The 144,179-nt window shown below is 45.0% G+C and overlaps 2 protein-coding genes across 2 annotated transcripts; both read left to right on the top strand.

Annotated features, from left to right (window-relative positions):
* The first annotated feature begins 8,313 nt into the window (after window positions 1-8,313).
* LOC146208824 (uncharacterized) lies at window positions 8,314-9,900 on the top strand. Its single transcript, XM_084579391.1, has one exon. The coding sequence runs from the start codon at window positions 8,314-8,316 to the stop codon at window positions 9,898-9,900; it is 1,587 nt and encodes a 528-aa protein (XP_084435517.1).
* Window positions 9,901-33,516: 23,616 nt separating this feature from the next.
* LOC146208823 (protein 5NUC-like) lies at window positions 33,517-113,213 on the top strand. The gene is made up of 10 exons (XM_084596200.1): window positions 33,517-33,915; window positions 93,121-93,258; window positions 95,030-95,249; window positions 98,752-98,937; window positions 100,129-100,329; window positions 101,370-101,630; window positions 103,405-103,560; window positions 104,811-105,005; window positions 109,475-109,632; window positions 112,968-113,213. Exons 1-10 carry the CDS (start codon window positions 33,721-33,723, stop codon window positions 112,998-113,000), a joined length of 1,743 nt encoding a protein of 580 aa, XP_084452326.1. The 5' UTR covers window positions 33,517-33,720; the 3' UTR covers window positions 113,001-113,213.
* Window positions 113,214-144,179: the final 30,966 nt, after the last annotated feature.

Here is a 144,179-nt window from a genome sequence, read left to right as displayed (position 1 = left end):
TGTAGTTTTCCAGTGCAATGGCGCATGTCCAAACAAGGAAGGATTAAACTAGTCGTAATGACTCTACTGTTCATAATATGTCTGCTTGTTTCTGAATACCGAACTAGGTTGTGCTCCCACTTTGTATATTTGTGTGAAGTTTCTGCACAAAATAGTGCTACACTGTGCTATAGTGTTTGCGTAAATAGTTTACTGAAGTGTTTTATATTTGTAAATGCAAGTTGAGGGGTGGTGGGTGCATTTTCATGCTATGCTATTGTGCCCAGTAACTGTTCAAAACATTATCTCTGGTTCTTGTTCCTGAGTAGACTGTGTGTTGTTTTGTAGCTTTGTTGCAAGTTACTCTATAAAGTAATTAAATAAAATAAATCTTGTCTGTGAAGTGTAGGCCCATGTGGCACATGCCAATGTGCCTGTGTAAATGTTCAGTATGTTATATATCTGCTTCCTTTTTCTGAATAGGCAGTACTGCTGTTTTATATTTTGTTGCAAGTTTCTGCAATTAATAATTTACTAGTGTCATGTTTGTAAAACTCAAGTTGAGGGACATGCACATTTTAAAGCAATGCTGATGTGCTTAGTAACTGTTGACATTATTTGTGCTTCCTGTTCTTGAGCAGCCAAATCGGCTGTGTGCTTTGTATGGTTGTTGCAAGTTTCTGCATAAAACGATTGTCTTGAAGTAAATGTCTTACGTTTGTGAAACTAGCTGCTGTAAGTCAAGCTAATGAGTATACTGAAATCAAGCTTGCTGTTAGGCTAATTGAATAAATTCTTGAGAAATAAAATAGCGCTAAAAAACAAATGATGGTTATTTGTAATGCACATGCATATATATAAATCATTCTAATTGCCAGAATAACCACTTTCATTGCCATTTTCAGGTCACAGCAGCTTATAGCATCTAAATGAGCACTGGTACAGAGCTGATGAATATTACATTTAAGGTCTCATTCAGAGCAAGCGGCTTGAAAAGTGGGGAAAAGCTGTGTTGTCCAGTGCAGCCTTTTAGGTATTCATACTCCTCTGCACCGCACTGCCGTGTGGCAACAAGTAATGTTCAGTTGCTCATTCTTGCGACCTTAAGCTACCATAAGCATTGTGGTACGACGATACCATTGCACATGGTTTAGCCTTTCAGAAGATAAATTTATTAAACAGCAAGCATCGATAGCTAGTGGCCATCAATGCGGCACAATATTTCAGTAGCTTGGAATGCTGCCTGAAAGTTTCTGAAACATTACAATAGCTTTGCAGCAATATTGCACTAACGTTGTCATGGGAATGTTGCATGTGTGCAAATAAAAAGTTGTACCAATATTAAGAAAATGTTGCAGCCATGTTGCATTAATATTGTCTTCAGAAGTGGCTTAAACATTGACTAAAGGTTGTTGTAACATTGGTGCAATGTTGCTTCAATGTTGTCTTATGTATGTTGCATCAACGTGGCAAAAAGAGGACACTAGCCACGTTAAGGCAATGTTGAAAGCAAACACTGCGGCCACATTGAGGCAACAAAGTGTGCTACTAGGGTCTGGGCATATTATGTCCAAATGGAAGATAGGAGAAACGATAAATACAAGCAATGTGGGGAGAGAGAGACCCTCGACCATATAACCTGGGAATGTACTAGCTCCCCAGGGGCTAAAACAAATATAAATTGTAGAGAAGCCTGGGAAGCCCTGCTGCGGAGCGATGTCCCTGCTACAAGCTCCACAGCTACAAGCCATCCGCCTGGCGGAAGAAGCCGCGAAGAGCCAAGACCTCTTTGCCTGCTTCTGATCGCGGAGGTCTCTGCTCCCGTCCCTTAGGCCTGCGTGCCGGGGGCGGGAATTGGGGGCCTCCTTATCTGGTGTAAAATAAAGTTATCATCATCATCGTCATCATCACGCATATACGAAGCTGACCCCGCCGGGCGTTCGATCCAGGTGTCCATGCGACGCCTTTCATTTGCCGCTTCCTCGAACGCCGCACCACGCAACATATAGAAATAGACGTAGTACAGCAGGCATCAGCGGCGTTTAAAATTCGTTAACAACACAGAAAGGCGAAGAAGTATCTGTCACAATTTTAGTCAATCACAAACGGTGTCGCAGTCAATGCCTAAGCAGTGCGACGGTAATATTTCCGCCTTGAAGAACTTTAGTGAGCCAAAGGGCCCCCTGAATTTTTCGATTTGCCATACTGCCAGAGTTTACGGCGTTTTTGTCGAACAGCCGCGGAAAAAATTAAAGGGCACTGCAGAGTCTGCATTGAAGTAAGGCGAAAGCACGGATACTGCTGTTGGTTGCTTCTGGTTGCTTCTGGTTGCCTAATTCACTTCGTGTTTGCCCATTTCAGTCTTTGGTACTTTCAAATTGCGCGCCAATCCCTTCCTCTGCCCTTTTTTCGGCTCTACTACCGGTTGCGTGACGTCACATTCTTGACGCTATATTTACTACGGCATCCCTTTCTCTCTTTCCGCTTTCACTCCCACCTTCCTCCCTTCCCTTACATGCGGTTCAGGTACGGTGCTCTATAATATTCTAGAGCACCGTAGTTCAGGTGTCCAGAGAACAAGTGTGGCAAATACTGCGCCTTTCCTTTCCTGCGACCAAGATATTCTAATTAATGACCTAATTAACTTATTTGCCTAATTATTTTTTTGGCCACAACATTACGTCACCCTCTATTGAATGACATCACTCATTAACCTCTATTACATCTCAATTACTCACAACTGCTGCGGACACGATTTTGCGGACACGGCCTGCCGACACGGTCTGCGGACACGGTCTGCGGACAGAAATTTGTGAGCATAGCGAAGTAATACTTTCGCATTAATAATTGCGAGAGATGCTGTAATCTGTGCCCTTCAGCTCTGATCCGTTACTGAGCATCAATTCAAGTTTTCTTTGTAATTTTAGAAGTTAGCAATAATTTTCCCCATCTTTTTTTTCTATTTTTCTTTTTTTTTTTTTACTGGAAAACCGACCAAAGGTAGCGCTCTCGCAATTGGCGTTCGCTTCACTCCAAGCTTACTGCAACGAATTTCAGTCACGAGTTGCTCCCAAATCGCCCAAATTTCATCGTCTGTTATCGATGCGAAAACATAAACCTTAGACCGTCTAGAACCGTTCTCTTCTTCAAATCGTCACCTTTATTGTGCATTTTAGCTTTTTTTAATTAGGAGTTAACGACTATGCAAATGGTGCCAGTTTTATTTCAGATTCTAATTCAAATACCTGGTTTGTTAGTTCATTCAAGTGGTTCTTCATGTTGATATGAATATTAAGGATACGTTATGTAAACATTCTAAGGCTGTGGTGTGGCCAGTTTCCAAACGCCGGGTCGCAAGAGTCAGACTGTCTAAATTTTCTTTTTGCCCCTTAGCCGAGGGCCGAGTTTTGGATTCAACGTCGGCACTGACAGGCAGGATGCGCCCAAAGGTACATCAAGCAGCCCGAGCACATTTGAAAGAATTGGTGATCATTGCACCGCGAAAAGGCAAACATATTCGTTACGGTAGAAGTATATTTTGGGATGACTAACCTGGAACAACATCAATGGTGAGCGTGGCATCTTAACTGCGGTGCTATTGTCAGGTGCTCCTGAGAAACATGCGTTCTTGAGCTCTGCTGACGCCGTTATATGTTGGCGGATTGCGAACACATTAGCGCTCAGAACTGGCGGCAGCAGCGGAAGCGTAAATTGACATTATATTTCCTGCACTCATCAAGCATTAAAAATGCCACTTCTGTTCGATACTGCACACTATATCTCCTGGCTTCAATGACGCCCAGATTATTTTTATTCCACAATTACCCAATCTTCATATTTGTCTTTTTTTTTCCTGTTATCTTCAGTACTGGACCTGACGGAAACATTGAACCTGTGAAGGATAAAATGTCATTACTTTCATCGCCATTCTTCTGCTTCTTCTTCTTCTGCCTTGATATATGGCACATACCCACGAAGGGGGATTGGCCAGGGTTCGGTGTGGACTGCCAAATGTCCTACACAAACTGAATTAGTACATTAAAGTAATTATCAACTAAACAAAAACTTAAGATTTAATATTCATAGTAAACAAGATCATTACCAATGCAGGCTTCTTCGATACAAGTATCCAATTTGTCGCGCGAGAAGATCAAATTTCATGCTTGCACACTTCTCGAAATAGGTAAATAAACGATGAGATTTGTTGCTCAACAATGTTGTACCACGCGGATGTGTTCTTTGTATCATGTGAATCTGCATTTTAGGCAGCTTACTAGAAAAGGCTTGGTACTTTTCATCATTATCTTTCTTCATCTCACCGGTGTTCGGCAAATTACAGCAAGAGTCATCTCTTCTAAGAGAGGCTGTTACAGCCTCCCGGACAATAATCATGGCGGGGTTAAAAGCACTACAGTGGAATTGTCGTTCAATTGCATCTTCGTTTCACGATTTACAGAATCTTATTTCAAATTTCAACCCAGACATAGTTTTATTACAAGAAACTTGGCTTTTGCCAAATCGGCCATTTTCTCTAAAGTATTTTAGAACTTTTAGATCAGATCGCACTAGCGGCCGGGGTGGCGGCTTGCTAACATTAATTTCGTCAAAAACAATTCATCGGGCGAAGGTGTCACACAAAATTCTACGACAAGACTGCGAACTGCTTGCAGTTGATATCGCAATTACACAGTCTGCTCCTCTCACTATTGCAAATGTCTACTTCCCAAAAGGTGTCCGTACAACAGATGATTTGAGTGATCTTTTGAGTTCAACAAACGGACTGATTATTGCTGGCGATTTTAATTCACACCATGTTATTTGGGGTTACCGTTCAGATATATGTGGGCACGACTTTGGAACTGGATGTCTGTAAATGATGTGCATTGCTGTAATAGTCCAGGCATAACCTTCATGCGAGCAGCTGCTAGGTCAGTAATTGATTTAACGTTAGCAGCAAATGGAGTAAGGGTCTCATCATGGGCTACGGTGGATTGTGGTACATCTAGCGACCACTTTCCAGTTACGTTTAATATAGAATCTACTCCCCTTAGAGTAACTACTTGTGAACAAAAATTTATCAACCATAAACTCTTTAAAAAGTTTGTGAACTCCTCTTTTTTCTCAATAGCATCATCTCAGCATTCTGAACGTGCTCAACAAGCACTCTCTTCACTGCTAGATGCCACTGAGCGTTCAGTGTTCACTGTGAAATAGTCTGTCCCTAACAAAATGTCATGCCGATGGTGGAACGAAGAATGTGAGAAAGCATTCCGTCGTAGAAAAGCTGCGTGGAAGAGCCTTTCCCATAACCAGTGTCCCCAAAATTGGATAAATTATAAATTATATGCGGCTTCATTTAAACAAACTATTCGTATTGCAAAGGATGAGTATAATGCTAATATGAATATCTATCTCTCTAATCCAAATAATCGGAAGGCATTGTATAGGTTCATGGAACGCAACCAAAATTCTTCTCCACCACATGTAACCGAGTCAGAGGTGTTATCACCCAATGAAGCAAAAGCGAAACTTGAACAAATTGCGAACGGTCTTGCTACTCGCTTTCAAGCGCAAATGGTGGCTCCCTTACTTCGACCTACACCACGTGCTGATTTCGTTGCAGTTGAGTCACCGGAATTGCATTGTATAGCGGCTGCTCTGAAACCTGCAGCTCCTGGGTGTGACGGTATTACAGTGGCTAGGCTGAAAGCTTTAGTGCAAGACCACAGCTCGGAAGTGTTGAATATTGTCAATTTTTCTCTGAAAAATGCTTGGTTACCTCAAGACTGGAAAGTTGCAAAAATTATACTAAGCCTCAAAGATCCGAAAAAAGGCTTTGATTTGGATAATATTCGGCCAATTTCTCTGACTTCAAATCTAGTGAAACTTATTGAACGCATAGTTCACCGCCGCCTCACAAACCATGTGATGACCCTGAATGTATTTAATGATGCACAAATTGGTTTTCGTCAAGGGTGCTCCATTTGGACGGCTCATACAAATTTGGAAAGTAGAATTAGGTTAGCAATTGAAGAAGAAAGAAGTGTCGGCATTGGCCACTTTGGATATCGCCAAAGCATATGACAGTGTAGAACATTCTATTCTGTTGAATAAGATAAACGAAATTAGGTCGCCTTCTTACATGTTTGCATGGTTGAAAGAATTCTTAAGCAATAGAAAATTTTTCTGCACGAGAGGTTCTATAACTTCTGAAACTTATTACCAAACTAGAGGCGTGCCTCAGGGATCGGTGCTGTCTCCATTGCTATTTAATATATTATTGAGAGATATTCCTGTTCATCCAAATATAAAATTGTACGTGTATACGGATGATATTGCCTTTTTCTCTTCTGCACGAGATGTTCATTCCTTATATCAGCTATTGCAAGCCTACTTGAATGCCCTTGAAGTTTGGCTCGGTAAAGTAAAATTAACTCCCAACGTGAAGAAACCTTCAGTACTCGTTTTCCCACCGGCACACCCTCTTTATATCTCCCTTGTATATTGCGGTTCACAAATCTCACAGGTTGAATAATTAGAATACTTGGGTGTATTATACCACTCCCAATTAGACTGGCGGCCTCATATCAAAAGTAATTGCCTGAAAGGTGAGCGAGCCCTTGGTCGCCTGATTCGAATTAGCCATAAGAAATTCGGTATGCGTAGAGATACTCTTTTGTTTCTCTATAAAACTTATTTGAGACCAATTCTGGAGTTCGGCTGTGTTCTTTTCTCGGGCAGTCCTAATTACAAACTACGACCTTTGTTGCTACTGGAGAGGCGCGCTTTACGACTATGTTTGGGGTTGCCAAGAACAGTTTCAAATGCAGTCCTCTATTTAGAGGTCCGTGTACGTGACTTGAACTCTCGATTTGAGCTGCTAACTGTGCGAACCTTTTTAAGAGCACTGGAATCTCTGTCTGGAGTGGCTTCTCCCATTTTTATTACACACCAATCTCAGTTTCTAGATTATCATTGGCCGCAATATAAGCAACCACATTTTGTATTTACTCAGTCCTTGCTGTCCAAAATTGCAGTTTCGCTTAGGTCAGTAAGACGTGTTGGCAATGTTCAAGCTACTTCCACACTGTGCTTTGACCAGTCGTTGCCATCTAATGCAAAACACTTGACTACCACGGTAATAAAGGGACACCTTGAAGATTATCTATTACAATATCCACGACACGTACCTATTTTCACAGATGCCTCACAACGAAATGAAAAAGCAGCAATAGGGATTTACTCCAAAGCACTTGATTGGAGTTTTTTTGTACGGATCCCTGATTACACACCAATATTTACTGCTGAATTGCTTGCAATTGGTTTGGCCCTTCAAAAAGTTCCCGGTAATGTTACTCATGTAATCATACTCTCTGACTGCCTGTCAGTCTTAGCAGCATTAGAAAGTCCGAAAATGCGTCTTTTGAAACAAACCCTGATGTTTTTCCTTCCGATACACTTACAGGAAGTACGTTTTCAGTGGGTTCCGGGACACTGCGGCATCGCTTTTAATACAATGGCGGATTATTTAGCAAATTCAGCTCTCAGTGGGCCTGTTGCCGATGTTGTACCCAATATTATCTTGCTAAATATATCCCGTTTTGAACGATTTCAAACGTTAAACTCCTTGAGCCATGAGCCACTCCTTGCGACTACGGATTTTAATCATTTAAATTTCCATTGGAATGTCCGATGTTGTACCTCGAGGCAATGTGAGGTTTCCATGACGCTCATGCGTTGTAGAATTCCTTCCCTCAATCTTTATTTATGTCGCTCTGGATTCACGCCGTCCAATCTTTGTGCGTCATGTAATGACGTGGAAACAATTGAACATTACATCCTCTCCTGCCACAGGTATGCTACTCAGAGAAGACATTATCTACGAATACCTCTTGCTCGCCTAGGACTGCCATTTACAGTTCCTGTCCTCCTCTCCTTTGGTGCAACCGTCAAAGGGTATGCCCTAAAACCGATGTGTGAATTACTTCATAATTATAATATTGCTACTGGAAGATTTGTGTGTTAGCGCTGAGCTGTCTGAATTGTATTTTCTCTTCTTATTATTTTTAGTAATTTACAATTTTATTCCTTTTTTTCATTGCTTTCTATTACATCGCCTCAAAATTTCAAGTTATTTCAGCAACACTAGCTCCCAATTATTAGGTTATTTATATCATATAGTCAAATCGACATTATCAAAAATAGTATGTCACCTACAACGAATTCTGGCCGATCCCCCAATGTGGGTATGTGCCATTACAACGAGGGAGAAGAAGAAGAAGAAGACGTGAACGCCACTGAGCTGAGTGTCCACCCCGTCTCAACTGCGGGGCCATGGGCAGCCGCAGCACGTTCGGTGGGGACGACGAGGACACCAGCGACTTGGACGAATACTCTGTTCACGTCGAGGTGTACGACACCGAGGTCACGGACTCAGCAGGCAGTGCGCCGATAATCAAAATTTCTGGTCTCTGTGACGCCCATAGCACTGCACCCTATCTCATGAGCCCAGGGTCTCTGTCGCGGTTACTAGACCAAGCAACCAACCCGAATGGTGCCCAGACCTGCGGAAAGAGGCGGCCTCATCGATTTCAGTCACTTCAGGTATTTCGTGATTCTTCCAAGCCAGCTCAACTTCCTTCGATGGTAACGGTGAGCCCTGTCAACAACGGCGTTGCACCCTTACAAGGAGCGGGTGGTGATCTTGCTGAGCGAGAGAATGGTGTCATCGACGTTTCCTCAACACAGCGAGAAAAAAGCTTAATAGCACCGAACGGGAAGTGCTCACCGGAAATTGGGAGAGCGGCTCCGGAGGGCGGTAGGACGCTTTTTAGGGCGGGGTGTTCCGACATGGACCAGCACCCGAGCAGCCGAACACGTGTAAGTGGTTGCGACAGTGACGCCCGCAAGTTCTGCACGCCTTCGCGAAGAACGGCTAGACGAAGTCGCAAGAGGACGACGATTCCTTCCAGTCTTTCTGGGAACTTCCATGAAGCAGCTGAGGACAGGACATTTCTTGGCAGCGAGTGCACACTTGGAAGAGGCGTTGCTGACCGTACCTGCAGCGTAAAGGAGCCAGTGCCAGGATCGCGGTTGAGCTGCATGGAGGAATCTGTAACCATTCGCCACCTACCGGCCGTTGACAGAAAGAGGTTTGTTAGATGTCATGAATGCGAGACATCATTGCAAGCGGGTTGGGATGACAGTGAGTTAAACGCCATTTACCGATTGCTACCTCCTCGAACTGTGCACCAAGGATATCAGCCGGCTGCCCGGGAGCTACAGTCAAAAGCGGCTGAAGAATTCAGAGAGATGTATGTTTCCCCATGCCAAAATGTGTGGATGGACGCGCTCAGCCCATCATTTCCACGACGAGCTGTGGGAACGTTTCAGACTCAGAACTTGGGGAGCTCTCATGCGTCTTCACAGACACATGATAACAAACACATGGACGCGAGACTTCGCGACAAGGATGTACAGACTGAGGACAAACTAGAAGATACGCTACCTCCCATTATAAGCAGCCTGGTAGAATGGTTTTCCACCGCTTGCTACGAACTTGTCGAACGCCTTACGGCAATCCGTGCGAATGGACTGGACAGGCCGTCTTTAGGATACCCTCCGAGAACCAGATCTGAAATGTGGTCCAGAGTCATGCAACATGTGCAGGAAAGCATGGCGAATGTCTTTCAGTCTTGTCATCGTGAATACCGTACCGACGGCATGAGGGGAGAAGGAGAGTGCCCTGTTGAACGCCGGACAACGGAAATCACTGGTTCTCCCAAAACGCTCGCATCCCGGCTCAACGGTACCCCAGTACACCTCACAAAGGACTGCACGAAGGACACTTCGCCTGCGGAAGCTATGTACTGTCCTGTGAGTCGCCAGGGCCCCCAAAATTATTTTAGGAAACCATACTAAAAGAGCTAACTTGTTCTCCACCAGAAAAAAACTGTCACAGATCAACTGCTTCTACATCGCCAACAGCGCAGAACGCCACTTAACGGCGAATTCTGCGCTCAACATTTTGTTTCATATAATATACCCTATTTTGAAATAGTGTCATAACTTGTTTTCATTAAGCGCATGAAGGCACGAGTAGAGAAAGCGTTAAACTGTGGTTATATATTCTTACTGCTGCAAGTTAAACAAGGAGCCGGGTTGAAATTTCCGGTATGATTTTTGTAGATGATACAGCGAGAGGGATTAAAGCACAAAGCAAACCTGCGTGAAGCAGAATGTTTCTTTGTTTCACAAGAACGTCGTGACTGCTGAGAGGAAAACGCAGGAGCGATCCAAAACTCGGGGTCACAAGCCAGCTACAAAAGTTTGAAGAAAATTACGACAAAGACAGATTGCCACAGCTCAGCGTGCTAATCAAGTTAACGTATGCTGCCGACCCTGGGTGTAAGTGGAATATTTCCGATTGTTGTTCTTTTACTACAAAGTTCACTCTTAGTGCGTTTTATTCAGGGGTAAAATTTAGATTCTTAGCTTACCGTATGTGCGGTAAATGGGTCGAAGCTTCATGCAGGCCTTCATGAGGCCCGGTCAAATCTCTATTGTATTTAACTATCACGTCTTGTTAAAAACTCAGAGGGATACATTTTGCCCATAGCTGGCTAGTTTATTATCCTCTGATGACGCACGTAATGGCTCGTACAAACGGGGCTATTTAGCTATAAGTTCGTAGAATAGTGCGTCATTACATTTCACTTTGTACGAGTCGATCGATGAGGCCGACAGTTCATTGTCAACTAAAGCTTTCTATCAGTGTGAACGACCAACAACAGCTGAAGGAATGACCAGATGGCACATTATCTTGAGGGAGGTGGAAGCAGTACTTTGCTTCATCACAGGAGCTTGCTTCAACATGGACCGTAAACGTGTGAAGGAGGCTAAGCATCAATCTGGTAATAGCAAACAAATAAATAAATGAATGAGCGGTAAATTATATAAGACTGACTGTTGAAAGATAACGAAGCATCCGGCTATGAGCCAGACTGTTTTCCGCCACATATTACTTTGCCTGCAGGCCAGTAGGATAATTGCAAAACTTTATTTTTGCTTATCCCAGAACTTTGTATTTCGACGTTCACATTTTCACGAGCCCCGATAATATTTTAAAATGCGGAAATATGCACGCGAGCAAAGATCATCCCATACGGGCACGAAAACAAATCTTCTTTGTTGCGCCTGTAATCCTGCTCACCTAATGCGAGATCTTAGACAGTGCCGTAAAGAAACTAAGAAAAGCCCGTAACGATGCAGCTGCACTCGCTTTCACGAGAGCGTCTCTATTTTAGCGGTATAATAGCCTGATGCGGCCTCTTGATTCGCGAGAATTCGTACTCCGTACCAGCATTTAAGCTGAAATTGTCCTTTTTTAATTCCCTGCCTCTCCATGCAAACGCAGCAAGTATAAACTTCAGCCGTCCGCTTTGTGTTCCGAGTGAGTACGCCTAATTGACTTGTAATAACAGGAAGAATACACACATCGCGGTGGTTCACTTACCTATTCGGCTTCTTAATCCAACGTCATGGGTTCACTACCAGCCATGACGGCTTTATTGCGATGGAGGAAGTATTTATATGACGGATGTTTTAGCAAGGGGCATCTATAAGTAAATAAATAAATAACAGGTACAGTACATGCTCTTGAGGTATAGAAAGCACTAGATTATATTGCCGTGAACCATGCAAATCTTTCGCTGATATGTTTGCAAAAACAGCCGGCATGCGGCCTTGTCACTGAGATTTTGGCGTACGGACAGATTTTGTACTCTTTGTTCATGCTCGCTAGCGGAAAACGCGGCTGTATCACTTTCTTTATAGTGCAAGAGCCACCGAAATTAGGCTTGAATGAACGCAGGCAAGCAAACCTATAGTGCCTAGAATATAATGGCTAGTGTGCCGACCGTGGCCTCTCGGGTGGCACCGCGAGCGTTGAATTCCGGTGGCCGCCGCTAGGAGCGCTGAAAACTGGGTGGGTAACCAGCTGAAAAGTGACATAATGTTAATAATGTAGAAACAAAAACTCAATAAATACAATGATGGTATAGTTAACCAAAACAATAATTAAGATATAGGGAGAAAAATGGGCACGATAGCTACTGCTACCACCCCGTTCCAAAGGGGACGCTCCTATATTCAATCTATCCATCCATCCACCAACCGCGCCACCCGCAGCCTACCGCCCTCTCACATCTTCGGCAAGAGGACTGCCCGCGCTACACTTTAGTTATCGTTAGGTCGCAACAGACCCCAGCGATACCTGAAGCCTCTGACTACAAGTTTCAGGGTGTGTTTTGACTCTTGGACTGGACGCGGCGCATATATTTAACGCTTCTCGCTTGCGAAGGTTTCTTCGAAGTCTGCGAAATTTAGTCTCGGACATTCCGTGCTCACAAAGGGTGACACGGAATTTCTTTTCTAACAACATATAAAGCATAGGTTTTTATTGATATATATTATATTTGCAATTTTTGGAACAAAGTGAAATGTTTCAGTTTTATTTGTGATGCACATATCGGTTCTTTCTGTGTACTGTACACTTGTTGACAAGTAAACACGGACGCGCAGTTTTATTTATATATTGTATATGTGAACAACACAGGAAACAAAGCCGCGCAACACTCATTTTATGTATATGTAATAACAAACAAAGGCAGAATTGCATGAACAGCATGAGCACATACGAGGAACATTTACTTACAGCGGCATGGTTTAAAGTACATCGCAGCCTGTGATTGCACACCAGGCTTTGCCAAAGTTACCATCTTTTGAATGAAGAGGCTGACGGAGCTTTTTTTTTTTTTTTTCTCACATTAAAAATAGGCACGAGACGCGGCCGGTTCATCGCGGGCAAGCTCGTTGGTAATGCCGCTTACGGTGAAACTTGCGCCCAATATATAACTGCAATAATATGACATTAGTGTGTAGCGCAAAAAGACAAAGGACACAGAAAAGGTACACAACACAGGTGCTGTGTGTAGCGCCTGATTGTGTACATTTTCTTGTCTTTCCTCCTTTTGTGCTACACGCTCATGTCATGGAGCACCGTTACCGACTCGCTCAGGTTTCCACCCTTGTGATAATAACTGCATGCTCAAAAAAATGTTTCTCGCAAACTAAAGCAGTTGGCGTTTAAATTCCGTCATTTCTATCGATGTTTCGTTGCCATTCTGCAGACTGACTACTGCACAAACTCAACTATGTCGTGCCTTGTACACGAGAAAAGCATTCAAAAAGGAATTAAAGCAAGTAACAAAGTAGCTGCTATGCAAAGAGCTATCACATTTAATAGCGTGAGAGGAAACACACAAAAAATTGATGCACGTGTTGACTTTCTTTTGTACGTGCTTGTCCTCGTCCTATCAAACTCCCTATTAAAGAGCTTTTTTTGTACTCGCAGCATTTTATGCAGTTGCTAAGCCAATTATTCATTACAACTAATTACCAGTTGTCCACGAAAGCACGCACTGCCGATTTCAGGGACACAAGAAGCTTATAAAAGATGGATGGAGCCACCGCCTTCACAATTTGGTCGCTGGGTCTCTCTACAACGCTTTTCCAACCCACCAGTTCATGCACGGCGGTGAGTTTTGAAGAAACGCAATGATTTTTTTAAACCGCCGTCGTCCAGAATAGATTATGTACTAAGGTTTGCACTAAACTATCTTAGCAGTCCTGCAACATCGGACCGCCGAAGATACATATGAATGGTCAGGGTCGTCTTTCGATAGAATGTAACCATCAGTTACAGCAAAAAAACTAGTTCTCATAACTGTAAATCACTGTGGTTAAAACTGTGCGGTCCTAAAACGTGGCAGCGTGCGCTATGGCTCCGCTTGTGCACACTAAGGCTATCCTTCTTTCGTCTGCTTCCCTAAAAAGAAGTACATATCCAAAAAGGCGGAATGCAGAATAAATGTTGGACATGACAGTCAAAGTAAAGCGGCACTTCTGCTACACGCTGTCGGAAGTCAGTCAAAATGACTACGCAAGCTTCGGGCACTCAATTTAATCATTGCACAGACGTTCAAGTGGGTTAAAGAAAAGGGTTTGCTTATTAGTAGCGCATAGAGAATATTGTAGTGCCACCAAGAGCGACTGAAGTGCGTCCAAAAGCTGAAGATCCATGTTTCCATTATACAAATGGCAGAAAGCAGCAATTGCATTGAATTTACGCTTACAGAGGAAATATCGTTAATGGCTGTGTTTCAGGCTTGTCGATATTGTCAGCTGTACTGGTAACTAAAACTGTGGTGGCAAGGACGACAACCTTTATGGTAAAACATTCATGTAATATCAAAGTTGGCGAGTAATATGACTGCAGCTCACTGACCCTACGCAGTAACTAGTGGCCCTTCAACAGGCGTCGAGTTCAGTTCATAATTAGACTGGTTCTCATTTTCCAAGTTTACCTATTTGTTCCACTTCATCCTGTTTCCTTCATAATGTACCACCTATACAGCTAGATAAACCTTCTTCCTGAATTGAAATTTAACCTTTTTTTCTTTCCTCCTTCCACCTGTGCCTTTCCCCTGCCTGCTTGTACCACCTACCATGCGTTCCTGGTGCTCGCATTTCACCCGTTTGCAAAGCGTTTCCTTAGCTCAGTCTTCTTCCATGTTGCCTGCGGCTACTACAGCGCGAATCGGCTACGTCCACCATGGAAGGTGTTGAAAGACAAAAGTGGCTTGACTCTTTATATTGTTAACATTCAAAACCAATATCGGCTTTGAAGGACTCCATGCTGGTGAAGAAGGAGGAGGCAAAATTAGAAATAATTAAAACATTGCACTTGTTGGCTTCAGTCTCAAACGGTTGTGAATATGACCACGGCGTCGACAAAAAGCGGCCGCGACGCGTCAATACATTCTCGTTTCGCAGCGCTGGAACTCTGCCTTAATTGTAAGATGGATGACTAGGCAACAGACTCAGGTGGACGACGTGATGGCGTGGCGACAGTGTAAAGACGACCATCGAAGACAAGCCCAAGGGGGTGCCGCCTGCGTCCGGTGCAGAAGCCTATCGCGTACTGAGGCGCAGTCTCTGTAGAGTGTAGCTTGTGCTGCCTGCCTCCTTATCCTCTGGGGCTGCCGGACCGTGTCCTAATACACTTCCATTTTTGAACGCCGAAAATGTGTTGCGCGGTGTTTTCTATGGCACACGCGTTCATGTAATTGTTTAGCGTGGATTAAAGCCTGGATCATTGTTCTGCCTACGTGCTGCCAGTCTTCTCTCCCCAGTGACGGCCGCCCATGGACCAAGGACCGTGGAACAGGGCTCCTACACACTCTAGTTGGAATCCCAAGTTCAGGACTCCATAAGCCATAACGTAGTGCGCTAGAGCATTGGAGTGTGGGTTCAAGCGTCATCGTTCTCCTTGCAAGGGTGGAAGAACGGGCTAGTTGGTAACTCATCTTGGAAAGCAAACTAGCGCTCTTGAAAACACAGACACATGGAAGGGAACGACAACACAGCGCTGACTTAACTGGTTTTTTTATTAGAGAGTGTCACAATATATATGTACGAAAAGTGGGCGCGAAAGAATTGATAACAACTGCTGAGTTTGCAAGTGGCCTAAAACACCGAACGAAAAGTTAAAAGGCGCACGATAACAATATAGGTCAAAGCAAGGCAGAATGGCAGGGCTATGAGAAATAAAGAAGAAGCGAAAAAGGGGGAGGCCAATAGGTAAAAACAGTTAAAGATGGGACGATCCGAAGATACGTAAACTAAAATCGAAAAAAGCCAAAAGGGGTATTAAGAGCGATAAAAAACACCAAAGGGGCATTAAGAGCGATAAAAGAACCAACAGGACAGTTAGAGCATTACAAGACCAAAAGGGCATTAAGAGCAGAATACCTAAAACAACCAAGGCCAGGACGCTAGAGGCTGAGGAGTGTACCCGGAATCTAAACATTAAAACTGTTGTGCGTCTAGTTCAAATATTCTAACTCGCGTTTAGTCAGGGCTATTGAGGGTGTGCTAACACAATTTTGACCTAGCTTTAGAATGTGAGCGGCTTCTATGATTTCGCGTGTGAACTGAAGTGCATTTCTCGCAATGACAGTGCATTTATGAAGGGATGGTTCACAGGGCTGAGAGGGACATTTTAGGCAGTGAACACCTAGGTTTCTTTTTGCAGTATTGTAAACACTGTTTGAGTGTTCCATAAGTCGTTCGTTTAGGCAACGCCCGGTTTGCCCCACGTAGGCCTTGCCACAGCTCAGGGCAATCTTATAGACGACACCAACTTAGCAGGGAACAAAAGGTGCCTGGTGCCTAACAGGGCAGGCTGGCTTTCGCACAGCCGGGGCATTGACTCTGCGACAAAGCTTGGAAAGCTTGTCAGGCGCCGAGAACACAACATGGACGTCTGCCTTTTGCCCAGTCCGTTTGAGCCTGTGAGAAATAGTATGAAGGTAAGGCACCACAGCAACCTTGTGTTGATGCTCAGGAGCAGCTCTCACTTGACCCCCTTTAAGCTTCTGCAAAAGGGAGCCTGCTACTGAGGTCAGCAAATGCTCAGGGTAGCCAGCATTTATCAGCCGCTGAGTTTGCTCTTCGATGCTCCGCCCCATAGAGTGTACACAGGACTTCATTAGGGCATTTGTGAAACAAACGTTCACAATGCCCCTCTTAACAATCTTAGAATGGGCTGAACTGTAGGGCAACAAGGACTTGCCCCCTCTCGGCTGGTACCACCAGCACAGGTGGTCATCTGCCCTGGATAGCCTTAAAATAAGAAAGCGTAAAGCTCCCTTATCCGGTACCTCATGGGTCAAAACAAGGGGAGAGAGGCACTGTTCAAAGCGAGAAAGCACTTCTGAAACTGAGCTCTGAAAAGTACATTCGTTACTAGCCAAAAGGATTGAGTAATCATCGACGAATCTGAAAATCTTCACAGCAGCTGACGAAAATAGCTGCTGTTCTAACAGTCGGTCATTATGGACGAGATATATATCACCTAATATTGGAGCAATGCAGGAGCCAGTGTACACTCAGCTCTTTTGAATAAAAATGCTTTCATCCCGTGAAACGAAAGTTGAGCTAAGGTAAACTGTCAAAAGTTCAAAGAAGCCGCGGCTGTGCGAAAGCCAGCCTGCCCTGTTAGGCATCAGGCACCTTTCGTTCCCTGCCAAGTTGGTGTCGTCTATAAGATTGCCCTGAGCTGTGGCAAGGCCTACGTGGGGCAAACCGGGCGTTGCCTAAACGAACGACTTATGGAACACTCAAACAGTGTTTACAATACTACAAAAAGAAACCTAGGTGTTCACTGCCTAAAATGTCCCTCTCAGCCCTGTGAGCCATCCCTTCATAAATGCAGTGTCATTGCGAGAAATGCACATCAGTTCACAAGCTAAATCATAGAAGCCGCTCACATTCTAAAGCTAGGTCAAAATTGTGTTAGCACACCCTCAATAGCCCTGACTAAACGCGAGTTAGAATATTTGAACCAGACGCACAGTAGTTTTAATGTTTAGATTCCGGGTACACTCCTCAGCCTCTAGCGGCCTGGCCTTAGTTGTTTTAGGTATTCTGCTTTTAATGCCCTTTTGGTCTTGTAATGCTCTTAACTGTTCTTTTGGTTCTTTTATCGCTCTTAATGCCCCTTTTGTGTTTTTTATCGCTCTTAATGCCCCCTTTTGCTTTTATCGCTGTTAATGCCCCTTTTGGCTTTTTTTCGATTTTAGTTTACGTATCTTTGGATCGTGCCATCTTTAACTGTTTTTACCTATTGGCCTCCCCCTTTTTCGCTTCTTTATTTTTCATGGCCCTGCCGTTCTGCCTTGCTTTGACCTATATTGTTATCGTGCGCCTTTTAACTTTGCGTTCGGTGTTTTACGCCACGTGCAAACTCAGCAGTTGTTATCAATTCTTTCGCGCCCACTTTTCGTACATATATATTGTGTCACTCTCTAATAAAAAACCAGTTGAAGTCAGCGCTGTGTTGTCGTTCCCTTCCTGTGTCTGTGTTTTGAAGTGCGCTAGTTTGCTTTCCACGATCGTTCTCCTTTCGCCTGACGCGTCATGTGTCGAAAGAAACCGGATCCACGCGACGGCGCTGCAGCTGCATGGTAGGGGGGTTGAGTGATCAACGGCTTCAATATTCTAGGCGGCTGTGCCATGACAGTTTCGCGCGAACTCGCGCGCTTATCAATAACTATATTTGGCATTTCTTTCTGATGCGGTATTTGAAGTTAGCCGTCCGAAACTGAAGATATTTAAAGCCGCCGGCGAAAATTGCACACATTGGCCCCTTGATAACATAGGCTGTCAGTAGAATAGCGACGAGCAGCTCAGTTTCTGATAGTTGTAAACTGTCTGCCAATTTATAACCATCAATATGCATGCAGTGAGCTCTAGATGCCCCAAGCTTGATGAAGAAATTATCCCGATAGTTGACCTTTCTGATAGCGCCGTTTCAGAAGCCGTATATCGAGGGTTCCACAGTGCCGTTGAACGAGCTAGGGTACCTGAATTGGGCGGCGGACTTCATTTCCCGTATAATTTCATCTGGTCATAAACTACACGAGGGGCAGGAAAATGAACAGCTCTTTCTATAATGTAATGAGCTTGTACAGAATGCAGGAACCTCATTTTTTTTGTACTGCGCACGAACGCGCAGGATAATGTGAGTAGATTGCATTCTTTGACTCAGGTCAGCAGTTTTACATATCAGCAAAATCAGATCTAAGCGCTAGGGGACAAGGCGGGCAATGTCATCACGAACATGGACAAGATAGTCAAAGTAGCCGAAGAGTTCTATACTGATCTCTACAGTAGCCAAAGAGGTCAGGACAACAATGAGATTGGCGGTAGGGAGATGCACTCAGACGGAACGTCTGAGTGCGAAGTACGAAGTTAAGAAAGCATTGGAAACTATGAAAAGGAGGAAAGCAGCTGAAGAGGATCAGGTAACTATAGATTTGTTGAAGGACAGGGGGGATATCATGCTAGAAAACTGGCTACCCTGTATACGCAGTGCCTGGTGTCATCGACGGTACCGGAAACATGGAAGAACGCAAACGTTATCTTAATTCATAAAAAGGGGACGCTAAGGACTTAAAACATTATAGACCAATCAGCTGTCTGTTACGTATAGGGTATTTACCAAGGTAATCGCTAATAGAATAAGGACAACTGTATACGGCAACCAAGCAAAATATCTAGCAGGTTTTCGGAAAAGGTACTCTGATCATCATCAGCTTGACAATACCCACTACAGGGCGATGGCCTCTCCCATATTTCTCCAATTAACCTGGTTCTGTGCTAGCTGCACCCACTTGACCCCTTCAAGCTTCTTAACCTCCTCCGCCCACCTAACTTACTGCCACCCCCTGCTAAGCTTTCCTACCTTTGGAATCCCAACGCCAACCACAACCCAACGCCAACCGCAACGCCAACCACAACGAGACGGCACACGCCGAGGCGCGCGCGCTAACGGACCGCGCCTCGGTCGACTGGCCGCTGTGGTTCAGCGCCAAGGACGGAATGACCGACTACAACGAAATAACCAAGGCGTTCCGCCTAGCTCGCACAACTCTTCCACCCCCTTGCTCGGGGCTCAGTCGAGAGCAAGCCGTTTTATTCAGACAGCTACAGACGGGCTCACTCCCTCAGCCCGTCGCTGATGCACAGAATGTATCCCGAGACGCACCCGACAGACAAATGCAGAGTCTGCCGAACGGAGACGGCCGGCTTCGCAAACATTCTGTGGAATTGCAACAAGTACCAGGAAGAAGCTAAGTCTGGGAGCATCCCGCCGCGACTGGAAGCAGCCGCAGGGAGCGACAATAAAAAGGAACAACTCTGGGCCGTCCAGCAGGTCATTAAGGCGCTGGCCCGGCAGGGAACTAGCGAGCTGACAACGGCGAGCAGGGACCCAGGCCTCGCGGCCGGTGCCCAGAGGACGATCTAGGCCCCGTACGGAGCGCGCGCGCGCGAGCGCGCGTTCTACTGCAGGCCCCAGATAAACGTTTTACCAATCCAATTAGGGATAAGGATAGATGGAGAATACCTCAGTAATCTGCGATTTCCTGATGGCATTGCCTTAATAAGTAACTAAGGGGATGAATTGCAAAGAATGATTGATGACCTAGACAGGAAAAGTAAAAAGGTAAGGGTACTCTACTATCGATCATATCCGTACCATCAACCAGGTGATAGAAAAATGCTCGGAATATAACCCACCCTTATACATAACATTCCTTGATTACGAAAAAGCATTTTACTCAGTAGAAACCTTGGCGGTCATGTAGGCATTGCGAAATCAGGGTGTAGACTAGTCGTACATGAAAGTTCTGGAAAATATATGTAGGGGCTAGACAACAACCATAGTTCTGTATAAAGAAAGCAACAAAATTCCTATAAGGTAAAGTGTTAGGCAAGGAGACGCGATCTCCCCAGTACTATTCACAGCTTGTTTAGAAAAAGTATTCAAAGACTTAGAATGGGAGCAGTTAGGGATAAGGGTAGATGGCGAACACCTCAGTAATCTGTTATTTGCTGATGACATTGCCTTGCTAAGTAACTCAGGGGATAAACTGCAAAGAATGATTGATGACCTAGACAGGAAAAGTAGAAAGGCAGGCTTGGAAAGTCAATATGCAGAAGAATAAGGTATTGTTCAACAGCCTATGGAAGGAACAGCAGTTTACGTTAAGAAGCGAAGCACTAAAAGTAGTTGGCAAATATGGCTACTTAAACAGGTAGAAACCGCAGATCTGGACTATCACAGGGAAATAACAAGGAGAATAAGATTGGGATGGAGTGCATTTGACAAGCACTCCCAGATTATTAGTAGCAGCTTACCGGTATCGCTCAAGAGGAAAGTATACAACAGTTGCATCTTACCTGTACTTACCTATGAGGCGGAATCGTGGAGGCTAACAAAGAGGGTTCTACTTAAGTTGAGGACAACGTAGAGGGCTATGGAAAGAGAACTGGTAGGGATACCGTTAAGAAATGGGAAACGTGCAGAGTGGGTCAGAGAAATAACTCAAGTCACTGGCATTCTAATGGAAATAAAGAAAAACTGGGCATGGGCAGGATATGCATTGCGAAGAAAGGATAACCGGCGGTTGCTTAGGGTAAAAAACTAAATTCCAAGGGAAGGAAAGCGTAGCAGGGGCCGCCAGAAAGTTATGTGGATGGATGAAGTTAAGAAGTTCGCAGGGGTCAAGTGGATGCAGCTAGCACAGGACCGGGTTAATTGGAAGAATATGGGAGAGGCCTTCGCCCTGAAGTGGGTATAGTCAGGGTGATGATGATGAGGATGGTGATGGTGGTAGTATAGAAAAAGCTAGAGGTCATATCTGTAGCCTCTTTCAGCAAAGAAACAGGAGCTGTGGAGCAACCTTTGATGTGTTACAATTAGCAACGGAATGCTTTGGCTGCACCCCACGATGCAGCCAACACAGCAACCTGTTGATCATGAACTGATTAAATCTATTCAATGATGTCCCTGTTTCTAAATCCCAGTGTCCGGTCCCTACGCTACGCGCGTCGGTAAATAAACAGTTTATTCGGCAAAATAAGTGTTCCCGATTTGAGGTCACTGTTTCGGCTGTACCGCAGCTTGCATATCTGTAAATAAATAGTTTGCTCATCCATATCGGCAACCCCTTATTTAACAACTGTCCTATAGTGGTACGCAGTGTAATCTTCTTTCTCGTACTTCTTAAGCTATTGGCAAAAATCTAGACTCAAGTCGGGCTTGGATCAAAAAAGTACAGGACAAGAAACTATTCAACGCTGCTGAACCAAATGTCGAGAAGATGAAATCGTGGAAGCGTGGGAATCCTTTTCACCACTTACCGAGTTTTAATTGCGCTAGAACCGTAGGCGGTCGCAGATTTGGCATAAGTATCCGGAAGGATTCTCTGTAAAGTCTTGGCGGTGGCTATCTTGCTTACGGCGAGTTTATTGGCGTTAAGGTTCAACCCGGATGAACCTATAGTTTACCGAGTGGAAACTCTATTAAGCATGGCCAGGCACGGTTTCCTGTGGTTTAATTCTTCCATGCCTGTCTGCGAACCTCGAGAACACCCCGGCAGGGTCTATACAAAGGTGTCAAGGTAATATGGAAGATTAAGATCCCAGGAGGCGAGCCAGATGAACAGCGGCCCCCTGGAAGGAAACGGCTCATGGATTATCGCGCCCTCTAGGGGCCTTATAAGAAAATTCGCCGAAATTTCGTTTTCGTAATTTGGGCAAGATTGCGCTGTCGTCTGCAGGACCTGCCACTTTCTTTCGCCCGTGCGTGGCTTTCCTTCTTGCATTTCACTTTGTTTCGCATGAATTTATGAACACAGATCTTCACAGAGCATGATATGAGCATATTGCTGACTATAAAACAGTAACCTCGTACTGTCCGAAGCGCCGTTGCGCGTCGGAAGCGTTGCACACCTTTACAGCCCAGGCTTTGGTGGCACCATCTCATGTCTTTTGGTCCGAAAAAAGGTTACGGCAGCATTTTCACTCGGTCCTGTGTTTGGATTTCTAGAATGAGCTGTGTAATTCTTGCTGTTTTTTTGAATACGAGCTAAATATAGACGCCCTCACTCATATGCCTGATTGTAGTGGATAACTGCAATTCCTGATTCGTCGCCCTATGCAGCTATTTGCGTAGAGACATCAGCATCACAGCGTGAGCCTTACCAGATCGCTCTCAATACAACATGCCTCTTCGGACAGGCCAACGTGTTGAAACGCCAGTGCATATGCATTGTCTCCCTTTCTACAAGACGCGAAAGCTTGTGTGAAGCATTTATGAAGTGCTGCAGGCACAGTTTTCTCCCAAGTGACTCCGTGCGCGCTCACTATCGTCTTTTATCAACCGCTCGAGTGGTGAAACGTTGCATTTCTCGACAGCCGCCTATTGTTCTGCCCCACGCCTCATTGAAGCAGCATGAAATGATCGCATACGAAACGAGAAACTGGCCACGCTGGGTGTAAACCTGCATTGCCGTAAATAGGTTTTTACGCCTTCTGTAGGGGTGAAACCACGTCTTCATTGACCCACAATGCATTTTATGTAATAAGCGAGCTTCGCAGTTCTTGTTAAAACATTTAGGGTGATGCGTGGTACACGACTGTTTATCGAAGAGGAACCTGCCCAAAATTTTCATTCTGCTTATACAGATCTACATGGACTAATCTGCATTCGCGGATGGATTAGGAGCATTTGTTGCATGGTCGATAATTGCATATTGTAGCATGCTGCTGGCAGACAGCACACGAACGGGGAGTAGGTAGTTTGCAACCTCCGTTGTCAGGTTCCATGGAAAGCATGAAATAAAGGGAAATATGCGGCGACAAAACGAAGTTAAAAGAGCGCAAGAAAAAGACCAGTCCTGGAAACACGAAATAGTGCTGCACAGTATATATCTTCCCACTGCTCATCGTCTATTTCTACGGTCCAGAGCGGCACGCTTCGACATAAGGCCATGCTGAGGCCACTGATATATTTTGCCGAATTACTTAGTTGTCGAGAGGAGCAATCAGTTACAACAGCGTACTCCCGAGCACAAATCTGGGATAACGAGCTAACAAAACGAAAGCTTCTTATCACAACAATATCACGTGATATCGAATTATTGTTAGCAAGATAAGTTTACAATTGTCTAGAGGAAAGAAGTCGTCCCTAGGGAAATGATTCGAAGAAATGACCGTAACCGCAGGGCTGCATTTCTTACCGATGATGTAATCCTGGTAATGTACTCTGTGGTGCGTCGTCTGCTAGCCTGGGAAAACAACATACGTAGTGCTGACTTTTCAGCTTGAGGGTGCATAAAATGAAAGGCAGCAGAACTCCTTTAACGTTTTTCATTTTCTTCAAGTGGCTTGTTTACGATGGATCGAAATTGAATATTTCATTTTGCAAAGCAATCGTAACAGCTACTTATAGCGTATTACTGCGCCGACCCTGTTTCGGAGGTTTCTCGCTGACACCGCTAGGTTGCGAGGAATGATCTGGAGTAGCGAACGATATAGGGCGACCGACACTCCACACTAAGGCCAGTGAGAAGCACCGACTCTCCACAGAAAGCTCTGTGAGGGACGGTTGCGTTGGAACTGCGGCCCATAGTTGTGTTGGGTTAGGCTTGTTACCCGCTTTTATCTGTTGCCTTCTATTTCATTCTTTGATCATGGACACATGTTTCCGGAGGGTATGCTCTGCGAATGTGTCTACAGTGCTCTGTTATGCCATGGAATATGACTTGGGGATGAGGGGAGGGGGCGTTGAAGCATCCGGTGTCTGCGTCTTGTGGGGCCAGGTTCGCCAAATCCTAACAGCCACTTGAGCGGCCATATTGCCACGTAGTATAGACGGTCCTGATCTGCACTTCATTGCGATGGCCCGTTTTCTCTTTTTAACTGGGCGGGGAAGGGGGAGGGGGGTGCGCAAACTTTTGCGCAACCGTCTCGTTGATTCTTCCCCTCACGATGGTATACTTCACAGGCTGTGAGGATCCGTGATGATAGCTTTTATTTTGTCAGTGACATAACTACGACAATAGCAGTTTCACGGTTTGTGTTGTGTTAGTGCCGTTAAGCCTATTGTTTTATCGTATGTTAGCTATTTTTATTTACTTTCCTATTAGAGACTTTACCTCCCTGCGGCGTTAGAATGCACAGATTGTGCAAGGTGGCTCATCGGGAGAACTATCATCATCATGGATCATGTGTGGTGTGCGAACTACAGAGCGACTGTGGGGACAGAGTGCGCGTGTGTGTGTGATGTATAGTGCGCGTTGTGCGAGTTGAGTTCGCGACATGGTGCGTTCATGTAATGGTGCGTTCATGTTTGTTATGTAATGTGCGACCGTATTAAACCTTTCTTTTAATTACCTCAACACGTCATCGAGGCAGTAGCTTGGCTCCACCCGAAGATAATAAAAGAGATAACATATACTATTATCACCGTTGACTTCCACAGCAGCAATTACTTCATGGAAATCACAGTCCTTCGTGGCCGCGTAGGAAATCCTTTTGCCAATTTTAGGGTACCCCTCTAGACACAGCGCTGATTGGGAATTAATGGTACATGACGCGGAAGGTGGGAGCTATATTTATGGATTGCCAGTAAAAAGGTTTGGCTGCCTGAGGTTCTTCAGTTACATTGACATCCCACAATACACGAGCACCTTGCGTTTCTCCTTCAGTGCAATGCTGAAGTCGTGGCTGGGATCGTATTCGTGTTCTTCAGATCAGCCGTCAAACACCGGCCCTAATCCCTATGAACTACGGCGGGGCGGAGAACTAATACTTTGTGATAGCTCCAGGCGATGGTTCACCAAAAGATGAAGGCAAAATGTTAAAACTTAGTAAGCTTAAATTTGTTATTTAATATATAACCTGCGCAATAAGGCACCCGATGTTAATAAAACATTCTAGCCGTGCTTTAGTAATAGCAGCACCAATGTGGAATTATCAAAGGCTTCGGAGGGCAAAAAATTTCTCCTTGAAACTAAACGTTATTGAAAACACTCCGCTAAGACGACACGAAACATATCGTACATAAGCACAAGTCAGTTGCACGTACCCATAGAGCACTCCATTTGGCAAGGCAGAGAGGGCGTCCCGTGCATGAGGATAGCCCAGCTAATTTGGGCTCCATAACAAAGATTTTACCTCCTGGTGGCCGAACCATGCTGTCGCTATTGAATGCAACAGGTGGCGTTTTGCAGCCTTTACACTATATTCATGCGAAAATTAGGCACTTCATAAATTGACTAAATATTTAGTTCACATAAATAATGCCGATATTAACATACTTGATTGCTCCTTGTTGGCATGCAGAGCTACAACTTCATAGCAAGTGACAAAAAAAATGATTCTATAAGGAAAGAAAAGAAGAGAGCCAAGAGTGCCAAGGAAAGATCTATCCGCAATACATTCTTTCCTATTTAAGTAGAACAGCTCTGCATGGGACAAGCACATAATCCGAAGGCAAGGTAACCGATGTAGAGGAGCGCAAGATAAAAGCAGGAGGTATAGTTTACGTAGTTAAGGTTGCCGTAGGGCAGAGTCGACTGCAGTGGTATAGAGCAGCCTTTTTCTTCCAGGAGTGAACCTAGTCAGGCTGATGAATACTTGAACCAAACACGTATTAACTGGCGACGATGCATAAATAAGATTTTGAATATTTACGTCTCCACAGACGCCAGTGGGACTTTTTCTGGTGCTCTTGTCTACAACTGCAATAAGCGGCCGTGAATCACCGAAAAACTGCTCCCAAAGACACCATGCGGTGAGTTCTAGGAAGCAGCCATAGCCACCGTCCGTATCAAAAGTGGATCGTTATTCATCCATTTGCCGAAGCGGTTCGCGCAAATCCAACTTGTGTTCTGCCATTGCCGCTTTTAGAATGTAAATGGCAGTGAGGTGTTTCCGAAAACCTTGAGGTTGTGACACCGTAACGCGCTCGGGGTCAAGATTGGCTACTTTGCGACTACCTGCAGTAGTATAGTGTTCATTTCCGTTGACATTCTTGCGATATTTATTTGTTCACAATCAGCGCCGCCGGCTCGCGGCTTTATCGTTTAGTTCTGACGCGAGGTGGTACAAGATTTCTGTATAGAGTCTTTGTAACCGCGTCCCGGCTAAAAACAGAACCATTAAAAGCAGTTCAGATGATCTGCTGGCGCGGCTGTGTTCCCGGGTTCGCATCTTAGAAATTGAACATAAAACGACAAAACACGGAGAAGTGTACAGGACGGGCACGGATGCCACTACGATGCCGCGCTCGTCCTGTCCGCTTCTTCCCTGTGTTTCGCCTTTTGTATGGTTTTCGTTCTGAGTTCATGATTGCCACGTAGCCCCTCCTTGTATTGGATGGGAAAACAGCTCGACAGACGAACACGACTGCAAAGGAGCACAAGACGAGCGCTGCCTCGTCTTGTGTTCCTTTGCTGTCGTGTTCGTCTGTCGCGCTGTTTTTCCATCCAATACGTTCCACCAACTCGCCCGTTTGGCTATACTGCTGAACCTCCTTGTACTCTGTTCTGAATTTATGCCTTGGTTGCTGTGGCTGAGATGTTGTTGACAGGTAATGCAGTGCAAGCCGCGCCAGAAGGAAAGCCGTGCCAAAGTGGCTGACGAAAAATCATGCATTAATGTGCGTAGTATTTCTCGAAATTTGAATAATGAAGAGCATTGATGCTCTACTTCGATGGACTTTTTCGTCTCTGAAAAAGCTGACATCAAACTTTTTGAAGGACCATAAGCGCATTGTGCCGAGCACTGTTCCAGAAAGCTTGAAACAATTTGTCACCTGCCATAGGCATGTATAATGCGGGAATGCCCAAGCCACAATAACGGCTCGGACATAGTTTTAATTAACGTCTAAAAGAACAGTATAAGAGAACAGTAGGCACTGCTAAGCTATAGGCATGTGAGGTACGGCTATGGGAAGCAGCTTTTGAATTCCCGGCGTCCTTTGGCTCTGCTTGCCCTAGCCATGCAGTCAGACCGATAAGCCCAAACCGAATACAACCGAGCCATCGTGGAAAACCGCAAGAACTAAATATTGTGCGCCACCGCTCGAACAAACGTCTTTCTTCCAGCCACAATCAGGAACGCTGCGCGTGATCTTGCGAACACCGGTAAATGATGACGATGCTGCGTATGTACAGGTGAAAGAGGTGAAAGTTCACTCGCTGCGCTCACACAAATCCCCCTGGCAAGGAAGCGGCCACCCTGGTCGCTGTTTAGATGGAAGCGGGTCGGCGGGTGTACGGCTTCATGCGCGAAACATCAACTTCTGAGCGCCGACGCTGATTGACGACGGTATGCGTGGGACAACGCGGTAGTTCACGGGAGAAGTTTGCTGGAGCACGGTGTAAGGACCGATATAGCGATGGAGGAACTTCTCGCAGAATCCAGACGTGCGGATCGGCGTCCAGAGTAGCACTTCATCACCGGTTGTGAAGGAGGCAGTGCGGTGGTGCCGGTCATAGTGGTGCTTCCGTTCTTGCTGGGTGGCTTCAGTGTTGCGGCGAGCAATTTGCCGGTAATGGGTCATACGTGTAGAAAACTGGTCGCCCAACGATGTAGATGGGGAGGCAGGAGCAGATAAGAAGGTGGTGTCGAATAGACTTGTTGGTTGACGGCCATAAACTAAGAAAGATGGGCTGTAGCCAGCGGTGCGTTGAACGGCGAAATTATAGGCATAGGTAACGAAAGGCAAAATGGTGTCCCAGTGGTGGTGTCACAATATAAACGCTGAAGAGGAGAAAAACCAGCTTTCTGAACTCGTTTCATTGAGAAACTTAAAAAAAAAAAAGATTACACAATTAACCATTATATCGCCTGGCGTAGCAAGTAACGCATCTGAGCTCTAGATGAACAATTAATTTTAAGCTTGCAACTGAGGCTAGAATGACCCAGGATTGGTGTTGCCTTGTAAGACAGGACGAGGGATTTTTTTTTTTAATTTTTCCTACCAAAATGAAAGCAAGAGGCGCCAAGCGGTTTTAGGTTTGCTGGCAGTTACTTATGCTTTAGGCCTATAGCTCGTACGTACATCTTCCTCCCAAACGCCGCACCCGGGCGGCAATGACACAGCGAGATTCACTGCTATTGATGGCACGCTTCCCGGCTGTGCAACACTAGAAATGTCTGAAGTGCTGTCAGTATAGCGCCTATAAACTGAAAGGTCCGGATGAGATCATGTCAGCAATGACCGCTTCAGACATCACATGGGATTCGTCAGAAAAAAGGATGGGTTATGACGAAGAAGCAATACATTCTCACCTCCTAACAGGTGTATATCTCAGCATGTCGCAAATACAGTAGAAACCATCCTCATGTTTTTCTTTTCTTTTTTTATCCTGGGCTTTTGGACAGCTTGGCGTTTAACTTGATGCATCTGATAGATCATGATTTCTGTCTACACATAAGTTTTTTAAAGTGTATTCTTTCAAACTCGTCATTGTTTTCTGCTTATTTTTCAGTGCATAAGCTCCAGCACATGCTGCCTTCCATTTTTGTGCCTTGAAGGAAGCTGTCGACTTACATGGCGCTGAGTGGAAGGAGGAAAATACCGGCCTCAGTGTCACAGTAAAAGATATGGGGCATCAGGAGAGGCCTCCAAAGCGCTTTGCTTTATATTTACCTACCATTTCGTCCCCTTGCAGGTTGCCTAGTTCCCAATAATTTGGAATTACCGCCGAAAAATATAAGAAGAAAATATACGTCTACCGTTTTTGCTATTGCCATTGTGAAAACCACAGGCCCTTTATTAGTCAAGTGTGGTCTCCGCTGCATCCTTCCATATTGAAAAACAAAAACAAAACAAAACGGGAAGACATGCGGACGACTTTTATGGTTAGAGGAACCTCATCACAATGCTTGAAACGCAATCGGTCGCGCACATAAAGCAAATGCACCATGTAGCAGCTGTGAGCGAGTTTTGCTTTTAGGCCGCCTGGTGTGGCTCTTTTACTATGCATTCGGGGAAATTAGGGTGATTGTTCAGAGTCGCCTATACTAATCTTCGGTATTTTTTTCGTTCACTACAATTGATTAGTTAATAAAGCCTAATTAGCTATTTTTAATTTTTGGCTTAAGAGGAAAGGTGTTATTGCAAAAGTTGTAGATCTTCTAGAAAATGGATAACAATGTTGTTTTCATCACGCTATGACTTACGCCGCCCTATTTATAGGCCTTCAAGAATGCTGTCACGTGGCCAGCAGTTACTTTAAATTATTCGCCAGTGCGTAGAACCAGCTTCATCGTAGAGAGTACGGCCCAGAAATGCGGGTTTTGTTATCTCGGACTAGTAGCGAGGCTTTAAAGGAGCGGCGCAGTCACGAGGAAGGGTTTTTTTTTATTACTCCAGGCGTCGTTTTTGGCTGGTAAAAATATCACTTTACGTAAACGCTAGTTTGATGGAAATAACGTGGCTAGCTGTTTTTCGAGAAATATCTACAACTTTTGTATTAACCCTTTTTCTCTCAAGCCAATATTTAAAAAAATAGCAAATTAGTCTTTGCTAAATAATGAACTGTAGTGGATGAAAAAAAAAATTACAAGGGTTTAACGCTGCTCAACCAAATATTGAGCAAAAACATTAGCTGCGGGGGTCCGAGCGTTCTTCTTCTCTTTTTCTTCTACCTCAGCCCACATATAAAGCTCCGCTTTCACCAACCCATATGAACGAGCGTTAGTGGCCTATAGGGGTAAAGTGAATGCCAGGGTCCTAGCAGGCTGATTCTGACATACCCTTCCCATGTGAAACGAGGACCCAAGTTGGCAGCTCCTGCCAGCCCATGTGTCCCGTGGGGAGTGACGTCACAGCGTCAAGTGGGTAAGACGTAACTGCGGCCGGGTCACGCGAAGGCTTGAAAGTGCGAGTAGTATTGCTTTCGCAATAAAAATTTTGGAGGTTAGCATAGGTGACTCTGAACATCTCTGAATTTGTTTCACTGTGCTAGGGCAAACAGTATTTTTTAAAAACACTTTTAAAACGTTAGCTGGGACACCATATATATCCTTACCTTCCGGTGATTCAGAAGACTGATAATGCATTACTGAGTCACATGGTGTCACTCTAAAAAAAAAAAAAGAAAGAAAACGTCCACTGGACTCAAAACTTTAGAAAATGCTCATATTTAACAATTAAATAGAAAGACAGTTGAGCTCCGCCTTTAGGGGTGTGAACTCTTTTGCTGGTTTTCCTTAATTAAAATTCTTTATAAGGCAATGCAATTTTATAACGCATATGGTTACTGTAGAGCCTACCTGAAAACAACCAATACAGCAGGCAATGTCAAGCGTAAGGAAAATGCAATTCGAAGAAAGTGCCTACGTGGGAAACAATAATTTTGGTTTTGTATCGCAGCCATACCACAGCAGGAAGTTCAGCCATTTTGTTGGAAATAAGCTGTAAGATAAATCATTCAATTAGGCTTGTTGTATTTTGCCTGGCACGACCTGCCATCAGCCCATGCGCTTTCTCGCAGCATGAAAATCTAAAGGACGCTCTCTTAGCAGTCAGTCACATGGACACTCGACTACTAACCCGGGGGAACTCGGTTCCGATATTAGCGGCGGCGGCCGCGTATCCATGCAGACAAGAGCAAGGCGGCCATGTGCCCCGGACGTCAGCGCACGTTAAAGATTCCCAGGTGGTCGAAATTACTCTGTAGCCCTCCAATACGGCCCCTTCTTTCTCCCTGTCCACTTTCTCTCCCACCACCCTCTCTTCCCTTAAGGAGCGGTTCAGGTGCCCATACAACAAAGTGTTGCAGGTATTTTGTCTTTTCACTTCCTCTGAACAAATTATTATTATTATGTAGCAATCGTAAGCAAGTTGGTAGAAGTAGAATGACAAAAAATTTTCTAGTCCTTTTTGCGTATATAGTGAAATTACAGTCTCTATCTATTGCTCTGTGCAGACGAGAGAACGTGTTTTATTAATGTCGGTAATAAAGTGAAAATAATTTTTTTTATTTTTTTTTTTTTGCTGTAAGATATATTATTATCTCTATTAAGAACAGTGTGATTGAATACATTTCGCGTGTATGCAGAATAGAACCCGTGAACTGAAATACATTCTAAACCAGGCTGGCCGAAGGATATCTATATAATTTTTCTGGTTTGATTTAATGGCCGAATAAATGAAGACCTCAATGCGTAGATGTGTGCACAGACAGATCGTAACCATTGCGCTCGTTTATCACATTCTCGAAGGACCACCGAACGTTAGTGTAAGGTATTAGGCAATTCCTACTAATTGCAGCCTGTGCACCTATAGCCATGAATATTGAAGGACAGAACTCTGGCCAAAGCATGTTATGAGATTATTATAGAATTGACAAGATCTTGCTTATGTAACCCAGATCGAGCACTACAATGTCAAAGAAACGAGGCTTTAAAATTTGAATTTGCCATTGAAAAGCAAATAAAAACAACTGAAGCTACATCTTCTGCAGAAACGCTGTTAGTATAACCGTAGTATCCCACGTGACCACATCTCAAGCATATACAACTGACTTTCATAATTGCATACTGTTTCGTTTCTTCTGAAAGTGCTTGTCATATATTTTGGGCTCTCTCCAGCGCGCCCCTAAATAAAAACTACTGCTCCTTTCACATCGGTAATGGTATGCCTGCAGCTTTTGTCACTAGACGGCGCCACAGTGTTTTTAATTCTTCGCATAAAGCGGAGATAGATTCCACGGAAACTCGTCGACGAGACGTACGGTGCTGTGCCGTGTCAGCTTTGCATTTTGTATTCTTTTCCTTTGTTTTTATGCTAACGCATGACCCTTTCTCACAGTTGTCTCCCCTCTCCCCTTATGTAATGTCTTTGAGAGGGATTTTCAAAGGAATAATAAATGATGGTGATGATGATGATGAATGTGGAAACTCAAATGGATGCAACTCTACACTGAAACTGTCCAATTGCTGTTTGGTGGGTGACATTTATATTTGTTTTCCGGACGTCTTTTTTTTTCGAACACCAGACGTCATCGCGGTCGCTGCTCATGGTTTCCAACATCGGATTACATAAAAACGGGCGCATGAACTGATGGAAAAATTATCGGTAAAAATTTTCTACAGCGTTTCTAGCAAAACCGCTATGGCCGGACACTTTAGACATCAATCTTTCCATTGCGCTGAAAAAACATTTGATGCCTAAATTCCAGTGTTCTGTCCCTTTAAAGGATTGATTCGGAATTAGGTTTTTGTGTTGACTTTGGAAGAAGAGTAGCTTTGGATCTGATTAAATGAAAAAAATCAGAGTTGTTTTGTATTTGATTCATCCCCATATATTCTATACGCTTGCAATCATGCAGTTTTTCAACAATACAGGCCACTTGAACATAGCCATCTCTAGTAAAAGGAGGGGCCGTGCCATCCCCCTCTTATTCTTATTGTATTCGGACCAAAACAATTCTTTTTATTTTACTAGCATATAACTCCGCTCATTGACGTCCTCCGTACCTAGGTGTGGAGGTCGCATTATAGTAGTACTACCGCGAACGACGGCACATATAAACCAAACACGAAAAGTCAGCGCTTAAAAAGAGTTGCAGCCTTTTTGACTTCAATATTTTTGAAATCTTGAACAAGCTAGCATTACAAATGTTCCAGAAGGCCTATTTGCTGCGATCATAGTGGCGTCAGCTTACTTTAATTATTTCAGTAGGTGAACGTTGCCAGATCAGTAGGCGATACATTTCTGGCGGAAACTAACGGATGGTTATGAGATGTTAGCAATATAGCTAGTGCCACTGTTGGCTAGACTAAGTTGATGCTGTGCATATGAACACCGTCGCCGTTTTCGCTTCAAAGTATGCACATCTGCCATATGATGCAGCCCATCCGTGTTGCCGCGGGGTAAATGCGCTCGAGCAGCGCTCGTGGCGTGACCTCGACGCCCGCGTCTCGGGCTTGATCAGAATTCCAGCGGCCGACGCTTTCCGCGACCCTCTCGAGGGGGCGGCACTAGCAAGTCGTTTCGCAAAACAGCACTCCCAGGCTGACTCCCTCGCCTTTGGCACATCGTCCTTACCGGGTGAGGAGGCGCTCATCAGACGACCGTTACGAGCCGCAAGAGAGACAAGAGTGCCCCTCCCTTCTTGGTGCCCACGCCACGCCGTCACTTGAATGGGTGTTCCTACAAGCTGACTGACTGCGTGGTCGTCTTGAGTGATCTGCCATTCCGGCCCGTTTTGTTGATCGAAAGTGCTGCGGACGGTGTCCCTTCCAGTGATGGTCGCGATGCTTCTGAACTGGACGATACTTCTACTGTCATGTGTGATCGCAACCTCTGAGCCCTTTGACCTGACCATCCTGCACATCAACGACCTGCACTCTCACTTCGACCCGACGGATCCTTACGGCGCGCGATGTAGGCCGGGCACCGAGGCGCGATGTGTGGGAGGCGCCGCGAGACAGCTCTACCTGGTGCGTACACTCTGATTTATCCCATTCCTGCATTGTTCGCCCAGAGGCACACTACTACGCGCACCGTGTCACACGTGCGTGCGCTTTCCCCGCGCCGTCCTGAACCGGAGAAGCCCACATCGGCTGGCGGGACGTCCTCTCCCCTTTAATGAAGAGGAGGAAGCGCCGCGCTTGTGTTTGGGCTTGGGAAGCGGCCGTTCTTCTCTGACACGTCTTAAACGCGCGCCGTACTAAGATCTAAATCGGGCTCCAGAGCCGACGGGGAGATGCCTCGCTGTGTTTTATGCAACCTGCGGATTAGTGGGCCCAGTGACAACTGTCGTGCATTTTAGTTGGAACCATGCGGAGTCAAGTTAAAATAAAAGGCGCCTTGCGTCCAACACATGCGGTTTTCGAGACAACCACATTATGTTTAGGAGCGCAAGAACAAGGCCTGCTTAAGAGTAAACTATAAAGAAAGTAAAATATAACCAAGATAAGTTGCTCTGCGAGTTGGTTAATCATTGTCAAGGGAGAACGCTAGCAGACAACGGACAAGGATGAGGCGGACACACACATGAGCACATGTGTGTGTCCGCCTCATCCTTGTCCGTCGTCTGCTGTCGCTTTTCCTCTCGCAGTAAAATACAACACGTGCGCGATTGACATCTGATTCCCCGCGCAATCTATCAACGGAAGTGCATGCAGACGGACATGTGGGCTGTTCTAATAGATCCTGCAATTTCCAAACGGCACGAGCAAAGACACTATACCTTCGTCGGTGCTCGTCATGGGGAAGTTTAATTAATGTTTCACGTAAGGAATTATTGCTGGCACGCTTCGTGCCAAAACAATTACTTAGACGGCCCGCACTTTCTGGTACTAATTAATGCGACCACTTTCATAATATAGGCTTGCGTGCCCAACCAACACCACCGGAAACTTTTCTCGATTTTCTAGCGAGCGTTCGCCCGTAGTGCTTTGCGCTCGCTTGCCAATAATTATTTAACCGCCTGCCTAATCATGACTTCGTGCCATTATATTTGTCTCATAAAATGAGACAAAGTTCTGGACTCCTGAGCATATATCGCCCATTCTGAGGGCCTATAACATGAAGCCCTCAGGGTTCATCGTTGTACCATCAAGCGCGAGAATCCGCTTTGATGAGTGTGGCGCGGAATACACTGCGTGTGTCACGCAGGCAGATGCAGGAACTAAGAGAGGGGGAGCAAAAATGGGGCAATTTGCGTTACAAAGGTTTCAGGCTTTTGTTCGTAAGGACTTCAACCCTACCCGCACGCAAAACGGTAATAAGAGAAAGATATCATTCAAGCATTAACGATTAGGTCTGCCATGGCCGAGACATGTGCAAATACCATTGTTTTCAGAAACGATAGTGAACTGGAAATGCAGAAGGCCAAGTGGTGAATCAGGTGAAGTTTGTGGTTAATACCTTCCTTGATTGCAGTTTTGTTAGATATTAGCTTCATTCATTTCTGAGTAGTCGTAGTATACGACTTTTATTTGGCTAATAGTTACAGGCCGAGCTTATCAGCTGCCTGAGCGACTAGTCCACGCTCTTTGTAGTGGCTATATTATTTATTGTTTGTGTCAGGTTCTAACCATGCTTTTGCGTACTGCGTTTAAGAAGGAAAGCAGAACAACGGTGGATATTCGAAATTCTTTTCGTCGTGATTGCACATCTTTCCGTTTTGAGGCATTAAAGTTCTCGACAGGCAGATATTCTCACGTGTGCATTCCTAATTTTTTTTCCCTTGTTCACCTTGCGTGGTATACTATTCATCGTGGACGGGCTCACGTGCGCACAAAATCTAAGCAATCAAATCCGGTCACCGCGACCAGCATTACATTGCATATCGAAGATGATTTTGCTATCCCATTTGTCATCATCACAGGTACGGCTGGGGCACTTCTTTCTAAATTTTGGAGACATGGTAGACTTTTTAGCATGTAAAGTTAAAACGTTCAATTTTTTGCACTTCGCAACACGTAAACTTTCATCATTTAAAAATGTGTCGTGCGCGGACTATAGACAGAAATATACGGGATATTTACTGTAAGCGGATCGCAAAACTTGGCTGCTGTCGTTGAAGTTGGCACAGCATGACGCTGAGTCGGTGTCCACCGCGATAAAAAGAACGTATCATAGCGTTGGGGAAGCCAGATAAAGTGCACATTAATCCGTGCACTCGTATAAAGCGGAATGACATTTCCTCCTACAACGTTCTGTATTTCTTCGGGGAAAACAACGTTCTGCTCGCCACCACCAGCAGTTAGCGTGAACATGCGTTCAGAAATGTGTTTTACGAAATTTGTTCATGAAGGACTGACTGCGCTTCTTGTAACTCCATTTGATCACAGGCATTGAAGAGACATAGAGACGATCCTCGAATGTAACACGCATGATTTCAATTTTGTTATACTTTGCATCGCACTGCACTCTTTATAACCTATGCTGTCTGCCGTTTAATGACGACATGCAATCGTATGCGCATTCCGAAAGTTTGTAAAACAATCGCATCAGTGTTGAAGAATGAACGAACCGAACTAAAAAAAAGCAGGTACCATAAATAAGATGCCGCTATCTAGAATAGAGAAGGATGCAACGCTGGCTGGCTGGCGCAGTAGCGCTAGAGACAAACTCGCATACGAATAAGGTGCGATCATTCATGCCTTTAAAGCTACAGTGCTGGTGAGGATAGCTACTTCGTTGCCTAAATTTGAATTGATGGGAAGTTCTGAATTACAGGCCTTTTTTACCCATTATGTGTTGTTTTATGCCAAAAATCAAATACATTACTAGTGCCAGATAAAAAAAAAAAAAACAGCATATGTAAGGCCGCAAGACAATAATTAGTAATGCTAATAAAAGTGAACCTAGCACGAAATGGGCTGTTTAAGGGAGCATTAGCCACGGAAAAGAACGCACTTGTAGTAATAACAATATCAGTAAGGTTATTTTAATTTTCTGTTTGGTTTATGGGGAGACACTCGTAAGATTAATTTCTACAGTTTACTCCTACGTTTTTGAATGCTGTCCGTGCGAAGAGACATGAAATTCTTTTCTTTCCATATTTATACTTCACACATTAGTCTGCGTTGAACTAACCTCTAATAATGTATTCCCACTCCACTTCATTGTATTAAAAAATAAATAATTGGTTCACAGGAAGGGAAAGGCGCAGTATCTGTCACACTCATGCATGTTCTGCAAACACATCCCGATGAACACTGTAACACCGCATAACACTGCATATATGGCGCATCTGCTCGCAGTAACGCCAGGTATCTTGAGGACCTCATAGCTCCCGGTTTGAAAATGCCCGCCAGCAACGAACGTTGTTGTTGAATGCATCTATTTTCCTTTTTTTTTTTATGTTCCTCACATTCCTTGCCTAGGCCCTCACACAGCGTCACCGCATCAAAATCAGAGAATGTACCTAACCGGCGCTATAAAAGCTGCTGTAGTCAAAACTACAGGTAAAGGTCTAAAATTATGCCCTATTCAATTTAGGTTTCTGGCCCTTCAGACACCGCATTGAAAACTTCAAATCTCTCTCAATAAAAACAAAAGGTGGGGTGGAGGCACAAAAGAGCACTAGGAATTGAAATTTAGTTCTATTTTGAACTAAGGTTGTTGCATTTCTGCTTTATTTTATAGGCATGCATATGACTGGTCATTTTGCTAATTATCTGAACGAAACATAATCGTATTATTAATAAATAATTTCTTGAATATTGTAGCCCAGTGGATGGGCAAAGAGCATAGCGCGCAATGTTATTATTATACTAAAGTATAATCAAGCCACTAACGGATCGAGCCCCTTAAGTGAACCCTGTGGGACATCCAGAGTGGCATCGTCCTAACTTTTATTGCCAAGCGTTGACCGCTGTGTACTAACTGGCTGTCAGTCTATTAGATGGAAAGAAAATAGCAAGGGCATGGGGGATACCTCGCATGGCTATCCAACGCTTCGACAGGATGATTTGTCTTTGTTTCTGTGACTTGTTTGTCACGAGACATAGCTGCCTCTTAGCGCCTACGTTGCGCAAACCTTGAAAGCAAGAGCACGTGTCGACTTTTCTTTTTTGACCTCTGTGCCTTCTAGCTGCTCAGTGCTTCCGCCTACAGCTCTGGAAAAGCCCTGCCGTGCCAGCAATTGAAGCGTTGGCGTCTCAATTGCATGGCTGACTCGCAACCGAGCGAACTTTCTTCTGACGTTCTTGTTTTTTTCCTCAACTCTCAAAGGGTTTCACCTGACGGCGCAGTGAATTCGCTGCGTTTTGTTTTTGCGCTGGGTCCTTCCATCGCTCCCATGCCTGCACGGAGCAGCTGTCCCGGATCCTCGTGCACACATGTCGTCAGTGGTTTTTGCGCTGTCCCAGCTTTCCCAAGTGCGTCGCGACTTGTGGGACCGGGAGTTCAGAAATTGGGTCGCGCTTGTTGCGTCGCAAAGCGCGAAGTACGCATTGTGACAGCTGTAAAAGCAGCGCGAGGACTTACAAACACACCGGAGAAAATGACTCAACAGTGCACAACGAAACACCAGCGCCATGCGTTTTCTTCTCTCCTAGAGTTGATTTCGAACGTGCTTTTCTGCAAGAACACTGCATAAGGGTGGATACGAAACAAAAACCTTGATAAGAAAGCATAGCATACCATAGAGAAACAATTACACAGATACAGGAGCTATGACACGTTGGAAATGTCGTGAGAGCACATAGAGACCAAGAATGAAGATAAAATAAATATTTGCGGAGCAAAGAAAGTATGTTTAAGGCGGTCAGGCAAGAAAACGAGAGAATAACTTGTAATGGATAGAAAGGACACATATAAATATATTTGATCACCACGGTTGTCTCTAAGTCATCGCACTTTGTATAAACATGCAGCATACAAACAATAAAAGTGCATACCTCGTCGCATAAGTCTTATTTATCGCGTATGAACTTTGATGCGGTGGTGTTTTGTGTCCTGTGTCGCAGGAAATCCGGCTTCGTCGTTTACCGCGAGCGAAAAATTTCCATTGAACTAGAATATGAAGCAATAGGCCAAAACCTTCAGATTGATGTCAGAGTTTTCAAGCAGGTCCCTCTGACCAGATGAAAATATGCGAGGTGATCGCGACATTTGGGTAATTTGCACGAGGATGGAAATTGAACCAAGTATTTTCCACCTGCGAGACGACCATGCAATGCATAAACGAGGGAGACTCGTTGTTTCAAACCGAATAAAGGCGGACTTAGTGAGTGTGCGATGCCATCGGGCACACACCAACACACACTAGAGTTGTACAGCTACCAGAGGGCATCGCTGTGGTGCAGAGCAACGGGTAGTGAAATTCACCTATTGTGTGGTCCGTCTTTACAGTCAATACCTCCCCGGAACAGATGTATTCTCTATTTTGAGTGGGTAGCGGACGTAAAAACATATCTGACTGGGCAAATTTGTCGTCATCTAATTCGCAATACAGTTAATTATCTAGAGCTAGGCCGTCGGAGAAAAACAGGCACATGAAAAAAAAGCAATTAGGAATTACTCACAAGCACACACACTGAAACACAGAGAAAAACGACTGCCACTCGAGGAGCTACTGGCCAGTACAAAAAAGAGGAAAGTATGTTGTCAATAGTGATACTATTTTTGCATGAAACCTAAGCCAAACGTAAGATGTGTGCTTTGTTTTGGACATGAAAAACCAACCAGAAAAACTGCCTGATAGTTATTATACTCTGTAATGTGAAATTTGATTTTGCGGCATACTGAGACAAATAATTTATTGGAGTTAGGTAATTATGCACTGGCACAGAGCACACTTTGCTTTCCACATGTAATCCTTCTCCAATAGCACTCATTTTCCTGTCCTTGACTGTATTAAAGATGATCTGTGGCAGGAGAAATGAAGAAAGATGTGTTCTCTAATTGCTGCACATATTGCTAGCTCTGAATGAAAATGCCAATAAAAATGTTCCATGAGGTCGTCACAGTAGCTAGATGAGATGAGAGGAAAAGGAATCGTGCTTTGCTCACGCTTAAGTAGTATATGTAGTTCTTGTTTCTCTTTATATCTAGATTTATTTCCCCCATTCCTAATATTGGCGTGAACATGTGCGGTTATGCATGGCTCATGACATCTTTGGTGAGCGCGACAGGTGAGAATTAGGCAGCCGATATCAGCACCCCGGTGTCCGACTATGCACACATAGATGAACAACATGATGGGAAGTACCAAATTGGTCGATTGGTATTGCAGACAGACCCTCACGCGGGTAGATGATGTCCGCCCCTGTTATTCTAGAGTGGTCTCTACGAACCCCATGGCAATACAGGTAATCTAAACTTTCAATAGCGTTAGAGGCTCTCTCGGGATCCTTACACAGCCATTCAACAAACTATCTGATATTTGGCCCCAGGTTGCCCTTTGTCACTTACAATAGGGCGGCATACAGGACACGCTATTCCGGGTACACGTAGCTTTCACCTTCAAATTTGGGACGGCGTAGCGTTAAAGGTTTCGCCAGGATCCCAACGCTACCATTCACCAGTCTGCCCGAGACTTCTTCCAGGCAGCACAAACCTTGGGCCGAGTGTTGGTACCGTGTGGAAAATGTAAGGGCTTACGTAGTGAGAAATAGTGTGAAATCGTGCGAAGTCGTGCGAAATCGTGTGTCAGTCAAATGTTACGTCTGTGACACTGCGTGTTTCAGCAGCTGGTGTACTTAAATGCTGCTGATAAACGATGTCATAATAAACAGGTGGCTCAGCTGTTGGAATGCCAAATCTAATCATTCCGTTTCTGTGCGACCTCTCGAGCTGACCTTCTGCGTTCGCAGTCCAGGGTTAGCGTTTCCGCCTACGCTGTTAACTGTTCCTGTGGCCTTCACCACCGTGGATGATGGTGCACTGAACCCTTTAGTGACGTGAAGCCCTCTTATATGGATCAAAGTCTTCGCAGGGATTGGCTACGGAGTCAAGTCTACAGCGACCTCAAAGAGCAAGTCCACATTGTGGGCTTCTTCACTAGCTTCCCGGTCGACACATCCACTAAAGGACTTGTACGAGGCATGGGATGTCTTTCATACATCGTTCGTTTGGGCCCTATAGCGTACCAGATAACTGAGAAAGAACGTTAGTTCAAGTCATTGCATTACTGAGCATATGCATCGGTAATTAGCTGTTATCACGCCCTATCTAAAGAGTGATACGCTATATTTATACGCGCACAAATGTCACCATGTGCCACTGGTGCACTTGAACACGAACCCGAAAGATCATGTTTTGACTACGCAACACGAGATAACTTTTTAACCTCCGAAGCGTGCTGCGTAATAATAAGGCGGTGCCTGACTGTATGCACGTCTCCAAGTGAATTTAAAGCATTATCTCACCTAAGGCGCCGAGATTCGTTACGTTGAATAAATGGAGCAGACGTCTGTGTCTGGTGTGTTATTTCGTGATATGAAAGCGAAAGGAGCGGGGAACAAGTGCGAAATAGCCAAATAATCGGGAGTCGTAAAAAGGAAAAAATTAGAAAGTACATTTAGTTAACAGAAGGGCATTTAAGGATATGACGCGATAGCGTATAGGCTACCACCCGATGTATAAACCCCGGTTTTCACCAAGCCGTATGAACGTGTCCGCATATAGCCAAGGACTATAGAGTGCCTCACTCGGCATCCAATAGCAAAAAAAGATTGATTCTTATTCCACATTTCCACATCGAATGTGCAACCCGGGTTCGCAGTTCTTCCTATATTTCTGATATCATCTGGTCTCGTTAAATCGCACGGACTATCCACTAACCAGTGCTCACACATTTATCCTGCCTGCTATCACCAGCCAGCGCCATGTCCCTGAATTTTCGCTAAAAACTTCAATGCCGACTCCAGATTTTCTCGCTAACGAGACCTTTAAATCTATCTCGTTAAAATTATAACGGCACCACAGGTGGACAAACTTGAAATTTCCAGATTTATCACTCTTTTCAAAATAACAGATCGCACAGTTTCACATGTTTCACGTCGGTTTAATTTATACCTTACAGCTGAATCCTTCGTGATTTTCACGAAGAGCTTTATTGCCGAATACTTGTAAATAGCCTCCTTTTCGAACGCAAGTACACAGCCACCAAGCTTTCTCCTTTCTCGGACACCTTTCAGTTGTGCTTTTGATTAGTTAGCTTGCTCATTGTCGCTGTTGTTGATATGCCGCCTGTTGTGACCGAAGAGTGTTCATTTGCGCAAGACATAAACAGTGTGTGCAAGCAACAAAAGCAAGGCATCGATCTTCGCACTACAACGCCTGCAGGTTTAAAATTAGTATGCGGATAAAACAAGTAATGTGCCCTTCTCAACTCTTTCTGGAGCAAACATCGCGAAACGATATCGAAAAGTGAGCCGGCATGCAATAGTATGAGAATCGCCAACATAACATTGAGGCCACATAGTCACGGTCTCCCGTGTTCCCATTCGTACTGCTTGTACCTGTACCTTTTCGCCGGTCACTAAGGCTTTTGCAGGTGGCTGGAAACTTGCTCCGCTTCCTGTCACCGTTTTATGTTCTGTGCTGTTTTTTTTTTTTTCTAGTTTATGACGAACAACCAACTAGTTAAAGCCGCTGCATTCGTTAAAAATAGCGGGAACGTGTGGGTCTCGCGCTGCCAAGACTAGGAACACCTCCGCGATATGGCCGGTGCTCTTGGCATGAACGGGCGAAAAAAGCTCAAAATATTTCTTCTTCGCGCGCAACCTGGGTTGCCTGAAAGTGCAGACTTTTTTTTTTCAAGGAAAGATATGTCCGGGAATTCTTCATCATCACTCATGCGAATATGGCAGGTCGGTTAATAAGTAGTGCTCAGAGCATTCATCTTGTCGGGATTCGATAATGTGTAGTGTTGTTAAACAACATTGCAGAGTAATTACTAATAATCACAACGATGCTAATGAATCGAGTCTAGCAATCATGCACTTACTTGGTACTCTTTATTGTGATCGTGCGGATTTCTAAACGTCTTTGTTAGTTTTCCGTTAGTCTTCCAACTTTAGTCTTCCAGTTTTGTGTAATATGACTGATTGACTTAGCAGACCAACATTGAGATAATGCTAACATAAACAGCGTTTTCAAACCTTGTGTGACAATGTGTCCTATATAAGCTGAACGAAATGTTTTGAACTGCGCTGGCTTCTTTTAGAGCTCGGCAGAGATAAGACAGTACGGTATTCGCACGGTTAACGTGCGGTATGGCAGATAGTATGTTCGCGATAGCTGATTATTAAAGGGTAATTAGTTTGCTGCTATTGAATAATTTACTTCTCGTTTTCTTTCCAAGCCAAATCGTTTAAAATGATAGTTTGCAAATTTCTGGAATTAACATTATCGTTCGGGATACCGAACGGGAAAATATACGGTCAAAACGATCCCTTACTACAACCAATGGCGCCTGAAATGTAGCCGCACTTCAAGGCGGGGAGATGCACATTTCAAAAAAAAAAAAAAAGCGGCAGATGATTAAAATACTTCGGCATATGAAATTGGAGCCAAGCTATTCATATATATTTTCTCAATTCTACCCTGAAGAAGGACGGCCCACCGTCCGAAACTGTTGTTAGAATAAAATAGATAATCAGGAAAGATGTGTGACATCCTGTTTGATGTTTGAATTTAACTCTGTCCCATTAGTAGCAAGCAAACCATGTCTATATATAAGTATGTATACATACATACATACATACATACATACATACATACATACATACATACATACATACATACATACATACATACATACATACATACATACATACATACATACATACATACATACATACATACATACATACATACATACATACATACATACATACATACATACATACATACATACATACATACATACATACATACATACATACATACATACATACATACATACATACATACATACATACATACATACATACATACATACATACATACATACATACATACATACATACACCGGCCAAATTCTTTCTCAGCACATAGTAAAACATTATAGATGAAGCAATGAGCTGATTGTCAAGTTTCGCATCACCAAATGTTCGACTCATCGGCAGTTTTTTTTTTTTTTTTTTGCATTGAAATGCATCTTCTCGCCATGAAATGCGTTGTTGACCGTAGTAGGGGAACGTTTCATCGCATGTTATCAGTTCCGATATCATGAATGATAATGTTGATGTCAGAAATTTGAAAACTACCATTTTACAAGATTTGGCTTGAAACACAAAACCATAAGTTATTTGTTCAATAGCAGCCAACTAATTACTCTTTAATGAACAGCTGTCACGAACATACTACCAGCAATACAGCACAATTAACGTGCAAAGACCGTACTTTATTATATCTGCCGAGCTCTAAACGAAACCAGCGCAATCCAAAATGTGTCTAGAGCTTACACATGTGAGACTGTCGTGTAAGATTTCAACACTTGCTGAATCGAAATTTGAGCTAAGCTTCTCAGCTATGTTCTTTTATATATTTATTATCCTCCCAAAGTGTTTATCTCAGCATATCTCGAAGGAATATAGCTACAAGCAACACTAATCGTTTTTCTTTTGCACATGCACACTATTGTGGAAAATTGCTCAAAATGGAGGCAACTCAGGAACAAGCCATGTACGGTCGAAAATTATAGACACTTCTTCTTAGTGACTGGCTACGACATTTTGCCGCTTACCTAGGGTCCTACTTACCCACTTTTATCGCCATTTTCTGCACAGTTAACTTATTAGATATAATTACGAAATAAATGCGTATTATGTCGTAATAGCTTGAAGCTGCTTTCTACTATGACTCAAAAATAAAACTGCAGATCTCCGAAACTCTGCACCTTTTTGCGACACACCCAATCACCGAGGTTCATTTGGGGATTTTTTTTTCCGGCAGTGTCCTTTCTCAGTATTTGAGTGGTTTCCGACCGATATTAAACGGACATCAAGCGGCACCTCCGTGCAGTTTATAAAGCGTTATAATCTTATCAGAGTGGCTTAAATGGCGCTAGACCAGAGGTCTGATTTTGCCCCATGTCTTATTTACCCCGCCCTACCACAGACACTACTTTCCTAATTCTTGATTATTATAAGAACGCGGTGGCTTGGAACTTGCCCGCAGCGCCGTCGTTCGTCGTTGACATCATCTACAGGGACGTACAGGCTACATGGATGCACTTGTTCCTGCGCGATCATACTTCACCGCGGCACATTACATAGCAGCGGTGCAACATGAACGGGCAAACGGTAGGAGTAACCGCTACCCCGCTACCCTGACGCTCTCTACCGCTACCCTGCCCGCTCTCAAATTATGTCCTTTCCTCCGCACTTTACTCTTGGCCTTCTATTGAACGTTCCCCCGCTCTCGCCAAAACATCCTGCTTTTCATGACAGTCACCCTTAGAATTATCGCATCAAAGGCCTCCGGATGCCTCTTCAGCCCTCCTCATAGCAATCTTTTTTCCACGCTAGATCTCTCCATGTTCTTACCGTGGCAGTACCGTTTTCGCGATATCTTCTTAGTTACTAAGGTACCAGTTCCCTCCTCCAAATATGTGCGCAGATATCCATCTCTTCACTTTGTCATCTGCTAGCTATAGCAAATGACAGGCAGAGCTTCGTTCTGCTATTACCGGCCATTTCTTGCAAGGAGCGCTCACTCCATATTACACGGATATACTATTTCGACATACACGCCGACGATGCCGAGGAATCGCAATCCAGGATAGGGCTCCTCAAATGAAGAAGAGTTACTGTGGCGCCTGGCCGATCGGCAACTTTTCGATCTGCTTTAGAAGAGAAAAATGACACCAGCATTAGGAGGGAGGGCAACTTTGGCGATTTTTGTATGTTGACGGATCGAGAAAGAACTTTGTCTTTATATTCTTATTGCTGTTCTGAACTCTAATGTAATGTTTCTGATCTCAACGCAGCGTAATTTTTCGCAATGAAATTGCCAAGATAAGAGACCCTACAGGCGACCTATACCCAATAATCGAGCGATTTGTACAGGCCACCTTTTGCTGTTGACGTGAAGGGGTGGTCAGGCGCACGGAACATTGGATTCAAGAGCAATTTCCGGCCATCTATAGTGTTCTCATGATGATTTAATTTCCTTTCTTCAGCTTTATTTGGTGTATACGCTAGAGAGATCTGGCGCGGCAACTTATTTTGTACTGTGGGGTGTGCGTATTAACGGCGACAGTGGCCGCGACCGAGAACGTTCGCCACAGGCAAGTAAACACTGGCTGCCGCGCGAACAAGCAAGTCCGCATGTGCTGGGATCATTGTGCGCCAGAGTGCTATGAAGATTGCGCCTACTTTACAGAAGGTTTTGAACGCGCTAAAGCATATGTGCGCCAAGCGCTTGGCTGCTGATTCTATGCCAGCTAGGTTCGAGCACAACCCCGGCCATCGAGGCTGTCAGTTGAACGAGATGCAGTCTTCAAAAGGGAGTGGGCTGCGATAACATCAGAAAAGAACCCAAACACGTTATCAGTTCAATGAGTAGTCGTCCAATGACAGCATTGCTTTACTTGAATTATTATAATCGCACTCCCGTTGGAAGCCGTTCGGTCAGCGTCGACTGGCGCCTCTAGAAGAAGCCCAAAAACTACAGGCTGTTGCTGAACTACTGTAAGGCATCTAATAGGTACCAATTACGTAAATAATGGATACCAATTACCCCGCCGGGGTGGCGCAGAGGTTACGGCTTCCGACTACTGTTCCCAAGGTGCGGGGTCAAATCCCGACCTCGGCAGCCGCTTCTTCATGAAGGCAAAAAGCAAGGCGCCCGTGTGCTGTGCGATGTCAGTGCACGTTAAAGAACCCTAGCTGGTCGAAATTTCCGGAGTCCTCCACTACGGCGTCTCTCATAGCCTGAGTTGCAAACCCTTGAAACCAAACCAAGCCAAACCAATAACGATTTCTCCACCGTGAATAATTATACCATTATTACCTTTCTTTGCGTTCGTATACTTTGGAATTATTTGCCTCCTTGTGCCTATTACACCATGCAAAAGATATTTGCATTAGTTGTACAAAAAAAAGGTCGAGTGGACCTCATTTAATTTTGTTTCAAAACGCAAACATTTATTCAATTCCAGGTTCGTTTTATGAATGCCCTGTTTTGAAAACATATTTATGTGCATGCTATTTCTTATCACTTATTCTTGTTTCCACCCTCTCTCTTTCTTGTTTCTAAAGTAGCTGATCCATTATGCTGTAAGAACATACATCACAGCACCGCTCAAAATATCTGGAAATCCGCCAACTTCTCAGTGCACTCAGCCACTTCCATGAAGCGATCTTCGTGTGTGTATGACTTCTGTCTTCGCATAGGGTGCATATACCTAACACAGTTTTAATGCAGGCAAAGAATACAAGCCCCTTTGTGATACATGCGGAGACGAGGCAGTGGTAAACCACATTTTGTTATGTAACACGTAGCTTAAACCACGAAATAAGAAACGTTTACACTGTTTTATAATGGCTAGGTTCTTTTTTATCGAACGGAGATTTTGTAATAAAATGGCCGTATTGAGTTTCTTGTTTTTAGCTTTTAGCTTTTAAATATGAGCAAACTTTCTAAGGAAACTATTTATTTTATAAATAAAATTATACTTTGTAAATAAAGTGAACAAAATTCTAATGTGCTTCGCACGAGATGGAACCGTTACATATTGCTTTATTGACCATATAAAAAAGAACGCCAACGTGCCGTTAAAAGCAATACAACACACCCACTTCATATGTTCGTTCTCCAATATATTATGGTGTAAATTATTCAGGGAAACATGAGTGTTCCACTTGTTTATGTAAGGCGCACCTAATTCAATAATATCAGAATGTACTACTGCGTTTCTTTGTGTGAGGTGTGATACCAATAATGTTACTTTCATTCAGTGTTCACCTATTCATTGAGTGCCTTTCCTAATGTTTGTAGCGGGCACTACCACAAAAAAACCAGCTCTCCAGAGCCACATTAACCGGTTACACACCAGCAGTCAAAGAAAATTGTTTGTTGCAGGATGATGCCCAAATTGATGGGTTTTATAACTCCAACTCTAAAGCTTGTATTCTGCTTACGTTAAAGCTCGGCTTAAGCTGGTTTAGTTTAACGGGCTGATGCCATCCTTGAAAATTTTATAGAATTAGGCAATTCTGCACAATGCATAGTGTCTCTTTCCTTAAGCTAATGGGTAGACTAATCGACTCAAAAACCAATAAGAAATCTAAATAGACACGCGGTTCCAGTTTATTTTCAGTTTCCCAGCACTCTTTCTTTGTCACTTTTGAGACGCCTTATATTAAAAAACAATCCTCAAGGGAAAGCGATCGTGGGTTACAAGCATATAGTCTTCTACGAATGCGATAATACGTAAATCATTTCCACGTTCTAAACACTCTACAATTCTTTTCTGACAATTCAGACTTCAACGATTATTTTCGGTTCATTTTACGCATTATTGGGTTTCTGTCATCACTCAGCAGGATTAAATGGGAGAACAACAAATACATCATTAGGTGCTACAATAGGAAAGAAATTAATCTAAGCAACAGTGCTCGGTAGCTGGGCCAAACATTGGCTGTAGGTGGGCTTCAGAGGGCTTATGGTGTTAATTTGTGTTTGCCCACATGATATGCATGGTGTGAATCTGTGCCAGTTTAAAAGTGCTGATAGAGCAAACCATCTGACTGACGTGCCCAGCACAGCCTTATAAAGTGCTCGCGTACACCACATTTTGCCTACAGCCCACCACCTGCTTCAGGCGTCTGATATTACATGCTTACGCGCACTCGCGTTTACTTTTCTCGCCTTGTTTTCTAGCGCACGACAAATTATGCTGAGGAGTTGTCTGGCGCATGAAATACGAAGTCGGCGTGATCACGAGCAGCCACCATGCGGATCATGTGCGTTAAAAAAGCGGACAAGGTAAACCCCGCAAACCTCACCGGATGCAAACTTCTATATTCTTTCCCACCAAGGTCACAGGGCAAGAGACACTGTTGAAGCATTCCATACTGCCAAAAGGGAACATTCCGTCAGCAAACAACCCACTCTATAGTCAGCGAAAAAAAATGGTTTAGATAGAAGTAGATAATATTTCTTTTACTTGTTGTTTCTTGGTTGTCCTCTTCTTTTTCACTTGTATTTACACCAATCGTTGCAAAAAAAAATTGCACCTAGCCGTTTATCTTGTGTGGATCACTTCGGCGTCTCGTCCTATTTTGAAACTTAGTACCCTTCAGAATTCGACCTCATTGTTATCACATTCGAGCCGTATTTCTAGAGCGGGATATATTTCAGTGGGTCTAAGCAAGGGCAATGCTATTTTCCGCAAGCACAAATTTCGAATAGTGCTTCCCATTTCGCGCTGTCAGGCTATACACTGTTGAACCTAACACGAAGGGGGTTATGGCACCCTCCATAGTTATCAAGGGAGGTACCCGGTCTTACCAGCCAAGCAACCCACTTAAACTTCGGCAGAATTAAAACGGAACTCATCACTCTGGGCCATAGAAGAACCCCGCCAGAGGCGGTACTGTCACCATCTTGTCTAATCTGGTTAAGAAAAACCTACCAGGCTTTCTCTCCGAAATCGCGGACATCAAGCACACATTGTGTAATAAACATATCACTGTCTGGTGCAATTCCATAAGACGCAGAGATCGAGAATCGTCTTCAAACAGCAGCCTATATAGTGGACCGGTATGCCAAAAAAAGAGACCGCCAGTAGGAGCAGGAAAAGTCCGACTTGCTAATGGTGAAGAATCTGAAGGCACCACTAGCTCAGAAAATCGCGTTGCCAGACAACCGTCCATTCCAGAAACTGAGGGAGATAAAAGTCCAAACGCAGTATATCTCACATGAGCGACAGCACATCACTACTGTGAAGAGGTTTTCCACGTCCGATGAGCAAATCTCTAATATGATACACCGTATCAGAAAAATTAAAGAGCACTGTAGAATCTGCATTTTAGTAATGCGAAAACGCAGATGCTGCTGTTGGTTGCTTTTGGTTGCTTCTAGTTGCTTAATTCACTTCTTGTTTACCCAATTTAGTCCTTGGTACTTTCAAATTGCGCGTCACTCCCTTCCTATGACCGTTTTCGGCACTACTTTCGATTGCGTGACGTCACGCCCTTGACATCACCCTAATTGTAGCAGAGCGGAGGTTTGGGCTAGTTGGTGATCATCCATGTTTAGGCAACAGCGCAAAAGGACAGAGACAAGTGGAAGGAGGTACAACCTCCGCGTCGTCGTTGTGTACCTCCTTCCACTTGTCTCTGTCCTTTTGCGCTGTTGCCTAAACATGGGTCACCCTAATTAACTGCCTTAATTACCTACTTTAGTCTTCGGTACTTTCAAATTGCGCGCCAATGCCTTCCTATGCCCTTTTTTGGCTCGACTTCAGGTTGCGTGATGTCACATCCTTGACGTCACCTTAATTGACTCATTTATATACCCATTTTAGTATTTGATACATTCAAATCGGGCGGTAAGCCATGGCTAATGAGACGATTTTTGCCTTTACTTTTACGTTTTTGCATCTAATTAATTACCTAATTAACTTATTGGCTTAATTATTTTTCGGACATAACCTTATGTCACCCTCTATCGATTCACACCACTCATTAACCTCTACCACTTCTCAATTACTCACAACTGCTGCGGACACGATTTTGCGGACGCGGAGTGCGGACGCGGCCTGTGGATGCTGTCAGCGGACTGAAATCTGTGAACATAGCGAAGTAATGCTTTCGCATTAAAAACGTCATGGCATGAAAGAAAGGGACACTTTACGTTTAGTGCGAGCTTTCATAGTATCGCATTCCTTACCCTCTCTAGAACAGAAATTGAAAAGTTGTAGACGCTTATCACTAAAAAATACAAGGCGGCACTGAGCTACTAAACTACGCGCCAAAGGCAAGTCTCGTCGCTCTAAGAGTGCATAATATCCACAAAGATATGCGGGAAGCATGGCTTTCACATCTCAACAGGTTCGCCCTCACGAAACCAGGCAGAGAACTGCTCAAAGTAGTAATCTGCCTTATACGCTCGGCCAGAAGGAAGGGATGCCGTGCAAGGTGAGGAGACGCATCAGCGTTTGCCTGTTCTCGCGGAATAAGCACCCCACACATAAAATTGGAAGAATAAAAGCAAGAGGGGAAGCCCTGCAAAAGAAAGGAGATGAACAACCCAACACGCTATAGTTGTACGCGGCAGGATCAAAGAAGGAATCGACTAATGAATTTTGTGTCCTCAGAGCCTTCAGAATCAGTGGTGAGCCGTGCCTCAGTGAAACCTTCAAACGTTACACCCGGATCTTGAATTAGAGAGCACAGCGGCAATGGGCCGGCAAGGACACTTGAACCAAGAGCAAGCTACTTCGTCGTTGGTTCTTCGCTGCTTGCCGGCTTCGAGAACGGCCCGAGAAAATATAGCAATCTCTTCCCTATCAACGCAAATCGCTCGTAGCAGGTTCCCTATTTCCGAAACTAGACACTCTTTTGTTTCAGATATTTGCACGCGAAACAAACTAAGCTGTTTTGGGGCCACTCGTGCTATATTGGTCTTTGTTCTTTATTCCTAATATCTCCTGTGTGTTCATTCTTAAATCGTTTGGTTCATGTACCTTTTTTTTTGCTCGTTTCTAAATTTTTGAAGACCATTCACCTTCGGTCAGCCCCAAGGAGATGTGATGTTTGTCTGCTTGTACCCACAATGAAAAAAAGAAACAGTGCCAAAAAAATAGAGGGTCGCAGTGCTATCGGTTCTGTGCCAACACAAGAAAACTGGCCTGAGGCAGCAGTGCCATTAGTAGTTGCCTAATTGCTTAGTACTGGTCTAATCGAAGGTTGAACTAAGTTTAAAAATCTTGGCACCCCACCGTAATGTCTACCATGTCAGCCACAGTCGCGCTTAAAAAAAACAGGCTGATGTTGAAATATATCACTTGAGTTTTAAAATATGCAGTTTCCGTGGAAGGTACTGGTTACATAATGTTTGAGAAAGCTAAATAGGCTACCGTTTAAAAACATCATGTCGGAAGCACCTATGGCCGACGTTAAAATAAATGAAGGTCAGACTACAAATCGCTGAAATAAAGTGTAGAGCCACAATGACGAATGTTATGTGGGCGTAGCTTGCAAAAATGCGCAGACTGACAAGAAAAGGACGAGAAAAGCATCAGCACGCGCAGAGATAGGCTAAATGTTAATGTTATGGTGCAAATTGCAGTCGTGTCTGTGTCCACCATAACATTAACATTTAGCCTATCTCTGCGCGTGCTGATGCTTTTCTTGTCCTTTTCTTGTCAGTCTGCGACATGATGATGAGAAGGGAGGAGTCGCTGGAGAAAGATTTGATGTTGGGAAAGGTTGAGGGTTGCCGGAGAAGGGGTAGGCAGCGAACGCGATGGTTAGATGGCATCCTCGAGGCACTGCAGATGAAGTTATGTGATGTTAGGAAGATAGTGAGAGACCGGAAAGCGTGGCGTGACATGGTCCATAGGATCACGAAGAGTCGGACACGACTGAACGACTGAACTGAACTGTGTCCAAGGATGCGGGCTCGAATCCCGGCTGCGGTACCGCTTTTCGACGGAGGCGAAAAGCAAGGCGCCCGTGTGCTGTGCGATGTCAGTGCACGTTAAAGAACCCCAGGTGGTTGAAATTTCCGGAGTCCTCCACTACGTGCGGCGTCTCTCACAGCCTGAGTCGCTTTGGGACGTTAAACCTCGGAACCGAACTTGACCTAAAGTTGCAGTCGGTATAAATTCTGTCATGTATTTGTTTTCCAAAGCACATCAATGTAACGTAACAGTTGAATTGGCAATCTTCTAAGATTTAACCTAAGTTAAAGGACGTATTCTCAAGAATGAGTGCTTCGACTAGGATATTTTATTTTTATTTATTTATTTATTTATTTTATTTATTTATTTATTTATTTATTTATTTATTTATTTATTTATTTATTTATTTATTTATTTATTTATTTATTTATTTATTTAAAACACCCTCAGGGCCATACGGCATTACAGGGGGAGTGGTTATACAATGTAATAAAAAGCAAAACATAACAATATGAGCATAGGTTTACAAAACGTTGCTGGTTATACATTTTTAGCTGAGGCATTCTTGAAATAAACGGTGGTTATTAGTTAGTGCCAGTGAAGCGGGAAGGTGATTCCACTCGTCGGATGTACGGGGTAAAAAGGAGTGAAAGTAGGTTTTTGTTCTGCAGAATGGTACTCCAACTTTGTGGGCGTGATCCATCCGGGCTGAAACGTACTGTGGGGGTGAAATACGTTCTTCGCGCAGGTGAGAATGGTGAAATATTTTATAAAAAAGACAAAGACGAAGTGTTTTGCGACGAGATGCGAGAGATGGCAGACTGAGGCTGGCTTTCATGCTGGATACGCTTGCTGTTCTATAATAGTTAGAGAGGATAAACTGTACAGAAATATACGTACGTATTACAGTAATATATAGGAAGTAATATAGTAATATATGTAATATATAAGAAGCAATAATATGTAGGAAGTAATATAGTAATATAAGTAACATATAAGAAGTAATACTCACAACAGGGCGCGCAAATATATTAATCCGCCATTACTCAGAATAAATTTATTTGTTTGCCGATTTGCAATCCACAAAAGAGATTTCATCAGCGCGGAAATATCGATAACTCGAACCAATTTATTTTCCACTATTCTTGATCGTAAATTACCATTTAGAAGAAAAAAACGACTACCCTTCTTTTCCTTTTTTTTTACAACATAATTTCTGTGCGGTGTTTAAGTAGGGACATCGGAATCTTCTCTAAATGTCACACAAAAGTGAGACAGAACTACTTACTACAGAAAAGAACTAGAGAAAACACTACAGAGCTCTAAAAAAGTACTGCACAACTACAGAAAAGTTTGATGTTATGACAACAGTGCAAAATATTTTGTCGTGCTTTGGGCACGGTTCCGCAGTATATTTTTTTTCGACTGGTTCTGAGTGAACGTAGTAGCCATATTAATCCGGCGGTGCAGATTCTTTGAATTCTGTCAGCCACCTCTTCTGGGAGAGAGCTACAGTGAGAAATGGGAGGAAGCTGGGATAGGATGGAAGGAAGCAGTCTGTGCTGGGCCCGAAATAGCGTTTTGCGCCCAGCAGCCACCGAAACAGCGCTTGCGCCCTATGCTGCCCGCCAGCGTAAGAGGAGCAAAACCGCAGACAAAGCGCAGGCCGCGTCGACGGAGGCTGACGTGGCTGTTCCTCTCAAAGGATAAACAAAGCGTCTCGAATGGGCGGCGAGAAAAAGGGAAGGGGATCGTCGGTCGCTGCAAGCCTCCTTTTCTCTCGCCTGGCGGGCATACACGTCGGATACATGTCCTGCCAAATGAAGACGCCGCCGCCCCATACAGGGAACTGCAGAAAGTTTCCTTCAACAGAGCGCTTTGCAGGCATTTACAGAAGCTGATTCACCTCCTTTTTTCAGTGGGCTTTAGAATTCTTCAAACTTAATTATTGCGGACGAGATCGTGCCAAAAATTTCCGGCCTAGTGCATCGTTTCTAAAAAGCACGCAGTTTGGGCACGCCTTTAATCAGCGGCGTCAATTAAGGCAGGACACTAAATGGTGCACGAATCACCACGTGACCTACTCCCCTTTTATGCGCTGCAACTCGAAGCGGGGGGGAGGGGGGGTTGGAGGGGGGGGGGGGGGCAAACGAGCACTCTTATTACAAGGCCTCAAAGTTCATCTCAGTATCTCAAATAAGTTGCATTTCCTGGCAACGGATATATTTATGCTTCAGTCGAAACATTCGAAAAACGTTCTAGCCTGCCCAGTAGGCGACCTAAAATACTGCTGTACTATACCATCAATAGAGGGTAATTATTAAAACCAAATCATTATTCGTATTCCGCCTGTATGCGTAAACTTAGGTTCTATTTACAGGCAGAACTGAGCCGACGTACTGGATGAAAATGCGGTCAGAGAAGCATGAGAGGGGAAAGAAGGTGTTAGGGTATCATACACTTGAGAGATCGGAACTGCTCTTCTGGTCAGCCCTATGTAGAATCACGTTTTTTTTTTTCAATATTCGGCAATAAACTTTCGTTTGTTCTTCAATAGCAATAGTCTCGCGCGAATTAAAGTTCAGGATGTCAGGAAATGGGCAAGGAACGTCCGAACAATTCCTGCCTGATGTTTCAAAATAGCTGGCTTAAAGGTGGGGAAGTAGATGGCTGACGCCGGCCATGGCGAGAGCATAAAATTAATGACACTGGCGATGGTAATTTTTTTTAAAAACGGGTAATCGACAAACCAAGGAGGAGATAAGCAACACTTCGATTGCCAATTTCATGTGCTGCTTCGCACACACTGTGGAAACTTTGACAGTTACTGTCGCTTGGATTTTTTTGTCTGCCCACATGTGATTTTACCAGTATTTTACCAAACCTTTAACAGTATGCTACAATAAACCAGTACATGAGCGCTAGACTAGGGAAGCCGCCGGTTTCTACACGTCATTTTATGGTTGTTTTCTCTGCCTGCAGTTTTTCTTGCTCACTACAAGGAATGAACTCAGTCTATCAGAGGCCACTATACCTCTATTCTATAGAGAACATAAATGGATTCATGTTATCCTTCTTTCTGTCTGACTGATTTCAGTGAAAGCGAGCGCATCGGTAAACATTTTTGCAATATGCACCAAAAATATTCTGACTAATATAATATTTAAATTATATCAAAATACCCCCCTCCACTCATAATATGCGCCGGAATCGGAAATTATGATGCCGCAGGTTTTCTATAGCGCAACACTATGTAAACGATAGTGCACGGGGCGCAAACACCCCAAGCTTCATAAAACAACCACAGAAACACGGCTGTATGAGCAGGAAAATGCGGCATTAATGCGAGTTAAAGCAGCACAAAAACCCGGGCTGGGCACGTTGCAGTCGCACCGAGTGCCGCCTATATATCGGTCGTTCATTGCACGTAAATTCGTGCAGACTTTGTTCTCAACCATATTTTTTTTTTTTTATTCTTCTAAAACGTCGTGACATATTGCTCACTGTGACAAACATCTCAACTTGTTTTCGGCGAAAACAAAAACAAATCACGCCATAGTTGCAACCTTTATTCGCCGAACCATAAGACAACCTAGTCGCACACACAAAAAAAAAACTGCAAAATAAGCTTTTTAGGCATGAATTTGGGCGTTCTTTTCTGACAAATAAAACCTATTGCGCTTTAATATGCAGTAAATTTAGCTCAATTACATTGTTTTTGTTTAAATATAAGACAGGACAGGTACAAAAGAATGATAATTTGAAATGTCTTATTAAATATTTTGTTCTCGCAATGGTCATTTAGGCTTCGTTTCTAAGATATCCAGAAGGAAAAGAAGCCTATGAAATGATGTCCGATATCAAGGAACGCAAGGTACATCAGGGAGAAGGAAAGAAAGAAACTTGTGTTGCGAGCAGGCCTGAAATATTCGCTCTAGGTGGGAACCTGTTAGTCCAGGGAGCCATAAACCCGAGCCATAGCTGGTGGTTGAAATCATGTGCATTAAAGTGCCGTTATAGTGCCATGAACGCGATTCTTGTGTGCGCCTGAGCATATATGTTTGTGCTTGAGCATGTGTGCGCCTCAGCATGTGTGCGCCTGAGCATATCATGTTGAGGCGCACACATGGATAGAGGTTAAGACAGGTGTGACTCGAAGTGACAGTGGAGTGAAAGGAAAATGTGCAGTGCGGACCAGACCGAGCGTTGCGTGATCGATGAACAGGACTCTGATGCATTTGCTGAGTGACTGCATCGTTTTCAGTACTGCCAGTTTCACGTGTTTCTTTTTGTTTTGCTGTTTTTGTTGTTTGTTGTGTGAGCAGTCGGCTTTGCCCCCCCCCCCAGCGGCGTTTTGTTGATGTCTGCGCACGAAAGGGTTATGCCTCATTGTAATGAGTACGCGACATTACCTCGATGGGAGCGAGTGAATGGAAACTAGCCTTTTTTGTTGTTACTGTTGTTTAGTCATCTAAGGGTGCTGCAGCACTTGGATGAATTTTTAGGGGGAGGTGTAAAGGCTAGCATCAGCCGGCCGTTCGGAAAAAGGTCAAAACAGAAAGCGAGGAAAGACGCATTGTTTGGTGTAGTCCCGAGTCCTGAATGGGAAAAGGTGCATCCCCCGCTCCCCCCGCCGGTCGCGTGCCAAGAAAAGCGCGAGCGCTGTAGCACGTGAGGACGGTCCCCTAATCACTCCCGTGGCGGGACCGCGTATCGGGAGTGGACGACACGTCAAGAACACTAAGGTGACTGGAGCCCCTTGGGCTTCGTCAGTGTCATTTGTTGGAATATTTCCTAAGATCTTTTCTGTAAAGACTGAATGGCGCGAATGGAGTGGGCTCGTGTTTCTTTTTTTTTTTTTTTTCATTTAGAATACACCTCAAAGATCCCAGATATGGGGATTGCACGGGAGGTTTCTGGGCTATCTCGCTTCTTTTGTGTGTCTGGATTCCGGATGTGTTCCTTGTGTTTTGCTAATAGCCAGAACTCTTGCCTGGCGCCAGTCTATGCAGTATCGAGGAACACATATATATCGCGAGGTGGGGGCTCTGGGAATGAAGAAGCTGATTTCGTCCACGATAGGCTACTTGGTATATTTTTGTTCTGCGTCTTGTCTGTATCCTAGTTTCTTGAGGGTTGCGCGCCCTGTTGTTGTGAATTTAACCTTTATAATTGGTTAAATTTATGGGCCTCGGCAACCTTCTGCCTCGTGTTGTGAAGCGGTCGGGTATACTAATAGTGATTTTAAATAAATCTATGGATGAGAGCGTTGCTTTTTTTACTTCTGCTCTCTTTAGATTAAAAAAGGTGCTCAGTATCTTATGCGGCTTATGATTGGAGCCTGGATGATGCGGACGGTGTTTTGCTCTTTCATGCTATGTCTTCTGCTTTGGTATTTTCAGGCATTCATCGCTAAAAGCGCAGATTGTGCAAACTATGAAGTTTCAGAGTTCTATATTGGGCTTGTTAAACCTAAATTCAGGAATCCTTGTTTCCAAAATGATGAATCAAAACAGCGGAGCCCTCGACTTACGCATCATGAAATAGCGCGAACAGGGTCATGGCAGCAGCTTCCATATGTTGGTTACTCATTTGTGACGTAACAAAACAAGAGTCATACGTTGAACTACAACTCAGCTTACGTCGAAGACACACGGCTTTTTATATATCATCTGTGCCACCACGGCAATCTGTGTGGTGCAACCATGTTTCTCATGCAATCTAATAAGACAAAATAGGCTTTCTAATCAAGAGGTGAATCAATGTTGTGCATGTCAAATTGCTTCCATATTAGCGCAACGCACGGTGTGCTGGTAAATGGTCGCGCAGCATTGCACTCTAGGCTGCCTCGATGATTGGCTGGATCAACTGTTTTTTGTGTTTCGCAAGTGCATTACCTTACCTGAGCCCAGCCGTTGCTAAATATGAAACACAAAAAGTAGTTGGTCTGCTAAATCAACGAGATAACCTCGATAACGATGATGCGTGATGATCGCATCAGCATGCCGTCCACTGTGTGATTACAAAACTTTTACAAATCTCTGTGATTACAAAACTTTCGTTTTTCTTATTATATTTTATACGCGACATGGCTGCGACACATATGTTGCCGTGGTGGGCAGAAGGCGTAAAAGTCGTATTCATTCGATAAACAGAGTTTCGATTCAGCGTATGTCTCTTGTTTTGTACTGTCACAAATTAATAAGCAACATACTCACGCTGCTTTCCTGACCATGTTTGCGGTCTGTCATGATGTATAAAGCGAGGATTCCGCATTTTTGTTTAGTCCCACATTTACAAACAGGGGTTCTTGAATTTAAGTTTCACAATCCCAAAAATATGTTCTGAAAAATTGTACTTTGCACAATATCGCGCTCTTCACGCTGAATACCTAAGAACTTTTTAACTGGTAAACATCCGTATCATTCGAACTCTGCGTTAGTAATCGCTGAGGAGTGTAATATGTAATATCTTTCTTAATTTAAATTTACTATATGTCAGTGCACTAAATGATTCAACTTATCTAGTTTAATAATTCGGCACCATCATGTTTCCAAGATTATAGGAACAACGCGGTCAACCAATCATCACACACAACAGGATTGTGAATAGCACAGGCACGTCCGCTGCCTGAAATAAAAGGTTTATGTTTTTTGCGACTGCTCTGGTTTTCTTTGTAGCTATATTTGTTGACTCCATCTTGGTTTTCGACTAGAGTAAGAAAAAAAAATGTGGTGTTACTTTGCTTATGTGGACCGCTGGCGTCAAAAATATAATTTCTACTCGTCTGCGTATTTGCTCTTTAATTTCAGCCCGGCAAAAAAAAAAAATGTAAGCAGTAGTATGCCTCAAACTATCCAGCACTTCCGTTCAAGATCCATAATGCCTCTATCAAAGACGAGCACACCGGCGTTTGTGATAGAACTGGGCAAGGTCAACCCGTGCAGCTTGGACGGTAGTGGTCGAATGCTCTGTGCTGAAGTAATGTTTCCCAATTTTCAGCCTGTTTTATATCAAAGTTAAGATTTCGTCTCTTTTCTTGAGGTCGCATTGCTCTGGTGGAATGGCGCAACCTAGGCGCTAAGAAACATCCCGCAGCAGATTGCCCTTGGCTTTCATAAAACCGTCCTTGAGCTTGTGCGACAACACGCGCTGCGCGTGCAGCCCAATGATCCTAGCCAAGGCCTCGTTAATGCAGGACACGTAGAACAGCGCGGTCCACTTTAGATTCGAAGGACCACTAAGACAACTCTGGAGTCTCCAACACGGTCGCGCGCCTCGTTAGTGACCGTCTTGATTTGGTCCACTGTTCGGAAAAGGGCATTACCGTGCGGCCCACGACTTCTATGCCCGTGAATAGCTGGTCAGTGCAATTCTCCCCTGTTCGCTGGTCCCCGGTCGCAGGCGTGTCGATATAAAGAAACGAAATTGCTGTACGATAAAATGTTTTCATTAGGCCTCGAGCGGTGTTGACAAAGATATGAGCACCCCGTTTTCTTTCGGAAGTTTCTGAGTTCGTTCCCATTGTACCGGGGACCCAGAGTGTTTCATTGGAATGTAATTTGTTTTGTTTTTTTTTTTGCCTATTACTCGGTTTCTCGTTGAAGAGTCTGAATAAAGAAGACGCTTCTTACATTGCTTTCCGAACTTACGTTCGCTACATTTCCGCCGTACACAAAGCAATCCTCAATTTAGAAGGTTACCGTATTTTGCTCCGCCACGCATCCATGAAGGCATAAAGGCCCTTCTTATGCATGCGCTGCAATGGTGAATTGCATGTACTCCTTATGGTGCTTATATTGGGGAATATATTGACGTATCATCCTTGACCTTGGTGTTTACACTCCCATTTAGCCACACAAAGTATGCTGACTGTACCGTCGTAAAACCAAACAGTTGGTCTCACAGATTCGTTCAACACGGTTAGGTGTGATTCCTACGCCAAAAATTACTATTAGGCTTCAAGCTTCACAAAGTACAAGTTCTGTAAAGGTCCGAGTCTCCTGCGCGTAGAGCAGCTAATAATCGAACGTCTCTTTTGACGTCCCAAAAAGGCGCTGTGTTTTGTGATTCTGCACATGCCTTGCTGTGCTAGGCAAAAACGTTACGCCACAACCTCAACGTGCAAAAAGCGGCAGGAGTTTGGAATGTAGAACATCGAGCATTTAAAGAGTGAAAAGGCTACGAAGTCCCTTTCCACACGCTGGTAAGAATGCGGTGGGATTGTGGTCAACGATCTTCATGTAAGTTGTATTAAGTTGGGAGTACACAAAACGCAGACATACTATTAGCAAACGACACTCCAAGACACCTTCACCAATTTTATCCAACCCTGATTTTAAGGAATACTCACGGAAATTTGGCACAGCTCTCGCACAGCCTCTGCCCCTGCACGGAGTAGCTCCACGAATCAATAAACAAACTTCAAACATTGAACCTGTTCATGCAAGAAAGCTCGTATTGCCATCGCACTGCTGAGCAGTGCTTGGGCACTACTCGCGGGAGCAGGAAGTTCAGCTCCTGCCATAGGACTAGGAATATGTTGACCACAAGCAACTAGCATTGCACAGCCTAGAATAATGTCACTTGCCGACGCCGAAACTACAGCATATCTCCTCACCATATACCCAGGAGCCTATTATGGCAAATCTCAAATATTACTCAAATAGCCACTGGCTTGAGTATGAGGCGAGCTCTGGGCGAGCGGTGTTCTTCTCATGGCTTGACCGAAAACACAGTCACGCTCCTAGCTGCAGTTCGGCTGAGCATATTTTCACTTTTCTGCATCGCTCTTTATACTCTTCCCCCTCCTTCCCAAGTTTGTTGTTCAGACAAACGGGTAATGCTTGGTAAATGCACACGGTGTAATAACAGAATGTCGCCTGTATCGCTATATGTGCAAGGTTTTTGCCAAGAATTTCCGCAATACTTAAAAACAAGATTTTTCAGCTAAAAGGCCACTGTCTTCAGAATAGCATTTTCAGTGGCGTTGTGTATCAATATGTAGCTAAACGAAGATAATTAACAACCTGGTTAACTATAATGTAGCTGTTATTTAATTTAACTTGATTATTTAGGTATGCGTATAGTATTTGCGGCCTCATTCATTCACTCTTATTTCTCCCTGACTTACACAGCAATGTATGGTGTTATACACCGCCATCTAAAATACCTTTATCGGCAATGAAGGAACGTTATCGGCAGCCATTATTTGATCACATAATGATACGCCTCGTCCTGTCGCAATTGGTGCATTATTAGCAGCTGTCTAAAGCCGTTCCAATATATTACTTTCCTCGTGATGTTTTAGCAGCAATCTGTTGATACACCTTCCATTACGGAAGAGTGAAAATTATCTGCAGGCAACTTCATATCAAGAACGGGCGATCCTTCTCGTGTTTCTTATCACAGCTATGTGTCACATGAAAGCGCATCCTGCGAAAACATATTATGCCATAAAACAAATAAAAAAAGCAAGTAAACCGGTTTTGTGATCTTTGTTTTACTAACGTGACCACTCTGGATAACTGACGTGTACAGGTTGTTTTTTCAATGTCTCCCGGACGCATAGGCGTAGGTTTGACGGAGGCGGAATGCGTCCCAATATTGCGATATGCTGGCGCAGGGCACTGAGGACACATGCAAGCTCTCCTCTACTCGTAGGCTACCTCCGTTCTAAAGAAACCCAGACAAAACGCTGCGATTGAAACGCAGCGATTGAAATTGAAATTCATAGGCAATATGAACTGAAATATGAAAACCTCTAATTATTTCGCATTATGTGCGACTCCACAATCGGGCCCTCAGTAGCCTCGCGTTCAGCGCTCACTGGACCCGTTTTCCTCATTTGCACTCCGTTGTAACGCGTGGGCTGATGGTACACTGGCGGCACCGAAGTTGAGGAAGAAGACGTTGGTTTGTTGTGGCGAAGGTGGCGACTGCTCATCTTTAAGGGCGCAACAGCTCTTGATCGGTGCCTTCGCGATGTTCAAGACATTGACGGAGCGCGTCTCGCGTGTTCTCGCCCTGACGCCCCCTTTACGGCCTCCCGGGGAGACAGCGAGCTGGTGCAGTCATGACGAGATCGAGCGTCGCATCGCCGAACCCGCTCCTCTGCTGCGGGCCATACCAACGCAGGACGAGATCATCCTTATGCGAAGGTATAGACGACGCGCATGCGCGGTAGCGTATACTTACAAACGCTCTTCATTCGAATAGGGGTAACTATTTTAAGCTAGGCTCTGAGTTTCCGGTCTAAACGAACGCTTTTTACAATGTATAAAGAGCACATACAGGCCCCAAGGAAACCAGCAGTTCCTCTCCTAGCACATTACATACACTTTCGCATACATACTTACGAACTTTCACCCCGCCGGGGTGGCGCTGTGGTTACGGCGCTCAACAGCTGTTCCCAAGGACGCGGGATCGAATCCCGACCTCGGCGGCCTCTTTTCGATGGGGACGAAAAGCAAGCCGCCCATTTCGTGTGCGATGTCAGTGCACGTTAAAGAACCCCAGGTGGTCGAAATTTCCGGAGTCCTCCACTACGGCGTCTCTCATAGCCTGAGTCGCTTTGGGACGTTAAGCCCCACAAACCAAACCTTACGAACTTTCACACAAAGTATAAATGGCTTGAAATGATGACGTCGACAGCCCATCAATTAAAAAAAAAACTTAAAACATGTGTAATCGTCAGTACTTTATGCTTCAAAAATGTACACGACGCCACTAAAGCGATTTATATACACTAGCGGCGGTAAAGTCGATCTTTATAATAAACATATGAGAGTGCGCTTCGTATTTTGCGAAAAAAAAAATAACAGTGTGGATGGTACGCAGGTTTCCAAGCTACCCTGAAATAGGTCACTGGCCGACGTAGCACACCGGAAAAATTGCCGAGTTCTCTGTGTACTCAGCTGTGAATACAGCATCTGCATGGAAAAAAGCACCAAGTTCTCAGTGTACTCAGTTGTGATGCATCGCCTGAAAGCAGTATGTAGATCGCTGCGTCAGCGGGTCAGATGTTTCGCGCTGATTGACATCCTCTCGGTTTATTTAACAGTAATGGTGATTTTTACTGGCTCCTCTGGGACAGTTTTGCGTATACGTCATTGTGAAGCAGGGCGTGTTTCACGTGTGTTTCGGTACTAGTTGGTGCAGTTGAGTGGGTGGTCATTCTGGTTCTCCTCAATACTATACTGCGCCTCTGCTTCATTCGTTACGCTGGGGCGGGCTTCGCAATAACGCCAAAGCTATCAAGTCCAAATTTGCTCTCTTTTAGCGCAGTTGGAGGCAGCACCGCGTAATATTGTTCGCGCTTAGAAATTTTACTGTATTAATACCACTCATAGTTGATGCTGTTGCGCCCAGTAATTTTACGTACAGCAGCTTCCATGCATCCACTTTGTCGATCGATCATTAGTCAAGTCACCGATCTTCGTTAATTGCCTGGATACTGCATTGCTGCTTTCAGAGGCGAGCACTACTAAACTAACCAGAATTTCGACCGCTTCTCCTGGAAGTCAGGTGTCTGCCGTGTATTCTAATTAAAACACTCAATAAAGTCTATATTTTCAGCCTTCCGTTCGCAGTGTTTAGCCTTGTGCTCGTGACATATTCGCTGTTATATCAACACAGTAAATAAGCTAAATTCGAGAAATGTGAGCATCGTTTGGATAACCGCGCATTTACAGAGATCCCGAGCACGATAGTCAGGCAGGATTCACTCGGCGACTCGAGGGAAGTACGTAACATATTACACAATAATCTTCTCCCTTTCTAGTCTCGAAGGTGTCAAAGAGCGCTGTTGCACTTACAATGAGGTTAAGGTATTCTTAAAACCGTAATTGCGCGCAACAAACGGCGAGCGATGGCAATATCCGGACGCCTAACACTCGAACGGCCGCAGCGACGCGCTTTGCAGGCAGCGGATGCATTTCATTGCGTCGATGGCCGTGTCCTCGCATCTTCTGAACCGAAACACAACTCGATACAACAGTTGTCTGCCTGAAGAGAGTTTCCGCTTACCTTTGAGCACAGGAATGTCACAATGAAGCCCAGCATTAGCAACACTAGTGGAGTTGGCCGATACAGAGCAGATGAGGCATTGCGCTTGTCGTCTGCAGCGACATACTGTCGCGTGTTGGTGTCATCACATCTGCAGGGGTATGCTGTCCGGTGTTGGTGTCATCCTAATGCAATTATGAGGGCCTCTTTCCTCAAATCGATTTCATGAGGTCCTAGCTCGTATTTTTAGAGTTTACCGATCAATAGATGAGCATTATTATTTAAAACGCCGAAAAGATGAATCCAGAAACTGCGAAGCTAAAAACGGAAATTGCAACGGGAAAACCGTCCTGACAGCTTATTTTCGGAACAAGGGCGCTTACTTTCGGTGGCTTCACTTTCGGGCTTCCCATGCCGCATCCAACTCTCTATTGGAGATCAGGGGTGAACGGTCGCCATGGAGCCCCCTTTAATGGCATCTTGGGTCATGGTATGTCGATGCGTTATCTTGATAAACGTCCGCTGAAAATGAATACTAAGCCATTTCTAGAACTGGATGCAGGTGACAGTTTCTGAGGGTTGCCTAGAAGTGGTCAGATAGGTTTCTGCTGGCCGATGAGCGTTGGAGTTTCAGGTTTCATATTTAGTTGCACTGCCAAGAATCCCATCATCTTAAGGCAATGGACCAGTTGATCACGGTAATATTTCATCATAATATAGGTGCCAGAGCAGGACGCAGCATGAACGAATATAACTGGGCAAACCAAGAATTTCCAGTATTTTATTGTTAACACGACAGGTGTATTTTCCACAGCCACCAAGCAGCCTCTTCTAACTGCCGAAGCAGGTTCGCAGATCAGTGGCTCGTGATAATGGCAGTTTTCTTTAAATCAACACCACGATACTGCGGTACCACGACTAGGCTAAGAAGGATCGCCAGCATCCGGAACCGTTTGCAATCTCCTTTGCAAGTGATTTGTGGCCGAATTTGTTGTCATTGAGACGGTGTTGCCGAGTTCGATGTCACAGCGGCCGCGATACGATTCCATCGACAGATATATTCGCTCGTCAGGTTTGTGCTGTAAAGTTTTTACCACCACCACCACCACCACCTAGCAAACACTTCCGGGTGTTATCCGCTGGGCGTCGTGGCAAAAAGAAAGCCCGGCAGCATGGCTGCATGTCTTTGTGACCATCTGAACGGAGAAGCCAGCTGATTGCATGCTTTCCGATTGACACCACTTTTAAGAGAAGGCAGCTCTTTGTGCAGTAACTACGGATTTGACAGGCCGATCTTGGCGTCGGTAGCTGGGTTCTCGCTGCATTTTCATGGACGTGGCCACTTTATTCTAGTGCCTCGTGCTGTTTTTAAAGCTTTGCTTTTCTTTCAAATAACCAAATGTATCTATAATCGAGGCTAATCATAGTAGTCACTGCCGCAATGCAACCGTAACACTCCAATAATTGCACCTGTTCCTATAGCCCGAGGCGCGCTTTATGTATTTATTTTATTTTTGTTCTTGATTTATTTTTGTTGTATACACTTTATTTATTCCATGGCATTGGATCTTAATTGTTTGTTTTAATGTCTAATTTTGCGGTCTGCAAACAAAAACGTTAACGTGAAGCGGCCGTAACGGCCAGAATTGAGGTAATTAAGAGAGCGGGTGCCGGCAGCCAAAAAACCGGCAAGACGTCAATTTAACAAGCTGAAAAGGGGTACGTTACAGTCTAGGTCCGGCTGAAAATTCTCAAATTGTTCTTTTTGAGCTGGACGTTTGAACAACCTTAAGTGAAAGCAGGAAAAGAATCCCCCGTCCCCGAGGCCAAACGCGACGGTTTGTCTGTAGCTGCCGAAGCTGTGCTGTTAGAGCAAACGAGGCCATTTTATGACAGCTACTTTGTTTCGTGGACAGTGCTCGGCCGGAATCGAAGGTGCTTAGGATTAAAAACAGGCTGCGAGCACACTGCCCTTGACACAGCAGTTGCGCGCTACCTGTTCCGCAGCACAATGAACCGGTGCTCCGAACAGGTCTGCTTACACGTGCACGCGCAAGGACGCTGTTTGGTGGACCGGATGCACCTGCAGTGTAATGAGATTCACTTTGCTAGAGGGCCAAGCAAGGTGAGCAAGATAAGAAGATCGGCGAAAGTAAAAACGCGTGCTCTGATTATACAATCCATCAAAAACTCTAACCACGAGGAATCTGAGATGCACATGCAGACGAAAAAAGTGAAGCTTGCTCTGGGTTGTAAGCATACCTCGAGAACAAAATTTTCTGAGAAAGAGAAAGAGAAACAACCCTAAGCGCAGGTTAGCACGGGCAAATAAGAACACTGTTTGGATAGTCCACTATGAAAACAACAAATACATGAAAAAGAAACAAGGAGGTAACAAGAATGTGATATCTTTCGACAAAGCAGAATAGAAAGAAACAAGGAAACATAAATGAAGATGTGACGAAGAACACGCTCTTCGATATCACCAGCATCAAGTGCGGGAAGGCCCTGAAATCAACTGGCATGGTGTTCCAATCACTCTGGGCAACCTCCCGATGTCATCGAGAGGAAGCCAAAGCAATCAGTTTTGAACAAATTGCAGTAAATATTAGAAGTGAGCACGCGGCCAGTTAACCAGATTGTTAAGTAGCTTGGTGTTTTTTTTGTTTTGTTTTGTTTTTTTCACTTCACTTCAGATACGAGACACAACTACAAGCGCGGTGTAGGGCATTTCTAAAATCTCATAACACTGCGCCCGACTGTTTGTCGCCGTTATCTAGTGTAGGAGCAAAATCACGAGTAATGGTGACAAGCTGCATGGCATTTGATAATGTTCTGAACCTGTCTTAGAAGGAGAAACCTAATTAATTTTCCCGTTCCTTGAGGTACGAGGTGATAGCAGTCCAATATGACGTGTTCAATAAGTATACATAGGATTTAAATAAGCGAGATGGGATGGTGATGGCAACGTACAAACAACCGTTATTTTTGTTTTTAAAAAATGCAAAGCGCTCTATACGATAAGCCATATATTTGGAACAATGCATTCTGAGAATTACAAACGGCAAGATGCGTTAAAATACCGGCGAGTGTTCGGAAAGTGTTGCAAAAATGTAGTTTGCCATGTTATCATGACCGATTGAAGGTTTGGTGTTAAACTCGGCATCATTTTGAAAGCGCTGTCTTGAAATATTGCAATGAACTGCATCAGAAATCGGCGTATTAGTGCCGACATGCCAGGAAACGATACGCACATTAGTATGAACTGCGTCAACAAGCGAGCAGACGACATATTAAATAGGGATTGTATTGGTGGGCCAATTCGGGTGCGCGATCAACAATACTGCTTACATCTATATTTAATTGTGTTAGTGACCTACTGCGAAAATGCATCAGGCTTACGTTTTAAGATATGTGGCAGAAAAATACCCCAAACATTGTCGTGGCCTCAAATTGATCAGGTGTAGGCTCAATACTGACATGTGTGAGGTTGGAAGGCTGTTAACCGCCTTTCTTGTATGTTTAATTATTCGATAAATATGATCAATATCAGACTTTTGATCATGCAGCCCTAAAAAAAGTACTGACGCTCTTTCATATATGAACGCGATAGCGTTAAAGTGACAGAGCGGAATGAGGTTCGCCTAAAATCCGACGTCTTTGACATTGTGAGAGAAACATCCCCAGCATAGCACTGGCAGGCGGTAGCTGGCAGCTGACACGACGGTGCACTGACTCGAAGTTAAGTTTGTCAAGAGCTGCCGACTCGGGAATCATCCCTATGGGGGGATATCAGAGCTAGCCTGCCAGGGCCGTTGCATTCACGTTTCCCCGTTACGTTTACGATGGAAAAGAAACAGTGTGGAGCTATACCGAAATTGAAAAAGGCAGATATGGAAGGAAGCTTTCTTTGATAACTCAAGAGGCAGTGCCCTACTTTTTGAAGCTAGATCAGGGTGCCTTAGAACAGACAGCTAAAAAAGAAATTTAACCATGAGGATGACACGTGTGCAGTATGTGGTAAATCCACAGAAACAGTTGACGATGTTATACTCGAAAGTAATGGTATTCATCCGGAAGTCGATGCAGGCGCAGTCACTCTTCCTGAAGCTCTGGGGTTTAGAGATAACAGTGGCTGGGAGAATGAACCTGCGGTGGAAACTAGCAAAAAACGATTGGAAGATTGGTGGCTTAAAAGCAGAAAAGTGACGTAATGTTAGTAATGTAGAAACAAAAATTTAATGAATAGAATAATGGTATAGTTAACCATTCTAAAGCAATAATTAGGATATAGGGGGAAACCTTGAGCATGATAGCAACTGCTACCACCCCGTTTCAAAGGGGTCGTTCCTATATTATATTCATCCATCTATCCATCCATCCCTAGGCCACACCGACACGTTTACACGGTTTGGTTAGAGTCGGGCTTTGAATGCGGGTTGGTAGCCTACGCTCTTGTGTCATACCCTTAAGGGCGGAGCTTAGTTGGCCCCGCTATGTTTTCTCTTAGCAAAACAAGAATTGGTACGTCGCCCAATAAAAGTCTGTTGTCGCTTATATCCAGCACAATTCTTTGATGTAAAAATTATTTGAATGCCGTTACACTTTCATTAGATCGAACCGAGTTTTACCGCGGGTACTGGGGCAAGGCCAACTATCGAATGACGATTATTGGACCGTTTGACCGAAAAATAAAATAGTGTACGCAACTGCGGAGTGATGAAAGAATATAATCGAGGCATCGTGGAGCCTGTGGGGCTCCCATTTCAGTGATAAGAAATTGCAGTATGTGCGAGTTTTAAAGCGATTCAAAACGCGGCTGGTAACAGCTGTGGAAGCGCCCAGCATGGCGTATGGCAGGAACCTCGCAGGCAGGGCTGGAAAAACGTTGCTTTCTTCCACATGCAGTATAAAGTCTTCATGGCGAGTGGGCGAAAAGTAGTACAAACGCCTAAATTTTGGTTCGGTGTTTTATTCTTTGTATTAATACGTAGAGTCATTGTAGACGAATTACCGTGAGCTATTAGCCTAAGGTCGATAAATTATTCATATTTGACGTTGTTTTCTCACGTGTTTCAGTTTCAACCGCCGATGTGATGTGATGTGATAACAACTTTATTTTTCCACCAGATGCGGGGATTGTGACGTCAAAGTCAAATCCGCGATACGTGAGAGGTTCGAAAACTGCTGTATTATCGCCTATTTGTCGTTTTAATTCACCGCAACGTTAAAGCCATCCTCCGTTCAGAACGGGAATCGTAACAAGAGAAGAAGCATCGATAATATGGTTGTTTCAAAGGGACGCAGAAAAGGGTGGTGTACGGCCACCGATAAACAAGTTCAATGTCTAGAACGAGCGCTTTCGAGCAATCGCCTAAAGTGAAACTTCTTGGAATAAAGCCAACGATTTACTTACTTTTGGGTCTTAAAGCAGCACTTTTTGAAATTCGCGGGCAGATAGGGTAGTGCCTAGTCGCGAACTTTGTACGTAATCTTGATGCCACTGACGACACTGGTATCAGGCTGCAAATTTTCATTTCATTTCATTTCATTTTATTACCCTCAAGCGCATACGCATTACAGAGCGGAGTGGTACATCATATATGATAGAAAGCATAGAACACTAAAAGAACAAAACATAACAAAGGCTAAACGAACAAGGGAATACAGAACAACGAAAACAATCGTACAATAAAGAAAGTAATACAAGTGGAATAAATTGACAACAATCATAAGCGGTCAGAAAACAGCATTATACAGCGAAAAGAACAACATCACTGGGAGCAAACAAGCATAAAAAAAAAAACGAAAAAGTGAAATAAGATAATAGTCAGGAAAAAAAAAACTGTCACGGATCACCTTCAAAATATTGCATCAGTGATGAGCGAAATGAATCTTGATCTTGGATTAATGCGATATCGGACATAAGATGATTCCACTCTACTGACGCACGAGGTAGAAAGGAATGAAAAAGGGCATTAGTATTGCAAGTTATGACATTTACTTTGTAAGCATGATCGACGCGGGAGGAGCGATACGATGGCGGCGAAATTAAAGTATGCCTTAATTCGTTATGTTGAAGATAACGCCATAAGGCCGTGGCGTCACGAACCCACTTCCCATTGCTGCGAAAGTTGTCTTCTCGTGCCCTGCGCGAACCCCTCAGGCGTGCGCGAGGGGCGTGCTAAACTTCAAAGTAAGCCAAACGTAACCAAGATTCAACGTTTCAAGGAGACACATGAGCTGTGAGGGATATAATATGATTCTGGGGATTTCAACCGCGTTGAGTGCTTGGGCTGAATTGGTAAGGGTAGTTCGCGCAATAGGCGGCAAAGATATGGAGAGAAGAATATGAGTCGACGCTTCGCTGCGGAAAACGCATCTACACGCCTTGGTGACACTATAGTGAACCACTCCCAGCGAGGTGCGAGCGCAGCGTTTTCGTCGCGGGAAACCGTTGCACACGGTGAGGTAAGCACCCGCCGCAACCATCAAATGGCCCCACAGAGTCTATCTTTGCTTCATAATGTCTCAAAATTAAAACTATCTGATCTGAAGAGAAAAGTTTTTGTACACTGTGCGGTGTCCAAGCTCGAAAATAGACCCCAGCTGGCATAGATACATGCCGAGACCTCCCTACGACGTCCTCCGTAAATCGTGTCTCTTTTTAAGGACAGAATCTGCGGTTCGTGCTATGGTTAGTCGAAAAACTCCACGGAACTGTCCCAAAAATACAAAATATAGTTATAACATTTACAAGCAAATTTCTGTCGTAAACACGTCAGACTTTTTCTGCAGTACTTTTCTGTAGCCTGTAGTTCTGTAGTACCTTTCTGTTGTAACTGCAAAAATTTCTGATCTTGCTACACAAACTCCTGTTGTCAAAAACGTTAAAAAACTGTTAAAAATCGGACAGAAATTCTGTGGTGGCAACAGAACATTTTCTGTAGTTTTTGCGTTTATTTTCGAGTGATACCTGTTCGCATAGCTGTAAGGAATATGGCCGCACGATCACTATACTTGCATTTTTATTACTCATATAAGAGCACTTCGTAACCTATTTTTAGTTCTCGCTTAATTCAGCGTGTTCGCGTGAGAACAGCACGAGCCTCGTGCTCGTCCCGTTAACTCTGCAAAGCCACACATGCGAGACGCGGTCTTCCAGGGCGGAGCTGCAGAGGCTGGAGGAGGAAGCCCGCCAAGAGCTGCCCGGCATCACGCCCTGCTTCTGCTGCAGCGTCACGCTTATCGCCCTGGCCGGGGCTGCCGCAGTGTTCTTGTTCGTACCGCCTGCGCAAGAGGTGCCTCTCCACATGCTCCCGCAGCGTCCTAAGTCTCGCACCACGGCTGGATCCACCACGCCACCTCTGCAGCTGGACACCGGTGCCACCGAGGACATCACGGCACTAGCCAGCGTGGAGGACATCTTCTCAGAAAAGAACAGCACCGGAAACAGCAGCAGCCACGTGGTGCCCAGCGCTGTCTTCGATGATGCATTCAGCACCAGCGTTTTCGATATCTATGATTCCGTGTGATGCCACTTATTCGTACCTTGGTCCTATACCGTGGACTCCGCAACACTGTTGCGTGCTGGGAACGTATATGAAGCAACACTGGTCTTAAGACATTTTTCATAAAACGTCATACGGTGATTTATTTATTACGGTTTATTTATTTGCCCTGTGCGGTGCCTCAGTGCCTTTGGAGTTGGGGTGTTCTGCTCACACACAAGGTATGAAATCCCTGCATCGCTCTAGTATTCCAGAGCGCGAAAACGCAGGTACGCTGTGCGACAATGATACTAAGCAAATTACAATAGGTGGTCAAAATTAATCCAGCTCACGTGGAGCTATCGGTATGATCCACCATATAGTACAAATACATGCATATCTACTTATTTAACATGGTGTTAGTCTGCATCCACGAGGCGAACGTGGATGTAAACCTGCCTGAAAACTAAATTTTGTCTGAATGCATTCATTAGAGACTGAAATTCAGGAGAAACGTAAGCTCCGTAGTCATTACATCGCATAGCAGCCTGGCGTCGTGTTTGCATATCACTGCGCATACGTGGGTGCGTTCTTTTTAGATATTTAAATTTTTCCTTTTGTTTACGAGTAAACATACAAGATATCCATGTAATCAAGTCAAATTAACGTGTCTTGATAGCCTTCTAATGGCATCTATCTACACCATTTTCCTTCCAGCGCAATTTTTCGCTTTACATCCTTACGTTACATTGCATAATACTTTCCGATACTTTTCTTCTCTGCCAGTGTTTGGTTGTAACCATGACGACGTTATATATAGCGTTTACATCACATAATGATATTTGAGTCATAATGCGCCTTTACAGGCGGTCATAGGGCCTCTAAGCTGCTGCACTGAGTGGATGCTGACCCTGCAAAGCCTCCGTGGAGCACCTGCCCACTCGGTCATGTCACCACACTTATGACGTTGCATGCTCCGCCGACCAATCACCGCTTGACTTTGTCAGCTGCTTACTACCACTTGACAGGGCACCTTCCAACCCGGCTACAAAATTGCCTGATCGGTCGAGGTTGACTATATCACAGGATCACACAACTTGGCAAAGCACTGAAGGGGATTGCGAGATCATTTTATTTCGTTTAATGTTATTTATTCATCATACGTAAAAACTGAACACGTCAAAACCTGTTGAGCCCGTACCCGAAGCTGGCTGCTGATCCGTGACGTCACGCGGCCATGTAATCTCTTTAGACAAATAAGGAATTTCGTAATATGACGCCGGGCACTCTCTCAGCCAACCAGGTTTTTATGGCGGACGCAAGACGCGACCGCTATTTATTTCTCCAAATGGGAACTCTAATGACAGCGCATTAAAAAGTGTTTGAGGCGCACTTGCCTATAGCTGATGACAAAGATGGTGTGTAATTTTGCCAATCAGTCGTCGTCCTGAGGTCTCCAATGGAAATGCCATTTTGATTAATTCGTTGAAACTGCCTTCCTAAAATATTATTGGGAACTATCGGATAATTTAAAGACGCTGAGGGTGCACTTGACATGCATTACCTCTAAAGCTCTGTAATGCTTCAAGGTGCATACAGCATTTTCACCATCCTTATGCCATTATCAAAATTAAGAGAGTCGTATGATGTCCATCTAACGTTGATTTCTTACCTTTCAACTCATGGTATCTCGAATTGCCAGCAATACTACAAACTTTTTCTGCTTGCTCATTCTAGAAACACTTTTCTTATTTCCACTCGCATTTCTTTCGCTTCAGGTTGGTACAGTAAAACAACAAAATTCCTACTCGAAATATCAAGACGACTAAGTTGAGCAAAGCTGCAAGCAAGCATGTAGGGAGACCGTCGGAGATTATTATCTAGAAGTTATAGTAGACGGAGAGAAAGAATTCGAGACGAACGTTATTCCACGCAGAAGGAAAGAGAGAGAGAGAGATAAAGAATAGAACGGGAAAGCAGATAGGTCAGCTAGTCAGCACCGAAGCACAAGTTTTATTTCCGCGCAGAATAGGAGTAAAATTAAGTTGGACACGCATGCTATATTCAGCGCCCTCATCCGGTGCAAACACTTTGAAAATTTAGGGGGAAATGGTATCCAACCCAGAACCTTTCGATACCGTATGAAACACACTGCCCCTATAGCCAGGCACGCATGGTTTCCTTAGTATATTGCGCGAGATACTGCAAAACATCCGCTCAGCGAGATCATTGACGGCATCCGCATAAGGACTCGATCAATGAGAAATGTGTCACCTCAGGCAGTTACAAACACTGTACTGTAACAGCCCAGCTAGACAGCACGCCGTTAGTCCGGGTACTCTCTCAGCCGAATGCGCGTTTTGCAGCCAGAACGTAAACCTTTGCAACATAGTACGGGCTTGCCAACAAAACCAAGGCATACCTCGTGGAGAAAACCCACCGTGGGCGGATTTGGAGGTGGCCCTGTTCAGCTCCGATCTCTCAGCACAAAGGACATAGGAGGCGAAAACTCGGCTTCAGCCGACAAAGTCCCGGAATGAGGACCCGACCAACCCCGCTCCTAACCCCTAAATCATTTTCCTAAATGTTTAATGCTGCTACTACTACTACTATACGTTCGTATGGTTTGGCTACGTCGGAAGGATTTTCACAAAAGCTATCTGCGCCGTTCACAACAGGGTTCTTGCATGTGCGATGTAATAAAGGCACAAATTAAGGGATTCGTGATTTTAAGCAAGTAACAGTTTGAAAATCCGAAGCGCAAGACGCAGATGGGAGCCTTTACAGCTGTCGCGTCATGTCATATAAGGCGGAGTTAACGTGTAGACATAAAGCAGATAAGTCATTCGTCAATATAGGAGCAATTCAAGTGACGTCATGAGCTACATTTTGTGGTGCAGAGCACAGCTTCAGCAGTGGAAGCCATAATAGACAACAATAAGCCGATTAGATATGTCTACAGCCTTTCGCCGTATTTCATACACCACAAAATGGCCGCCACTGTGGCGTACGTTCATACACTCTATGCTACGTTGATAATATATAGCGACGCCGCCGCCCTGCACTTCTAAGTATGTCCAGCGGTAGCGGCGCGCGTATGGGGTGCCGCTATTGTCATACCTGTATTCGTCTCGGTATTTCATTGTGCGCAGGTTTCGACTGTTTCGCGCTATATTTCTATACTGACTTGGGCAAGCGCCCAGCTCGTGGCAACGAGCGCAGCCTCCCAGGGCAGCAACGTTCTACGGTATTGCTTTTCCGTTGCCGTCAGCGCATAACGATTCCGGATGTAGGCGGCGAGCGCGCGGTTCTCACGGCTACGAACGTCTACGTAGCGCGTCTGCTTTCGGACATGCATTTAAATCAGATTCGGCGCCCCCCCGGCATCTCGGCCTTGATCAGCCATACAGCAGCGTTCTCGCTTCACTTCCGCGTGGAATCAATTCACCACGTCTCAATGACATGTTTGAAGAAGGAGCGCTGCTTTGCACGCGTAAAAAAAGCCATTTCCGGTGCAGCAGATAAAAACTTTTCCGGAAATGTAGGTGTTACCAAATAAATATAGCGCGCTAAGAAACATCCGCACACCTTCAAGTGGTATACGTACAGATGTTTTTTAATGAGTCGAATGGTTTCAGTAATTTATTCTGTAAACAGACAAATTTCTTCAGTGTCGTCATATTTAAATTTAATACTAGTTAACGTAATACATATTTAATTACAAATAATACTTTTATGACAAATATTTTAGCGGATTTTTTGTTACTGCATACGATGATGGGTAAAGGGGTCCTCTGAACGGCAGCCCTGCGTACCTCAGTCCTTGCTGACGCATGTTTTTCGTCATATGAAAATCTCTGCTTCTCATATCACCTAGTTAGGCAGTGTGCAGGCGTTTAGACACGTACGATAACTATTTGTTTTGTCTCTTTAAGACCTCTATCGTTTCACATCGAACAGCGCGAAAAAAGATGGGTCACAAGCAAGGACGACACAGGACTTAATGTGTCGTCCGTTATTCTCTCCCCGCTTTTTCTCGAGCTGTTCGATACGATGGATGGTTACCAACTCGCGCAAATCGATCTACTACTGCCTTTATTATGTACCAAAATTTCTGCCCTCCGAACGCTGTCACATCACTAGGTGAAAATTTTCACATTAACATTAAATAATGCATTTTTCCCGACCGCCTAATGAAAGCTAAATAATAGCACGATGAAGGAAAAAACTGGAAGAAAGAAAGGAGGAGAGATAGAGGGAAAATAAGAGGGAAATAAGGAAAAAGTGTAATAAAGCAAGAAGGAAACAGGGAAGGAAGAAAAGAAGGAAAGAAGGAAAGAGAAAAAAGAGCAAACGAAAAAAGAAAGATGGCATGACAGAGAGAGAAAAAGAGCGAGAGAGAGAAAGACAAGAAAGAAAGAAGGGAAGAGGAAGAGGAAGAAAAAGAAAGAATGAGATGAAAAAAAGAAAGAAACGAAGAAAGAAAGAGAAAGAAAGAAAGAAAGAAAGAAAGAAAGAAAGAAAGAAAGAAAGAAAGAAAGAAAGAAAGAAAGAAAGAAGGTGTTGTATCATTATCCCAAGCTGTAATGGCAGCTACTTGGTTTTCCATCATAATGTAGGCGCGCTGAGCTTTACCTCGAGGCAATTCACCAACACAAGCAAGTACCAGTCTTGTCTTGTGTTGGTGAATTGTCTCGAGTTAAAGCTCAGCGCGCCTACATGATGATGGTATCATTATCCAGCGGTACGATAAAAGTTAGACCATATGTTTACTCGTGGCCTGTCGCGCTATACTGTTCTTTACTGCATGCGCAGATAATGCCGGAAATGGTACTTAAACGCACTCTGATGCCATGAAGTACGTGGATTTTCGGTTTCATGCTGCCAGTGGCAACAAGTAATAAACCTCTCTTTGCTTGCCCTGGGCTCTGGATACGGAGTTAAGTGGGCGAGAAATTAATTTCCGGAGCCCTCCGCTATGATTTCCTTAATAATTGCCTTAGTCGCTTGGGATATATTAAACATCACAAACAAAACTAAAGAAAAAACCTCGTTTCAGATATTTTTAATTCCCGGTGTGGCCGCTATTACCAGGGCGGAAAATGGAAGGCTTTTTTTTTTTAGCTTTTCTTGCGTTTGGAGCGGGATTCATGCTGCGTTGAATGTTTGCGATGCGTTTTTAACAATATTGTGTTCAAAAACAGTGAAAGTAGTATGCCGAGAAATGAAAATGGGCAAAACTAGTAAGCGAATTGTGCAGCGTTTTTGTACGACTAATGCGATGAAATTTACTGACATGAGCGTAACGTTTCAAAGTAGCTTAAAAAACTCATAATCACCACAGTACTTCAATCAAATAACTTTTTGCTAACCTTCTAAACTCGGAAATGCTTTTCCTTGAGAAAAAAAAAATTATTGACACCACATGCGTAGGGTATCAAACCGTCACCATATTTTTTTCAATGCTTATCATCATCATCAGCAGCAGCCTGACTATACCCACTGCAGGGCGAAGGCCTCTCTCACTTAACCCGGTTCTGTGCTAGCTGCATCCACTTGACCCCCGCGAACTTCTTAATCTCATCCGCCCACCTAACTTTCTGCCGCCCCCTGCTACGCTTTCCTTCTCTTGGAATCCAGCTTGTTACCCTAAGCGACCACCGGTTATGCTCTCTTCGCACTACATGTCCTGCCCATGTCCATTTCTTCTTAATTTCCTCTAGAATGTCGGTACCTTGAGTTATTTCTCTGACCCACTCTGCACGCTTCCTATCTCTTAATGTTACCCCTACCATTTTTCGTTCCATAGCCATCTGCGTTTCCTAAACTTAAGTAGAACTCTCTTGGTTAGCCTCCACGTTTCAGCCCCATAGGTGAGTACAGGTAAGATGCAACTGTTGTATACTTTCCTCTTGAGCGATGCCGGTAAGCTGCTATTCATAATCTGCGAGTGCTTGCCAAATGCGCCCCATCCCAATCTTATTCTTCTTGTTATTTCCTTTAATGCTTATATCTGTCTCTAAAACAAATCTCTAGGGGCGACCGAATGAGGAGATTTAAAAACGAAGTCAGTTGCGAGTAGTATATCGACAGAGGAAAATAGAATACAAATTAAAACTACCTGCGCACGAATTGACATTAATAGAACCGACATTCCAATAGTAATGCCCTGCATTCCAGGTCAGTCAAGATACGTGCTCTATTCAATTCGGACAACTCAGTTAACTAGCCTGCAGAGCAGACCGAAGGGAAGCCAAATGTCTCATACACTCGCTAAGCACGGCTTACGAATGGAAGGACTCGCGATGCTGAGGCCGCACAGAAGTGCGCAATTAAAATTTCATGGCAATTCTTGAAAAAGTGTTCGGAAACTTGATATCGTATTAGTTTCATTAGGAATAGTTTTGAACCTACTAAATTTTATTCGTCGCACTAATCGAATTGAAGGGTATTTGATACAATGTTCAAACATTTCGAGTAGTCCTTAAATACGCTTTGAAGTTTTCAGAGCTGTTGGTTCTTTCAGTGAGATTGATATCTTAAAGATAATTAAAGATATGGCTCCCCGGTTCACATCGTCTAGTTATATCGACCTTAAACAAATCTGAAGTAAAAGAAAGGCAATAGCTTCAGGTAAGAATTTCTCATAGCTGAAAATAACAGCGAGACCAAATACCCGAACAAGAACATTGAATAAAAACGACTATAAAGGGGTTGGGACTCATTGGGATTAGCTGCGTAAAAAATGATAGCAGTGAATGATTAAGTAAGCTCACTTTAATTGGCTGGTTAATTAAACAAAATATTTTTGTTCGAAAGGTTTCCGGAGTTGTGGCCAGCGAATAACCACTGCGCAATCAGAAAAGGTTATGGTTTATTAGCGATGAGATCATTGTGAGGTTGCGCCTGCTTTATAGCCTTTGGCCAGTGAAATTTTCCAGGTTTCAATCGGAGCCGCGGGGCAAGGTGAGTGCGCCGGTTAATAGCCAACTTGATATAAGAATGGCGTTCTTCTCCACTACGTGAGACACAATAAAAAGTGATCTGTTTATCTGTGTCTGTATTTGGAGGCTGTTGTGGGGAATGTTCTGAGCGTCTTATCGGGCGGTAGAAGCGCATTTTCAAGTACAAGTCTGCATCAACAGGCAGCCCGCCACAGGCGTCTTCTGGCCGTCGGTAGGGTTTTACGCTGCAAGCATCGTTTAAAGCCTCGACTTTGAGCAGGGCATTAGTGTGGGCAGAACGAAATTAACTTGCAAACAAAATATAATTTTGCTGACACAAAGTTTAGGCGGGTCGTCATCGCGTTCTTTAAGAAAATATGCGTCACTCTGGTCCAAAATAGCGAACGCCAGACGCATGCCCTACTGAAAAAGCAAAAGTTCTACGGGGCAATAACCTCACACAATCTCATCAAATCGCATGGACTTTCATACGGTGCACACCATTATCATCAAATATCTCCCATAGTTTATGATAATGTGCAAGAGGCTATGAGATCATATGCAATTATATGCGACTTGTACGCGATTTCGTGTGTGAACTGAGTGAGACTGTGTGAGAAAATGTGAGGTTATAGCCTCATACAAATTTTTCACTAGGCAAACGAACGATCACAGAAATCACAAAATAGTTGTTTGCTTTTCCTTCGTATTTTTGCAGCCACTGTTGCTAAATTCAGCACGGAAAGAAAGCGCCTTCATGTTTTGTTTAGCTTTTGTTCTGTCGCACTATCAGGCCGCACAAAATATTTTTTAAAGACAGTGAAATTCACATAGAGAACTATTCGACAGGCAGTAATTTCCTCTCTCTCTTTTTCGTACACTGGACAATAAATTAAGCTTGATAGCATTAATGGAATACGAGCAACTCTGAAAACAAAGTTTTCATAAGGTAGGAAAGAGAGACCAGATACAGCCGTACACCGCTGCAGCTTGTTCTCTCACGTACAAGTGACGTCTGAGACTAACAAATGTGCCGCAGTGCGACACGCCTGGATTGTGAAGCAGGTTTTATTTTGAAACTGCTGGCGGACTTTTATCGGGCAAAGAAGACGGCAAAAAGAGAGACCTAAATGTTTGAAAGCGAAGAAAACATGCGATGGTGGCGCCAACGGTGGCCAGTGTATTTTCGCTAAGAGTCAGTCACACCGCTACGCATATATAAACTTCGCGTCCCCTCAAGGTTTCTTTTTTGACGTGCCTCGGTTTACAAGCGCTAAGTAGCAAGGGAAGCCCAGGTTCTCGCAAGAAACGTTCATGCCTCGGAAAGCGCTTCCCCATTGAAAAGTGTGTATGGAATTTATACAGGATTGAGTAGGTCGGTGAAAAGCCATAAAATTTCAAGGATACTTATCAGTAAAACAAATGAAACGAAAAAAAGTTGCAAAGCGAGAATTAAACCTGCACAATTCGGAGCTTTAGCCTAGTAGCTACAACGGTAATACTATAACGAGCGCTTGAACGGCTCGTTATAATATTGCTCTTATTGTGTAGCCGAATTTTTTGCAGGTTTTTTGTTTTTTTTTTTATGCTCAAGCATTGAAAGTGCAATCGCCCTTAAACGATTGCCCTCAAATCGCGCTGTACCTTTTACCTGGTTGCTTGCTGCTGCCACGGACGTCCCGCACCTTTATAAACATAGGGTTTTGCGCAGGTATCTCAGAATATTCTAATTTCCGAATGTCCGCTGTTAGTCGCAGACTCCGTAGGCATGTAACTTCTTATCCACACAGAACTGCTTGGCGCTTCAGGTTTTGGCGTAACACGTACTTCAGCTTCAAATACGATGTTCGGAGCAGCGATGCTGATCATTTCAAGTAGGCAACTTAATGTGTTAGCACGCAAGGGGGTGTTGAACGAAGGACAGTTCGAATCGTTTGTACTAATAAATAAAACAACAAAGGAAACAGAAGGCATCACAAAAAGAGCCCCGCGTTCTTTCCTATTTTTTTTTCTGCCAGACTGCATGGTTCACGTGCATCCTTGCTACTGCTTCAAAACGCCCGGGAAAAAAGATTACGTAGCATTTTTTGCTTGTCAGTGGTGACGGTAGCTCAGCGATGTCGGCGGTCTCATTCTTATCTTCGCTTGCTGTGGACACTGCTGATATCACAACAGACATCAAGGACTTCAGGCTTGAAATCCAGGAATTGCTCAGGCAGAACGCGGAACTGAAAATCGCAAATGTAAGTCTATCTGAACGATATCAAGCACTTGAACAATATCAGCGCCTGGACAACCTCGAATATAGGGCGTCCCCGACGGGCACTTGTCAGTTGCATTGATAACAGAAACAGACCAGAGACCGGGAAAAAAGATCTGATAGCATGATTGACTTTAACATGTGCCACTCGGTGCTTGCACCAACGTAGTTCGATCCGCAAGACATAATAAAGGCAATGATTAGCTGTTTAAGCGCGGAAAAAAACATTATAGACCCATTTCTCCAAACAGCGTTTGACACTCTAAAACAAGGTGCTGTTTTCCTGGCACGGTGCAAGATATATAGATGGAGATGCAGCGGGCAGCGCCGCTGCCAGATTAAGTTTCCTAGTTCATCTAAGCCCTTGTAGATGGCAGGCCGCTGAGCGGCCCGTGACGTAGGGGAAAGCAATGCTTTTCTTTAGGGAATACGCGCTCTTTGAGGGCGATTTTCTCGTCAGCTGTGACCGATGATTAGAGGAAGTTATTTTTACCGTTGTTTTCTTTGTATGTTCATTATTAAGCGCAGTTTTGTGAATCAGTGGCTTCGTATATGTTTAAATAAAGGCGTAGAAGGCGAACAATTTGTCGCATGTAATTTGATGCCGATGCTCGAATAAGTGGCGGCAGGTTGATAACAAAGCATTAACCATCGTTTGTTTCGTTTCTTCTTTGATTTCGGCTCTTTTGTTCGCGCGTCAGTGTGCCCGCTCATCTGTTCGCACTCTCCACGCGCCCTCGTTAGATCCCTAGTTAACTCGTTACTTTATTCCTTCCTTAAATTAGAGGTTCTCTAACTGGGTTCTGCGAGCTCCCTCTGAACTGCCCCCACTCTCTCTTCCACTATACCATTTATTTATCTTTCTTTTTTTATTTCTCTCTTTCTTTCTTCTATCTTCAGGGTAGAGAACACATTACAGAGGGGAAGAGAATTTCACGACAATCAAAAATGAACGCCAAACAGAACTTATACATTGCAAACCAATAAAGGTAAAATTGTGGTTAATAGTTTTTTTTTTAAATCTACATTAGAGATTGATAAACAATACATTGATGTGGTACACAAGAGCAGCATAATAAATAAGTTAATGAGCACTAACACATTACTTAGCGTTATGAGGACCTGTTGAACTAAGTGAGATCATGGATGCTAGTTAATAATGCGGGCAAAGAGTTGCAATAATTACAAGCTCTTGGAAAATATGATTGTGCACATGCCCTTGTATTATATCGTCGCACTAAGACTTTTTGTTCGTGATTACGACGATAAGGGATGAAACGTAGTGGTTCCTGCGCATACGGACCATGTACACAGCGTAGTTCATTGAAACCTATTTTAGAGCGTTAAGTTTTCTTTATCTATACTATTTAACTATTTCCTTAATTTCGTGCCGTCGGCGTAGGCCGAATGCTGTGCGTCAACGGCCTGTTACTTTGACGGAAGGGGCGGCTAGAGCCCACCCGGTGACCTTGGCAGCGTGCCAACTCACTTCTTGCATGTCTACCACCCTGAAAAAAAAAAAAAATCTGAAGGAGGCCTAGCTGGCGGCACAATTAATAGGTCACGCGTTTTGGGGATCATGTAGCCGTGTTCGTGCAAATATTTGGCCTTGGCCTTGATTGAGGCAAAGAAGCATTAAATCACGCCATCATTTGTTCCTTTCTATGTGGCACGGGCAGAGGCTCTTTATTTTTCTTTCCTTTTCATACCTCAACATAATATATGTCTTCTTACACGCAACTCGTCCGCAAGCACTTCTGTTCGCTTGCTCAATCCCATTCGTTCACTCAGTCGTTTGCACGTTAGTGATTTGTGTGATATATAAGCGGCAGGTGGCGCTGTCGCATTCCCTTCGCATTCCCTTCACCGTTCATGCTTTATATGATAAACCTGGAACGGAGGATACAAGACAGTAACCTAGGTTTTAACCTGTCATACAGATTAGGTGGAAAGGCGGTAGAGCAGCGCCTCTCCGGTTTCATGTATGCAGACGATATTGTGCTGCTAGCTGAGAGTCTGGAAGAATTGCAAACTCTAGTTAAGTATTGCGGAGACGAAGGGGACGCTCTAGGCTTCAGTTTCAGCGCAGTTAAGTCGGGTCTGATGATTTTCAACGGCTCAACTGATCAAGGTCTTAAAATTCAAGGCCTTGAAATACCTAGTAGCAGAATATAAATATTTGGGGGTATGGGTAAACGAAGGATTGGCATACATTGGAAAGCATGAGCAATCACTTAAGGCCAAAGGGCGAAGGAATGCCGGGATAATGAAGCATAAGGCATTGTGGGGATACAATAGGTATGAGGTATTGAGGGGTATTTGGAAAGGAATTATGGTGCCCGGACTTACTTTCGGAAATGCGGTTTTGTGCCTAAAATCAGAGGTACAGTCGACATTAGAAACGAATCAGAGATCCGTTGGACGATTAGCACTAGGTGCCCACGGCAAAACTACAAATGAGGTGGTACAGGGAGATATGGGCTGGGCATCTTTCGAAGTACGGGAAGCTCAGAGTAAAATATTATATGAGGAACGCCTGAGGAAATTGGACAGTAACAGATGGGCAGCTAAGGTATTTAAATACCTGTACCTAAAAAGCGTTGACTCACAATGGAGGAAAAGAACTAGGAAACTAACTAGTAAGTATGCTAGTAACAAGGACGGAGAAATAAAGAGCATTAAGCAACAGGTGAAAAACACAGAAAGTAAAAATTGGATAAATTCGATGAAAAAAAAAAAAAACAGAGTGTGGAATTATACCGAAAGTGGAAAATGCAGATCAGGAAGGAAGATTTCTTTGATAACTGAAGAGGCAGTGCCCTACTTTTTGAAGCTAGATCAGGGTGCTTTAGAACACGCAGCTATAAAAAGAAGTTTAACAATGGAGATGACGCATGTGCTGTATGTGGAAACTCCAGTGAAACAATTGGCCATATTATACTCGAATGCAATGGTATCCATCCGGAAGTTGATGCAGGCGCAATCACTGTTCCTGAAGCTCTGGGGTTTAGAGATAACAGTGGCCGGGTGAATAAACCGGCGGTGGAAACTAGCAAAAAACGGCTGGAAGATTGGTGGCTTAAAAGCAGAGAAGTGACATAATGTTAGTAATGTAGGAGCAAAATTTAATAAATAGAATGATGGTTTAGTTAACAATTCTAAATCAATAATTAAGATATATGGAGAAAAATGAGCATGATAGCTACTGCTACCACCCCGTTTCAAAGGGGACGCTCCTATATTCCATCCATCCATCCGTAAATAAGTGGTTAAGAATTTCTTATGAATTATATTTTATATTTTCGTCCCGTTCACCTCATCGAACGTGGGATTTGCTTTTCCCTGCCCTATTTCCGCTATCTAAAGTAACAAAGATGATTCCCAAGCGCCTTCGATTGAATAACCATGACTCAATGCTTGACTGATATGCTGCTCACTCCATTGCATTTCAACATAAAGCCTAACTTCAACCTTTTCTTAGCTACTTCGTTAGGGTATAAATAGCGTCAATAGTATTGAAGAGATAATATATTGCTTTGAACCTCGCTTCTGCACTGATGCAATGGGCACGGCTTGAGAATAAAGCGCTACAGTGGTGCTTCTGGCAATTGCGAAGAAACAGCCCAGGCCACGCGAAGGGCTTGCGCGGGAGAAACGCGCCGTGCGATATCAGATGGTTGCTATCCAACAACGCCATGTGCTTTTTCTTCCGGCAAAGATTCACCGCTAGATCGACTCTGTTAGAGATGGGAATCGGGTACCGCTGGACAGATCCTCGACCGCATCGACGCCCGCTCCACCAAGCAGTGCCGCTGAGCAAATTAGTTAGGAGTTGAAGGACGAAGACTGTTTATTTACATTTTTAGAGGAGTAGAGAAGAACTAAGGATACCCGAACCCACACACACAGCCTTATAGGGTTCGCATTCCCCAGGTTCCCTAGGTGAATGGCGGGCTCGTCGTGGAGGGAATGTCCTTATCACTTCAATGTCACTCGCATGACTCGCACCACCAGGCAGACATCTCCTGTTGCCATTAAAAATCTCTCTCTCTCTTTCTCTCTCTCTCTCTATCATGATCACACTGTCACTCATGCATACACGCCCTCTCAAAAGAGTTTAGACTGGGTGGTGAGGAGGATGCCGTTGTGTCGGTGTAGATGGCGGCACGAGAGGAACTCGGTGGCTGCCGGCGCCTCATGGTCTGGGCACACACCTGCATCGCAAGGACCGGAGCGCGCCATCAGCAAGACGAACTGGAAAAGCGTAGCCAGAGACGATCTCGTCTGTCAGAAGAGATATCCGCGCAGCCGCCTTGAGGGTGCCGACCCATGCGAGAGCCACCGGGAGTCACTTGAACCTTTTTGTACCCGATGGCCCGTCTTTGACCGCTGTCGCTGGCCGGCCGAACAAACCCGCGTTCCTTTCCTGTCTTTTTTTTTTTTTTTCTGATGTCCATTTCCAATCGGGTATCGCTGTCGGCGTTCTTGACCACTCCACCGCTTTAGGTCGGGAATTCTTGCCTCGATGGTAGAAAGCGGCAGCTCCCACGCCGACCCGTTGTCGCCATCCTTAACAACGCTGACGCTAGATCAGCGGCTTTGTACCGAGGAGCGTAGCTAGTACTTTATGCAGTGTCTCGCCCGTGCTGTGTCTAAATATTCTTACACCGTATTTTGGGGCAAGACCGCGCAATTCAGAGATGGTGGTGGTAGTAAAAATATTTTAATGAAAATGTTCAGGAGGTTGTAGCGGCGATTGGAGTCCTCAGTCCGGAACCCCATTGGCGTAGGCTGCTGTCCGCGCTCTTTCGACGAGTTCTTTATGACCCCTTACGTCCGAGCTGGTCAGAGCTGCCTCCCACCCCTCCTGCGCTGGCTGGTTATTAATAGTGACAGTCTGATTTCGCTGGCATACCCACACCATATGGTAAAAGTCTGCCTTCTCCCCGCTGAATTGCATTGTGAGTCAAATGATTCTGGATCTATTGCGTGCAGTCTTCGTGGGTTGTTAACAGTGTTAGTCTGTAGCTTACGGAAGTGTAACTCCTCCCTTTTGTCTAGTGTCTTTGCCGGTGGAGGGTAAACCCGGCGAGATAATCGTAAGTGGTGAAGTATTTCAGTGTAGGTTAGCAATGGGGTAGGAGGTTCCACGAGATCCGTATTGGGTGCTTGGGGTAGAAGTGCTCAGGCTGAGGAGTGTGCGCTCTCGTTCCCTGCGATTCCCTGGCGACCTGGTACCCGTAATAAGTGTTTAAGTGTGGGTTGGTGGCCACGGGTGTAACTATCTTGCAGGATTTTAGCTGCTAGCGGTGCAATCCTGCCCCTGAGGAAATTGCGATATGCTGTCTGTGAATCTTTAAGAATGTATTCTGAAGTAGTGTGTGTTGCAGCTAGGGCAATCGTCACTTCGTCCGCGGCCAGTGTGTCTTGGCTGGGCAATATTAGTCCATCCACTCTTTGATTTTGGTGCACTACCGCAACGGCCGCCATTCCCCGTTCAGGACCCGCAGCATAAGAGCCGCAACGTAGCTAGAAGTGCGCGTGTTTTATCATCGACCAGTGGGCCGTACGAAAGCGCACGCCGCCGCCGCCGTTCAAGTGCGGCCATGGTAATGCGAAGATATTACCGATTGTCGCTAAGGGTGACAGACTGGACGTCAAGGGAAGACAAGCATAGCAGGGCGCGACAGGAAGTTAGCTCGGTTGATGACATTAGGAAATTTACGAACATGAGGTGGATTAAAGGATCGGATTAATTTGAAGGATGTGAAGAAGTTAAGGGTTAGGGTTAATGGGTTTAGCATCCGAAAGTGACTCAGGCAATGAGATGTCATAGTCAAGGGCTCCGGAATACAGAAGGTCTTTAACCTACAGTGGTTATAGTCATGCTGATTGTGATCATGATTATAACAATGATGAATTAGGCCAATTTGTGTTCTGACAAGTTTTAATGTATTTAGCTAACATAGGATTTAATAGGTTTAATTAGCGCTAAAGATGCCTAATTAGCTTTGCCCTTGACCTTCGTCATGATCATGATATTTTAGGCAATCTTGCTCATTCATAGCAAGTCATAGTATACCCATGTATATCAAAGGTAGGCTTGTATTCATAACGCTCTCTTCACATGAGTTTCCAAGTATATACAGAAGATTTCTTTTAACACAATTTATCTTTGAAACACTGTTAATGGCAGTACGCATGGCATAATCTTTGGCTGGAATGTTACCAGTAATGGTAGTATTACTAGCAGAAGTTGCAAGTAACAAAGGAAACTGAAAATAACAAAGCAAGTTGAAGATAACAGCCTAACTCCGGCACATTCTACAAATATCATTTTATTGCTTGATAAGCGTGAAATAGCATTACCAAATTGCCAGATATCTACACTGTTCTAATTATCTCGATAAGTCGAGTGCGTAAAGAGCGATTAAATGCTTATAATAGATTAAGAGATATTGCTTGAATCTGTTGGCCACTATCAATTGCCGAAGCGATGTAAGTAATATTCGATAAGAGGTACATAATGGTGCGAGTTTTTCTAACGATATAGTGATAGATCATAAAGAACTCCTTATTGTTTACCTTGCATGGGATGACCGCAGTACACTTGCACTGCGAATATGAACTTCATCGTTTTCTACTTTCGCAGATAAGAAACGTACTGCCACTAGATGCCTTACGTTGTTGTATTGAACGACTGCCGAACAATCTACTTTGGGCAACTTTGCAGTGCAGTCATTGGCCTGCCTTTTTAGAGCCGTGAACAGCGTCCTGTAATGCAAAGAAATTGAAATTTTTGAGCAGGTTGCCGATGTTGCTAGACCCAAGGCTCATAGACATAAAATTGGCCCTGACAACTGCATTGTACCACTTACAGAGCATACTCTGTAAAAAAACGCATGTTAAATTACAGGTATTCTTAAAGAAAAATTCTGTCCCCGTACAGATAATATCAGTCCTACTTCATTGACCGAAACACATTCACGAAAAAAAAAATAGCAATTTTTTGTTTTCCAGCCGTAACCTTGATTGCAAGGAAAATAATTCGATATATATTTTGTCGTCTGTTATATTTTCTACCACAAACTGATCTTTACTTTAATAGTAGGTAAATGCTGAATAGAAAGCGAAATTGTATAACTATACCTTAAGGCGCTGTCCAGCGATCAGCTGCGTAACATAGCTGACTGACATCTGCTACTGGGTGCCTATACTTAAAGCGGATATCCAGAATATAGTTGTGTGCTCATCAAGGCCTAATAAACGCATGCATCAGCTGTTAATGTGCACAAAAATTTGCTTGGTTTAATTTATGGGATTTAACGTCCTAAAGTGACTCAGGCTGTGAGAGACGCCATACTCCATGGAGGGCTCCGAACATTTCGACCACTTGGGGTTCTTAATTTAACGTACACCGACATCGCACAGCACAAGAAAAAGTGGTCTACACACCTGTTTGCTTGGTCTGGCAGGAGACACTGGGATTTATGAACGAGCATGTGGCATCGTAAAATAATGCGCTGCTTTTAGCGATAAAAGAAAATACTAATTAGTATTTATCTGGGCGTCCGGGGGCATCCGACATTGTTCATATTGTCTATGAAGGAATCTCCGATAAAAGCGATGGTTTTTACACCTCAGGCGCCTTAAATTACGTTTTTCGTTCACGATCATGTATCATGATGCCAGTTGAGACACCCGCCGTATATGCTTTTGATGCTGCATTTTCACGTGGGAATGTTTGCCGTCCGCCGATAGAGCGCAAACGTCGCTTTTTCATGTTTGGCCTTATTGGTGGCATCCTATTACTTTTGCAAGACATCTTGCGTTATAATAGGAGGCACCCGTTCTTCGTAAATAATGTACACTGATATTTTCAGAAAATTTTGAGGCATCTTATCGAGGTATACCTTTTTAATGCACGTACCTGAGGCAGCCAACTAAACTCGCACAGCACACCGCCACAATTCTGAACGTATGCATTGCATATACGAATGCACCCAAAATCAACTTCGGATTACTCGTGCACTGACATCGCACAGTACACGAACGCCTCTCCGTCCATCAAAACGCAGCCGATCCCCGGCTGCTGCGTTTCGATGGAGATGAAGCGAAGTGGCGTCCGTGTGCTCTGCGATGTCAGCGCACGTTAAATATCCCCAAGTGATCAAAGTTACTCCGGAGCCCTCCACTATGGCACCTCTTTCTCTCTGTCCGCTTTCACTTCCACCTGCTAATGCAATGAAAGCACGCTTCTTTAACGCCGGTTTCTCTATTAACATTAATGTAAATGTGTCTTTAGCACCATTGCGATGGGCACAATGCTAACTCAATGTCTCTTGCTGCGGCCTACTGGTCCGAAAAAATTTTAAAAAGAAGCAACAAACTTAGGTATAGAGTAGCTTCTGGTGTTTGCGAACTTGGTGTCAATGAAATAAAATTTATATTTTCTTCGATGTGCGCTGTCTTTAGCTACATAATTGATATAATTTGGAATACAGATATTTTTTGTAAAAATAATATCACTGAACACATGCGATATTCAAAGGTCGTAATGTAGACATTTCATTTACGTGCCTACTTTTTTTTAGACACAAGTGATAGGGAGCTTGTCCCTGACATACCGCCCAACAGGGGTCCACAGGCTTTCCGGATGCCGGTTTTTTGTTCGTGTATTGTGTCATTTCAGCACCACGCCCGCCATGTCCCCCCGGATTTAGACATCTCAGCGAACAGAGTAGTAGAGTCAATGGGAACTTTACTTCTTCCGCTAGGACCTGCAGAACGCAGGCGGATTCCATTTCTTGGTTATCACTCACAGCATCGTTTCTGCCAGGGCATTTATGTGAGCTCATGTGGCTAATGGAGTGGAGGGATTTGCCTACACGAGACCGGCTGCAACGATGGGGCAGTGTGCGGACAGCGAAGTGCCCAAACAGCCCACTTCAGGAATCTAATCGTCACATGGTCCAGCAATGTGTCATTGCTTGTGTCTTTTGAAGGGCAGTTCATGCCGGTTTCAGAAGCTTTCCATCAATCGATTTCAGATAAATGGTAGATGTCCTCGCGGTCGCTTTGCAGGATTGCTGATTGTAGCTGGCGCTTTCACGTTATGGTGCAATCGTTGTGAGGTTACCGCCTCAAGCCGGCGCCGATGTGCTCTTCTCCCTGTTCTGGCGCGTCAACGAAAGGAGCTCGAAGGCTTTGGGGAGCGAGAGTTGCTTCGCCAATAGCCTCGTCCTTTTGTTTCCGTGTCGGATGGAAGTGTCCGGGTGGTCTTCAGTCCACCTCGGTACATGTAATATATTGTAAATATTTATGTCAATTCACAGCTGTATTCATCCCAAAACACATGTGTAATACACACTGTGCATGCGATTGATAGGTGTATATGTTTGTACCTATATTTATTTCTCTAATTGTTGTATTCTGTGCATCATTTCCTTTACATTGTCATTCAAAATTGTATATATCATCATTTGCAGCAGCCAATTTTTAGTGAATATTCATTTATTTCCTCGACATGAGGTATGTATGTTATGCGCAGTGTCTCCTGTTCTTAAACGTGTAAGCTTTCAGTTTTGCTCATTTGTCATCACACATGTCAACGCATAATTTCTAATAAAACGTTTTCTAAACACATGACAGACTGCGTTGACGTTTTGGAAGGCATCTAGTATTAAATGAACGGGAACATGGCTGTCCGGTGCATCGACAAAACATTCTTTGTGTACGTCAGAGACGGAATAATTAAAATTACGAAAGCAACAATATTCACCCTACGTTTCTTTTCAGACATTCAGAAAGCATTTTATTCTATTGCATTGCATATATTTTGACCACACTATCGAGAACGGTGTGCCAGGTAATGCATAACATCGTCTGAATATACTTTTTCAAGCGATAGTAATCAGCTCGTTGCATCTACTAACGCGGTGTCAATGCTTGAGAAGCCAGGGGCTAATACTTATTGCGCTAATGACATTGCCAAGACTGAACGTTGCCCTGATGTCTTATAGCACCCACATGGCACCGATATGTTCTTTTCACATAATAAAGTAACAATGGTAACCCTTATTATTAACTGTTTTGTCTACCTTTAAAACTGAATAGGGAAAGCTCTATTACAATTAAATACCTCGAAATCCAGCTTTGTATTATTTTCTCTGCCCAATAAATTTGTACGTAGCAAGCATAGCGTAAAAATTCAGAACACTGCTTATAATTGAAGTCGAGCAGCAAATATTTCTTGTGGTGTCAGATAAAAAAATTTGCTGAATTTTTAAACATTCTTAACCTAGTTATACAAAGCGGGCGCAAAGCATGCCGCTTGCTGACGACGTTGCAAGGTCATCTGTGTAACGCTCCAAGATGCCCCAGCTTTGCTCAGATCCATGGCGCACTGCCTTGGCGAGCGGTACGCTTCTATTTAAACTGCGGCCAAGCGCGCGACTAGCACATGGTCTCGCAGCGCGAAAGCGCATGTGCGGCAGCTCCAGAATCTTTGGCGGATCCATCGCGGCGAGTGTCCTCTAACTCACTGAAGGTCAAACGTGAGTCGGTCGCTGACCTTGGCCTGAGGCGGCGTAGTGAAGCTTTCGCTTCAGTGGCACTGAGCTGGTCCGTTCTGATAAGGAGCACCAATGTAGAAATTGCCCGTGCAGATGCATGACTTCACAAAATATCTTAGCCCATACAATCGTGAATAAAAGGCTTTTATTTAAAGTTAACACGTGTGGTTACCTGTGCCAATAAAACTATAATAAACTGCAGTCTTATTACAAAAGACAGCGTTCTCTTTGAATCTTTACGCAAAAAAAATACAGGACACGTGAACATCTGCTGTATTTATAAAACATGTACAGTGCTCTAAGGATGGCCCAAATATATTAGTTGAAAACTTCATAAAGCAGGGTGGCGAAAATTATGAATTGTTAAAGCCTTGAAAGTAAAACTAAATTATAGAAAGCCAACAATGCCACATACGCACCTGCTGCCGTAAATAAATTCGGAAGCTAGCTGAATTTTGTATGCACCTGAAGTACATTCAAATGCAATGTCAGGAATTTGTTGTTGTTTTCTGGATTGAAATGCTCTTATATGTTAATATGATTTCTTTGAGCTTTCTTAATTTTTTTTAAGTAAGAATCTATAACACAGGTTTCGCTTCCTACGTCTTCTCTTTTCTATAGATTATTGTGTTCGTTTAATGGAGTATTTCACGAGATTTCACAGTTTACCTGTACAAAGTGGCTTTTCTTGTGTGTCCCATTGTACAATTTTTCTTTCGTGTTCCATGCAAGCATGTAACGTTAGGGCAGTATCATGCAGTATAGGACCATTGGTATTGTGTGGTCCTTTATGTACAGCTATAGTGCGTACTGTTTCAATATTTATGTCTGCTATAGAACTGTCATCTCACTCTAGAACAGCGTGCAATCCCAGAAAGTATATTTAATGACCATACCATTGCGAACTGCGGTGCGTTTGAGGCCTAGTGAGCAATAAACAGTATTTAGCTTCTGTGCATGCATCAAACCCTGTATATTGGGGTTAAAACTGAAGTGTACAAGACAAAAATCTTTTCAAAACGCCTCCCCTTCTATGGTCATAACTAGTCACGAGACCAGCGCAAGGCGTTTTGCTGTTAGTTCAGCTGATGTTCCCAGAGGAATTACCGAAATATCTAAGTTTAGTCTCAATATAGCTGTACCAACTTCTTTCAGGAAAACAAAATTCATTTGGGGAAAAAGTTTGAATAGACCTTGAATTTTTCGTGTTGTATTATTCTTCCTTTCTTAGGCGTATATTCGCAGATGTGTTCACTTTTCTTATGGCGGTCATGTCATCTAGTTTTCTGGCATACTAATCCGCAGTGTCGCCCTTCTCCTCTCCAGGCGCGAAAGCTTCGGAAAGAGCATCCGTCCTCCCTGTTGCTGAATGCCGGCGACAACTTCCAAGGCACTCCATGGTACAGCGTCTTCAAGAGCCGCGTGGTTACCGAGGTTACCGAGCTGATGAAGTACGACGCCCTGGTGAGCATTCGTCTTTTCTGGGCATGCTCTCGCCACTCCACGATTACGTCAGCTGAAGGGGAAGAGGAGCGTCTTTAACAACACTGCAGTATTATTTGACAGCCTGGAACATAGGACTGGCACACTTGCCTGAACTACTGCTCACTATCCCTAACTTGCACCACAAATTCTATGCACCAAGCTAATCTTTCGTTACAGGACAGGGGCATATCCGGGATGGATACAAATCGTACACACACGTGGCGGAAACTTACTTTTTTACCAGAGCACTGACAGCGGCGTCAGATAACAGCCACTATACTTTGGAAATGTACAAAATATTAGCTGAAAGAAGCCTAATAATTAGACTTGCTACGTATAAATAGTGAAGACGTCCTACAAGTACACTTGCGCAGGGCCCGGTGGCGCTACCTTGCGGACGAAAGAGAGGCAATTAGGCGCATTTTTAGTTGATACGCTTTTGTGTTTTGAGAGCATTAATGCACTCTTGGGATCAGATTCGCAGTCCTCGCATGTGCGCACTTCCCCTTTGTTTTCAGTGGCCCTAGCAGAAAAAACTGAACCACTTGCGCATTACGTCGTCATCGGACGTCACTTCTGTACCGAACTTCCTGTGCGTCCATTAAGATCAGTTTCGGTTTCATACGAAGAAAAGTGTCGAATTTCCCCGTGGTGTAGGACAATTAAAACAAATTTTTCTTCGCTTCAAAAACTTATACTGCACCATCTCATTCACCGTTTCTAACTCCCATTTGGACTAACCACCTAACTGCGATAACAAATGTTAATTAGATGGATTTATTTAATTAGGTATATGATTAGACAAATACAGCATACTTTGTCCGCCGCAGCAGAGAGTTTGTTCTTCCAAATGTTTTTTGTCTGTTTAGAACGCACTATTTTTTTTTTTTTCAAATTGCATGATGTCTTCCCTGAAACACGCCGTACAGTCTTGCAAAGAAATATAAGCGCTTCAGCAGTGACTGTCAGCGTGTACCTAAAGATGCTGTCTAGCAAACATCGACGTGTATTTACGCAGGCTCGTTTAGCCCATGCTATTTATATATTTTTTTTCTTTTAGATATCTGCGCTCGGCGCCTGATAAGAAATGCGCTCTCATGGTCTGGCAACAAACATGTACAACTTGGAAATATTGTGTTCCTGCGCTCTCCCTGTTTCTCTGGCACAAGAAAATCCGCGCAGTTAGGTTTAGGTGGTATTCAATCGCGTAAACTCTCGCAACCTACATACGGCGGGAACAATTGGATACGCTCGATATATAACCACTCAAGGAACATAAAAAGGGACGCTATTCCTCTCACACTAATCATGACTAGTTCGCGGTGCCATCAAATTCGAGAACATTACGTACTCTGTTGCTACTAATGACGTCAGTCATTTTGATTTACACGCACTGCCTCAACAGCATACCACAGACAGAGGTGAGACTAGTCCATCAGTCAGTGCACACTGTGCATTTTACCAGCCAACCTGTACGCCGAAATGATGGTCATTATGACTCGAATGCACTTGCTATAGGACCTATTTACGAATGATTTATGCGCGCCGTATCAGGAATGTGGACATCGTGATGAGATTGAAAAAGAAACTATGCTGCGTTGGGCTTATGTTTAATTTCATGGGTAGGCTTACAGCGAACACAGCATGGACGGGTGAAGCAGGGTGCGGGTAAAGCGTATTCAGACTTGAGCAGGCTCCTGATTTGCATCTTCTTGTGCGTGGCGATGAACGCGCCTGTACCTTTCTGCAGTGCTTGGGAAACCACGAGTTCGACGACGGCCCCACTGTTCTGCAGCCGTTTGTGAACAGGCTCAGGCTCACCGTTCCGGTTCTGGCCAGCAATGCCAACTTCAGCGCCGAGCCGGGACTGCTAGGGAGCGTGAACAAGTCCGCTGTGGTGATGGTTCAAGGTCATCGCATTGGAATCATCGGCGCCGTCACAATGGACACCCCAGAGCTCTCGTCCCCAGGTGAGACTCATTTCCCTGAAGACGCTCGCAAAATGCAGTCGCACAGACTTGCTTCGCGAAATCGAGCGCCTTGTGGTTCCACTGCATCTGCTGCTTTATTATCGGCACGGTATTTGTACTTGAGAATTCTGGCTTAATCCTCCCTTCTACCAGCTTCGTTTTCGATACTACGTCTCACACACTGCAGTCGTTGTTCATAGAGCCTAATGGTTGATTATATTACTACGTTCATTATATTGTACACTCCCCAACACCGACCAAGAATATTTTCCAATCTTGTTTATGCCTGCGCTCTGTTGTTCTATTGTTTTCTGAGGTCGCAACCACGTGGTCTAGCACGGGTGCTTTTAACCGTGTCCGGTATAGCGGCTCAGCACTCAAGTCTACTCGATGATTCTTTCAAGTTCCCCAGCCAGCAGGAAGAGTGATGGATCCAACTTATAACTCATCAATGAATGGAGCTGCGGTACTCGCTTAAAAAAAAAAAGCGGATTCGAATCAGTCGGGTTAGAACCCCGGTAATATGTAGCGTAGCTTCTCAACCGCTGAGCCTCAGAGACGGGTAGTTTTTCTCGTGATAGCCAGTTTCAAGTAAAGTTAATCATTCGCTATTGGACGCCGCGGCTCCCATATGGCACCTCAAGTAAGTGTAATGGGGAAACCTCCGCCATTTACCGCGATGGCTCCCAGATGTCGCCTTATGTACAGCTGAAACTGCAGCGGACGTATAGATATCGAAACTGTGTATCAGGTATGTATCGTGAAAATCAAAAAGAGCAATGGCACCGAGTTAGAAGAGGTAGGCCTATAAAAGGGCCGTATTTCGCACTCTATTCCGTTTAACAAAGATAACCTGTGCCATTTTTATTTTGTTGTTTGTGTCAATCGTGACAAAGGGGGAAGGATGTGGGTCTAAAATCACCACTAGACGTACGTACGACAAGCTATTGGGTGAGCTGTTCCTTCTACTCCTGTTGAGTTTATCCACTTCAGCAGAATAGCGTATATGGCAAACGCAGTTTATTATTGTCGGCTATCTTCCTCAAGGTTACCCGCCTGTTTATGCCAAACCGTGGTCCACAAAAGCGTTCGAAGTTACTCTATGGACAGAGCTGTTGACTCAACGCGATACCCAGGGTGCCATCACACGATAGTCATATTCATTGCGCAAGCTGTAGCGTTGCTCTGCGTCTGTGCCTCCAACCTTTGCTTCGCTTTGACGCTATCCCTTAGCATTCTGGTCACGTGATAACAGCGTTGATGTGCGTTGCATTCACGTGTTAATACATAGACACGCTGTATTTTTGAAAGCTGATGTTTAAACACTAAAACTGTAAGGACTCTGACAAAAAGAACAGAAACAAGGATGCTCGGTAATGTAGGGTGTTGTTATGTTGATATAACAACATAATCGGGAACGAAGTAGATGCGTTCCAGCCACGGAAACTTCTAATATGTGTTTTACTGAAGCAACTGGCCTGTACCTGACCCGACTAAAAGGACTGGGATGCAAGGCAAGGAGAAAGGTACAACAACGTTACTAAAGGAGGAACGGTGTCGAAATGTTTGCTATATTTGCAATACTCACTAGCGCAGAACTAGACCACATAAAATAAATTCATAATAACGTCTCCCGCTTGTGCGCACTTCTAAAGGTTCTGCAATTATCAGGTGGGCGGAGTACTGTCTGGGAAGCCGATGTGCTTGCCCACTAGACACTGAGAGGGCGCCGCTGCTACCCGGCGCGAGTTTTCGAACACGCGAAAGTTAGATGATGTTAGACGATTTTTCTAAGCTCTGAATCGGCGGATCAGTACTTTCGCGCTAAAAAGGAAGATGAGGGAAACCTTAAAAGCGCCGACAACCAGCAGCCCTGCATCGCTTGAACAACGAAGCGCGCTCCTGTTCACAAAAAGATCTTAGAGGTACTTGCTGCAGGGCGGGTTGGTTCGTGTTTCATTAACAACAAATTTGGCTAGCATATATAGTGAAGGACATGGAGAGTTGGCATAGACTTAAAACATTTTAAATAAAAATAACGTCTTAAATACGCAGATATAACAATTCTTAACAAGCGCCCATGAAGATAAAGAAAGAAGTCAAGAAAGTGCCCATATCGCGCAAAATGTTCGGCCAATTTTCATCCGAACTACGTCGAAACAAAATCAGCTTTTTACGAATGTTGAAAAATTTCTAACGGCGAGTCGAATGTCCCCGTATTCGACTGTTCAAACGACTCAAAATATTGTGTTTAAAATACTTATCGTGTAATTGACATGAGTATCAGTAAGGCCCGCTGTAGTTTATTCGACGACTGCTGGAGAAACAAAGCACATATACCGGCTCAGGGTGTCATCCTATACAGATTAGTATGCGCGGGGTGAAGAGTTCAGTGCACTTATACGGCCCATTCGAGAGGTCACGCTCGCGTAGATTCATTTATATGCTCATACATAGCCCGTAAGACTGGCCGACGCGGCAAGCACATATCTAAGGAATGTTCAGCAACCCTGCCAGGAAACTTGATCCCGGAAACAATTTGTCTCATACGTACTATCGCCCCTCTCATTTGTCTCATGTCTTGCGATGTGACATTAGGATTATCTATAGGCATCACCAAAAAAAATGTTTTTTCTTTCATACAAATATAACCTGGCTCTCAAAGTGTCAACATATTTATTCAATATTCCTGCCCCTTAATGGAGATCAGTGCTGTGTCATTTAATTGATATGGCTCTGACTACACAAGTTATTATTGCACCGTAACGCCATCGCTATTGCTTTAAAGTTTCGCAGTATGTACGATTAGCGAGTGTTGGACCAAACATTCGATTCGGTGCTATCGCTAATTGATTGGTATTAGATTCGGGAGGGAAGCTATAACAACATTTGTATTCTATTCAGTAGCGTAAGTGTACTTCGTTTTCGATTGTCTTCAAAAACCTACTATTCGCACACACCTAAACAGAAGTGTACCCCACTGCACGCACCACTTGCTCTTGTTATCGAGTACGCTTCACACAACTCTCCTGCTACTAAGCATTATCACCTGACTTTATTCTTAATTTCGAGTAGTCGTGCGGTGTAGGCGATTTAGACTGTCACACAACCCGCCCACCAATCAGAATCGGGTCATGTCACCTGCCCTATAACCCCTGCCAGAGGCTTGTTTGTGACGACTATCAGACAGACGGAGGGACAGATGACGTCATTTCGTTGGAGTGAAAGCTCTAGAACATGCACTTAATAGTTGCCACGAGAATATCATCTCCAAAAGCAACAGCGTAACAGTGGTCATGGTGCGGCCCCCGTCATACAGGTTCCTATATCGGGAAATAAATTTAAAGGTCTAATGGCTAACTCCGATGAACGTCGCAACACATTTTGCAGATTGCAGCATGAAAATCCAAAGCACTCGCACGATTATATCTAGCCATTGGGGCCTCTGGGCCTACAGCTCTATTGCCTGGTACGCGCCTAATTGTTCTCGTCTCTCATGCAGGAAACGTGACTTTCTCCGATGACGTCGAGGCCATTAAAATGGAAGCGGAGGAGTTACAAAAACAAGGCGTCAAAATCATCATTGCCTTGACCCACGTGGGATATGAACGGGACATGGAAATCGCCATGGAAGTTCCAGCCGTGGATGTGGTCGTTGGAGGGCATTCGCACACATTCCTCTACACAGGTAAGCTCGGATCATTTCTTTCAGCTGTGCTTTGTCATCGTCAACTCATTCTGTGTGCATTCTGCGCGATCGTAATCAGAAGTCCTGCCGTGGCCCGAGCGTTCTTCCCAGCGTTGCACGATGTAGCGGTGGACTAAGTACGTCGGGCGCCCTTTCGATCGCTCAGTAGGCTTACCCTGGTGGTTTTATTTCTTAATACGAAATGAATTCACTCCGGCTATGTAGTAAGTTCGTAGCATTTGCTTATTAGAAGGGAACCTTGTACAGGTCTATCACCACGTAAGAGGCAGCATATGTAAACTAACGGTCCGATTAACTGCCTATAGGGGTGCCTTTGAAACCGTTTATAGGTTTTTATTGTGCGCGCGGGAGGCGAGTTTCCGCTACTTATCTTTATCTGCAGAACCAATTTTCGCTGCTGATATATTTTGTTTCAGCAGGAGTTAACTCTTCTGGCCTACAGCATGGATTTCAGCGGTTCCCGTCGGCCTAACCGAGTTCTCCTAGGACCACAACCAAGACCTAGCTTTAATATGACTTCTTATGAGCGACAGTGACCGAGATTAATGTCAAGGACAAATTTAGTTTATCTTAATTGGCACCAATGTTGCCTAAGCCGGCACAAGTAAAAAAATAAGTTCTTGATGTGTCATCACACATTGGCTAAGCCTGATATAACGTTTTAGGCTTAGCTGGGTATGGCCAGAAGGCACAAAGGGGAAGGGGACCGTTCCCCTTGGTGTCTTCGCGTCATACATCGTTCCTCTGAGGCTCTATTTGGTAAATATAAGGTATCGATGTGTCATCATACATTGGCTAAACCTGATTTAGCGTGCTAGGCTTAGTTGGGTATGGTCAGAAGGAACAAAGGGAAGGGTCCCCTTCCTCGCGAAGTGAACAATGCGTCCGCATTGCAAGGGAAGTGAGGCACTGAAATGTGCACAAATATTGTCCACATTGCAGGCAGAAGGCACAAAGGGGAAGGCTCCCCTACCCCTGCAATGTGCACAATGTGTGATGTAGTTATCCAATCCGCCACTTGCGCGCGGCCGTCGCTTTGCGCACCGTATATAGGTAGTGTATTCACTACACTAAGCTGAAGGATTTAAGTAGTTTATAAGCATTAATGTTTAAGCAGCCAAACATCCTATCTATTTTTTTTCTCTTTGTCACTGCTACCTGTCTCGATAGGTGATGATCATCCAAAGGAAGATAAGCCGAAGGGGCCATACCCGACTATTGTAACCAGAGCGGACGGAACGAAAGGGCTCGTCGTTCAAGCCCACTGCTACGGGAAGTATCTCGGGTTCTTGAACGTGTCCTTCGATGCTGCGGGCAACGTGGCGTCGTGGTCCGGAAATCCAATACTCATAGAGCACTCCATTCCTGAAGGTGAGCGCTGCTTCTGAATAACGCCTAGCCTGTCGCAAAAGAACTTTAGTAGCTTTAGGTGAGCATGCACCGTGGCATGCGCGTATTTTGAAATGTAATTAACAAAGCTGAATGCATGTTAAGAGCAAGAAATTTTACACGTGCGCTGCGTAATTAAGGTTCACTGGCTGACGCATGTATTCAGTAGAAGGTTCCCGAATGAAACTAGGCAGCGCAACAGACGGAGCAGCTCTCTGCAATTATTGAGTTCCTTGACTTTCGTCTTTGCCGAAGTGTCTCAGCAATCTCCCCTAGCTCATCTGAGCGCCTTGTTTAAAATGCAGCGCCAAAGTTGTTAGTATATAAAGACATGTACTACGTGCTAAGCAGAAAAAGTATCAAGCTACACTAATACTATTCGCAACCAGCTTCTTAACTAAAAACAGGGCAAATCACCTTGTTTAGTTCATTTCAGTTCAACTTTATTAAATAAACGTAGAGATTTACTATGTATAACAAAATAGCTAGGTCGAGTTTCCATGCTAACTAACCTCGGGCATGTTTCTTAGCATTGAAGAAAAACGTCATTTAAACGAGTACGCACTATAAACGATGGATTATTTATTTTACTTTCAGGAAGAAAGTTTACTGTTCTTGTAATATTTTGAGATATTTATCTATTTTGACAAAAATCTGAGAACAATATTCAGTTTTGATTTTCAGCAAAACCTACTTGTTGGTGCGCATTTATCAGCTATAAGGACTGTTTTAACCCACCTCTTTATTTTTAGAAATTCTACAGTAAGTAGGCTGCTATAAGTTCCTGCTCGCCATGAGGAAATGATTTCCTCAGCAATGTATACGCATGCGACGTTTAAGACCCTGAAACACCTAGCACAAGCACTTGCTCTTGCGATGCTATCCAGGATAGATGTAAACGTTGTACAGCTAGTTCCCTAACATTCTGCAAGGACGAAGCAGTTTTGAAAACAACAATGACGAAGCAGCTAGTCTTTGTCCCAAGACGTCGCCTTTCGTACAGCAGAGAAGCTTTTGTGCAGACGACGACATGCTGAATTTGCTGGGCAAGTACCGCGAGTACGTGACGGCAGCCACTAGGGCGCCCGTGGGCGCGTCGCGGGTGCTGCTCAATGCCGACGACAACGCCTGCCGGAGGGCCGAGTGCAACATCGGGAACCTTCTGGCCGACTCGTTTTTCGAGCACTACCTGGACACGAACACCGGCTCCAGCCGCATCTGGTCCATTGCCAATGGGGTCTTCATCAACGGAGGCTCGATTCGCACTTCCATCGGACGATCAGGTGAGGCTCAGGCTCACGCCTTGATATGTTCTGTATGACACTTCCCAGAATCTATATGTCTGTGTGGCTCACATCGACAAGACGCGCAACATGTGGGCCTTTTAGAGTACTGTACGTGCAGAACTTCAAAGAAGTCCAAGTCCATGTGTACTTATTACGACGTCAGGCATGTTGTAAACTAAGCATTTGGAAACTATGCATAAGGGTTGCCAATGCGCACGGAAACGTTATTAAAACCTTGAGGTTCAATTGTGTTGCCTGACAAATATCAAAATTTGTATGCTGTGCCATCACCAGTGGTGTATCTGCCCATAGAAATTCATGTAAACAGAGGTTTAAAGCTAGATTCCTAACTTCACACTGTTCCTACGCGTTCATACATACGGTTGCAAAATCTAAAGACACTCTTGAAGAGTGAGGACAATTATGAAATGCGATTTCAAAGCCAATTTGTTTGGATACTGTTCGTCCCTTAGTGTACTTCCCATACCTGGCATAGAATGAGTACACGCGAACAAAGCGAAAAGGCGCTCGCTCAAAGTAGAGCACAGAAAATTTTATATGTTATTGCCTCAGGTGAAGTAATAATTTACTCTACTCGTGGAGATAAATGGTCGCAAAGAAGAATACAAAACAACCACATGCCGCCAGTGGGCTGACATTCGCATTATCACTGGGCGATCCGCCGCTATGCAAGCTGGTAGCGCTTGCGAACACTCTCTAGGATAGGTTGTAATCAACATATATATCCAGCAAGAAAAACGTCTAGCTCAGTCTGTAGAGCACCGGGCGCAAAATTTTGAGGTCACGGTTTTGGTTCTACACGCAGCATAGGGTTGCTTTTTCTTCTATTTTGTCATAATTACCTCCACGATTACTTATCACTTCGCACTCATCAACAGAAAAAGAATATCCTATTCTTTCCTTCGTGTAAGTGACTGTGGGCTCCCTTGGCATCAGTTTCATAACCGAGCTTGTCATTTTCTCTATATACGCTTCTAGAACAGTTAGTGTCATAGAAACGTATGACAGATGTTTCGCACAATTCGTTTGCAGTTTGGTAGGTCGATCTATTGATTATAAGAGAAATTCGCGCCCTATTATGTTCCCTTTACGTAAGACAGTGTTCTAACCGCAGAACACGGGGTAGGCATTGTTGCGAAAGCAAACAGCGATTATATTCGGAACACCGGCCGAGATATATTAGTAAATAATGTAAACACTGTATTTTGTAGCAAACCTATTTAAAACGCTTTTTATTTAAAAAAAAACAGTACAAAAGGAAGTTCCTACTGCGAAAGATGAATCGCACTGGATACACTGCGTTCGGTAAATAGCCTAAGAATTAGTTCGGGATGGGCTGAAAGCGCAGCGTTTCTTTTTCGTACAGCGAAAAAACTCTGTTGCGCACCTGTGCCACTGAGGCAGTCCACAAACTTCCAAAGGTAGTTACGGCCCTCAAATTGTCCTGCATATGAAGAAGAACGATGGAAAAAAGACTCGAAGTGCAAAATGTATATGTATACTGAGGACTGAAACTGTAAGCTTCTCCAAAAAAAAGAAAAAAGAATGATTGCTGAGCCTTTACCCACCAGGTGATGAACTGCAACATGCGTTGTTTGTTGCATTCAACAGAATTCAGATTGCGCTGATAACGCGTTTATACTCACCGTCTACTTCCCGTCATCATTCGTTCCTTAGAGTCGTTGAAATTATTGGTTTACCCGCTCGTTTTAATCGTTTTGCATGTTGCTGCAAATTCTCGATGGTGCAGACCAGATCACCATGGAGGATGTGATGATCGCGCTTCCTTTTGGAAACAAGCTGGCCCTGGTGAACGTGACGGGCGCTCACCTGTACAGACTTTTCGAGCATGGAGTCGAGGATTACCATCCCCTGGAGCCACGTGGCAGTTTTCCGCAGATCTCAGGTGGGTCTGCTGAAGTGACTGGTGAAGTTTAAAAGAGACTGTACTGTTAGAAAGCAATCGAGCAAGCTTGACCACTTGGTCGCGCTTGCGACACGCGCGCTAACAGTCAATTTCATAGAGACGCTTATGTGTTTTGCCTCCATCGAAATCAATAATTAATGCTCAATACGGTTGTAAAGGTATGCAAGAGCAAACGCATTTATTTCAATGCCTTCTATTGTGTTACGGGTGCACAGACTTTGCTAGATACTGTGGCAGCTGTCCTAGGCAGATGAAAAGCACGCAGTGCTGTTTTTCTCCGTAAGTCTAGAATTGTTTAAGCACTGGACTCGTAAAAATAAACTTGTGCGAGTTACTAAGGCATCTAGAAACCACAGTCAGTAATACCTTTTCGCGACTGTTGCTAGCCTGCTACTAATTGTTTACTACCCCAAACACAGTGCAGGTAGTAACTGGAGTCACTACTAACCAAGGTAGTTGATGCAGCAGCGATTACTAGTTGCTAGAACTGAACTAGCAGCGGTTACTAGGACTAAAAAGGTGAACAGAAATTTGTAAAATAATTGGACAAGGCTTGCACCAAGACGGCAGAGCGGACACTTTAAAATAACAAATATTAGCAACATGATCATACACGCTTGTATTTTTTATTTTTGCCATTTCGAGCGCCAAAAGGATTGAAATATCTTCTCTGAACTTGCGAGTGTCACTGCTTTAAAACAGGGTGTCATCATGTAGGAAATATTAGCTCGCTGAAAGCTGGTGTTCTGTGTGCGCGCGCAGAGCAATGGTGCGCTTCGTAGTATTCTTGTACGACTGATATATATTGACCTTATCTGGGGTGTGCATGTGCTAATTACGGCCTTTGTGAAAACATCTGCAACGTTACGGACCGATATATGGTGACATTCAGGCAACGTTTCGGCAATATTTTGCATTGCTAGGCTAGTTCTTATTACTAGGCTCGCCTGGATAGGTTAGTTACAGCTGCTAGCTTTTTGAACTAGTAACAGTTACTAGCACTCCATTTACTAGCTGCAGTTAATAAGAATCCAGCAACATATGTGACAAGCACTAGTTGGCCTATAGTAGGTAGCACGAACTTTTATTTTTTATTTTTTAAGAGTGTGCGTGTTGGGGGGGGGGGGGGGGGATCAAGTGAAACTAACTTTCAGACCTTTATTGGAGGAGCACAAATACGAAGCGGTGGTTGTGAAAGGCTATACACTGTGTTTTGTTTGTTTTTTCAGGGTTTCGGGTCTATTACGATGTTTCAAAGCCCAGGATGCAACGAGTCGTATCGCTGAAGACGCTATGCACTCACTGCATCGTCCCTGCCCTTGAACTGGTCGATGTGAACAAGAACTACACCATTATCACCATCGAGTACGTCGCCAAAGGGGGCGACGGTTACAACTTTAGCGGCGCAGAGATTTTGGAATACGGTGAGTTGATTAGTCTATACTTCTCCCCTCTATACACCATTGCGGTCACTCACCTCACACATATGAGGTAACAGGTGATGATCAGTTTGTGACTCAACTCGTAATGCCCTTTCGCTTCCCTATTTGACCGAACTCATCGGTATCAGCTTTAGCTGTTCATGTGTCAGCTGACAGAGCAATACAAAGCCAAATCTTTTTGTGATTCTGCTGTCGATTTCGATTGTGATGTTTCCGTAAACCTCCTAAATATCTTCGACATAGCTGTGGTGCTTGCTGCCCCTGCGGGAAGTGTCCTAAAGCGAATTGCCACACTTATATGAATAAATGTGCTCACGAGGAAACTCACGCATGGTGTCCGAAGTGGAGGAACACTGGGAAAACCCTCACGTGCCACTCCGCCAACTAGATCGATTCGTCAGACGTTGCGCTACTCGCTTCGCGCTCCATGTGACGAAGTGCCGTTGGAGTTGGAGCTTGCAACAGAGGTGCAGCGGGCGGGTTTTTAGGAAGGCAATTTACAATCTTAAAATTTCTGTGTCTTACGCATACACTATAAAAACAATACTATCTCAATTAAAATTATGATACGACAGAGTTCTGCGTCGCCTTCAGCTGCAAATAAAGCAACGACTAGAGCCACCGTATGTTTTCAGTTGGCTAGGCTGCCATCACCGAACACAACCGGTGCACTGAACGCCGGTTTTTCTGCATAACAACACCGTCACTTTGAAAATGACCACGCCAGACTGAACGCCGCTTTCAGGCGGACTCGATCTTTATTGCATCAGGTGGTTCAATACCTTCAGCGCTGCTATCAAGGCGCGTGGACGCTCAGTCGACATTGAATGTCGTGCTGAACAGGAGTTTGACAAACGCAATCACTGCTACATTTCTGCACGGAAATTTCAAGGGGACATCAAGACAGGCTGATATGAGCAATAATTTCATATACCCTGATGCGATACATCTGGTACTGACTATTTTTAATGTTCTGTAGGATAGTAACCAGCAGTTACACTGGGGAGATGTTTTTCACAAGGGAATTTATAAAGGAGTCATGACAGTAATTTTGGAATATATAATCTTTATTGCATCTTATTCGGGATGTGCCAAGAATTAAACCTCGAAGTTTCAGCTCCATCGGAGTTGCGGATATTTTTAAAACTTCTATTTTCAGATCTTCGTGAACAGCTTGCTGATCTGGCCGCCGGCGTAGCAGGTGACGACACAAACCGACGCCGCGTTGTCTACTGCATGTTCTCTGCTCGAACACCATCAACCACGGTTACGCTATTCAAAGCACTACAGTTACGCAGAGCCTATGTGGCGAACAAAATACAACAACCGCAGTTACCCCAAACTGCTTTTCGATCTCTGTCAGCGGTTTTAACCTGCGCAATAGTGGTGCTTGTGGGCGGGATTCAAGAGCACGTCTGTGCCCGAGTAGCCGCATGAGCTGGCCCGCTCGAACAACGCACTCACTGTACACTGAAACACGTCTTGATAGCGACGCATAAAATTCACATACAATGACGTCCGACGGCGCTCTTGTACATTCTTCCAGTACCATCCGACAGCTGAGCAGCGTAGTGTGTATGGTGCGGCGCGCTACATTGAGGCGCCAAATGCCCCGTCCCGTCTTAGCAGCGCATCGTTTACGCTGTCCGTTGTCAGGCCAAGGTCTGGCCCCAGCCGCATCATGAAAGTCGACGATAAGCTCATGAGGCAGCACAGGAGGCCTCAAGCTTACAGCAATTGTGCCACCCGCCAGCGCGGCTAAGACAGCGCTCTGGCCGCCTGCTTCTCCCTAATCGTCGCTATAGGCCTACATTGCTTAGCATCGAAGCCACAGCGGACGGCACTTTGTAAGTGATCAGCGAGGCGTTCTAGTAAAAGGGCCACTCTATCATGAAACTTCCTCTCAATCCTATGGTATTGTAGTGAAGGAAATTATTAATTTCGGTGACGCGTTAGCAGCGTAGCTATCGTACAAGAAGACAGGCGCCGTACAAGCGGAAGATGCTATGCGGCTATAAGCAGAAATTGCCATCGTATGTGTCGACATTTCTCAAAAAAAGCATTTTTTTAGATTTCTTTTCTCAGGGCCTAAAATTATTTTGAAAAAAAAAAAAATTTCGCATGCTTTTCGGACACGGGCGCAAGGTATCTGGCATATCGATGGCCCGGACGGCTTGCGGGAGGCTCGGAGGCAGAACCGGCGGGGCAATGTTTACGGCGGTGAGGGCAGTAATGCCAAGGACGATGGCGGCGGTCCCGCGGAAGGAGGATGTGTAGACAAGAACTAAATCGCAGTTCACTACAGTCTGTATTTTGTTTTCAGAAGCATGCTGAGTACGCTTATTCAGTCATGCTGGCCTTTGAGCAAGCGCGAACACAGTACAGTGTATCAGCGCTGGCACAGCAATAGACGACTCGGAGTCGGTCTATGACGTCACCACTCGTCTCAACATGGCGATCGCTGCCGCTGAGTGGAGCTTCGCAGTCTCAACTTCAGTCACTGATTTAAAGAATGCTTCTAGGGCGCTCAAACTTCGGAAATAAAGTAATAAGTTTCAGTATCATCTGCCAGACTAGAAACCTGCAATATATTGGATGACCATGGCATGACCCCTTTAAGAAGGATCGTTGACTGATTTCCATGAATATAGTTGAGGGATAAAACTTCAGGTATTACACGACCGTGAGGCCATGGATTAACGTGGGCCCAAATGCTTTAGTGCTTGATTTCTGAATGAATTTAAGACTTAAATTATTCCGGTACATCGCATTTTCTTCTGCTCTTCTTCACTATATGTGATTTTTTCTCTTTTTTTTGCTTGCGAGTAACAATTACCGAGCTTCACTGACAGCGTTCCAACAACCACGTGTCTTCTTGCGCTGTCCATCTGTCTTGTTTCCCTTTGTTTCCAATTATAAGCCTAGTCTTGTGCTATTTCGCTCATCTGCCCACAAAGAGCATGCACGTTCACTCGTGCTTTGTTTTGTTACGTTCTGCTGCGTGCGATCGTTGACGATATTAGACTTTCAAAATATAACCTGCTCTCTTTTCACCCAAGGATAATAAAACTTTGAAAAATTAACGATACAAACAAGGTAGAAACGTACAATTCTTGACAGGAAAACAAACAAAATAATTGGTGTAGGGAGGCGGAACCTTCACTGCCCAACGTTTCGACAAGAGGCCCCACGTAGAGCCTAGTCACCTTGTCGAAACGTCGGTCAACGGATTTCAGTGCTTCCCCGCAACAATCTCAAATTTATATTTTGTGCCTAACTAACTATTTCTACACTATCGCGACTTCTGACATGTCTGATCCGACGGGTAGTATCAACTTTAGCTTTAGCTCTTAATTCTTCTTTATAACATAAATTTGAGAGATTCATCATGTTAAACTAGAATCTAAACTTGCGAACTAATGTAACAAAGCATCGTTTTTGTTTCCAAACGTTTCCAGTTCAAGAAGGTTTCTTCCCACAAATTCAACTTCTATAAAGAGTATCCGGGTTCGTTTTTGAGAACATTATTTGGCATATTTCTGCCGATATTTGGAGTCAGGAATTTTTACTCGAATAATGTTCTCAATAACGAACCTGGATAGTTTTTATAGCAGTTGATCCTGCGGGAAAGACCCTTTTTGACCATTCATTCCATTGAACTAGAAACTTTTCGGGCGACGAGCGTAATTGCTCAACGATACACCTTTTTTTTTTGCCGCTTTTATTCATTTCCGCTTGTTTATCGCTGAGGATATCAGTTTCCATTACGTAATTACACAAAGGCTTCTACTTAAATTCAGGACAATGCAGAGAGCTATGTAATGGAAAATGGTAGTTGTAACGTTATGAGGTACAAACTGCGCGGAATGGGGGGGAGAAATAACTCGAGTTAGTCACAATCTAGTCAAAATCGAGAACAAATATTTGACCATTCCCAGGACATGTAGTGCGAGGAGAGGATAACCGATGGAAGGATAACAAAATTCATTCCAAAGCAAGGCAAGCGGAGCAGGGGACCGCTAAGCATTGGTTCGATTTGGTTTATCTTAACGTCCAAAGCGTTTCAGGTTATAAGAGATGGTTTAGTATAAGGCTTCTGAAATTTCGGCCATCTGGGTTCTTAACGTGCACTGGCATCACACAGTACAAGGGCTTCATGTTTTTAGCTTTCATCGAAAACATCTTCGCGGCCGGGGCAGAAAATTAGGTGTATGAATGAGTTTGAGAAGTTCGCAGTTGTCAAGTGGATACAGCTAACACATGACGAGGTTAATTGAAGGAATATGAGAGAGAGCCCCGCCCTGCAGGGGATCTAGTCCGGGTGCTGCTGATGTCCATGGTGATGGTTAAAATTCCATCGCGCTTCGCTTGTGCGTTCAGGCTTTTATTTCTTTGTACCAACGCTCTATGCGAAGAAAAGAGAGACTTATTTTGCCTTACTTTGCTTCCAGGTGACAAGGACATCGATGCGTTCGTGGAGTACTTCCGCAAGCTGACACCAGTTGCGCCCGCAATTGAAGATCGCATTGTGTTCGTCCAAACGCCGCAAGCTCAGAGGACAATGAACTCCGCGCATTCGACCAGCTGCAGCGTCTGCGTCGCTTTGATGGTAGCACTACTCTCGCTTCTGTTAAGATGAACAATACCAGCGGGTGACCGTGCCTGATGGGAGAAAACGAAAGTTACGCACCCGCGATAAGAATGGTTACCGGGAACAATGTGCTTTTCTGGATCCGTTCCACCATAAAAACAGCAGCGCAAGAAGGGCAAACAAAAGAAAATAGGCAGGACACGGGGTTACTGGCACTTATGCTTTATCGTAAAGGAGAAAAATTCCGCAGATGCACTTAACAATGATTCTCATGCTTCCTCCTGTGACGCCCGCCATCACGTGACCGGTAGCGTGGCGCCCTCTGTACCTTTTGCACTGGCACTACTTGCACTGCTCCTCACCGCAAAGCACGACGAGGTTATCGTGCTGCTTGCCGTGCGAACTTACTGTCCACGCCACTCACATAGAAAAAGAACAAACTTGGTTTAAATCAGCTTGTCTCAGTGCATTAACAGCTGTCGCTACTATTGAAAATGTGACTAAGCTTGGTTTTTCGCTCGATCATATTTGCAATGCACTCGGCACATCAGCGCATTGGCAACTGACTGCTAGCTCGAAATACAAGTGCACCGCCTCCCTTCCTTCTGCTATCCGCGCACGTTCTCACGAGCGTTTTTCCGAAATCTCCTAAACACCAATTAACGAGCGAGTTGAACCTCTGAGCTGTGTACTTTCCTGCTAAGCATTACTTACAGATGCAGAGGCCAAGATACTTAACTGCGCAGTCAGGCGGCACGCACCGTGCAGTACCGAGCTACAGTGTTCTGCCACGCCCTGCCAAGCGACTCTGGATACGGGCTCGGTCGGCGCTTTCCAAGCGCTCACTGCGACCTACTGCCGCCCTTCTCCCATCCTGCAGGGGCTACGCAATACACACCACAGAACAGATATTGTGGAACGCAGACGGGAGTAAAGGGAAGCTCCCTAACAAAGCTATATTGCTCCGACTTGTGCTCCGACTGGAGGAACCAAGACATCAAGGCGGACGAGTGCTGTAAGTGGTAGACTAATGGAACGACGATTCAACTGTAGAATGAGTATTTTGTGACTCATTCATCGCTCTGTGACTATCCAGCTGCAATAAGGCAAGTGCGGGACGAGGCTTCATAGAGCTCAGTTGTCGCGAGAATAAAAATGTGCTATCCGGTGACCGAGGACAATTGCTGAGCGTGAGCTCCATCACTGGTCGTAATGAGAATCGATCTAGTAGCTCAAGTGATCACGTGACTTTCTTTCTATTAGAGGAAAGAGTGCTGGAAAGAATCTCCGTGTTTTATATTATTAGCAGTATTTGTCCGTGTTAGCGAGGCTGTACGTTGCATATTTTCACTGTGTGTCGTCGCAGTAACAGCGGCACGTTATTCATGTCTCTAAAACGATGATTTATTACGGCCCCAGGTCCAAGCATACCTAGCCGAGCTTGATACCAGCTTCAATGCCCATCTCAAAGATTTGAAGCTAAATATGATCATGGCTGTTGACTTTGAAAGGAAAAAAAAAGCGAGTGCACGGCAAGAAGTTCAGGGAGTAAAATAATGTTTCTGAAGGAGTCATTCAACGGCCTAGTAAGTAGCAGCCAAAGGCCAAAGAGAAGGCTAATACGCATCCCCCCAGTGTAAGTCTTTGAAGATTTCTCTGGGTGGTCCAATACTTGGCATTGTCCGCACTACGCTACTCATCTACTCTAACCTAAAATCAGAAAGAAGGCGCAGCACCTGTTGGCGCAAACCGAACATCGCTGCAAGCAAGCGCCTACACTCCCGGTAGATTTCCGCGAAGAACTTACCACAACCGTATTGACCAAGCGAGCTGTAACCGGTGCACTGATTGGCTAGCGAAGACGCACGCAGGCAACGCAGGGCGCATGCACGGCGCAACGTAATCTCAGCCGAAGCAGTATATGCTACTTCTTTACGCTGGTGCGCTCACTCTCTTCACAGCCTAAGCTCTCCATCTACTCTAGCACCACCCTCTCCAGCTGGGCAGGAAGGCCCTGGCGCATGAGCGGTTTAAACTTAACCACTCCCCTAAGCAAGGTGGACAGCGAACGCCCTCCATTTGCGCTGGGTGGAATAACAGCTCCAGCGCCCCACAGTCAATTGGGGAGCCCCTTGGCCTGTGGGACTCACTGCCTTCTGCAAGTCTCACATGGATTTATGTTAAGCGGACCTTGTGGTAGGGAAGTCCGCATATCGCTGATATCAGGGTTGTTTATAACGTGTTCACTTGACGCGGCTCGGCTTACATCACAAATAGTGCGACCTGTGCATGTGTGGGCGGCTAATGGAACGCAAAAATTGTGTTCATCCGTGGTTCTGTGTCACCACACTATATTTGGCTGACGTCAATGTCTTCTATCATACCATTCTGCTCTTTTTCTTCTCTTACTCCGACACTTGCATATTTCCTCATCTGCAAGAAAGCATAAGTTGGTAGCCAGAGCGTGTCCCACCTGTTCTAATTTTTGTCTCTGCCCTTTTTGTGCTTTTGTCAACTCTGATCATATTTCATGCAACTTGCCGCAATATCAGCAATAATACTAGTTCCAAAACTATATATAAAACCTGCAATCAGAAAGCTTCTTTATTTATTTCCGTCGCTTCACAAACAGAATAGGGACATTTTTCTTTTAAAAAGAATAATAAAACGAAGCCAGAGTTAACGCGTGCTGCATAAGTGTGTCGTCAATACAGTGGCGGTAGAAGGCATCTTTGATCTTTTACAAAGATTCGTCTATATACTTTTGTTGCCCATAGACGTACGCCGGGTATTTCTTAAATAAAGATAAACTCAAGAAGTAAGGACACCAAAGTTTGAAATGACCTTTTTAATAGTGCGCAAGGGTGCGCTCTACATGAAAAATGACCTGGAATTCACCAGCGCCACCTAAGCAATCTTTGAATTTCTTCTCCTGCAGTTTTCGTTTGAAGAGCTTAAGAATGGCTGGGACGTCAGATGAGTTTCGGTCATGTTACTCACAAAAACGTGCCGTATATTCACTTAGTGTTCAGTTTTGCTATTTAAACGTTTAGAAGGCTTCCTCTAGGGTGATTTGAACTAAAACGAACACAGCAGTGACGTTAATGTGGTTTTGTGCACCACATGTGACCTGAAGGTGTGTGTGACGTCACGGCGCAGCCTCTTTTTAGTGGCTGTAGCCGAAAGTACGCATCGTAAGAAAATTCGATTATAAATTATGTGCCTGAATCTTGTGCATTCCACGTGGTTTTTCATGTTTTGTAATGTCGTGCGCATCACTCCAAAAACAGAAAGAACAACTAAAATGTTTCGTCTCTCGGTCTAGTCTTAATGTGTGTAAACGATTCTCGCAGGAGCACGATGTCCGTAAGGGTGAGGTAATGTGAGTGTTAAAGGAAATGTAAATGAGAAGAGCTCCTTTTTAACACTGCACGATACGAGTCAGTGGGAAATCCACTTCTGCCGATGCAGTCCGGCGTCTTTTCTGTCACCACGGGAAGTCTTCCGTTGGAGAGGTGCCTGACTCTGACTTGTGGTCACGTGCAACAATGCTGACAGTGTCTATTTTTCTTACAAGTGACCAATAAATGATACATTTCATTGACTGTACGTGTTTTATACTCCCTGGTGACTTCTATTCCACGGCCGCGTTGAGAGCTCACAACACTGATGGTGCAGTATTCAGCTACCGGCTCAATTCAATGACAAGCACTTACTACCCAAACAACTGCTTCCTCATGCTGGGCCAGAAAAAAAATGCAAAGAGAGCGAACCACTGTCGCCGAATGACACTCTTGATCCTATATGTGCTAGTCCTTCACACCGGAAGACTTCTGTCGCCTTGTGTGGGGACTAGCGTTGAGAGCTCACAACACTGATGGTGCAGTATTCGGCTGCCGGCTCAATTCGATGACAAGCACTTACTATGATAGGTCCAAACAACTGCTTTCTCATGCTGAGCCAGAAAAAAAAATGCAAAGAGAGCGAACCACTGTCGCCGAATGACACTCTTGATCCTATATGTGCTAGTCCTTCACACCGGAAGACTTCTGTCGTCTTGTGTGGGGACTAGCGTTGAGAGCTCACAACACTGATGGTGCAATATTCGGCTGCCGGCTCAATTCGATGACAAGCACTTACTATGATAGGTCCAAACAACTGCTTTCTCATGCTGAGCCAGAAAAAAAATGCAAAGAGAGCGAACCATTGTCGCCGAAGTACACTCTTGATCTTATATGTGCTAGTCCTTCACACTATGTGTGTCGGGTTCAGGGGGCGAGCTTCACCGCAGCGGGCTCAGGAGGCGACGATGCATCGAGGCGGAATACAGCCAGGGAGGAGAGGCAAAACGTAAAGTTTATATACACTTTCTACATACTGAAGACGATACAAGTCATGAGAGGAAAACGGAGCTATCTGTACAAACAAAAATCCGTCAGTTAAATATGGTTTGGTATCCCCAGTTCCCTAGCTGGGGAAACAAAGTTTATCGATGCTATCCAATCAGTGGGGCCAAGGGATCACTCGAGGTGCCGCTCACTGCCGAGGGTGAACCTCCTTGCACATCTTCCGGTGTCGAGGGCAAATCTTCTGATATCGATGACGATTTTGTGCGGGCGATGGAGTTTCGGTACCAGGGCAAAATGGTCCGAGAAGTCGCCTATTGACGGTGGTCATTCACCCCGCGAAATTCCAAGGGGGCCACCTGCTTGCCTCGAGAATTCGGCGATCGGGGTCAATGCTGCTCGGCGACGCGTCTCGTGCCCATTAAGCACAAGAATAGGTGCCCTGTTGTCGCCGTCGCTTCGCTACTTTTGTTCGCGGTCGCTCGCCGGCGTCCGCTAAGTACGCCTCCATTGTCAGCTACTGAAGTCTGGCCGGAACTCCGGTCACAACAACACCCGAAGACTTCTGTCGCCTTGTGTGGGGACTATTAAACATTTTGCACTTGCCCTTCTTGAGCTCCCAATCACCTCTCCAGCAGCGCCTCAGCTATTGGCTACGAAGGGATGCTTGTCAACAATGCAGAAGGTGAGTCATAAAACACCAATGCTTTGAAGACGATGGATAGATGCATAAGGCTTTGAATCGGGTGGCGGCTCGCGCCATTTGTTGTGGCAGCGCCTACGATCGAAGGAATTTTCCAGTGAGTGCAGCATCCCAATGAAGCAAAGCGTAAATATCCTTTGTTACTCGCTTAACTATTACTTCCGTAATTAATTTATTTTAATAACATATGTAAACATTTGCTGGCAGTATAATGCAATGCATACGTTGGGTGTACCTTTGTAGAGAGAAGCAATCCAGTCCTCGCCTCGCACTGGGAAGCAAGCGTGTTTGACTCCGCGAGTTTCCACAAAACTTTTATTGTTTCTTTACTTTCTTCTGATTTTCGCGTTACAGCCGGGTTTTTTGCGACACTGGGCAATTAAAACTATCGAGTTAAAAAGAAAAAAAAAACAATTTGCATTTGCACAGATGGAAGCCCCCGCTACTTTGTAATGGTGAAGCGGATAGTTATCCTCCAATAGGGATCTTATAATAAGCCAAAAAACGATAGGGCAGCAAAGGTATTCCTACTACACGCCATAACGAAAGCGTCATAAGAATATGGGAGATTTTTCACGACTGTTGCTCTATTAAGGCCATTCTAGGCCCGTCGGTCTTGCGGGCACAAAATCATAGCGCGTCATAGATATTGCAGCTTTGGCGTCAGGTGTGTACTGTCATTAAGCTCTTTCAAGAAATTAATCATGTCATGGAGCCGTTAATGCTGTCGGAGAGTGATCGCAACGCTAAGGCTTGTCCACCGGTACGCCGATTTCTATATTATCGTTTTCCCCATTTGTTTTGTATCGTCCATCGTGAGATCCCCTTCTGCATTTACTTGACCCGCAATTTATTTTTTCTCGTGCGGTACAGCTGAAGACAAGTGGCACTGCTAGAATGCATCAGTGAACTGGCGCGGTAAGTAGAGTCGCAAAAACCAACGGTCGTCTATTAAATGGAACGGTCTCAAGTCATCGCCATAGGCGTGTCTTTCTTTGAGCGGAGGAAGAACGCCTATTTGCTGTCACGGCAGAAATCATGGCTATTTGGTGCATTCAGTCTAAATTACCCAATGTTTAAATGTCTGAATTACCCTTGCCAAGGCAAGTGCAACGTGACGTCAAGATATCTAGTGGGCGAATCAAGAGCCAACCATAAAGACTGTTGACAAGAATCTCTATTGGCTTGTGTCGGTATGAATGCTTTCGTACGAATACAAAACGTTTCACACGAAGAGACAAGACTACCAGGCGGACGTTAAAAATTCTCACGTGAGGGTGGCAATGCCTCAGCAGCGAACTCATATGTTTGGCTAACTTGCGCTCACGAATGATGACACAACTCGGTGGCGGAGAGAGCAATTAAGCATGCTCCGTGGTCTTCAAACTACAGAATGGTTCATGCTCTTGACAGGCTCAGTTTAAAGCTGGCAAGTAATTTTGCAGACAACGACTGAAATAAAATAAGCCACAGAAATCTAGAACAATGTGTGGAAGCAGACGCGTATGGCTGCGATCGTATGAGATAAGTACATGCCCATCTCGCGCAACAAATTTATGAGCATATTGTGAGCCTTCCATGGATACTCTTTCATTTGTACGTGCCATCGTCATCGTCCAGCAGCGCCGGCTCCGGCACGCGCCTAGGTTCGTCATCGGAATAAAACTCTAGACAAGGCATCGCTGGCCTTGCCGTCACGACCTTGCCATCTCGACCTAGCCTTCTTTCACAATAACACACACACACACACACACACACACACGCACACACACACACACACACACACACACACACACACACACACACACACACACACACACACACATATATATATATATATATATATATAATTTTGTGGCATTGCTCCCTTCTTAAAAAGCGTCGAACCGATGCTGTGCAAGGCCAAGAATGACAGCAAATGTAAACAAGTAGCATAAAAAATATACGTTAAAAGTGCAAACATGAATCGTCCATCAGCGTTCGTTTGAAGGGAATCTACGGCGCTTTATTGACTTTTTTTTTTCAGAAATGTTGAGAGTAAGTTCTGATCAGTTTTGTTGACATTTGTATCACATTTAAAAACGGATTGATCTGCTTTTTTTTTTTTGCAGCTCAAATGAAATTGTGATCTTCCTATCTCATGACCTCTATTGGGAATTTCTACGGAAAGCACTGTGTAAGTGATGTCACTGAATGCATAGCCGCCTACATTCGCTCTGTATTTATTGCAGTACAAAAATTTAGACTTGCTTTTCATCATTTCAGACAAATATTTTGACTCCCGCGGTAACGTACATCAGGCAGTTGAACTAATCAACGCTCACACGACAGTTTTTGTGACCGTCTCCGGTACAACGTTAATGTGTCTTGTGACGTCACAGGTTCGTCAAAACCTGCTTGCAGCCTGGGTTGCTCTTACTCTCTAAAAGTAGTTGTATTCTATATTTTGAAACACGATTTTTGTACAAGAAAGACAGGATTTTAAGGAATGTGAGATGTGTACGTGACAATGATGTAGAATTCCTGGCAGCATATATAGGCTTGATGGAGCGAGGCTTCATGAAGCGAGGCTTTCGGACGAGTCCTTCGAACTGAGAAGTCATCACAAAGCATAGTCATCTCTCACGACCTTGAATGATCGTCTGTACAAGTAGAGGCGGAATAGTATTGCAGCCGGGGCGATGTCAAGCCCCTTTTTCTTGATCATGGAAAAGTTAGCGCCGGCCTTCCAGACAGACCGGATTTCATAGGCGATTACTTTCTCCGGCTCGTCGCTCTTCTGCACAAAAACAGCGCCTGTGGCACCGCTTTAAGTATCGGTTTTAATATTCACCCTTAGAGTTTTCGCTGATGTGTTCCATGACTAGAGTCAACTGTGAGCAACGCTTAAGCTGCTGTTATGACCGTGCATCATCCGCACTTGCGCGCTCTATTGTTCGCCTGTGGGCATGGATAAGTGCTGTGGATACGTGCTGTTGGTACAATGGCTCTAAGTGAGCCGGTTTCCATGAATCCTTTTGTGTAAGCCTGTTTTGCTATGTTGAGACCCTGCAAATGCCAAATTGGCCCTGTCAATGGAACGTCTAGAAAAATACAAAGAAATGTCCCCCTGCGGGAAATAGCCGGAAGTGCTTTCGTTCAATTCTTCACCCTTCCCGTCGAGAAGCGTTATCGTCCAGTGAGGAATGCCTACTGTCCAAAGGCAAAAACAGCGCCAGAGTGACACGTCCGCTGACGTACAGGACAAGAAAGGATCAAGGTGATTACGGCCATTAGAGGATTTCCCGGGAATGCAGGAAAGATTTGCAATTGTTGGAAAGGGACAATGCTGGGAGCAGTATGCGGGGCGCACGTGCACTTGGGTTTCTGAGAAGGAAATCCACTTACCGGAACCAGCATATCGAATCTTTGCTGAAGAATAGAAATGTACCTCCTCGCCGTTCCCAAGCTCTTCCCGCCAACAAGTGACCACGCCCAACGAAACAATGCCGGACCAGTCAGTGCATCAGACCATCAGTGCAGTGATGTGTTCGATTGGATGCCGATATCTGACTGGCGTGCCCTGGAACTGGTTGGTCAGCATCTTCAGAGAGGGGCTGGACATAGGGGGGTTTTAAGGACATTGCAGAGCACGAAAAGACGCTCTGAGCACTGGGTAAACGGCTCATCCAGTCGCTTCTCGCTATGAACTCTTAACGCTTGCCATTTTGCTGATGTACCCTTCTTTTTCATGTAAATAATCATGTAAATAAGTTTCCTCAAAGTGCCATTAAACCTGCTTGTATATATTTTACCAACTTCGAAGATTCAATCCTTCATGAACCCGGAGTCTCTGCACGCTACCAAGTGAAGGCCGGGTCGACTTAGCCCCAGCGTCACGACAACTGGTGACCAGCGTTGGGATCTGAATCTACAAGCCACAACATCTGGTGATTGGAGGTGGATCTGAAGCTACAAGCCACATCTTGTGATCGGAGGGGGCATCCCAAGCAGCAAGCAGGAGCAGCAATCGGCCAACAAGAGAGCAGCTCGGAACATCGATCGCATGTGTGAGTGAGTGCTTGGCTTTTCTTCTGATGTGGACCAGGTTCAAGAACAAGGTTAGATTTTAGAACTGGTAAAAAGTGTTGAAACGCCTTTAGGTTTGGTAGTTTGCACTGTTGTTTTGGAAGTAGCCGACACTCGGAGCGATCATAGACCTACAAAAGCTGCAGAAACCGGAACTGTTGCAATTGTGTGAGGAATTGGGAATTGATACAAGTGGTTTGGCACGAAAACCCTTGATTATAAAGGCAATCACTGATTTGGGAACCGATGATGAGAAGCTCAGTGAAGCATGGAACCTCATCGGACAAAAAAAGGAGGAGCAGCTCAGACAGCAGAAAGAGCGGGAAAAAGAGGAAAAGAGGCGTGAGCGTGAACTTGAGAGAGAAAAAGAGGAAAAGGAGCGTGAACTTGAGAGGGAAAAAGAGGAAAAGAAGCGTGAAATTGAAAGAGAAGCAAAAAGGCTGGAGCTAGAAATTGAGCTCCGGAAATTAGAACTAGAGTTGAGCAAGAGGTCGGGCAATTGTCCCCAGCTAGCGGTACCTCTTCTCAACAAGGAGGCAGATTTCAAAATGTCAGAGTACATGCAGCCATATGTGATATCAGGGGATATCGGTCTGTATCTGGCTAACTTTGAGCGAACCTGCGAAAAACTGTCCTTCCAGCGAGACACTTGGTCTCAGAGATTATTGACGGTTCTGCCCTGCGAGGCAGCGGAGGTTGTCGCGCGGCTAAGCAAGGAGGACGCGGACAACTACGAGAAGGTCAAAGCTTGCCTTCTGAGAAAGTATAGGCTTAGCGCCGAGGCGTTCAGACAACGTTTTCGGAACGCTACTAAGTCCAGGGATGAGAGTTACCCTGAATTCCTATACAATTTAAGAGTCAATTTGGGCGAGTGGCTAAAGAGCACAGATTCCTACAGTGATAGGGACGCTGTAGTCGAGCGAATTCTTTTGGGGCAGTTTTATAACTGCCTCCCAGAAAAAGAAAGAAATTGGTTACAGGACCGAGGCGACACTAAGTCGGCAACTGAAGCTGCCGAACTCATTGAGGAGTATGCTTCGCGCCGACAATTCAGCAACCCAGCAGTGGATAGGCCCCGCAATCCCAAGTTGAGTGTGGATAACCGTCAGAAAAGGCACTTTGCTAGATTTGCAAACGAAGAAAGGAAGGCTTCTTCAGGCAAACGCCCTAGAAAGGACGGCAGTGAGAAAAGTGGAGAAGTGACCAACGCGCAGAACACAAAGAACAAGCTTGGGGCTAGGAAGCCGCTCACATGCTTTAGGTGTAATGAGCAGGGTCACATTGCCGTCAACTGCCGGAAAGAAAAGATTGCTTTCCCGTATGTCAGTGCCTGCGATGAAAATATGCAGCTTTTGGAACCCTACCTGCATCACCTAGTAGTCAACGGGAAGCCTTGCAAGGTACTGCGCGATTTGGCCGCAACGATGGATGTTGTCCACCCGGCGTATGTGTCGCCTTCCGACTATACAGGACAGTGTGCATGGATCCGCCAGGTAGTGGAGGAACAGAGTGTGTGCTTGCCAATCGCGAACGTGGTCATCGAGGGCCCTTTCGGCGAGTTAACAACCGAGGCTGCCGTTTCAGGAAAGCTTCCTAATTGCTATCCGTATTTGTTTTCCAATAAATCGGACATGCTACTGCGAAAGAGGGGTATCCTTTTCGGAGACAGAGTTGTGCAAGCCTTAACACGTTCAAAGGCGCGAGAACTAGCTACATTGCTCATTCCAGAAAAATCCACAGCGGAGGAAACGGCAGTTAAAACAGTGGTCGATGCGGAAGATAGCAGGTCAGAAAACTTTGAGAGCGAGGCATCTCAGATAAGTCAACTTGAAAGTGAGCTTGATGAGGCGCGGAATGAGGACGTTCTTGAGAGTAACCTCTTGCCGCCAGTGTCTAGTAATCTCACGAGACTTTTAAGTAGAACCCAAGAGGACTTAGCTATGGAGCAAGCCAATGATCCCAAGATACAGGAGATAAGGGAGCGCCACCGCGCCACTAAGACAGCAAAGAATATTTCTTTCGAGATGATGTATCGCTTATTCAAGGATAAGCGGGGAGTAGAGCGGGACGAATTAGTCGTTCCCCAAAAGTACCGCGAAGACTTACTGCGACTTTCCCATGGCAGCTCGTGGTCATGTCACCTTGGAATAAGCAAAACAAAGCAGAGGCTGTTGCAAGAATACTATTGGCCTGGATGTTTTAAGGACACGGAAAATTTTGTACGGTCATGCGACACGTGCCAGCGGGTTGGAAAGGCGCAAGATAAGTGGAAAGCTCCGATGGTTGTTAGTACCAATCATTACCGAGCCGTTTCACCGGTTAGTAATAGATGTAGTTGGGCCACTTCCTGTGACCGATTCAGGGTACCGTTATATCCTCGCTATGTTATGCCCAGCCACAAAGTTTCCAGAAGCTGTACCGCTGCGCGAGGTGACGTCCGAGAGTGTAGTGGATTCGCTGCTGTCAGTTTTTGCACAAGTTGGATTCCCTTCCGAGGTCCAAAGTGATCAGGGTAGCGTTTTCACAAGTGTCCTCACCACCTCATTTCTCGAGCGATGCGGCATTAAGGTAGTGCATAGCTCGATCCACCATCCGCAGAGCAACAGCGTAGAAAGATGGCATTCTGTTCTCAAACGAGTCCTGAGGGGACTGTGCTATGAAAACAAGCGCGAATGGGATACCTGCCTGCCTGCAGCACTTTTCGCTTTGCGGTCAGGGCCGCACGAATCCACTGGATTTATCCCAGCCGAGTTGGTGTACGGAAGGTCACTGCGCTCACCTTTGCGAATGGTGCGCGAAGCCTGGGAGGGGCGCGGAGAAGACTCAACAGTAGTAGAATTCATTCTGAACCTCTTGAATCGCTTACATAACACTAAGGAACTCGTTGAGGCCAGCATGAAGTCAGCCCAGGCTCGTTCCAAAGTGTACTATGATAAGTCAGCCCGTCAAAGGACGTTTCGTATCGGGGACCAGGTGATGTTACTGAGAGGTTCAAGGCAGAATAAGCTCGAAGAACAGTGGGAAGGACCTGCTGAAGTCGTTTCAAAGCTTTCTAACACTAACTACGCAGTGAAAATCCCCGGTAGGCGTAAAGAAGTGCGCATTTATCATTGCAATCTTATAAAGCCTTATGTGCAGAGGGAAACCGTGGTAAATCTAACGTTAAACCTTCCCGAGGAGATGGGGGATAACTTCATTTGCCTCAGCGGAAAAGGAAGCAACGCTCAGGAGCTTCTCAAAAAGACGGAGCAGAGAGGAGAACTAAAGAAATCCCAGCTGTCCGATCTGGGCGAGATAGTAACAGAGTTTGAGGCCTGCTTCGTGGACAGGCCAGGCAGGACTGATTTGACTGAGCACGATATTGAGCTGACTTCAGACGTGCCAGTACGATCAAGGTGCTACCGATTTTCTCCAAGGCGAAGAGAAATTCTGGATAGGGAAGTAACTCGCATGCTGGAATTGGGAGTAATAAAACCCTCGGAAAGCGATTATGCTTCGCCTATGATCTTAGTAGAAGCTCCAGGTAAAGATCCTAGGCCTGTGGTAGACTACCGAAAGCTAAATTCTCTCACCAGGGATCAAGTGTATCCTATTCCGAATATTGAGGAGAGAGTAGAACAGGTCAGTAGAGCGGCATATGTGACTACGCTGGACCTTACTCGAGGATACTGGCAAGTACCGCTCACTGAACGCGCCAGCAGATACGCGGCTTTCGTCACTCCGACGGGCAGCTACTAGCCAACAATGATGAGTTTCGGGCTCAAAAATGCTCCATATTGTTTTTCCCGACTCATGGATAGGGTTTTAAAGGGGTGTGAAACATTCGCGGTGCCTTATTTAGATGACATTGCGGTTTTTTCCGACTCATGGACGGTCCATATGGTACATCTAAGAGCTGTACTGAGCCTTTTGCGTCAAGCTGGGCTAACCGTAAAGGCCGAGAAATGTCGCCTGGCAAGGGCGACCGTGGACTACTTGAGTCACAATGTAGGTCAAGGTTTCAGGAAACCCAGCGAGATTAAGATTTCTGCGGTAGCAGACTACCCGCGGCCGAGCACGAAGACGGAAATTCGGGCATTCCTGGGGCTGACGGGATACTACAATCACTACATCCCTAACTATTCAGCTTTGGCCAGCCCTCTGACCGACGCTCTCCGCAAGACAGAACCGACAGATGTAGTCTGGAACGAACAAAAGGAAGCCTCCTTCGTAAACCTGAAGGCTGTGCTGATTAGCCGTCCGGTATTGCGAGCTCCAGACTATGACCGAGAATTCACGGTCCAGTGTGATGCCAGTGATTGAGGGCTAGGTGCTGTTCTCTGCCAGAGAGATGACGACGGTAATGAGCACCCCGTGCTCTACCTGAGCAGAAAACTGAGTTCTAGAGAGAGGGCTTATTGCGCATCAGAGAAAGAGTGCGCTTGCATTGTGTGGGCCATTCAAAAATTGCAGTGCTATCTTGGAGGGGCCAAATTCACCGTAGAGACGGGCCATTGTCCCCTGGCTTGGCTGCAAACTGCGACATCGAAGAACAGTCGCCTTCTTAGGTGGAGCTTGATTTTACAGCAGTACAATTTTGAAATAAGATACAAAAAGGGGAAATTAAATGGGAATGCGGACGCGCTTAGCCGCTGTTTCTAAGCGGTCCGAGGTGTTCCTCACCATGTATCCAAATTGATAATCAGGTTTTTTTTTCGTGCACTTGTATATGTGTGACTATGTAAAGCAGCACGTTTGGTTTTCTAGGAATGCGTGGGTCCTGAGCGTCTTGAGTATGGGCTTTTCTCGAACAACGATGGCAGTTTTCTTTTAACCTGGTCTCTTCAGACGGGAGCCGAGTGCTTGCTTGGACATATGGTTGAGTATCAGAGACAGCTCAAGCAATTTGGCCTACGACAATCAAGACAACGCGACAAGCAACATCGAGCTTCAAGCATTCATGTGCAGGCCATTAAGTCGTCTCTTCATGCAGCAGCTGCGACTGCTGCCCTCCGTGACTCTTCTGGCGGGGACGGAGGCTGTTATGACCGTGCATCATCCGCATTTGCGCGCTCTATTGTTCGCCTGTGGGCATGGATAAGTGCTGTGGATATGTGCTGTTGGTACAATGACTCTAAGTGAGCCTGTTTCCATGAATCCTTTTGTGTAAGCCTGTTTTGCTATGTTGAGACCCTGCAAATGCCAAATTGGCCCTGTCAAGGGAACGTCTAGAAAAATACAAAGAAATGTCCCCCTGCGGGAAATAGCCGGAAGTGCTTTCGTTCAATTGTTCACCCTTCCCGTCGAGAAGCGTTATAGTCCAGTGAGGAATGCCTACTGTCCAAAGGAGACGACAGAGTGACACGTCCGCTGACGTACAGGACAAGAAAGGAGCAAGGTGATTACGGCCGTTAGAGGATTTCCCGGGAATGCAGGAAAGATTTGCAATTGTTGGAAAGGACAATGCTGGGAGCAGTATGCGGCGCGCACGTGCACTTGGGTTTCTGAGAAGGAAATCCACTTACCGGAACCAGCATATCGAATCTTTGCTGAAGAATAGAAATGTACCTCCTCGCCGTTCCCAAGCTCTTCCCGCCAACAAGTGACCACGCCCAACGAAACAATGCCGGACCAGTCAGTGCATCAGACCATCAGTGCCGTGATGCGTTCGATTGGATGCCGATATCTGAGGGGCGTGCCCTGAAACTGGTTGGTCAGCATCTTCAGAGAGGGGCTGGACATAGGGGGGTTTTAAGGACATTTCAGAGCAGGAAAAGACGCTCTGAGCCCTGGGTAAACGGCTCATCCAGTCGCTTCTCGCTATGAACTCTTAACGCTTGCCATTTTGCTGATGTACCCTTCTTTTTCATGTAAATAAGTTTTCTCAAAGTGCCATTAAACCTGCTTGTATATATTTTACCAACTTCGAAGATTCAATCCTTCATGAACCCGTAGTCTCTGCACGCTACCAAGTGAAGGCCGGGTCGACTTAGCCCCAGCGTCACGACACTGCTTGGAGGTCTCTGTATGTGGTGCTTTCCATTAAAATGTCACGTATGCCTTTTTCAGGTTCGGCGATGCGCGAGTTTTTTTGACAAAGGTAATAGGCGCAGGCGCGTAGCCAGGGGGGGGGGGGGGGGGGAGGGGGGCTTATGGGGCTTCAGCCCCCCCCCCCCCCGAAATGTTTTCGTGCTGTCATGCACCGCCGACCAAAACAACCACCGGCGCTCGAAAGCATTCTGGGTTTTGTCTACAATATCTTTTTCTAGTTCGTTCGAAAATACATTTCGGCACGAACATTACGAACCTGGGGGCTACATTTCGTAGCAACGCCCATGCAGACGGAGTCACCTAAAGCCAGGAACCATTTCCAAGCACTAAGTTTCAAGGGCGTTTAGATAGCGAGCGGGCTCGTCGCGTCAACTCGCGCCGGCCGGGAAGGGGGGGGGACGAAACAAGACAGGTTTCCATTCCCGCTCAGTGTTTCAAAGGCGGTATTTCCCTCGCCTTCGACTCCCCGCTTCCTCAAAATCCCTGTGTCTCTGTTTTGGGGCTTTCTTTTTTCTCGTGCCTTCTGCGAATCATCACCGTGCTGTAGCAGCCCTTAGGTGTACTCCCTCGCCCTTCTCCCCGTACACTATGCTCTCTCCGTGGTAGCGCTTTTTGTTTGTGGTTGTTGTTTTTTTTTCGTTTTCACGCTTCTTCCTACGCGCCGAAGAGAAGGAGCTGAACATTGGCCCAGGAGCGATTTGGTTTTTTTATTGCACCTCGTTTTTTTTCCTACACCGCTCTTCGCCGCCCTACGCAACTTGCGGACGCCGGTGAGCGACCGCGACCAAAAGGCATCGAAGCGGTGCCGATGGCGGCGGAGTGACCGTTTGTCTCCTGATGAGGCGCCCAAGCCCCCTCCCCGCCACCCCCTTTTTAGGGATGGAGACGGAGACGAGCTGCCCTTTCAGACCTTAATCTTTTCTGTGCGCTCTCTGTTGCGACTAAGTTCACTTAAATTACCCACAGTATACGAGCGGTGACAGGTGTTCCTGTGCAATAAATGGAAAAAAGGACAGCGTCATTGGCCGTTGGACGTGTACAAAAATGTAAACAAGCATCTTGGATGACAGATTCAATAAAGCATTTCCCGTCAAAGTGTTCATTTCTTGGCCTTTACGTTTTCATATCAGCGGTATGCACTGCTTTGCTGGTTTCGAACTGATATAGTTCTAGATTTCGTTTAATATTTTCTGTACTTATTCAACAGACAGAATCAGGGAAGCATTGATGTCTGTTATTTCTGCCACAATGTTTGTCACATACATATATGTTCTTTTATAATAAAGTTAATATTTTACATTTGTCTTGGCAGTGCGTACTGCGTGGCATTCACCTAATACACAATGGCTATTGGCTATTGGCTGGAATTAATCATATTTGATCCATCGACAAATTCTATAGGAGGACGCGCTGCAACGTGAGCCCCCCCCCCCCCCCCCCCCCCCCCCCCCCCCCCCCCCCCCCCGAGCAAAGTTTCTGGCTACGCCACTGAATAGGCGCATATGCTAAGGAAGTCCTCCACGGATAAAAGCTTCTACAGTTGTTAGCGAGGCTCGTAAGCAGTGCCGACGGACGTCAAAAAGCTACATTCAGGAATAGCTTTGTTCATGCAGGAGGGTTTAAGGGGTGTCGTCGGTTGGCAGGATTGTGTAGAACAGAGACATATGTTATCGCTTGAGCTTGTTGTTTCGACGCCATCTCCTTAGGAACACTCGGTGCTGGGTCAACTGCACTGTCGATAGCAAGGGTCAGCGTAGTACTTTGCGGTCGACTTGCCGAATAATTTCCTACAAGCTCTCCCTCGCCGTGGTGGTGCAGTTGTTACAGCGCTCGACTGCCGTACCCAAGGATGCGGGATCGAATACCGGCCGCGACGGCAGCTTTTCGATGGAGGCGAAAAGCAAGGCTCCCGTGTGCTGTGCGATGGCCCCCGCACCCCAGGTTGGTCGAAACTTCTGGAGCACTGCACTACGGCGTCTTTTAGCCTGAGTCGCTCTGGGAGGGTAATTCCCGTAAACCAAAGCAAGCCTGCAAGCTCTCGGTGTGGGGAGACTTCTTATTCGGCTCGATAACGGAGACAACAGTTGTACTGGCGGTCTTAAACGTTAAAGGTCTTCTTTTATAAGACACGCCCCTCGGACGAACTCAGCTGTTTGGGACTGCTGCTTACTAGTCTAGGAAACATAACTGAGTTGGGAGTCCAGAGCCTCATTGTTTCTGCAAGGCAATCATCCTATAGGGGTGTGTCTGTGACCGTGTATTTTAGGAAACTGAATGAGCTTTCGCTAATTAGTTTGGACTAATTTTTTTTAATCTACACGATTCAAATCTTTTTATTGGCTATCCGATATGACGTGTCGCAGTTTAGGTTGCGTCCGCAGCCGCTTTTAAGCGAAAATTGCTATTTAGGCAAAACAAACAATATCCTTCCGCCTCTTTTTTCTTTACTTACGATAAACGTTGTCACCTTGCAAATAATTTACAATTTACTCCAGGGCGTTCTTTACCATTCATGTATATACAAATTTGTGCGGTTTCTTGGATGGAAAGCAAAATCTTCGTTTACAATGCTTTCAGTTGAGCTGGAACCTCGGTGCCCTGTGTCATTTGCAATTGGAATAAAAGGATAGCAAAAAAATTATAATGTGCACCATTGTGCTTGCTATCTCTCAGGGAGCATCATTAATTGCTTTCATGTAAACATTCCTGTTTAAAGTTTCTTCAGATGACCTGTAATGTTGGTGCTGTGTACCGTTTAACAGTTCGGAAATAGCACGGAGTTCCTACACTGACGCTAGAAGCAAAGCTGATCATTTAACCATGCAGTGTAGTTGACAAATCATCAACGTCGCCATGATTCAACAGTTCGATGCTTGCCAGATAATTAACACTTGCTAAATCTTGCCGATGAACGAGGTTTGAATCTGGCAATGTAGACTGTGGGAAGATGGTGGTATACAGTGTAGCTGTCGGCTGCCGTAAACATTGGCAAAATTGTCCCGTCTGGAGCATTTCTGGTGGCATGTTGCATGCATACCTACTGTAACCTCAAACAGGTATTAAGCTTCTTCTATGCCGTTGCATGAAGGACAGCTATCCCCACGATTATTACGTGTTTCACATCCATTTCGTCCATCTGGCGCACACGCACCCGACGTGTTCCTCTTCAAGATCAGAAATATTTCTCTACCGCCTCAAGCAATACGATTCAGGCAGTCCACCTATTTCTCTCAAGCTAGATACCGATTCGATCCCAGTAATATCCAAACTCCGTTTCCTGTGTCCAGTTCTTAACTCCCGTGGTGCGCACGGAGAAGCCATAAATACACTCTATACACATATTCAACAAACCACCCGACTGATTCGCCGCGTAGCCAACCGCCGGGCTGGCTTCCGCGATAGAAACACATTTCGCCTCACCCAGGCTTACATTATAAGCCGCGCCACATATGCCCTCCCATACCTCCCCCTCAAACAAAAGGAGAGAGACCGGGTGAACGCGCTTCTATACAGTTGCACGAAAACGGCTCTACGACTTCCACCGAGCACATCTAATGCCCGACTCCTAAACCTAGATCTATATAACATTTTTGACGAACTTAGAGAAGCTACATTTACGGCACCAATATCCCACCTATCCAAGTCGGCGGCTGGACGCACTCTATTATCCCAATCAAGCCCAGTTACACACCCTATTGACGGTGTCCCCCTTTCTTTTAACCTCCGCTGTAACCTAATCACACCTCCCATCCCTAGGAACATGCACCCTGATCGAGACCAGGGCCGCAGAACAGCCAAAGCTCACGCCCATCAGAGACAGTATAGCGAGGACCAAGAGGTGGTCTACGTGGACGCAGCGGAATAAACGTCAGGATTCCGTATAGTACTGGCTACAGCCGACAATCAAGCAAAGCTGCTTACTTCCACCTCGATAATCACCAATTCCACCACAGAGGCCAAAGAGGTTGTCATCGCTCTTGCTCTCATCTCTACATCTGCCACAAACATTATCTCTGATTCGAAATCTGCTATTCTAAATTGCGCCAAAGGCTATATATCCCGCACCGCTGATTGCTTATTACGCTTCTGGAATCCTTGGCGCCCCATAAGCCTCATCTGGACGCCAACACATTCCGACTTCCCCTGCAATGAGGAGGTCAATTCCCTAGCTCGAGGTCTTACGTTCTGGGCTAGAAGAATAGAGTTCCTTCCACAGTCCGGGGAGCACCTGCTCTGCTTCCTTGATATTCTATCGTACTAACGGGACAAACGAAGGGAATATACATCCCCAGCCCCATCTCTCACCACAGCGCAGGCCGCATACTGGAGAAGCTTGCAGACTCGGACTGTTCCATACCCTACACTTCTACATGCCCAATATCCAGACAAGTTGTCCTCACCATGCAGACTTCACGGCAAACCAGGACACTCCCTACACATCCTTTTTAAATGCCCCACCTTTCCTCAATCCCCATCCCTGAACGTCGCAGAATCTTACTGGGAGTCTCTTATGAAGAGTACTTCAAATGAAGACTAGCCCAGAATCATCTCCAGTATTTTGAGGAGGATTGCTCTCCAAGTGCTTTCTTTTGCCTTGTAATGGTGTCTCCTGTGTTATAAGACAGCACCAAGTACCATGAAGGGGGCTTCGCCCCCACTATTTGTACAAATGGCAATAAAAATGTTTCTACCACCACCATCACCTCTGTTCGCGATTTCATCAAAAGACGCCGAAACTTTGCTTCGGTAGAAGGAGACGAGTATAATACATATAAAAAAGTCGCTGGCGCATTCCACAGAAACGACCCTGCCCTGCTTATTCTGGATGACTAGCGTTACACACAGGAAATGCCAAAAGGTGCTCGTGTGTGTTTACTGTTCACTTTTATTTATGCCGCATCCTTGCATGAAATGCACGAAGGTTCCATCGAGGTGCATGAGAACGAAAGCGGCTTTTCGTTACAACCAGCGTCTTATGTTAACTGATATGATCTTGCAACTGCAAGTTGAAGCGACATTGAAAACTGCAATTTAAAACCGAACTCAAACAGCATCTGATCGCGAACATTATTCACAACTGTCCCACCGTCAGCTCCTTCTGCCCCAGCCGGTGTCTACACGTTCGCCAAGTATGTTTTGTAACTCGAAAACAAATGCGTCAATTTTCGTGCATTTATACAATCTACCGCAGTTTTTAAAACTCCACGTTCAACATTTACATAAAAAGCAAGCACTATGCTGGCCACAGTGACACATTCGATCATATCTATCAAGGTTGCGACGCCCTAGTGTACACCAACGGTGTAAACCACTTTTCCGGCTCAGCTTTACATCCACGGAAAATACGCACCACCGCTATTTTGATCTTCATCGTCTTTTCTGTAAATTACATTCTCCCGAAGCTAAAGAAGATATGCCACTGCATTACACCATCATCACTGCAGGTAACGGCGGTGCCACTCTCTTCACAGACGCTTCGTTACCCATGTTTTCATCGAAAGCCACGCTGGCAGTTACGACGCGGAATATGCTCGTAACCTGCGCCTCTATTGAGGCGTCTTTTCCAGAGGTGGCAGAAGAGGCTGCGATAGCGCTTGCACTCGCGCAGCCCAAAGTGGGAAGAATTGTCACCGACTCGCAAAAGGCATATAACAATTACAGAAAGGGATGGGTGTCTCTTGCGGCACTAAGAATTCTCAAAAGTAAACGCGACTTTCCTGAAGGGAAAGTTGAGTTGATATGGACAGCGGCTCACTGTGGGCTGGAGGGCAACGAGCTTGCCCACCAGTTCGCACGAGAGATGGAACACCGGGCAGAGGAAGGTGAGCCACAGTCCATTACTAGTTATAAGGAAATTACGAACTATTACAAGACGGAGAGGCGACGTTACCCCGACCCTCACAAATCGCTTACCAGAGAACAGCAAGCGATCTACAGGCAGATACAGGCAGGACCCTTCCCGCACCCTTACCTTAAACACAAGATGTACCCGGAAAGGTACCAGAAGGAATGTGATTTCTGCAAGACTGAGATAGGCACACTCCAACATGTCATTGGAGTATGCAACTTCATCAAGGAAATCCCCCCACCTCTTACCTGCCCCACTACCCCACCACCCCATCCCTCATCCTCCCTTACCGAGCGATGGGAGACCTTGCCAACCAGCCCCGCCGTAGAAGACCAGCTCGTCCTGATCTCCAGGGGCCAGGCGGCCAGGGATGCATATGGGTCCAGTGAAGAGGGAACCACTCCCATCGACGGCGTCTAAGCAGACGTCGTATTTAGCTCGAGCAAATAGAGTTGTCTCTCTCTCTCTCTCTCTCTTTGTTGCGAGAAATTGCAATTCTCTTGTTTTGGGAAGCTTTCTATAGACAGCTGTCATCGCTGTCGGTTTTCCCCACGCACACGGAAGCAAAAATAATCGTTAATATCCTCACAAATGACGAGTTCTTTTCTTTTATTCCTGCCGATTTCGCAATTCATATAATGGGCCACCATCAGCCCCTCCGAACACGCAGTAGAAAAATTAGTAGTGGTTTAACTCTGGTTAACCCTAGTTGAATTGCGATAGCAACGGTGGAAGCTTCTTTTGCCTGCTACATTACTCCCCTGTCATGCCCTATCAGTGTAAGGTGCTGCATCATTGGGGACACTTAAGCTCATCCTTTAAGAGTATGACGCGAGAGCGTAAGTTACCAGTCTTCTTCTTCTGCTGCTGCTCCTCCTCCTCCTCCTCCTCCTCCTCCTCGGCTGTTCGAGGTCAAGTGTGGCCACCGCCGGGACCATGTGACGGCTCGAAACCTGGCGCAGTATTTCTATAGCAATAATAAGTCCTCGCGCTCCCATCCCTGTTTTACTCCGCAGTGTTCGTTACTTTGGGAAAACGCCACAGCAGAACGGCTAAAAAAATGTAATGACAGCAGAGCCGACAACCTGATTCGCTTCTTCGCGATTCGATGGTAGAAGAATAAGAAGAAGAGGAAGAAGAAGCGGAAGCGGCCAGCCTGACCTGGTAAGCGTGCATTGATGCTTTCTGTGCTTTTTTTTCGGGGTTAGGCGATGACTTGAAACGGTGTCAATGTCGTTCTTCAGCATTTTGTAATGACGGCTGTGCCTGATGAGACAGCGCATCGATGGGTATTCGCCAATAATGTCATGCGTGCATGTGTCTCTTCGTTGCAAGCGTTCAGGCTCGAATGACGCATGCAGTCCCAGGAGCATTGCTACCCCTTCTCAGGTAATGCCAATTAAATACTGTCAAACCAAGTGACATATATTATATCACATACACATTGGCTGATAGTCGTATTGCAGTCACCGTTATCACGAATAACGACCTGTTAACCACTGCTTTAGTTTCATTAGTATTGTTCAATTTATTGAGGCTTAACATTTACTTAACACTTCAAGTAATAGATCGCAAAAATGAGAGAAGGGTGCGGTGCTGCTTTAAGGGACCCTGCTGTGTATGATTGCATTGCACAGATTCAACCTAATATTAGAAGAGAAAATGAGGTTTTTGTGAAGGCTAGAAGATTGTACGAAACGAACATTGAAGCCATGCCAAGATAGATGGTCTTCAAGCAAGCTGCATGCGAGTCATTGGCAGCGAACACCAAATAACGTGGAATATGCTTGACAAGGCTGTATTATTTCCATGATTTGATTAGCTAGGAGGTTGTTGCTTCATGATTATTACAGATTAATTCATTGTGCAGCTCGCAATGCTACATTTAGCCACATGCACCGCTTTTAGCATCTTCCGTTCATGTGCCGTGTTTTGTGTGTTGAGGTATCAACCCAACTTCAAGCCATATGTCCTATATAAGGCTATTCACAAGGGAGAAGGGGGGGGAGGGGGGGGGGAGTCACATAATCTGGAAGCTGAAAAGATTAGTTGTTTGTCGTTTTATTCTTGTTTGTTTTCGCCAGTACCCTTAGTGGAGACTTGTGGACGAAGAGAACTTTCTTTTCAATTCAATTACTCGTTTTTTAAGGACTGCCGCTTGCCTTTTGTTTTTGTTATGAACCGCTAGTGTTAAAAATATTAGCACTCAGAACCTGCATGTCAGTGTGACTGAGGAGGACTTGCTACCGAAAGCTGTCTGGATCAAATGCATGTGAAGGTTGGTTACTCACATAGTGACGAAAACGATACCGAACGCACATTGAAAACTAAGCGTGATTTGTGCGCACTCTCTCATTCGTGCATGTCAGACGCTAACAGGCGCTAACAGATACGCCTAATCCCTGCTACATACAGCTTAACTCACTGTAGAGATTCGTTCTCGTTATTCACAGCTCTAATTAAATGCATACACAAGGAAGAACAGGAAGAAATGCTGTTTCCAAAGAGCTGTTCGTGAAACACTGCACCTCGTGTAAGCGCCCACGAGGCAGCACCCATAGCGTAGAGTGTACAATATGAAATCCTCGCCTGTCACCGTCGTTGCGGCACAAGCATTTGTTTCTAATTCCTTTTATATCCGATGGAGTTATTCTTTCCAACTGTAATACTTATAATGGTGGTTGTAAGCAACGCGGGGGCTCTAGTATTGGCGCAGGTTGTTGCTGTAGCGACTGAAGGAAGGAGGCGAAAAACGTACCTGCCCACATTGGCAAACGTTCTTGTTCTTATTCCATTCATTGACCGTGAGTAGAAAAAAATGGAGGTTAATACACACCTGTACTGCATTTTAACTCGGAGAATTTCCATTGAAGATCAAATCATCCAGATGGAAAGGGAGGATGGCGCAGATAACAATTTTTCTTGATGCTGAGCTTTCCAAAATATATGATGCTTTATTGGCGGTCTACAATTCTTTCCATGTTTATCTAAATTATTAACAAGCGAGATAACGTTTAAGAGAAGCGCAGCTCGTCTAAAAGCTGTAATTCTTGCATACAAATCTTGCAGCACTATTTCTGGCATGCTCGAACTTGTTCGACATATAGGCAAATGGGGTGCATGTATGTAAAGAGAATGTTTGGGGTACATACATACATTCAAAAACGCACATTACTCATAGACCGAAGTACTATACAAAACACACTATGGTACATATACATAATAAACTGAAAAACATGATTCCCCAGAGAGGGGAAAACAATAGAAGTTTGGTTGCGCCGGCGCAAAAAGGTTGTGTCGGCGCCCGACGCCGGGGTTCACGCGGACGTCAAACATCCTATATGCGAGCCGCCACATTGTTCTCGCAACTACACATTCGAAAAAAAAAAAAACATGCGGGAGGCTCTCGGGAGCACCGCAGTTTGCACACTGGTCATTGGGTACAATACCCCATCTGGCAAGGCGCTGTCTCGTGGGGAGGACGCCCCAGCGCCTAAACCAGTCAAAATCATACACTTCGTTTGGCAGCCAACAAGCGGCCCACGCTCACCATTTGGGGACAGCGGTCTCTCGTTGTGCATCAGCTGAAAGCTTGCAAACGGCAACTAATTCACTGATGCGTATGGCTGGTAGGTCGCCTACATTAACATCTGACAGGTCTGCATCAAGAATCGACTTTGTCTCGGCAACCTCGCGGTAAAAGTCTGTCCGCCTCTAGACCGAGGTATTGTTCGGGTGTAAGCACACAACGCGCCGTGCTCATCCAGTACAGGATCAGCGAGCGACCAGGGTTAGACCCGTCAGCTAATAGCCTCTCCACCAGCCTTAACGAGAGTACTCGAACCACTGTCGGGATGCACGGCAGGCCAAGACACCCCCCCCCCCCCCCCCCCTGCTCCTCGAAAAGTGCAGGATGTGACGGGCGACAAGCGCTGTCCACCATCCCAAACAAAAGTCCCTATAAGGGACGCGAGTCTTTTCGTCACACGACGCGGGATTGTCGCGATATGCGCCACATAAAGGGTGAAAGCGCACGCTCGTGCCTTGACGACACTGACTTTAGCATTGAGCGTGAGGTTGAAACGCGCTGCGTCGGAAAGGGCGTGCGTTGCTCGCGAGAGAACTACGTCCCAGGTACGGGGAGAAACCCCGCTTGGCTCAAACGGCAAGCCATGTACACGCACTGCGTCCACAAACGGTACACGGGCGGCTAAAGGGCCCCTGAACGGACCGAAGCGGAGTGCTCTACTTTTCTTCGTGTTGACGTGTTGAGCTGCAGATAAAGCTGCGTATTCCGAAAAGATGTTCAAAAAAAAACAATGAAACTGTCATTGTCACGCACGAAGAGGGATATGTTGTCCGCGTATGCAGATACGACGACCGTCTCCTGTCCTACTGATGAGAAACCTCAAACACGCCTGTCCGCAGCGACCCTACGCAACAGCGGGTCGAGCGAAAGTATAAAGTGTAACGGCGAGAGCGGGCACCCCTGACAGCCTCCCCGCGTAATCGAAAGCTGCCGGCGATTTGGCCATTCAGTACTAGTTCACTGCTAAGGTCTGTGTAAAGGCCACGTAGGAGCTGAATGAATTCGTCACGAAAACCGAATGAGCGGAGTACGGCGAACAAGTAACCACGTTCTACGCAGACGAAGGCCTTCGCCTGGTCCAAGGAAACGAAAACTCCAGTGATCCCTTTGGCACAGGCGTATTCGAAGTTGTCTCTCGTAAGTGTCAGCGAAGCGAACACCGATCGTCCAGGTACCGCACAGGACTGGTATGAGCTAACCAAATACTGCAGGTAGATTCGCACCCTACGGACGAGCAATGTGGCTACGAGTTCATAGTCGGTGTTAAGGAGGGTAATCGGTCGCCACGATGAGGGACTCGACGGTGTCATGCCCACCTTCGGAATTAGAACAATACGGCCGACACTGAACGAGGGTGGCTTGGCTCCGCTCTCGAGGAAAAAATTTACGAGCCTAAGTAAACAAGGACCGAGAATGTCAAAGAAAGTGGAATAAAAGCCTGCTAGTCGCCCGTCAGGACCGGGAGCGGTCGACTGGTTCATGGCGCCTAAGGCAAAATGCACCTCCTCCAAAGTTGCCGGCTCATTAAGTGCCGAACATGCGTCTTCTAGAAGTTGAGGAAGAAACCCACAGAAGAAGCCGGCAGCTTCTCGAAAATCCTCCTCCTGGTCGAGGCTTTGTGACGAAAAGAGGGCCGAAAAATGATCGCTAAACAAGTTGTGGATGTCAGCGGGTTCCGAAGACGTAGTACCGTCCGCAAGCATGATGCTCTCCACTCGAGTTCGCCCTTTATTGCGCTGGACAAAGGCTCGAGTGTGTCCGAGGTCTGCACCATCTTCAAGCGGCACGTTGGATGGACCTGCGGATAGCGATGCGCGTGAACTGTCTTCGAGGATGCGGTGATAACGCTCGCGCAGCGTCTCGAGACATTCGCGCATCGCGAACGTAAGCGTTTCGCCGCCACGTACGATGCACATACGGCGCAGAACGTCATTCAGCATGGCCGTAATGCGGACACGCCGCGCCTTTCCCGCACACAGACAAATTGGTCTAATATAAGTAAATAAGCATGTTCCCTTGTTGTTGTTGTTATGGCTATAGGAAGGAGGAAAGAGAAATGCACGGGCCTGCTACTGGGACAGTGCTTTATTACATTTTAAGACACTAATTATCCTACATTTTGTTTTGATGAGCTACATTAAAATGTTTTTTCCATATTGTGAGGTTGGATGTGAAACAAACACCAAGATACTTATATTCAGAAACATTACGCAGATTGCTTAATGGGTAACAGGCAGAAACCAGAAAATAGCTTCGAATAAATTAAAAAAGTTTTAATCTTGTAGTGTGTAAAGGCATCTGCAATTTGATAAACTTGAATATTGTGCGCATTGAGCTCTCAGTTGCTGACATCAATAGTATCTGTCTGAAAATGATCTTGCTTTCTCTAGCCCTCAACTTGTCCCGAGTCCATGAGGCTAGTTGCTTGGGCAGTACTGTTTTGCACCTCGTACCACGTCACTACAGGCCAAGGAAACTTCCGCCTGGTCATCCTACACACGAACGACGTCCACGCAAGGTAAGCTTCGTAAGCTTCGTGGCAGGGCATACACAAGGACGCGGCGTAAAAAAAGGGCCGTTTTTAGCGACTACCTTCCCTTGACGTTATCTGTCTTCGCTAGTAAAAGGCGACGCGTAGGATGCGTTCCAAGGCCATGTGCGTTCGTCTCCTCGCCCTTAAACTATACTTCGTTAACCAGGCCAAGCCATAAACTGAGCTTGGCTGATCTTGAAGGACAGATTGACGCATCCAGGTGATCACTGGGTTAGCACCTGGAGAAGCAGATATGCTGCTCTAAAATTAGAAAGACGCTTAATCTTCGATTCAATGTCTGGTTTGGTTTGATTTCTGGGGTTTTAACGTCCCAAAGCGACTCAGGCTATGAGAGACGCCGTAGTGGAGGACTCCAGAATTTTCGACCACCTGGGGTTCTTTAACGTGCACTGACATCGCACAGCACACGGGCGCCTTGTTTTTCACCTGCATCGAAAAGCTGTCGCCGCGGCCGGGATTCGATCCCGCATCCTTGAGCACAGTAGTCGAGTGTCCTAACCACTGCAGCACTCCGGCGGGCTTCTTCGATTTAAGGGTAGGCGCGATAGCGCGTTTAACACTGGCTCTTACATGAGCGAATATTCGGCATTGATAGACTGATACAAAGTTTAGCAAGAAAAAAAAAGTTCTCGCTGGTTTCCTTTCTAGGAAAAGGAAAGCGCTGTTTGATTGTAGCTTCCCGGTGGACACCTGCAGCTGCTGTGAACGGCGTAGACCTGGAGGCAATTTGATCGTCGGTTGAGTCCCCGTTCTAAGGAGCTTCTAACATTATTATCAGGTCGACGCTAATATTTAACGAAATGGTATGACATCAGCCTGAACTCAGCCAAACAAATGAAATTACTGCGTGTTTTTTTACATGTTTTTTTTTCTAATTTGCGGGTTATACGCTTAGCCCAATAAAGACTTATTTCAGTCACTCGCGAATACAGTGTCCTTTGGGGTACACTTGGCTGAAACATTTCTTTCTTTCTAATGTATTTGCCGTCTTCTCTCATTGCATTCATTATTTAGCTAATCACTGCTTTCTACCATAATGTTTTTCTCTACATCTACTATATTAGCCTCCCTTTATGGTGTTGAGAATCTGTCGTAGGCGAGTAATCTCCCATACGCAGTAAATTTTCTTTTCAAGGGCGTCTAAGACAAACGAATGAAAATTAAGGGCAGACTATTCAAGCTGTACATAAACTATATAGCGCTGACAATTACTGCACTGCAATTGTCTGCAGCAGTGAACCATTTAAATGAGGTGCCCACAAAACAGGTTTTAGAGAGTATAAAGCCCTTTCAGCTGTACCCGGCTGTCGTCACAGCCGGCTTGAATAGGATTACACACCTCTGGCGAATATCAGACATCTTTGACATCTTTTTTTTTTTTTTTCTGGACAAATTGACTCACGTATATCACCCCGCGCTCACTGTGGGAACAGGGATATGTTCAAAGTATAAAAATATTGCCAAAAAGCAGACTTGCCAATCTATAACTACGTACATAGCAACTTGAAATTATGACGATATGAAGAAGCTGTGCTCTCAGAAAACAAACGTTCATAATGTCATATTTAGGCTTGCACAAGACACTGAAAAATAGGGAAGAGAATATCACTGAATCTGGTAACAAAATTATCTACTACTTCAGAAATATACGGGGTGTTTGCAATTACTCAGTACTATTTTTACCGAAAGCTGTAAGAACTGCTGCGATGCTGTCACTTCAGATGGAATGTACTAGAAGGCGTACATTACGGACTTAAGAGGATTAACCAAAACATATTGTTACGATGATGATGAAGATACATCAACATTTATTTCGCCCGAAATAAATCGGTGGTGCACGCAGCGGCAAGCCGATGAAGAAAGGAGATAGATATGACCGATGGCGATGGTAGATGACGTTTTTATCAAAGATGGCGGACCTAGCGGGAGCGCGCCTGCCCACGCCAGTGCCCGCTTCGTCTTCATCGCCCATAACAATACTCGGGGCCACTGAGCGATCGTCCCGATCGATGAACTGTAGGTGGACGAAGAAGTCAAAGTCGATAAGATTTATGACCTGACGATGACGTGTGGGTCGGTGCAGACAGAAGAGGAGGAAGGTAACGGCTTGCCGTCATGATGACCGATGAATCCTGGCCCAGGAAGTTTTTGCTGCAATGGTCGTCAGGATTTGAAGGCTGGGCCCCAGGCGCGCATCAAATGGCACAGGCGGGGGCGATGTCTCGTAGTGTTGTATTCGGTCAGCGGGTTCGTCTGGTTGGCGTCTCGGGTCGGTCCGGTCCTTTGGTCAGGTCTTTCATGCGCTGTTTCTTGTGATGTTTTCTCGAGTGTTCGTGGCGTCTCGGGTCGGTGGGGTCTTAATGTCGGCCTGCCTGTCTTCGTGCCTCTTGGTCAGGCCGGGGACTGGACGGGGAATGGAGAACAAGCTCGGGGCCAGGATGATGAGCGATGATGATGTATCCTCAGCTCCACCAAAATGTTACGATGCGGCAATCTGATGAAGAAAAGAGACAGACCATGACCAAAGGCGATGGTAGATGACGGTTTTATAAAAGATGGCGGACCTAGCGCGAGCGCGCCTGCCCATGGCGCCGCCTGTAACAACACCTTCAACTTTCTCTTTTTATTTCAATAAGCAATATTACAGTGCAAAATTGAAGGCTGTCAATATGAATAACGAGATAAGAAATAAAGTTTCTTAATCGGCAGCAAAGTTGGAAACATCGAACACCCTAAATATGCATCGGAATCTTCATGAATCGTATTTTAGGCAATTTCAGATACCTTATTGTGACCAGAGCTGTGTGCTGTTTTATCACAGCATGCACAAAAAGAAAAACCTTAATATTCAATACTGCTGTCGTCTGCAATAAATTTCTTTTCCGTGAGCGTACTAACCACGTGAGGCGTTTTTTGCTCTGAGTTTAACCGACTGCGAACGTGGTCCGCAGGCTGACAGAGGTGTCTCCCAGTGGAGCTCAGTGCACGCCCGAGCTGGAGCAGATCAACCGGTGCGTCGGGGGACTGCTGCGCCACTTCGCCTACGTAAGCTGCCTCTGGAAGCTGACTGAAAACAAACGGAGGCCACAGAGCAGGGCCTCGATAATCTATAATCACCGCACCAAATATGCAACGGCTTCTGCTGACTCTGTAGCATATTCGTGACAAAGAAAGCTTAACGCAAAGTATTTCGATTTGTTTTACACTTCGCCTAAGTTGCAGGGCTCACACAACAAAATCCCCTGTTATAACAAATGGTACACGAACTACGCAACAATTTATGTAAGACAACAGCTTTAAAGGTAAAACCTGTTAAACATCAACATCCATGCTTCCTGTTTGCGACTTCTTTTTCCTTTAAATTTTTGCGAGTTTTTTAGTCTCTACAAAAGACAGCCGCGCGGTTGCCTGGTAACGAGCCAGCACCCTCATATTAGTGAACTCCAAAGTGACAAACTGAGATCGGCATGAATCGGAGTCCTGATTAATGCTTTTCTGTGTCGTCTCAACGTCCCTAGCCGCTTTGTCGACGCAGAGCTGGGACGGGTCATTTTCAACCACCTTAAATTTATGTTGTTCTCTGACCTGCCCGGTGTCGCAGGTTAGTGTTAGCCCAAAAAGAACCAGTCTTTTCACGCTGCTCCATCCGATTACGACCAATAGCAATCTTAGTCAACCATTCGGCAGAAAGGACCACTGTTGAGAAGCTTTTAGCTTCTTGCCTAATTTCACGCGAACATACGTTAGCTATTTGGCTGAGGGAAAACTGATCAAAAAGAATACAAAAAAATCTTCTGACAGAACTTCGTACGTTTAACTGATCTGACATGCAAAAATATTCTTATTAAAGTGGCATTGAGGACGCTGGTGAGTGCGAATAGGCAAAATTAAAGATTAATATATTTCGGATCTTCATCGACGCTTGCGTGAAACACAAAAGCACGCATCCAAATATACTGTTTACCATTCATTTCACCCACTTAACCCAAAGAAACAGTACGCCAAGAAGTATGGATAGACTATTCTTCGGGAAGTGTACCGGTGTTCTTTTATTCGCAGGAAGGTAGCTTCGTTGTTTATAAAATTGCGAATGAAAGCCTCTTAACACTTCCACTTACAAAGCGGCCGCGAAAAGTATCCTAGTGACGTAATTTTTATGGCGTACTTGCAAAGAATTTCTTTTTAACCAATGAGAGGCGCCTATTGTAGAGGATCAGAAGTCGCGATTCTATAGCCATAACGAGGGCAGGAACTGAAGCTAGCTTTCTCGCTAAAGCGCGTACCTTTCATATTAGCTTAGGTGCATGTACAGCTTCCCCGTACCCCCGTCATGGGGTTGCAGTGGTTAGGGCACTTGACTACTGTTCTCAAGGTTGCGGGACCGAATCCCGGCCGCCGCTTTTCGATGCAGGCGAAAAGCAAGGCGCCAGTGTGCTGTGCAATGTCAGTGCACGTTAAAGAACTTCAGACGGTCTAAATTTCCGGAGCCCTCCACTACGGCGTCTCTCATAGCCTGAGTCGCTTCGCGACGCTAAGCCTCACAAGCCAAATCAACACCCCCTTCCCCGTGTCGCAGTAGCAGTCGAGTGAAAGACGCTAAAATGTGGTTTTCCGTACCTGAGCTTCATACGTAATGACCAGCGCTAATATTTTAACCAGGCAACGGTTAAAGGAAGTCGTCTGGCAGAGTTCGGTGTCAGCGTGGTAAGCGAAAAATTACGAAAATCATTCTGGCAGGTTAAGATGTACGTTGCCAGGGTAAATGAGGGGGCACAGATTGTCTCGACTCAACATGGCCGTGTTGACAGGAGCTACCAGCTCGGATAGGAAGGTTAATTCAGAATCTTGTCAGGGAACCATCAATCACGAATCAGACATTTAATCTGCCCTTAGGCCACGCAGACACGTTCGCTCGGCTTGGGTTTTTATGTCGGCTAGTGTTTCACACATATTGCTGTATTACGACTGTACGCTCGTGAGCACGTGCGAGACAACAGACGTATAATTTATGCGATTAATGTTTAGGTGAGGAGAAAAGGATATGTCAGAGAACGGGAATATTGAAGAGAGCCGCCAACACTAGTCAACGCTGTCGTGTAGTTAAATTATTCCTTAGTGAATCAAATGAACGCTTATTATGCGTCATATTCGTTCCCTCAAGATACCTTGTAGCACATCCCATACCATATTCACTACCCAATTGTCCAGAAAACAATCAAAACAAGCAGTGCATCGTGTTTAGCACGTTGACTCTACTTGGGCACAAATATATATATGCGAATGTTTGCCTGAGAGCACTCAGTGAAAACGATGTGGCCACTAGGCTGTTACAGATAGCCTTTATCTTGATCAAAGTAGCTGATTAGACGCGTTAATGAAGGAGAAAGAACGAAGCCTCTTAATCAGCTAAGTCAATGACAACAGGACGAGGAAGCTCGCTGCTATGAGCGTGCTGCTCTAAGGACCATACGGAGGTTTAGTGCACAAAATGTGAAGCGGGTACACAAAGCGCTCGTGTGCACACCCAGTTTTTTTCTCGTCTTCTTGTTCGCGCTCTTTTGCATTCTCGGGTGTGCTCAGGAGGCTTTTTTTTTTTTTCTCAAATTCCGACAGAAATAGCCGATTGACGGCAAAATAGTGTCCCTCAGAACAGTTCACAACTACGTCACAAGCGGCAGTTGTACGTAAGGGGTCGGCCACAGTTAGGGTAAACGCACGCGAAGGTTGTCGTTCTCCTCGAAACCCCATTGCGTGCGACCTGGCCGCACGTCGAAGCGAATTGTCAGGCCTTGCAAAGCCCAGCCTTCTGGTTCTTCAGTGCCTCCGCCTCTCTGGTTCCCTTTGCGGCCGTGTCGGATACTGTGGCGCTTCAAAGAGAGAAACCGCCTGCTCGCGTGTTCTCCCTAAGAGAGCCTGCAAGTCTTCAGCTCCACTTGCTCTTCACTTTATGCAGTTTTCTTGCTTACGCAAGCTTTGTTTCCGGGGCAAGTGACATACTTTCTTCATGCTACAACTTGAAGCTTGCCTATAAAATAGGTTAGGTTATATTTTCCTTAAGATTCACTACAGGTCGGTTGGACGCGGTTTGTTTGGAAGGTATCAACATGTAAGGTGTTGTCGTCCATGGCTCATTATGTTCTAGCAGTAACCGAAGTCTGTACAAAGCTAGTTGAGTACTAATTAGTTAACGGTGTGACTGCAGCGGCCAGTCCAATCGGACCCACTTCTACTTCTCAGTGGAAGCCCTTTCTGCACACAGGTGTCTCGTGTGAAGAGGAGAGAGAAACACGTGCTGTTTCTGAACCCTGGCGACTACTTCCAAGGCACTACGTGGTTCAGCTCTCTGCGCTTACCCGAGTTCTCCGCCATCATCTCCTACCTGGGACACGACGCCATCGTAAGATTCTCCTACCACGTTCATGGTCATAACATAACAGTGCAATAAACGAGGGGACGAAACGGGCACGAAACACGCGTCGTCTTTTCTTCGTTTCCTCCTCGTTTTTTTCGCTGTTGTATCACGGATCGTAACCAACTGGCCCAGTTTTCTGTCCTTCACGGTCACTTGATAGCTACCGACGGTCAGCCTTTGTACTTCATTTACATGCAGAGCGGCATGGCGTCGCTACATCTCACAAGCTAAAAGAGCAGCCCTACGTATAATATATTTTTTCATATTTTTGTACATGTATTCTAAATATTCCATTCTTCTCTAATTTAGAACCTGCAAGCATTACATGGAGGAGACGAGCTGGACGCTTAGATCGGCTACTTATTTTGGCTAAAATGGCTTTCGGGGAGCTTGTACTTGAATGATGATAGTCAGTTTTGCTGCGTTATCTCGACCGTAGCGCAAAAATTGTGCACAAAAACGCACTAATAGTCCCTGAACGGTCGACGGCACAATGGTAATGGGAACATCCCAAGGAGCAGTAGATCCGTAATTTAAGAGTATATTACTCTATAGGTTCCACTCAACCGCATGCAGTTATGCGACTACAAAATAAATTTGAAAGCAGTGTGCATTATCTTGCGGAAATTCGAGTCAAATCATGTGTTCGATTAGGACATTTCAAAAAATCAACAACTAAAGCAACTAGCACGGGGACTGCGCAGCCAAACAGAAGCAAGAATAGCGCATTGAGGATGCAGGATGTGCGTCAATAAAAACAAAGGTGCCCGTACTGTGCAGTAACAAAATAAATTTTGAAACAATCTAAGCACAGCAACAGAGAAGTTGAGAGCAAACATGCGCTTACCAAATTTAAAAAACTTCAACTAGCAACGAGGTCCAGCCAAAATATATCAACCTGTGCATAAAACAGGCAATCAAATATGTGGTGTGGGAATTTGTGTACCGAGCATTGACATAGACTAAATTCAAGCTCAGTTGTTCGATCGTCTTTGAAAGAGACTGCAGAACTGTC

Source organism: Amblyomma maculatum, chromosome 1 (genome assembly GCF_055883805.1).
Source record: "Amblyomma maculatum isolate TAMU_Amacu chromosome 1, ASM5588380v1, whole genome shotgun sequence".
Taxonomy (NCBI): Eukaryota; Metazoa; Arthropoda; class Arachnida; order Ixodida; family Ixodidae; genus Amblyomma; species Amblyomma maculatum.
Note: the sequence above shows the minus strand (reverse complement) of the source record. Positions and strands in the feature narration are given on the sequence as shown.

Excerpts from the sequence above, each read along its gene's own strand:
- LOC146208824 (XM_084579391.1), top strand. The coding sequence starts at position 8,314 with ATGGGCAGCCGCAGCACGTTCGGTGGGGACGACGAGGACACCAGCGAC.
- LOC146208823 (XM_084596200.1), top strand. The coding sequence starts at position 33,721 with ATGGTCGCGATGCTTCTGAACTGGACGATACTTCTACTGTCATGTGTG. Across the intron at positions 98,938-100,128 it reads GCACACATTCCTCTACACAG|GTGATGATCATCCAAAGGAA; the intron begins GTAAGCTCGGAT and ends CTGTCTCGATAG. Across the intron at positions 100,330-101,369 it reads AGAGCACTCCATTCCTGAAG|ACGACGACATGCTGAATTTG; the intron begins GTGAGCGCTGCT and ends GCTTTTGTGCAG.